General features: G+C 53.4%; 4 protein-coding genes across 9 annotated transcripts; 1 reads left to right on the top strand and 3 right to left on the bottom strand.

The window, feature by feature from the left end:
- Positions 1–971: 971 nt before the first annotated feature.
- Positions 972–21,871, bottom strand: IP6K3 (inositol hexakisphosphate kinase 3). 6 transcript variants are annotated; one of them, XM_074564571.1, is made up of 7 exons: positions 21,219–21,871; positions 20,029–20,245; positions 11,083–11,409; positions 5,917–6,139; positions 4,717–4,889; positions 3,771–3,946; positions 972–2,534 (listed from the first exon to the last, which is right to left on the bottom strand). In XM_074564571.1, exons 2-7 carry the CDS (start codon positions 20,240–20,242, stop codon positions 2,064–2,066), a joined length of 1,584 nt encoding a protein of 527 aa, XP_074420672.1. In that variant the 5' UTR covers positions 20,243–20,245; positions 21,219–21,871; the 3' UTR covers positions 972–2,063. The 6 variants fall into 6 exon arrangements, with proteins under 6 accessions (XP_074420672.1, XP_074420674.1, XP_074420673.1 ...); XM_074564573.1 differs by lacking the exons at positions 20,029–20,245; positions 21,219–21,871 and adding exons at positions 12,421–12,912; positions 15,140–15,222; XM_074564572.1 differs by lacking the exon at positions 21,219–21,871 and having other exon boundaries at positions 20,029–20,359.
- A 218-nt stretch (positions 21,872–22,089) lies between these two features.
- LEMD2 (LEM domain nuclear envelope protein 2) lies at positions 22,090–35,287 on the bottom strand. Its single transcript, XM_074564570.1, has 9 exons — positions 33,541–35,287; positions 32,183–32,223; positions 31,405–31,480; positions 30,079–30,155; positions 29,349–29,428; positions 26,845–26,990; positions 25,685–25,786; positions 25,491–25,593; positions 22,090–24,290 (listed from the first exon to the last, which is right to left on the bottom strand). Exons 1-9 carry the CDS (start codon positions 35,252–35,254, stop codon positions 24,140–24,142), a joined length of 2,490 nt encoding a protein of 829 aa, XP_074420671.1. The 5' UTR covers positions 35,255–35,287; the 3' UTR covers positions 22,090–24,139.
- A 4,776-nt stretch (positions 35,288–40,063) lies between these two features.
- On the bottom strand, positions 40,064–46,381 carry MLN (motilin). Its single transcript, XM_074564501.1, has 5 exons — positions 46,266–46,381; positions 44,145–44,270; positions 42,508–42,624; positions 41,005–41,113; positions 40,064–40,190 (listed from the first exon to the last, which is right to left on the bottom strand). The coding sequence occupies exons 2-5, from the start codon at positions 44,259–44,261 to the stop codon at positions 40,183–40,185; spliced, it is 351 nt and encodes a 116-aa protein (XP_074420602.1). The 5' UTR covers positions 44,262–44,270; positions 46,266–46,381; the 3' UTR covers positions 40,064–40,182.
- Positions 46,382–59,083: 12,702 nt separating this feature from the next.
- LOC141733556 (green-sensitive opsin) lies at positions 59,084–63,632 on the top strand. Its single transcript, XM_074564071.1, has 5 exons — positions 59,084–59,444; positions 61,275–61,443; positions 62,770–62,935; positions 63,049–63,288; positions 63,501–63,632. Exons 1-5 carry the CDS (start codon positions 59,084–59,086, stop codon positions 63,630–63,632), a joined length of 1,068 nt encoding a protein of 355 aa, XP_074420172.1.
- Positions 63,633–111,339: the final 47,707 nt, after the last annotated feature.

Genomic DNA, 111,339 nt, shown 5'->3' with positions numbered 1-111,339 from the left:
AGACTGGCTTTTCCCATTCATTTGCTCGGTTGCTGCCTACACTCCAAGCGGCCTGCTTTGTGCGGCTGGCAAAGGGGTCTTGCTCCTGCGGTGCTGCTAATAGCCGGGCCGGGCAGCCAGCAGCACAGCATGTAATAGCTACTTTCGCGCTTGCCTTCAGGCCGTTTTAAAACCTAGAAAGGCTTGCCTGGTTTTCCCTTTCTGCACGTGCAGTACCTAAGGTTGTATGCTGGCTCAGAGCTCCTCAGCAGGCAAATGGTTAAATACTTGATAATTGTGTGCTCCTGTATAAGGGGTGAAAAGGGAGGGAGCGGGATGCCTTCTGTCACTCACCGTTCAAGCAGCCGGTTGCTGTTTTCATCCCAGGCGGATGAGGTGTGCAGCCAAGGGGGTGTTTTGCTCTGCTGACGAGGGGCTCTGGTTGCTGGTGTCGTGCTCAGACCCTTCTCCACCCTTCCCCACTTCCAGACCTGGCTTCCCGGTGCACGCAGCCAGCAAGAGGCCCGGCAGGGATGCAGACGCTGAGGTGGGTCTGTATAAACCCCATCAGCAGAGCTGGCAACAGCCACAATTAGCACTGATCCCAGGACCCTGCTGCACGTGTGTGAGCCAAGACAATCGGTGACTCAGGCCATTCGCTACTGAAGCAGAGTGTTTGTGGCCTTTTTTATAGTCATCTGTAGGCATGAAATGTGCAACACTGTGAACAATATCCAGTAAATAATGAGGTCTTCCCTGATGGACTTTAGGCCAAGTAAAATACGCAGCTGGGCCAGATGACTTAAATTTTCCAGCTATAAATCGTAGCAATTCACCAGCTGTATGCAGTAAAATACAAGTGGAGGGCTCTCCCTTGAGATCTGGTGTTTAAACCTGCGGAAAACAACTGCTTTTTTCAAAACATACAGCCCTAAGCAAAAGGTAACGTAACTTAAGGATCCTCTGGAAGTGAAAAAGAGATGGGCATCAGGTGAGAGTTACTTAGACAACTTTATTTATATCCCCACTCCCCAGTAATGGGGTTGTGTAACTCTGTTCCTTGTGTAAGGACATCTGTCATGTTTCCCACACCACGCAGGAAGGAATTATGTTTGTTCTGTAATAATAAAATCTGTCCACAAAAGCTGTAAACATTTTGAGTCTTTTGTTATTGTCTCTTCCAAACACACGCACAATATTTGTATCAAAGAATTTCTAGGTGACCTTTAGTGTCTAGTCCCTGACTCAATCTCACACTTTTTTTTTAACTTTTTGTTTTCTTTTTTTTAAGCAAAAATCCAGTGATGTGAATGTTTGTTGTGACTGATATCTGACAGAATCGTCGCATTCCCTTACTTCCCAGCCCCTATGGAGCCCTTTGCTTAGAAAGTTTCTGGAAACTGTTAACAATCCCGCAGGGATATTAAACCCTTGCGAGGTCGAGTCCTTGGTCTCAGGCCCCCCCCCCGCCGCTTTTACGCCTGAAGCAGCGCAGAACCTCTGCGGCATCTCGTCCGTTTCACCACCCGTGCCGTTGGGAGAACAACCGGCCGTCTTGCGGCGCTGGGCAGGTGGAGCCTGGATGTCAGGGGGGCGCGTTTTTCTCTCCCGCTCGTTGTCTCTGCCTTCAGCCCGTAGCGTCGAGCGTGAGCTGGAAGTCACGCCGCAATCTGTTCCGACCTGCCAGCTCACTTTAATAGTCTCACTCAAACGCACAATATCTCCTTAGCCCGCTTGGCTTCCTGAGTGTAGAGGTGAGCAGGTCCTATTTTATCATTAAGACTCTTTCAAGTAATGCTTTCTTTTGGCTCACAAATAAATCAAGGACAGCAGTACAAGAAGAAAGGAAAATAAATCTTCTGATGGATTGCAGGCAGAACAGATTCTTTCAGCTCTTTGCTTTTTACGCTTGAGTTCAGTAATGGCACGTAGCGGTTTTTTTGCACTTTCCTAGCAAGCTGTCCGTGCTCTTCGTTCCATGCACGTGACATCCAGCAGCTGTGAGGGTCCCGTACAACTGACCCAATGCGGTACTTTTCAGGGCTATCGGTCACTAGTAAATCCAGGCTATTTCACAGAATGTGTCATTTTCCTTCTGAGATATTCTGAAGGATTTTGATAAGGTTCTCCAGGCCGAAGATATAGCCGTGGTCTGGCCCGTCGTGAGTGGTGTGATTGCATTTGGAGCCTTTGAAAGTGGTGTGGGCAAAGTCTATCATGCGAACGTCGACTCTGGAGTGACTCGTGCCATGTGGAGTGGTGCAGTTTGTTTTTTGGAAGTGAAGGTGATTATCCAAGGGTGCCGTGTTCTCCTTGTGCTCCTGTCCATCGTAAATGATGAGAAGTGAGCTGGAGTAGAACCTGTAAGAGCTTTGCTTCCTAATGACGGAGAGCAGAGCTTTCAGCCGCAGGATGATGGGCTCCAGGAGATCCGTTCGGAGGTGGTTACCGTTGCACAGGAACTGGCGCAAGGTTTGCCTGAATCCCTCCGGTGAGAGTTTCCTGCCATAATACTTATCTTTGCAGAGAAAATGGCCAGTGTCCGCTTGGTAAACCTTGAGGAAAGAGAGCAACAATCCAGATTCAGTTGGTCGGTTTTCCCAAAGCTCTAGATTTCACCCTAACCTAAAAACTTCAGAGCCACGCTGAGGAACGGGACACGGATCCTCTGCAGTCTGGCCATACCTAGCAATGCTGGCAAGGTACTGCAGGCTTCTCGCTGAACCCCACCGCCTGTCTTTTCTGGAGATTTAAACTATTCAATTTAAACCACTAGCGCAGATTCTTGTTGTACTGCTATAAATCACCCCTTCGGGAAACCCAAATAGCTGTAAAGTCATAGCCGCGTCACTAGTGATTTACAGCGTTTTCCCGCTGGCGATGGTAGGAGTTTGCAGCGGCACAGGAAGACCCCAGCTTTGTGCCTTCTCGCAATACGTAATGCACGGGTAGCAATAATCTTGCTTTCTTAAACACAGAGAGACAAGAAGTAGACAGAAATTTGCATGTGAGGCTCAGGTAGCGCCGACTAAGAAATGAAGGAGTGAATTTAGAATTAGCTCACACGCCAGTTGTAATTTAAAGGATAATTTGCTCGACAGAAGGATGTCAAAGACCAGAAGGGGACACGGGTTTTGACACCGAGTCTTTATGCCGCTGTATGTGTGCTTTATGATCATCATTGTCATAATTATCCTTCAGGCACAGCAGAACAACATTTTGAAACCCGCTTGAGAAGTGCGAGTGAAACAAATGTGTGGTTTCCAGGAGGAAGGGCAGCGATTCTGAGCAAGAGGAACCACAATATTTAGCACAAAATAAAGCCCTCGCTCTTGCGGTGACAGGCTGAGACAGCTCTGCCCTCGCACGAGCGGGGCAAGGGATGCTTTTTGGTTTTTCTTTTTTGTGCAGCAGCCAAGGGCTGAGCGTGAGAGGGGAATCTGTGTCCGTCTACAGGCAGATTCTCAGCTGGGGTAAACTGGTCCCAGCTGCTCACACTGGTGGCAGCGGTGCGGGGTGGTGCTCATGCAGCCGAATCTCCCGAAGCCAAAGAGGGGACACGGGCAAGGGTCACCCCCCGTATGTGCCATGTTCCGTACTCTTCCCTAAGCGTCCTCTCCTGTTTGAGGACAGGACACACAGCCGAGTGGTCAGTCCTTACAGCCTGTATTTGGAGGGAGACGGGAATGAAACCGCTTCAATTTATGCCAACGGAGAGTCCCTTTAGATTTCCAGCTTGGTTTCAAGCCGTGTGTCGGGCAAACACCAAAAGGACCGAGGCTCCCTCTTACCTGCATCCCACAGATGCGAACGCCCAGAGACGCAGAGGTGCTTTGTTCACACTTCTTGATGTGCCGGGCTTTCTTCTCCTCCGAGGCATCATCGCCGTGCTGCCGGGTTCCCATCTTTAAGTCCAGGATGCAGGGATAGTTGTATTTTGATACCACATTTTCAAGCAATAGAAACTCTGAATTTGAGTTAAGGGAAACCCAATACTTTTAAATTCTAATTGAAAGAGGTCTTAAATCAGAGCAACTGCTGACGCTCTCCGTAATAGCTCACAACTGTAATGAGACTTTCTGAGCCAATTTTACCAACATGTCATTGCTAGAGGCCCCTTGCTGCCAATTTCAGTTAATTTACTGTAGTACAGTCCTACCAATTAAAGCACCACCAGCTCCATTGTCTCGTGACACGACAGCCCTGGGCTGTCAACCCGACACCTTGCCTCAGCGCTGGACTCGCTCCGGCGGGTGTGGGCGAAGTTGTTAAGCTGTGTTACTCACATGACTGGGGGGGAATGAAGTGTAATAGGAAAATAAAAGGCGAGGCAGCTGCTAATTCCTCTGTAGTCGTGTTTTTAAATGTATGCCAAGGGGATCCTTGGCTTACGCTGAATACCTTTTACGGGAAGTGGGTTTTGGTTTTGGTTTAGGGGCTTCTTTTTAGAATAGAATAGAATAGAATAGAATAGAATAGAATAGAATAGAATAGAATAGAATAGAATAGAATAGAACAGAACAGAACAGAATATTTCAGCAGGAAGGGACCTCCAATGATCGTCTAGTCCAACGGAGCGGTGGGAGAGGATCAGAGCAGCTAAATTCTGTATATTCTGTATTTTCCCAGGGACTGGGCAGAGGAGGGATGCCTACCCCCTGCGATAAAACATGCATCGATGATGAGCTGTTATTTGTAGCCAAGACTAGGCTGGAGGCGAGAGAGGAAAAAGGATACGATGAAGTTTGTTCTCATTATGCTTGGAGGACATGCGGTTCAGGTGCTGCCTGTGACAGTGCAGTCCCCAGGGGTTGTAGCTGTTTCTTTCTGGCTGGTTTCTGTTCGCATCTTCCAAAAGTGAATCTGTGCGGTACTGAAGGTCTGTCCTCAATAGCATCTTCCCCGGGCAGCTAGACAAAACACACAAAAGAACACGTTTGGTTTATAAGCTCCAGAAGAGAATATTCCTCCCCCCCTCTCTTTTGTAGAGCCTCAAACTTGATAAGGTGAATTTTCAGGGACTCTCAAAGGAAACATATTCATCATGTCCAACCTGTGGAGACCCTTTGTTACTCCGTAAAAGTAATTTTCAGAAAGCCAGCTATTGCTGCATGCCAATATTTTCTTTGATTATCATTTCAAAGTGTGCTTGGCTCCTATGAAAAGCGCCATTCATGGCGCCAATGACCAGGAATCGCTATTTATCCCCCTAACGGGCACAACACAGGCAAATTGTCCCACAATAGGAACGATTCCCAATAGAGAGGGTCTGGTTTCGAGGAGGGCAAGGAGGGAGCAAAGAGATTTGTTCTCCTAGCAGGGTCATTCCTTGCTCTCTCTCATTGAAAAACCATAACTCCCGTCACGCCGAGGGCAGCGGATTCACGGTAGCAATATTGCACCCTTCAGTCATAGCTGACCTAGGTCTTCTCTGAACCAGTTTAAGAGGGAATATGTCTTGCGGAAAGCCCCTGCAAGCCCTAAGGTCACGGTGTGCTTGCAAGCACCACGATGCCTTTCAGAGACAGCTCTCCCCTGGGACGAGGACAGGATCGAGCCACCCTCGAGGCTGCTAATTCTGGCTGGTTACCAGCGGAAGGGCGTCCATTGTGTGCTGTGTGCTTGGTGGCTCTTCTCCTGAGGCCTCTTCTCCTTTTGGAGCACGGGGCGCTCCGGGGAAACAGGTTTAAAGCAGTTTAAGGCACATATTGGAGTAACGGCATCTCAGCGATAGCCAAATCTGCCCCGCTCCATCACCAAGAGATGAACCATGAAGCCACCAAGCTGGGCTTTGCTTTCTTCGCCTTGGTTGGGCATTGCTTTTGCTCACTTTGCTTTAAACCAGGAGTTGTGCCACCAAAACCATCCCCGTTAGACCCTACCCAAAGGGGCAGGCGAGGACCAGGAGGAGATGCGCAGGGAGCGGCAGACCCTCACCTGTCTTTGAAGGTCTTGGTGAGCTGCGTGTGACTCCACTTGACGCACGTGTGCTCGCTGCCGGTGCCGGTGCTGGCAGCCCACTTGCATTTGTGCCATATCGTCACCGAGGAGTCGCCGATGGCGTTATCCAGCCGGCCGCAGCTCTCCGTCTGCAGGCTGGGGCTGGCGAGCAGGGTCAGGTTGCCGAGGCTGTCTTTTTTGAGGTGCACGGAAACGATGCCTAGACAAAAAAAACAAAGGGGAAAAAACCAAACCAGAGTGAGATTAACCTGTGGGTTACCGTACAGGTTTGGCCACCATCTGCACCAGCCCGAGGTGGTCCAGCCTCCCTGAGAGTGCTGGCACTCAGCAGGACAGTTGCCTCCTTGGGTTTTAGTGGCCACTGAACCCCCTCTGATTTGGGGTCCAATAAACAACATTAGTCTGAGACCCTGGAAAACAGCCACAGGCTTTTCTAATGTTCCCTCCTCTGGAGGCTGGGCTTGAAACCTGCCTCCTCTGAACATCATGTTCCTTTGTCCCCCATCCCTCCAGGCTCTGCTATGCCGCAAGTGACCCAGCAAAGACCCCTGCGTTGGACCCGGAGCTCCTGGGTTATTTATGACAAGGGATTTAGGTCTCACTTTTTAAGACAGGGCAAGGTTGGAAATGCTTTTCATTGGCAGGAAGCAAAGGGAGGGTTTGGGGACTAGGAATTTTCCAAAGACAACCAGCATGCCAACTCCTTCTTTTCATTGGAGAGGCCCCAGGAGTAAGGGCAGAGGCATGGGCTGGCAGCGCTGCCCGCGTACGTGATGCCCGAACATTGTCACAGTCGTGTCCTTCCCCAAGCGCCCAAGGACCAGCACCACCCAAACGGCTGATGGGAGAGACCCGTACATGCCCCGTGTTGTGGCACGAGGGGGAATATGACCATGAGCGGGGATTATGACTTTCCACCTTAAGTGCTTAAAACGCCATTGTGTATTTTAGCATTGCGATTTTTCCCTGACACTAGCGGGAATCACAGGGCTCGGATGCCATTCAGCCCATCACAGATTTAGCCCAGCCTCGGCCCATCCGCGCCACGGGGACGGCTGCCTCCGCGTCTCAAATGACAGAGCAGGAATGGCCATGGCTGGCGTACCAGCCGGCTCTGACCTTTCTGGGAAAGGCTGATAACCGCAGTCCTGCTCCTGCAGCCCCCCGTCGGGGCTGCCTGAGCCTCTCAAAGCAGCGGAGGCATTTTTAGAGCATCCCCGCTTTGGGTCTCAGGGGGGATGCCAGCCGCGTGAGTCGTACCCTGCTGCTTTCCAGTCTCGCTGCAGGAAGGCAGATCCAAAAGAGCACGGTGGAGGCTGTTGGACCAGCAAAACTCATCACTGGAAAGAGCCCCCCCTCACCCTCCCCGTTAGCAACACGCGGAGCTGGGTTTTATCCAACTGTCCCCGGGGGATCCTCGCTTGGTCTGTTGGGCGCTGCGGGGAGATGCATTTCGGCAGCTTAACAAACAAGGGCGCTCTGTTCTCCCAAGCAAATTTGCCAAAGCAAATAAATACACAAACTCCCTCCTCGCCATGTAAAGCGAGATTATGGGGAGCAAACACAGGCAGAAGGATTTGCCCCCTCTGTCTGCGTGCGCGCGGAGTCCTGCCTGCTGCCTTTTGCTGACAGAGGGAGGTTTTCATCGCCTGAATTGCCGCAGCCCGGTGTGTCTGCAGCCACCAGACACCTCCACTGGACTCGGGGTGCCCGTCCCTGCCCGGGTCCTGCACCCCGTAACCCTCCAGCTCCAGCTGTATTCGAATGCGCTTCCCTGCCCCCCTCCGTACAGCCCCCCTGCTCAGGTACCACAGCCCTTTCTGTTCCATTTTGCTGTAAAATCAGCATTAATCCGAGCAGCGTGCCGTGGCAGGCTTGGTTAAATCGGCTAATTTTGCACTGCAATGGGGGAGGAATACACACAGGCTGCTTTGCTAAGGGAGCTGGGGGGCTGGAAACCTTAATTAGGGGGTAAGTAATATTTTTAGCCATCTCAGTCCTTTGCTCCCGGTGATGGTGAGCACGGGGAGCTCTGTCTTCCTCGGGCTCCAACGTTACCCACCTTTCACTGAGTCCCGTTCGTAAAAATCCCATTTTACAGATAACTGAGAGCAAGTGAAATTCCTATCAGCTCGGATGCCTGCTTTGAATTTTCACGGGACGTAGGTCGGCAAAAAAAGCCAGCCTATCTTTTGCCTAAATCAAAGCCTTTTTATTTTTAAGAAGTCACTGCGAGGCGAACGGAGTCCTGGATTCCCAATCTAGCGCTCCGCCTCAGTTACGGCGCTGTAGCAGCCTGTAACCTTAAAAACTGCCCCAATTACATATCTGCAAGTCAATGGGGCTGCGCTGATTTGCATAGTGCTGACAATCTGGCCCTAAAAACGTTATATATAGCATGAAACTAAGAGTCCTTAAGTATCTTAAATTAATATGAAAATTAACGGGGAGATTTTCAAAGGCAAGAATGAGCAGTTAAATTGCCAGGGAATGTGATCGTCTCGCTCCTTCCCGCTGAAGACTATGCCTTCAAAAAGCTACGTTTCAGCCTGAAAAAGACTTTTGTTTCCTAATGTGCTTCCATACGGGGTTTGCATATGTCCTGCAGGTGACCTACGTGTGCAAACCAAACCCGTAACAGATGGCTACTGACCTTCTCTTCTATCGCAACAGGAAAGGAGCTATCTGGGAGCAAAGGTGTATTTAGGTATTTCTCTTTGCTGGCCTTTTAGCGTCACCCAAACCGCCAGCCCTCTCCTGTCCAGCACCAGCGGGTATTTACGGCTGCTGTCACCATGCTAGCGGCATCCCGGTCATCCTCTGTAGCTCTGCCCTCATGGGTTTATTTTTAAATTTACATGTGCGTGTATTCACTGCCGTGTGCAATAGAAATCTGAGCAGAGCCGGGCTTGAAAACAAGCCCAGCGTCCCCTTCGCAGGCTCCGCTCGGGGCAGGCAGAGGTTTGCGAGGGGATGGGGGGGGTTGGAGGGGGGGGCAAAGGCGGTCCCAAGGTCACCAACCTGCCTGAAACGCTTAAGCGAGCGGTGGACATTCTTTTTAAGCGGCCGACTCCGTGTTCGATTTGAATGGTGACATTTGATCACCGCCGCACATAATGTCACCATTACATAATGGTCCCCGAGCCGTCCCCGTGTGTCCCCCCCCTGCAGCCTAAGAATAGAGATGAGGAACACGGACACGTGTGAAGGGGTGGGTGATGAAGACCTCCGGATTATTCTCCCTGATGCTCATCTCCCCCATCAGCCTCGTGGGAAAACGTTCCACCTCTGTAATTTTCCCCGGCGGTCAGGGCCGGGACAGTTATCATCAGAATTAAAAATGTGCGTGCCCAATGCCAAATTGGAGAAGAATTGCTATTTAATTACCCCTCGTCGCAAAACTCACTGGGACTTGCAATGGAAGAGAAAAAGAAGACAAAAAGGTATTAATAACCGGGCCACCCCTGAACTGATAAGCTGGGACTGCTTAACATCTTTATTAGAGACAGAGCAGGGCCCAGCTTTCTGTCACCAAACCCTGGCCCCCGCTAAAGAAAACTGCTTAGAGGAAGACTTTTTTCTTTCTTAAGCATCTTTTTAATATGGTCCCATAAATCTGCAAAGGCCCCTGACTTTCTGGGAAAGGGAGAGATTGGATTGGAAGCGCATCGAAACCGCGGCTGACACTTCGAGCTCTTTTCTGTAACGCTGAAGGACCAAAAGATATTTTAAGTTTTCAGGTGACAGCTGAGCTTCTCGCCTCTCGCAAAAATCCAGGGTCGGGAGCTTTACGAGCAGCACAAGTCTGGCAGTAAAAGCAGAAATAGTGAGGGAATAAGAAAGGGAGGGAGGGAGGGAGGGAGGATGGCTTTAAAAAATATGCCAGGACCCCCACAGACACCGAGTGCTGATTTCCAGTAGCCCGGTTGAGAAATTCAGCTGGGAAAGTGGTGCAGGGCAAGGAGAGTCAGGGACAGGGAAACTGAAGGGGGGGACCGGGCAGCGATGGGGGGCACCGGGCAGTGATGGGGGGCACCGGGCAGCGAGAGGGGCAGGCGGGAGGCTCTCCCCTGTCCCAGGAATGTCTCCCTTGTGGGTGAACAGCCACCTGGATGGGATTTTTAAGAAGCTAAGTGGTCCGTGCCTCTGGTTTCCCAGGGACCAGGGCTTACAGGAGCGCTGGGGGGAGCGGGGCTTGGCTAAGGTGGAGCAACCGGCCAAAGCGATGCTTGAGACAACTCTGGGCTGTTTCTTCAGGCTCGGTGTTTCATGGTGGCCCCAAGGACTGTCTCTCCCCCAGCTCATGCTGGTGCCAACCCTGACCCTTTCCTTGCTCTCCCCAACTCCTCTGTCTCTGACACAAACCTTCACCTCCTCCGAAACCAAGGCCTGGAGCAACGGGACCATGCACGTGGGCACCCCGAGCTCTGCCCTGGGTACAGAACGCCTTTTTAATCAGGGATGCTAAGTCAAAGCTCTACTGAACAGGGCACGTAATGTGTCAGATCTTGTGAATCCTGTTTGGAACAAGACTGTCCTGGTCCCTGCACCTATTCAGTGCCGCCATTCGCATGCCATCAGACCAACCCACCTGCAGCCATGACCTGCACAATCCTCAAAGCGAACACTGATGGGAAACCCCAGCCTATTCCTGCCTCTTGTTCTCTGTTTTTTTCTGTGTTTGCCCTCTCTCGCTCCTGCGCTGCCCGGGCTCGCGGCTCCCTGGGAGGGATCGTGTCCATGCTCTCAGCCTCCACCTTCTCATGCCTGTCCCACTTGGAAGCAAACCAGTTTCATCCCTGCTTGACATAACGAGCATCCCCTGCGTTACCAAGGCTGACCATGGCAGCAAGGGGATGGGCAGAGGGGAGGATCTCCTGGTGCCATCAGCCAGCGCTTATCCCTTATTAGCCATCAGAGACTCCCCCCATCAGCCACAGAGACCCCGGAAACCCTCCCAGACCTGCTCCTGTGCTCACACTCACGCGGGAAGCATCCTTGCACTCCAAAACGCGCACGAGTGACGGGGCTCCATACCTCAGAGCCAGCCCCGACCGGGTCCCACCAGCCCTTCTCCCAGTCTCAGGACTAATCCCAGTGACAACACTGGCCCTTAGCTCCTTCCCCAGTCTCTCTCCTTACCTTTATACTGGGGCGTGAACTGCCTCATGGCCAAGGGCAGCGACTCGTAGAAGCTCAGCTCCTGCAAGACCAGGGGCTTGCAGACCGTGTGCTCGTCGTACTTCATCATGCTCATGTGGCCGCCCACCTGATGGACGAAGGGCTCCAGGAGGACGGCGGTCCGGCTCTCGCTGGGCTCCAGAGGGCTCTGCCCCACCATGGTGCTGGGCGAGAGGCGGACGGGGGAGTTGCTCCCCTTTAGTAGCAGCAAAGGGAGATCGGGAGTGGGATTTGGGACATACTCCGCCAGGCCAGTTAACACCCACGCTGGATCTTCACCGACAGTGTCTGCAAAACAGAGGGTATGGGGGAGTGTGAGAAAGGGGGACGAGCCACCACAAAGCCACCATCTGCGCCGGCATCCCGCAGCCAGGGCCGGGTATCGAGGACGCAGCCGGGTGGGATGAGGCCTTCAGGTGCCCAGGGGCTGGAAGGGAGCCCCAGCCTGAAGTAGAGAGTCCAGAAACCACGCAATTTAGACCTGTTGTGAGCAAAAGAAAGAGAGGGGAATGATCGAGAAGAGCTATCAGGTTAATGCGGTGGCCTCATCAAAGCAGCTGGATCAGGGCATTCCTTGGGCTGGTAATGCCAGGTTATTAATACGCTGTGTTAATGACACCCCTTGCTGTGAAACAGCCCCAGTTTGCCTTACGAGACAGTGCTAATGATGGTCTTAGTCTTTCCCAAGCTAGAACATTCCTTCCAAAGGAGGTTTATTAATAAAGCGGCTGGACTCCCTGGGCAGTCCCTTGCCCCTTAACGCGGCTGACGGGGTTATCAACATTTTCTGCACCTTCTAAAGAAATCTGAGTTTGGGACATTCCCTTGTCATTTAACACCAGAGCATTAGCAGGAGTGTTTCCTCCGTTGTGCTAACACGTGGCACGAAGATGTGTCAAACCAGCACCGAGATGGTTTGCACCCAAGCGCCGGCTCCCCCGCGCTCTCTCTCTGCTGCAGCCCAACAGATCCATTCCTGATTCCAGCCCCCGAGAGAAATTCCTCTCTGATTTTGACAGACATGGAGCGCACCTGTGCTGCACTGCCTTGGCTTCCCCTGCAAGCACCCAGCATCACCCACCCCTTCACTTTGTTCTTTGCAAGAAGCCCCTGGGTGGCTCTTGCTCTGGTGGACACGGGGCAGGGGAACCCCACAGCCCCTGGGGACGACAAAAAGGCAGCTGAGCTAATATTTACACTGGAGAGGCATCTGGCTTCATACCATCGAGGCAGTAAAATCAGAGGAAGACAAGCCAGACCCCAAATTAAAAGGAATGGGGAAAATAAAAATAAAATCACCCTTTTGAGGACTGGTCCATGTTCCTGCAGCCCTCAAAAAGGGTGTGCAGAGCCCTGGTTTGCCTGTCCCTGTTAGCACGGGTGACTTTCTCCTTGTTCCTCCACCTTCAGCCTGGCTTGGGGAGTTTTGCATCCAATTTTTGCTAGAAGAAACCCAGCGCAGTTGATAACAACGTCTTCGGAAGAGCCATTTCTCTCTAGCAAAGCCTCCAGGATGTGTTGCTGGGTGAGCGGCACCACCTCTGCCAACCCCAAGCCTTGCTGGGACCGGGCAAGGTGATGCCAACACCGTCACCCCCTCCTTGACCGGGAGACACCGAAGAGCCGAGGGATGCTGGTACCTCCCTGCTCCCGCCAGGAATAAAGCCGGCGTTTCCCACGGCGGGCAGCCGCTGCCAGGTCTCTGCAGGGAGGGCAGAGCCTTTTCCCCAGTGCCGGCACTTCCAGCCCAATCCAGGAGCTTTCCCACTGAAAGGCAGCGTGTTCCTCACCCTGCAACAAAGAGCCCGAGCTCTGCTGCCTGAATTTCCCCTTCGCCCTCCTCCTGCTGCAATTAAACCGCCGAAGAAACGAGCCCTCGGCGCAGGTTTGCGTTTCGCTTGGATGAAGCAGGTGGAAGGGGGAGAAAAAACACTCCAACCTCCGGAACACCCGGAGCAGCTCCTTTACCTTCCCCAAAGGGGTTGTGGGGTTCCCCCACCCCTCCCCGACGTTTTCCTATTCTTTCGTCACTCTTTGGAGAGGAATTTCTCCTCTGCAATTCCCAGCCTGTACCAGCCAGAGGGAACAAAGCCCCGGCCGCTCAGGTGAGGGCTTTTCAGCCGGGGAAGAAAGCAGCTCCTCAGAGCTTTTCTAGAAGTTAATAAAAGCATTTAGCATTTTGTGAAGTCGTGGCAACTTTTGAAGAGGATTTCTGCCTTGAAAGCTGTAGGTTTGTGGGGGTTTTTCTTATCCCTCCTTTAAAAAAAAAAAAAAAACAAAAAAAAAAGAGAGAAAAGCAAAAAGCGGATTTGTCGTAACACCCCTTTGGAGCAGAGAGAGCAACAGGGCTGCAAACCGGCGTGTATGGCTTCAGAGCCAGTCCAAGGCTGAAAACTCGGCTGACGTAACACACAGAATTCTGGCAACCTTGGCATCGCCAAGAGGGTTGGGGGGAAAACCACCCTCCAAAGAATTTGATAAGGCTCTTATTGTTTTCCCTTAAGCAAAACTCGGAGCGAGATTTGCAGTACGAGAAAGGGGCTCTTTTCATTTGGTTTATGCTCTGAAGCAGCTCGTCCATTCGGAGCAGATAAATGTTACCGCAAACACTTACCGAGCTGCTCTGAGCTCCTCTGAAACAAGACACTCTCGAAATAAATCACCTCTGCCAGCTCAAGTTATCGCAAATGCCAAAAGATATTTACGTCACTAAAAATACACGGAATTACAGATAAATCTGTATCCTCAAAAACAAAACCAGAAACCTTGCCTATTTTTCCCCTAGCTAGAAAAAAAAAAAATGAAAATAAAAAGGCAACCCAGGCACTGCGGATGAAGAGGAGTCAGAAAATATTGGGGAAGGAAAATAAAGAGAACTCCCCTCTTCAGGGGGGAAAAAAAAAAAAAAAAAAAAAAAGTAAATATTTTAAAACATCTGCATCTCCCAGCTGTTCTCCCCGGTGGCTGTCGGAACACACCACCTTCCCTTCGCAGCAGCATCACTGGCCTGAGCCAGATCTGCGTTTTTAAGGACCACGAATGTGTGTCGAGGAGCTGACGGGCTGATGGGCACCATCAGGGGCCCGCGGGGACACCGATGGCCGGGTACCGTCACCGCCCGCCCCGCTCCCACCGAGGGCCAAATGTCAAAAAGAGTTTGAGCTAAACAGGTTATTTACTCCCAACTCTAAACGCAGCCAAAAGAAATGGAGCAGATTAAATTCTCTCCTCTTCAATTCGTGCCTGCTGCATCCCAGCCCAAGCAGAACCCAGTCTGACGCGCTGGGGGCAAAACCAGACAGCCCGACCCTCGCGGAAAAGCCCAAACCTCGTCAAGGGCTGGGGTCCTCTTAGCAGAAATACTTTGGAATATTAAAAAGCAAAAACTTCAAAAACAAGTGCCCTGTCAGCACAGAACCAAGTTCTTAGTCTTATATATCACGTGCAACACCTTTACCTCTGGGGGACCCGGCTCCCCAGAGCACCCTGCGCAGCGTCGGCTTTCAAGCACTGCAGGGGGCTGCTAATTTTTTTTTTTTTTTTGCTGTATTAAAGGCAAGAAAATAGCATAGCTGTTAATTTGAAGAGACTCGCATGGCCGTAGCTCTTGGCACTGGAGCTGACCTGGATTCAAAGCCAGGTCCTGCACCGGGCGCCAGCCCAGCCCAGCCCGAGGTGCGGGCAAAGCCCGATCGCCCCGTCTCCCTTCAGCCTCGTCCCTCCAAACTCCGCCACACCTTGGCCATAAGGAAAATCCTACCGGTTCCAGCTCAGAACCCATCCCGGCAGGGCTGGACGCAGACTCGGGCTGTTCGCAGGGGCAGGCAAATGGCTACAACCCTCAATGAACCTCCAAATCTGCCTTCCCTGCTCTTCCCTCGTCTGCAGCCAAAGTCAGAACTACTTGCGGGGCAGCATCACGCTGGGAGCGAAAAGCTCAGCTCTCGGCAAGAAACCCAGCTCCAACCATCCTGCCATAAATCCTTACACGCAGAAACCCTCAGCTCTTTTATCTTACGTTTCCTTTCCTGACAGAAAATGATGTTCCTAAAGTCGATGACTGGTCCCTCCTGAAGAAGATGCCAAGGTTGGGTTTGCTGCACCGAAGGATTTATTTGGCTGCTTTGCGGGAAGGGGATGGGCGTGCACGGGGAGGGATGGGAGTCGCATTATCTGGGGCTGCTGCCACCCCCCTGCCCCCTCCGGGGCTGGCCTGGGCATCGGGAGATGGTGTGGGGCGGCAGCGGGGCTGGCGAGGGCCAGGCTTCCCGGCGGGATGCGGGAACATGCCTTTGGACCACCATAGCAAGCCTGGGGCTGCCAGCAGTGCCATGGAATGGGGTCCTGTGGGAAAGGGCACAGGTGCCCTCACCCCCCCTGCCCAATTTCAGCCTTTCACACCACCAAACACCATCTGCCTTTTTGCCCAGCCTCTCCGTGCTTTCCAGCAATGCCACGAGTGCGATGGAGAATCAAAAGCCACCAGGCTCACGTTTTGCAGACCCCATGGATGCTGCAGAGGCTCGCACCAGCCCCTCCGGGTGCCAGCTGTCCCCCCACCCCAGCTCCCAGCCCTTCCCGCAAGCCACATGCTTGGAGCCTCCCGAATAACATCCCACCCACGCTCCGAAACAAAGCCCTTGTTCATCCCGCCCATGTCCATCCTGCCCTGGAAGGCGGCCGGCGCTGATGCAGAAGCCGCCCTGGAGCTCACCTGCTGGGTGTGGGTGGCCGGCGGGGGCTGGGTGCCGAGTGTGGCCTCGGGGCGCTGCCGGGGCTCAGGGTGCTGCCGGGGCTGCGTTTCTCGCTGCTTCTCGGCGTGGTTCGAGTGTGAGAAATGAAGGAGCGGGGGGAGCCCGCGGGCATTTGGGCCATCACCTGACTGCTGCCGTCGGTGCTGGCAAGCGCCTGGTATGTCCAGCTGACAGCTGAGCTTTAAAGGGGGGGAGAGACACCCTTGGGTGGCAAAAGGAAAACAATGCCGCCTGTGCGAGAGGGTTAAGGATGGAAAGAGAAGGGGCCGGCCGTCTGCGAGGCTTTCCAGAAAGCATGGCCACGCTCCGGCTAACCTTGTGCAATAGTCTGCCCAGGAAAACAACTGTTGCTTTTTTCCGGTGTGTTTTCCCCCGTACAACCCGCAAAAGCCTCCCTGGCTCAGCCCCGCCGGCGTTTATCGCCTCCCTGGGGAGGAAGGTTGGGAGCTGGCAGTGGGTGCGGGATGGACACCGGCTTCCCAGAGCTCCCAGCAGACAAACCCACGGGCTGTTTGCTCCCTGCAGGGGGAAAACACGCCGGGGCAACGCAGGGGAGGACGGGCAAAGGGGCTGCAAGCGCTGGAGGGAGGCGGCGAGAGGAGGCGGGATGCTGCGGGACAGACCAAATCACCAGTCTTTTTGGCAAAGAAAAGCTATTTACGGCAAGGGGGGCAAGGCACGGGGCAAGAGCAGGGCTTGCCCGAAGCTGGGCAGCAGGTGAGTGGATGAGGGAGCGGAGCCCGCAGACGCCCAGCCCCGACCCTGCCAACAGCCTTGTGCAGGGAAAAATGACACCGCGGCACTTTGGGACCGGTGGGGGAATGGAAAAGTCCCAGGGAGCTTCCTGCCAGGGCCGAATTGTCTCCTCCAGTGAGGCAAGGACAGCGTGTGTGTCCCCCTCCGGACCCCCTCCACCCCCGGGGGAGAAACAAACACCCACTGCCGGGCGTCCGCTCCGGCACATGCCAAGGGCCGGCTGCCCTGGACACGCCATGCCAGCCCCATCCATCCCAAGAAGACACAACCCGTCTATTATTTAGGGGATCCAGGCATCCCCCAGGACAAGCAGGGGGTGGTGCCTGCTCTCATCCCCCCATGCCGGGGGTTCTGGACCAGTCCCCAGTGATAACCCGGGGGACGTTAGTAAATCAGTGCCCACGACTGGGGCCCCGCGGGCTGCAAAGGGGGAGGCGCTGGGAGGGGCTTTGCAGCAAAACGGCAGGAGGTTGGGAAGAAAAGCTTGCTGTTGAGATAACGATTGATGGATGTGGTAATTCTCACTAACTGGAGGGGAGAAAACGGGCTCACGAAGACCAGAGGGATCGAACTGATGGTCAGGGGCAGAGGCTGAGATTAAAGACGAGGATGAAACACAGACCCCCTGATACCCAAGCCCTGACTTCACTCTGCTGTATGCTGGTATTTTAGATCAGGAAAGTGCTTTTTTTAAAATAAAAGCTTGGTTTCTGAAGGAAAAAAAGCTGATGTGGGCACTCTGCGAGGCCAGCCACGGTGCGTCCCCCCCTACCAACAGCTTATGGCCTCCCCTTCCCCGCTGCATGCCCCTCACTACAGCATCATCCCTGGTCGCATCCCCTCGGCAAACGGCTGAGCTGTCGGTTATCCTTAAATGTTGCTGCTGTAGGGTTGTGGAGAACTCGCGCTCGATAACATACCCCCGGTGAGAGGTTTTCGGTGGGTTTAGGTGCCGTTAAAGGGGACAGCGACGCAAGGAAGGGCCGACCCAGACCTGGGGATGCTGGTGCAGACCTGGACCCGGCTGCTGCCTTCTCCATCCCGCCTGAGCTTAAATAGACAGGGCTTAGCACCAAAACCCCTGGCTCTCCTGCGACAGGGGCACAGGTGACATGGCCCAAGCTGTCCCAGGGCTGTAGCACCTCTTGCCCTTCAGCAAGCCAGGGGTGATGGATGCAGACACCAGCTCTCTCTCCTGTGCAGCTGGAAAAGGCTCAGCGTCACAGGACGGCGTCCCCACGTGCCACCGCTCGGCATCACAGACCAGCCCAGCAGCAGGAACATGCTGGTTCCCAGCATCTGCTTCTCCCTCTTCCCATCCCCTAAGTCCAGCTGGCCTTGGCGTTTCCTCCTCCTTTTCCAGGACAGACAGGGCAGGGCTCCAAGCCGGCTCCCTCTCCCCATGCTGCCACGTGGGTGGCACGGGCAAGCAGCGAGTCCCGACATCCCTTATTCTCATCTTCACCCGCAACGGCACATTGCTCCAAAAGCCCCCAAAAAGAGAAGCCAAGCCAGTATGCGATCCCCAAACACGCCAGGCTTTAAATCTAATCGTTATTGAGCTGGTAGGAGGGGGCTGGGACCATGCTGGGGGTGGGGGGGCGGTCCCTTGGGCTCAGTGAGAGACAGGACCAGGCACCCAGGTTTGCCCCGTGGCCCCAGGGAGCCCAGCACGGGTGTCCGGCTGCTGCAGCACATCACCGGCGCACACCTTTCTCCTTGGCAGAAGCCCGTCCTGCCGGAGAGCGTATGTATTTTTAATGCGTGTGTTAATTGAAGCAATCTCATTTTTATGTCGGGTGTATTGCCGGGCCGGGAGACATGTCCTTTGCAGTTATCGCTCCATTAAAACAAGCGCACGGAGGATGCTCGAGCCGGAGCCCAGGAGCAGCTGCGGGGTCCCCGCGCAGGCAGCCGGGCTGATTGCCGCTGCCGAAGGGCCGCAGAGCCGCAGAGGCAATTACTCAGCCTCTTGTAAAAAGCAGAGCCCTCTAAGGGAAGAGCAATCCTGGCTCATATTAAAACTATGCTAATTAGGAACTAATTACGGGCACAAAGATATTATTACCCTTGGCTAGCCTGCAGGCTGCCGCCTCGGTCCCGGCTCCAAACCTCTCCCAGCCCGGCCCAGACGCGGGGCAGGGTGGGCAGGTTGTCATCTACAGAGGAGGATGCCAAGGCTGGAGTGAGCCAGGGCTGCCCGGTCCCCAGCCCCCGGGTAACCTCAGCACCACCGGGCCTCATCCTGACATGACCCGTGCAGGGCCCTTCTCCTATTAAACCACTACTTTTCTATCTGCAGGGAGAGCTGGAATAAAACTGCGTGACTGAGGATTGCCTTGGACATTGAAGAAAAACAACAAAAACTGCCCAAGACACGCAGGGACCTGACGCTGACCCCGTTGTGCTGTGCCCATCCTTTCCCATCCCGCACAGATACCAATGGTGCGGGTTTTTCCCCTTTCCATCTCTAAAGGCTTTGCACCATCCTTAAGTCTTTGCTGTCGCTTTATCCTCCATGCTCTCCCTAGGCGGGCAGCGGTGCCAGATGTGAGCTGCCACAATGGCACGGTGACACCAGGACAGCCAGGCTGGGTCAGCCCCTTGCCCCGAGCCAGCGCTGGGATGGAAATGCCCTTCGTGCTGCTGCTGGGTGCTGGAGCCTCACCCGGTGGCTGGCACACACACACACGTAACCCCTTGTCAGGGTGTCCTTGCTGCTAGTGGCACCTTTGGGACCCCAGCTGGGAGCAAAGCAGGAGCTGCTCTCCTGGAGGGAGCACAGGGACCATCCCTGGATCCATTTCTGAGCTGGTTTACGTGGAATTAGCTCAACCGCAGCCTGCGAGCCCAGCCCTGCTCCCAGCCACCCTTGGTGTTTTCCTCTGCTGTTGCTGTTTGGATGCCGAGAGCTGTTTTGAAGTTGGGATGTAAACACTGAATCTAGCCTTACAGTAGGTCACTGTGAAGTGACACAGGGCAGGTGGTCTCCTCCATCAGAGGGGACATCAGCGGAGGTTCTGGTGTCCCCAGGGCACTGCTGCTCCGCCAGGAGCCGCGGGAGGGGGAGCTCGGGGGGTTCCTGCAGTGCAGAGCCAACACTGTCCCTGGGTGAGGCGAGCTCGAAGCCAAGCAAGGTTTCCACAACCCGTTGGGGTCTCCTCATTCAAAGACACCCGTGGGCTTTGCGTCAGACCTCACCAGCCTTACAGAAGTGTTCCTACAAAATTAAAGTGCTGCTGTGAGGTGAGCGCAGAGGTCTGGTCCCCGCGATGGAGCCTGCTCTGCTGGCAGCCCCCCGAGGGGCAGGGAGGTGGGACAGGACTCGCACCTCGCCCTCCACAAGAGCGAGGGTCCCTTCATTAACATGCACAAAAACCCTTTTGCAAACACCTACCTGGAGGCTGTTCTTTAAAGGTTGAAGGAAGCCACGGTGGAAATCCCGGGGGGAGGCACCGGGGAGTGATTGCTTCGGACAGGGGCCGTGCCGGAGGGAGGCGCCTTCGGGCAGGACTCGCTGGCCATGCTCCTTCTTCTCCGGTTCGCCTTGATCTTTCCAGGAGAACTGGCACAGCGCCCTGACTCCGCGCCCCATAAATAAGGCACAGCATCAGCTGTCATGTCAGCAGGAGACAAAACATTTAATGTGAAAGGCTTTAAATGGAAGCAGGAAATGAAAAGATAAAGGGCAAATTTTATTTTAGATTCCTTGTTGGTACGTGTTTTCCTTCCTGACAGTAAAGGGATGCGACGGCTTTATCAGCCCACCGTTGGGGAATTTATTTATAGAAACTTAATACTTTGCAAGAAAGTGGGAGGGGGACGTTAGTGACTGGTTGAGTGAAGGCAAGTTGTAAGGAGAGCAGGGCAGCGGGATGAAGAACCCAGCCAGTCCCTCTTCTTTGAATGGGCCTGGGGTTCTGGGAAAAACTGCTGGTACCGCAGAAATCATTCATACAGTTTGTTCGGAGCAAGCAGGAGCTTGGCAGCGAGCGTGGCATGAAAGCAGTCTTCTCTGCTCTCAAGACAGCAAATGGAAGAAGGGACACGGGGCCAAGACTATCACAGAAAATATCGTGGCAGCTTGGTTGAAAGCAAACATCCTCTGGCACATGTAATTACACCAAACCGAAGACTGTTTCCTAACCTTGAATATATTTCAGCTGTAACTTAGCAACCTGGACTGGGTAAAAGCATCTGAACGGGAACGCAGGTTCGGAGGAGAGATTTAACCTTGCGTTCCCCTTTGTTCCCATACCTTAGCAACAACCCAACGCCAGAGGCGCGGCAGCCAGCTCCCACCGACTGCCACGGAGCCAACCTCCTCCTCTGCCCGTGGAAGTCTCCTCCTTCGTCACCCAGACCCACATTATGAGATTAATTAAGCATCTCTCTAAACAAACACGAGTGAGTCAACCATGTCCACAGTGATTACACAATGATGATTCACGGACGACTCGTGCCGTTTCAGGAGCAGACTCTGAAGTTGAAACTCGCGGTAGCACACGGTCTGAGTCACCGACACTCAGGTGAGAGTGGAATTGAAAACACTCAAGGAAACAGACACTAAAGACAACTCAGACTTACCAGCAAGATGCGCTTGTGTGTCTCCTACTCACCAAGCAACCTTGGAAACCCTGGGGATCTGGAAAATAGTCGGAGTTGACTTTTTGCCTTTTTCCTTGACATAAATATCCCCCCTTTTACAGTGCTTTGTGATGGCTTTGCTTAAAGCGCATTAACCTTTGGGACACAAGGAGGGAAGCGATACATCCAGTGACAAGCAACAGCCTGGGAGCACGGGCAGGAAGGGACATCCATCCCACTCCAGCACTGTATCCAACACTTCCCTCACTACTTCCCAGTCTTCCTATTCCATCACCTGTCCCATAAACCAGGCGAGTTAACCGCGGCCTGAGGATGCCACAACACACAGGATCAGCAGCTTGGACCAGAGTCAAGGGTTTCTGCAGCGGCTGTTGACTTCAGCGCGCCAGGGACCTGCCTTTCAGAAAACAAGTGCAAAACACACGAAGCTTGAGGCACCCTCGGTTACCATAGACTTATTGCACCATCTCATTCCTGCTTTAAATAAACTGCTTTATTACGGGCCACAGGAATACTGATCAGCTGCTAAACCGTCCTCCAAGCTGTCAGTCTCTACAAACTGCAGCTAAAGAAGCTAACTGCTCTTCAAACACACCTCTGCTTAACGCCAGCTATGCCCGAAACACAGATTTAACTTGCAACCAAACACGTGAGACTGCTGGTTATTGCAGCTGGCCACCGAGCGTCACAAGGATCCACGTCGTCTCATTCAGCTGTCACGCAATCCCCGTGCCATCTTCAGTCTTATTCTTAGAACCTGCGAGGTCCCCGGAGCAGGATCTATTTGATCTGCCTGAGCGAAAGCACTCGGAACAATCTGTGACTCCTCAATAAAAATAAAGGGAACAAATTATTTGTAATAAATTTATTTTATATATTGATTTACATAGCTGAATTGAACATATAATAAACAGCACCAAGCCAGTGAAATTTATGCTACAAAAAACAAGTTTAATACAAAAAAAGATAACTGCAATGCCTGACTCTTCATGTCTGGATTTGGACGGTTAAAAAAAGCTAACCCAAACCCCACAAATATTTTAAAAAGGCTTAAGAATGTAGGCACCGGTGTTTGTAAAAATTTCTATGGCAGCAGCGAAGATCTTGTTACAACATTTTAAAAGAATCAAGGCTGCCTTCACGTTATCCCCTGCTTTATTAAGAGTGGAAGAAGCTGGTCATTGTCTTGAAGACAGCTGTTGAGTCCCCTCTTCTGTTCAAACACCCTGCCTTTGCAACCAAAACCAACATATGGGGTAAGAGTCAACTCCAGGCGGGGTATTTCCCATCCAATGGGAAAGACCTCCCCGTGTTTTGTTCCTGGAGAAGTCTGCTCTCTCCACTCGTTTTGGCTGATGACCACCAGCAGTAAGGACCCTCTGCCGTCCTTCCGCAGCAGCCTGCCGGGTCCGTAGGTTGAAAACCTCACCAAAGGCAGCAGTGGGGCGGAGAAGCGCAGGCTTCATGGCAGGAGGTGCGCAGGGACTGCCACGAAGAACCCACCTTGTACGCGGCGCCACCAGCCTGCAAAGCGGGGAGCAGGGCTTCGGCAGCCGTCCTAAGCCAACCCAGAGCCTGGAGAGGAAGCTCTCCACGCGGAGAGCATTCACACTGTACCGTGACGCCAAGGAGAACAACGTCCACTGGTTACACGGGTTCAAATCAACGCTGCAGCTCTTACTAGCTTACGCCAGAAATTAATTTGGTCCCTGCTGTCTTAGTGGTGAGCTGGCCAGCTGTTTTACAATATTGGGAAGAGCAGATTAGCAGTATCTCTGCCTAGCCTAAACTGCCACACACTGGTGCTATTTTCTTGGAAACAAACACTCGTTTGCTGGACATAAAAAGAAATTTAAGTAACCAAAAGATTAGGGATACAAAGCAGGATGCCTGCAGTGTGAACAGAGGATCGATCGTTGCTCCTTGTACCTGTTGCGAGGCTGCAGAAACACCGACTTGGCAATCCCTGTAGTGACACTCCACGCATGGCACATCTCTGCTCTGACACACAGCACACACATTGCAGCTGCCCAGGATAAACATGTACATTCAGCCCTAATAACCTTTCCAAAGCTGTTTTTTAATAGCTCATGAAGCAGTCCCTTTGGCTGTAGCCACAAGAAAGCGCTTTCAGAAGCTTCCTATAGCTTTTATTTTCCACCCAAATTCCCCCCACCCCCCAGAAATCATAAAGCACAGAGACTGCAGACTTTAAAAGCGTAACAGGGTCACAACCGCTCTTCCACCCCATCCAACCCAGCCCAAATCACCAAGGCACGTCAGACTGCCCTCCCTCTAGGACTACCTTCACCTGACTTTCCCCCCCCAACTTCCCCATTTATAAGGGTGAAGCCAACACAAAAATTTTCCTCTTTAGGAAGCACCAAGTGCTTTCATCACTGTCTTTGTACAGATAAAAACAAATTGTAACAAAATGCATCTTAACTGCCACCCTAATGTTTCCATGGGAAATGTTAATCTTCTTTAAACACATTCCCTGATGGACATTGCCACCAGTTGGCCTTTGCAGAATTGAGGTCAAATTTTAAACACCTAAGCTTTGTCAGAAAGACCTTAAGTCACTCAATATTAGGTCCGCATTTTCTTTTCTTTTTAAAAAACTGTTCTAGGTTTGCTTGCCTACAGAAGCCAGGTATTTGCTGGAAGGCTAACTTTGGTGCAATTCTAGCTTCCCACCAGCTCAAGCCCATCTTCTTTCCAAGCCAACATTATTGCCCTGAACTTTTGTGGGTGAAGATTTTCAGGAAGAAGAGCAAACAGATACGTGCAATCCCCAACCCTAGGAGATTAGGACCGTGACCTGCTCTTTCCCACCACCAGAGAAGGGACTGTCCCCTTGCAGAGGTCCGTATCAACAGTTGCTCAACTTCTGCTCCTCTTCAGTGCTCTGAATCCGAGACGTAGGAAGGCTGAGTCCATCTCCACACTAGCATGTCTTCTCCTGCTACTCTGTGCGACTCTGTCTGAATTCGTGACTCATTTGAAGCCAGAAAGTCCACAGCTCTCTCCCAGACCCGCTTCATTTTTTTTCTGCAAGGAGCAGCAAGAAAAAGAAAATAAATTAGAATCATATCCTCATTGTGCTTTCCTGCTTACAGCAATTGCGGCTGCTGATCAAGCTACCGCTAGCTGCCTCCTGCTCCCTGCGTGCAGACAGTAAAGGAGATTAAACCAGAATTCTGGTTTAGAAGCAATTTCAGGCCAGGGCGTGAAAACACAGGTCCTGCCTGGGGGGCAGGGAAGACGAGACCCTCTGTCAGTACCAGTAATTGATGACTGCGCTGAATTTCAAGCTCAATTCCTATTGCAAAAGGGACTCAATTAGCAAATTGCCCTCACCTTTCCTGCATGCAGAGATCTCTCAGACCAGGGAGGACAAACTGGAGTTCACCCCAGTTTTGAATCAGTGTCTAGTAATTCTGGGCACCACACACACAGAGATCAGCTCAAAGCAGCTGAAATCACCACCAGGAGGAAAAGGAGTTTTGTGACTGATAAAGAGTGAGGATGTTTAAGACTCTGCAGCACTCGTAGCATTCTGTGCAGTCAGGAGAACAAAGTAGCTCCATTTAACCAAAACACAAGAAACATTCCTGCAGAGATGGAACAAGTGGCACATAAACCAGTGAAAGCCAGGCTGCGGCTCCCTGGCCCCACCACCCACGGAGCAACTATCTCGACCACACTTCCTTTGCTAAAAAGGGCCAAAAGCGACCATCTCACTCTACCTCCCTTTCAAAGCTGCCCAACTTGAACTGGTAACTTTCCAGGCAGCAACATACACCACTGCTTCAGAAAAGCCTCCCAATACCCTCTTCACCTCATGGGAAGCTCTGCTTTGAAAAGCACTGCACCTCTCCAGAGAATAAGGTATGACAGCTGAGAAAGAGGACAGCATCCTACACGCATTAGATGAAGGAGAGAAAAATCAGACGCTCCATGCCCAAGCAAAACAAAATCCAATTACTGTTTGATAGAACAATGACAATACACCTGTGTGACTGCACAAAATATCAGCCCCAGGACTGTCACATTAATCTGCAGCAGGTTAAGACATAGCCTGAGTTATGTCAAAATCCTTTAAAAGCTGAAAGGCCAGACAGACTCTTCTCGCAGTCCAGCTTCCCATCAATTGTCTGCTCATGGTCCGTTGCTCTGTAACTGCGTTTTTTAGCTGAGCTGGACAACATCATGCTGACAGCCCTCCTTAATGAATAAAATTCAGCTCACCTGCTTTGAGGAGGGATGAGGCTGTCCCGAACGTGGTAGATGCCGACATAGGGGTAACGTTCCAAATTCCGTTCCCATTCCTTATAGTGATCCTGGACAACAGCTGGAGGGCAGGAGGACAAAATGGTGAGAGACCTCAACATTGCAGAGAGAAGAACAGGGATACTTGCATTTACACAGCTACTGGATTCTACCTATGATCTTCTTCACCATTTCATACATGGCTTGTTCCTCTTCCTCCATCTTCCGCCAGCGATACCTAAGGAAGATCAGGATCCCCCAAAGAGTTATCAGACCTAGAAGAATAAAAACAAACGGAATTCAATAAGTGACAGACGCATACTCGCTGGATGCTAGCGGTTTTGTTTCTGACACTGCCTCTCCCCACAGGCAGCTTTCACTCCCTGCTACCCAGGCCTGCTTGGAACTGAATCCAAGCAATTCATTTTGATCATCAGTCCAGCTGTGCCCCGTGAAAACCTTGGTACCGACACCACCTGCAGCAGAAGGCCATGCGCGCACTGAGGGAAAAGGTGGTCGTGAGGCCTCATCATGGAGCTTTTTTCCCCCCACCAGAAAGCTCAGCACAACCACAGGGCTTCAATTCTCCAAGTCCCAGAGCTACCTCTTTGACAGAGGCCTCCCCCACAATAATCACTTAGGAAGACTGTCAAGCTCCACTGCTCCGAAGATAGCTGCTTGATAAGGAAATAAAGCCTGGGGCTCCAGCGCCAGCCTGAAATTCAGGAGATCTATATTGAAGGTTTAGCATTGACAAATGCCCCCGTTACAACATGAGCTAACTTTAGTATCTCGGTCTCTACAATAAACATAACTATCCCCTTTCACCCTCACCTTGTCTGGGTAGATTATAAACTCTTCTAGTCAAGACTCATCTCTCGTTATCACCTCACTCAGTAAGACCTCTGTCTCAGCTGGGGCATGACAGACTATTCCAATAAAACCTCTAACACTGAAATGCTACAAGTCATTATTAAAGAGGCTGAAAGACTTTGCAGCTTAGTGCAAGAAAAGAAAGAAAAACCGAATCTTTTAGGTAGGTCAACATACTTATTTTGCAGACCATAGTAATGGGTACTTGAAGAATACCCAGAGAGCTAATCAGCTCGCTGATTTAAAGTAAACGTTAAAGCACTCACAGCACAAGAGCAGGTCTACAGGTCTCCCTCTGCCCTCTGCTGCCAGAACAAAGGTTAATTAGAAATTAACTCATCAGCAGATTTATTTCACCTCTATTGGTAATTTCATATGGCTGGGAGAATGTGTGCACGCACGCAAGTTCATCTCTACAGCTAGGAAGGGGAGAAGCTGATTACTAACACCGATGACTTACTCCAGAAAAACAGGAAGAGGTTCATAATGGCAGTGACCATGGCCCGACGGAAGCGGCAGCCGAGCCCCATCTGAGGATGGGCCGATTCGAGGCAGAACACATCCTCCACTTTGGTAACCGGTTCCGAAAGGTCTCTGCCTTTCAGCCTGATGGAAAGAGGCACAAAATCTTCACTGAAGAGAGCAGACACTCCAACCGCAGTCTTTAATCAAGACAGGGAGAACAAACAGACTGTGGATGCAGTAACTCCTTCCGCGCACCACATAGAAAATACACCACCATCCTTGCAGCTCCTCTTTCCAGAACATTTTGGGACTGGCTGCTTAGCAAGGAATGGATATGGCTTTAGAAAAGGCAGCAGGGCTGGAACTCCCACTGGTAAACTGAAGTCTCCCTCTGCAGACTCTTTGACAGCACCTCTCAGCGTGCAGAAGATTAAACTTTAAATTGGATTCCCACCTCCCAGCACAGAGAAATGGAAATGTTTACTGAGTCACTCATCAGCAATTGCAGAGAGAGCAGTTGAGGGAGACTGCGAATGTCCATGGAGGTTGCACTGTTTTCCTCAGCACAGATGAGCATAAACAGTTTAGCCAGAAAAGTGACAATGCATCAACTGTATCTGCAGTGAGAACAGACACACCCTCGGAAAGCATTCATGGCAAAATCGATAACATCCTCCTGCAAAATCACTTCTACACACCTGCTGTGCTAGCCGATACGCTTTTAACTCACTTCTTTATATACAGATCTACACCGATGCGGTTCCCTTATTAGATACTCGTAGCCAACAGGCATCAAGTAATCCAAGTGAGAGCCATCAAATTCAGAGGAATTGGACTAAAGGGGATTTTATTTTTTCAAGCTACTAATTCATTCTATGTTTGCAATGAATAATCTATTAGACAAAGACGTTTTCTCAATTTACTAGTGCACAGCTCACAAACTGCTGACAGCTTGTATTTGGTTACTGGATTCTACAGTAGCTGGAGACACACAGTTGTTTCCCACCCCCTTGTCTTATTTACAACCCAAATTCCATGAAAATATTTAAAATATGCAGCAGAATCACCCAGTGCAGAGCTCATTTTCAGTTCTGCCTCTCAGACTAGCACCTAGAAAAACAATCTCACGTAGCGTTTGCTAAAAACGCCACCCGCAGGTTTTTAAGCACGCCGAACACTCATTCTGCATGCCACGCAGACTTTGTGAAAGTGGATCCATTCGGCGAACAGCCAGCAGAGTTGCTAATTATGAAAATAAAAAAAATGGGAGTATATTGTATCACACGGCTCCTGACATGAGCAGTGCTCCTGTATAAAAATACGAATTTGAAATCTCTGGATCCCAGCCCACCTACAAATCCAAACCTGCCACTAAGGAAACTATGTCCTGTCCTGGGAATTTGCCACACACCAGCAATCAACGCAGTAGACACTGTCTGATCCTTAGATCACAGCAGCAGCTGCAGAAATTTTTTTTACGGAAAAATCCAGCAGTGGGAATTCATACAAGCTATGCACACCAACTCCAGCGTTACTCCTGTTACAATTCATTTAATCAGAGATACATTTAGCAATGTTAAAATGCAAACAAGTGTTAGACTTCAGAGTCAACACAGACTGGAGGCAGCCCACACTTCCCAGAGGAAGATAATGATCTCTGCAGACTCTGGGTAACAGTCTTTCATTAGGCTATGGCCTGAATGTTGTATTTTTTACCTGAAAAAAAAAAAAAGTACTTCTGCTATTTCTCATGTACTGAAGAGACTGCTAGCCAAGAAACCCAAGAGAAAAAAGCCCCACGGATGACGACGACCAGCATCGTACATAGTCAGACCATTCATTTTAACATGTACTATGTGTTCTGCCAGAAAGACAACTGACACTAAAGAAAAGATACCATTCGACAACCTGTTTTCCCCTCCTTCTCCTCAGGACTTGCTCCAAAGGATCCTAAAGATGGGTGATGTTACCTACCGAAGAGCGTGCTTTGCTGTGCAATAAACCAAAGGATGCAGCTCCACCCAATACCGAAGCTCTGTCTATAGCATCAGTACTGAAAAAAAGGTTATCTTGGGAAAAGTCAGTATATGGGCAAGTTTAACAAGCGTGCTGTAGTCACAGGACCATGGGCAGGACACCAGGACCACCACTTCTAAACCTTGCAGGAAGCACAACACAACTGTTGATAGCCACAAGCAGCCCTGACCTCAGTTTTATGCCTCATCTGCCAGACAGCGTGTTCGTGAACGCAATGTCCCTCAGTGGGACACTGGGCTGGGAAACAGACTCCCAAGGAATGAGCTCAGTTGCCAATTTGTGCTGCAGGGCTGTACTTCTCATTTGGAAGCTTGCCCAGCAAGCCCTGACAAAGCCAATCCCAGATTATTTTCTGAAATTTAACGAGGTACGGGAGCTTTTAGGGCACACCACAGAGGATGTCAAATTACATATCAGCCAACACCGAGAAACATAACTTTGACACAGTGGGCTTCCACTTACCATATTCCTAAATCCTTGTTACTGTTTAGTATCCAGTGCAGGGCAGCTTCGAACTTCTGCGTGGAACTACCAGTAACATTCTGTTCAAATGAATCCATAAGAAGATTAGTTCTCCATTCATTTTAAATACTGAACAACATTACTTCACTACAGTAGTGGGAGAATTTGTTCTATACGGTCTGTCCCTAGGTTGATCCTAATCATAATTCTGCAAAGTGGAGGAAGGAGAACTAAATCTGAAGGTTTGCCTGGACTAAAGTCTTCTGACTACAGTAGATGATGCATGAAGCACTCCGTAAAATAACACTATCCCAGACTGTTAAGACTAACCACTAAATACAACATAATCTTACTGACAGTTTACCACGAAAGAAATGGAATGCTAGATCAAAGCAGTCTGTCTTCTGACACTTTGGGGTATAGAAAAATCCTTCTTCTGCCCAGCCCTCGACACAGGGAAATTTCTGGTTTCAGAAGACGGATGGCTATGGTGAAACAACAAACCATTAAGTTAGATTTACAGGGGCTGAATCAGAGATGTAGGAGAAAATTATTTTCAAAAGAACTGCTGAGAACAGGACTGGCCAAAGGGGAAGCTAGAGATATGGGAAAGAATCAAAACAGGATGAGGAAGTAAAACACATGGTGAATTGCTTTAGTATCTATTATTTATTGCCTTATAAGAGAATAAGCACTATGTTATAACAATAGCTGTTCACAGCCTACTCACCACCACGTGATCCCTCGCTTCACTAACCCAGACGCATTTGCTTTTTAGATTTTCAGGGTTTCCACATTCAAAATTACCTGGTAAAAAGAGAGTCAAATAGAAATAATGTTTTGAAAAAAAAGCCCTCAAACAGTTCAGAAATACGCTGAACTGTCTGGAAAGGCTAGCCTTTCAAATCAGCTGTAGCTCTGTGCAAAATGATTACAAGGTAAGATTTATACTGTAGGCAGATAAGATTGTGACTACTAATAAAACGCTCAGCCACTGCATATCGGTTGGATAAGAGCAATCAAACCTCATGCTTCAGTGTATGAACTACTCAACATAGAATGAGGGGAAAAAAAATTACTGTTTCTCCCCCTTGCAGAGTACATAACCACCTCTCTGACCTGATGCCCCACAGAGGGGCTCTTTCCATCAGGTATCAAAGACTGGGGTGTTGGGAGTTAAGGATCAGCATTGAAAAATGCTTCTAAGGAGCCTAAATCACAGCTCTACCTTCCACCCAGGCAGAGAAATGCTGGCGAGGAACCCAGTCTTCTAAATTTAGCTTCACAAAGGTGACCAAAGTATGCCAAGAGACTATGTAAAACTGGCGGAAATTTCACAGGTGCAAAGTCTGATTTGAAAAGATTCAGAAATTCCGCGAAGCTTAAGTATCTGAAGGATTCAGCCTTATTGAGGTCCGAAATCTAGAAAATGGAACTTAAGTGCTTCTATTATTATACATCTTGCTGAATAAGTTTTTACTCATCCACTGAATTTCTAGCAGCTTTCTCCATCACAAAATGCCAGTTATGGACCAGATTCACTAACACATAGTAGAGACTTGCTGAACTACTGCGCCCCGAGCTAAGAGAGCCTGCCTTGTTCTGTTCTGAGCGAAAAAGAGACGCACTCACATAATCAGCTGCCACATTTCAGCAGAAAGCTGGCAATTTCTTAAGTCGCTTTAACTTTATTTGTAAGAACTCATCAGCTTACGCTTACTGGCTCTGAGCGTCTTGAAGACAATTTCAAGATGCTGGTAGAAAAGAACCACAAAGCTGCATATTTCTATCTCAAACTCCCAATATATCAAGTGCAAATAAGGCCCACTCCACAAGAGCATGGTGATACAAGTGCATTAGCTAAGCACTATTCAGAATAAAAATAAACCACATCTTTTTCTATTTTTCTATTACCTGACTTACTCAGAGCTCTTCAAGTGGAACTGACTGTTCCATAAACCCCTCTCTTCAAACTGAGGTTAAAAATGGCCAGACAGCTGGGAGAGGCAGTTTGCCGAATGCTCCTAAGTGTTTTATAACGACAATTGGAACTTACCAGCTTGTACAGACAAGTGGTTATACAACTCGTGCAGCACGTTCATTATTGTGTCCTTCTGTTTAGCTTCACAGAACTGAAAGTCAGAAACAGGTAAAAAACATGAACAGACCCGCAGCAACAGGACAGTGGTCAGACTAGCTAAAAATACCAACACAAAATACCAGCGGTGGGAGTTTGGCTCAGTCATGCACCTCTAGCTCAAATTAAAACACGCCTGCAGCAAAGATCTACAGTTTCTGAGTCAAAAGTGAGACAGTGCGTCCTTCCAAAGTGCCACCAACTTGCCCAGGCTGCGTCACCCGACATCCCATCTGACCAACCGCAGATCGATTCTTTGCCTCCAGAACATCACAGGAGACTAACCGTAACTCTGAATCCAATAGGAAATCTCCTCTCTCCTAACAGTACATTATGATAAAAGACACGGGGCTGTACGACACTTCACGGTGGAGTTCAGGGAATTAGATGGATTAAATCTTGCATTGTTAAAGCTGAACGCAGCTTTATTGCAAACCAATATCTCTTCTGTTACAACTATTAAAGAAATTGATTCACATAATTGGGAATTTAAATTTTTATCTTTCGGAGTCTCATATACAGTCCTAATTTAATCTGGCCCATTAATTCCAACTCATCAAATCACAGTTTTTCTGTAAAAGGACAGAACTAATAATTTTACAGTGATGCTGATATTGGTGGAAGTTACCTAGAATAATTACTCTTCTGTGAGAATCCCCTATCCACAATACTTGAAGATAAATAAATATATGCTTACATCATCCGTTCTTTTGTCACAATCCACAGGCAAGAGATTAACTATGAGAGAGAAAGGGAGGGCAAGTTAGCTGGCTGCAAAACAAGAGCTTTGATCAAGAAAGTAATTATCTTTTTTTTTAAAAAAAGGCTCTACCTTAAAGCCTGATTCTGCTATTCTTAATCTCACTCTACACAGCACCTTGCTATGCAAATAGCGCATTCAAAGCGCTGCTTTGGTAGGCAGCACTGAAAGCAAAACAAATTAAATGGGTGCAAATGATGAATCCTGTTCAGCTGGAAAGTAAAAGCTGGGGTTTGAATGTTTTAATAGCTCCTGTTAAGTAGACACTTCGTGCTCCTCCACAACCCACTGCTTCACACCGATCTTTTACAATCTAGTAACGCCATTCGCTGAACGCCACGGTCACCTGAAATATCACGGTGATAACAGGGATTTAAATCAAGCCTCCTCAAGGCAAAAGCAGAGGATTTATTTCAGTTGGAGCTGTTAGCCCTGCAGATTGCGGCCTGTGCTTTAACCGCTCCCTCCCACCCCGACAACTGGATATACGCCGGCCCCGGTCCGCCATGCTCTACTTTCTGCTCTGGGAATTTAAAGAATTTGCGTCTGCGCCGCAAGATTCCTTGCTTCAAAATATCTAACCAAGTTGTAAAGGGTGCATTCAGAAATTCACAGACATTGGACAGTTTTATTCTGACTCAGCAGGAAACAGCTTTCCCAGCCCATGCAAAGCACACACACACCTACAGGCACAGAGTGCCGAGTTTCGGGACTCGCACCGTCCCAACCATACCCCAAATCCCTTCTGCTTTCAGTTCAAAGCCATGAAACGACAATATTTCCATCTGCTCTAGTTGGGGAACTCGGCTTTAAAAAACTGAGTGACGGGGAAGCCCCTTTTCGTTCCTCATCGAAGCTCTGCTACGCTTGGAGTGCCGAAGTACCAATTCAACCGCTGTACTTCTCACGTGGGCAGGATAAAGGCCAGGAAGGGCTGCGCTTTGCAGAGGCTAACGTTAAAAGCACTCAACGGGCAATTACACAGACATTACGTTACACAACGGACAGTCATGAAACATATCCTTGGCCTAGCAGGAATGTCACTCTCCATAAAACCCGTGGTTTTGAAAAACCGAAGGCCAAACTCATTTGAAAAAAAAAAGCACACACTTGACTTACTTTCCCTGACTAACAAGGTTTCCCACGGGCAAAGGGAGATGGAAATGGGGACAGAAGCAGAGATGGCAGGTTACGGCAATGAGAATGATGAATGTGACGGCGATGGAAGTAATAGAGGGCAGGCAGAAAAGAAAGGTGAATACAGTTTAAAAACCGGATTAAACCAGTGCACGTACAATTCTCCTCTCTCTTGTCAAGCCAGCCTGACCCGATCATCTTCACCATGAGGATGCCCAGAAAAATCATCAGCAGCACAAAGCTGGCGAGGCAAAGGAACTGGGAGAGGTAGTATTCGAGGCCTTTGCCCTTTCCTTCCGTCTGCTGCTTTGGGGCTGACCGCAACAAGTGAGTGCGGGAGGTTATTCCCTGTCCTGCTCCCCACCGGCTCCCCGACGCCAGCCCTGCGTCGCTTGTAGCCCTCCATGGGAAGCGCCGGATCAGCCCCCCTCCCCGGCTGCTGGGGTTCAGCTCCCTGTCCGCCTCCTTCCGAACACTGGAACCCAAATCCTCTTTCCCTCTCCCAAACTGGTAACTCAACCCCCCAGGTCCCGCCGATGTGCCCCAGTGGGTGCTGGGTGTCACCTCGCTTTCCCGCCTCCACGCGCTGTTAGAGGAGTGCCCCTTCCTTTCCCCTGCTGTCTCCCACTGAGCTCGGGAGCTCTGCCCCCCAATTCCTCCTCCTGACGTGCCCCAACGGCTCCTGGGTTTCAGCCCCCCAATCTCATCACTGGAAAGGGGTTTGGAGCTGAGCCCCCCGCTCCTGCCAGCAGAGGTACCCCAGGGGGATGCAGAGCTCAGGCCCCCAGCGCCATCCAGGGATGTCCCCAACCCAGCCCTGATGCCGAGCCCCCCGCTTCCCTCTGCAGATGTGCTCCACTGGGACGTGGCGTTGGAACCCCGAAACCTGTCCAGGCTTGGCCTCAACCCTGTGCTGAGCCCCCCGCTCCTCTCTGCTGAGGTGCCCCACTGCAACGTGGAGGAGCTTGAGCCCCGAAACCCATCCAGGGATGGCTCCGACCCAGCGCCGAGCTCCTCACTTCTCTCTGTAAACGTGCTCCATTGGGACGTGGTGCTTGGCCCCCGAAACCCATCCAGGGACGTCCCCAGCCGGGTGCTGAGCCCCCCGCTTCTCTCCTCCGACGTCTCCCAGTGGGATGTGGAGCTCAGCCCCCCAGACCTATCCACGGACAGCTTTGACCCAGCCCCAAGCCCCCCACTCCTCTCTGCAGAGACACCCCAGGAGGAAGGGGAGCTCAGCCCCCCAGCTCCATCCAGGGACGCCCCCAGCCCGCCCCCAAGCCCGCCACTTCTCTGTATGGACGTGTCCCACGGGGAGGGGGAGCTCAGCCCCCCAGCCCCCCCCAGGGACGTCCCCAGCCCGGCCCCGGCACCCCCACTTCTCTCTACGGACACTCCCCACTGCGCCGAGCTCAGCCCACCGAAGCTGTTCCGGGACAGGCCTCCCTCAGCCCCGAGGCCCAGCCCTCCGCCCCGGCCCGGCGGGGACCCCCGGGAGTCCCCCCAGGCCAGCCCGCCGCCATCCCCAGACGTCCCCCAGCGGGACGCGGGCGGCTGCCCCCCTCCCCCCTCCTCCTCCTCTTCCTCCTCCTCCTCCTCATCCTCCGCCTCATCCTCACTGTCGCGGGCGGCCCCGACGGCGGGGTTGTAGCCGGAGCGCGGCCGCGAGGGCGAGGCCTGCTGCGGCCTGGCGGAGGGGCGGGCCGGGCTGGGCGGAGCGGCGCGGCCCCTGCGCCTGGCCGCCGCCACCTCGGCCCGCAGGCAGCCGAGCTTCTTCACGTAGACCTTGCGAGTGGTGGCGGTGATGGGGCCCGGCCGGTAGCCCAGCGCCATCAGCTCCTTCCGGAGCTCCGCGTCTGTCAGCTCCGCCATGGCCGCGGCGTTGACACCAGGCCCCACCGGAAGCGCTTTGCCAGCAGGGAAGCGCGGCCGCCATCTTGGGAGGGGCCGGCGGTGCCGTCCCACGCTGGCGGCCATCTTGAGAAGGGCATTCCCCCCCACCCACCCCACCTCGGGCGGCCTCCGCGGCGCCATGTTGTTAAGGGAGGCGGGTGTTGAGCGCCATATTGAGAAGGTCGAGGGAAAGAACTGCTCCCCGCACACCGCTCATGTGGAGGGAGGCAGGGTCGCTGGTTCCGCCATGTTGGGGAGGTCGGGGGCCCTCTCAGAGAGCGAATGGTGCCCTGTGGGATCTGTTGCTCATCTCAGGAGGCGGGAAAGTGGGGAAAAGTGGAGAGTGAAGGTGCAAAAGCTGCCTCATCATCTCAGGCCGGCCATTGTTGCCACCCCATCACTCTAAAGCACCCTGCTCAGGGGTAAGCAGGGAGCTTGAGCTCCCCTCACCTTACTCCGACCAAGTTACGCTGATGTTTTGACACTTTTAGGGACACTTATGAGGAGAAAGAAGTGTCTTTGCCAGCCACTTGCCACCCCCACACACACTTTTTCCTCATCCCTCTCATCGCTGCCAAGTTACAGCCGTTTAACTGGCACCCATCAAGCCGGCTGGAGCTTTGCCATTGCTTTCGGCAGGATCAGGATCTGGGTCCTCAGGATATTTGCCGGGGAAGGAGGTTCCTTGCATACTTTGCAGCCTAAAAAGGCAAAACGAAGCGTTGACTTGAAAATTTATTTTGGCAAGGCAGTGATGTACAGTAATTGCTTTTTCCTGCCGCCGCCTGTAAAGAAAGTAATGAAAGTGGCTGAAATACTGTGGCGTAATATCAGAATTTAATTAAAGATAATGAAAAAGTAGTGATGAATGCGGTGCAGGCTGTCTGCGCATCGCTGTTTTTGTGATTGACGCGCGATACCGGAGCGGTGGAAACTTCGCGGTCCCTCGGGAGCGGGACCTGCAGCAAGTGGGAACTGGTGGGGGCTCCGTGAGAACTCGGCGCGGACCCCCAGCGCTTGCTGCCATGAGGCTGGAAATGCTAAACTGTGCCTTCGTGACCTAAAAACTTCTTTAGGGATACCCCTCCTTTCATGCTCACTTGGCTGCTGTGCCCTTCTTGTTTAGGGCATCATCAAAGCTCGCCTCACTCTTCCTGATTTATGCAAGAAAGCGGCAACAAGATGCTGAGGTTTGTTAATCTGGTTAGCAACAACAAATACACGCTTAGGAGAGGCCGGGGAGCCCATTAAAAGAGCATATTCGGTTCCGCTGGGAAGTGTGAACGAGCTAAGCCGAGCCTCCCTCTGCTCACTAACTAGAAAGCACAACTGGCAGCTAATAATTTGGAGCGGTGTCTAATGTAAATATAGAATTAGAATATGCTCTTAGTACACAGTTTTTGGAAGCTCACAGCTTTCGGTTTGGAGGAGCTCTGCCTAGACACGCAGATGCATGCTGGCATCTAAACCTGAGCTGATACAAGCTCATGAATTAAGTGAGCTCCTGTTGCTTTGGAGAAAAAGCACAACAGCAGCAAAAAAACCTCAACCCAACCCTTCAACTTCTTGTGTTTCTGGTTGTCACGGAAGTTACCCCAGGACAGAGTTTGGCCCAGCAGCCTCATTGCATGACCTTCAGAGTGGAGAACAGGGGAGTTGTGTTCGAGAACTGGAGAAAAGCTGTGATTCCTTCGCAGAAGGGAGGTTGGCGGTGCCGATGCTCAGCAGGAACAGATGCCTCTTCTTTGTGGAGCGAAATCCACAACCCTTCTCCCTTCCTCCCTAGCAAGACAACCCTTGGGAGCATCCTGGAAGGTGCTTGGATACCACGGAGAAGGCAGCAGGAGAAGACAGCCCTCTGTCTCAGAGCCTATATCCCCACGGACCAGCACCTATTTGTTCCTGTCACCCTGCCCACAGTGACAATGATGAGGCTGATGGCGTTTTTTTCTGCTTTTTGCAGCCCCTTTGTCATCGCCACAGCTCCGGGCAGCAGCAGAGGCTGCCGGGGCGAGCACAGGCCAGCTGATGCTGCAGATGGGCTGTGATGCTCAGAGATGCTCGGCTGTGAAAAGCCAGTTTCCCAGCCCACGGTGCAGCTCTTGAATATCTTGGCTCTAAATATCCTGAGCGGGATGTGGGAAGATGGGACAGCGAGGAGGGGACAGCCTCCACCTTCCCTGCTAGCCCAGAAGCTGCCTTAGGACTGCTGGCAGTGACTCAGATATCAAATGGGAAGAGCAGGCGTGCTGTGCCGTCTGCTTCTCCTCTTCTAGTATCAACGCAGGACTGCTATAAGCAGAGGGGTAGAAACAGATCTGCACCATCTTCACAAGGTGCCTGAACAGGGGACCGTGCTGCACCCCAAAAAGCACGGGCAGCAGCTGAACCCTTCCACCCCTGACTGAGGGGCTGCTGAAAAAAGCCCACCATCCCACCCCCTCTGCTTATCCCATGGCATTTGGACGACAGTCCTGCATATGTCACCAGGGGAAGTGTCAAATCTTACTTGGGAGCCGACTGCGCCAATTTAACACCCTGTCACTCACAGCCGCGGCACAGGTGTGACCCAAGAACACCGCTTCTCATCCTCCCGATCGTATGTCATGTCCTCAGCCTGACGAGCTTCTTATTAGGTTAGAAAGTCAGTGCTGATTTCATTCTTTTCTCTCTTCCTGCTCCTCCTTTCCCTGCCTCTTTCCCCCAACTTTTCATCTGCTCATCCTGCCACAAAACTCTTGTTCAGCTTCTGGAGCAGAAAGTTCTTCCTACCTGCTTGCAGACATGGACTTTGGTGCTGCTGGCTGCCAAAGCAGCCTTCCAGGGCACTGGGGATACAGGTCTGTCCTGCAACTGGGAGACCATTTTGCTTCTTAACAAGAGATATAGCCCTGACAGTGGGAGTTGTGCCTAGGAGGACGGTTGGGGTCCATCCATCTTCTCCTTCCAGCAGAAGAATATCTGCTGCTTTCCCACTACTCAAGCCCCTGCGTCTGGAGGGAATTTACTTCCGAAGGCTGAAGGGCCCCTTGTACTTTGGACTGCACGGTTGTTGCTGCAGAGCAAGACGGTTGCTGTCACAACCAACTGTACATCCCTGAACTCATCTATAGCTGGGTCAACTGGGAAGAGCCGTTGGCAGAACCGACGGCCACGGTAAAAGCAAACCTTTGCTGTTACAGCTTGCTTGGGTCAAAATGTAAGAGCAAAGGGAGACATCCCTGCAGAGTCACATTGGTGGATCTCCTTATGGAAGTCTCTGCAGCATCAGCCCCACCATCACTGTGGTGGGAAATGGTCCAGGAAGCAAATCCAAGAGGCTCATGTTCGCTTTCTTTCTTGCTGTCACTGGGAAACTTTCCTTCCTAGATAGCACAGGGGAGCTGTCAGCCTGGAAAACCACTTGAGTGAAAGAGCTGGGCAAAAGGATATGCTGGAGACACAACTCGGACCTGCCATGGAGCTTATGTAGGGCTTTTAGGAGCTGTTTGCCCCTCAAGGGGAAATTCTCCTTGTTTTCCCGTGGCAGGGCAAAATTAAACTTGGGGTAAAGGTTTGGGTCTTTCGGAAGTAGCAAGCCAACATGCCCCCTTTGAAGCAAACAGTCTTGTCTCTGGTCTTGCTGGACGCCCGCGTAAATGTGGTGCAGCTCCTCCAGTGATTTCCATGCCAGATCTTCCCTGGGTATCACGCCACTGCAGACTGATTTGCACTGGCTGAGCTCCTATAGCCCAGCAATGCGTGCAGCTGATTTCACTTTCAGCCTAATGGAATGTATTATTTTCTATCTTCCTCCCGCTCAGACTCATTTATAGTGATTTCATAGCTCAGCCTGCCTCAGCAATAATCCCTGCAAACTTTGAGTTACACTGAGCTGATCAGTCCCTGGACTAGGAGTGTGCCTTTGAATCAAATGTTAAAGCTGGAATCCACTCCATGCTGGATGTTGCATTATACATTGGGAGATTTCTTTTCTCCTAAGGGATGGCTTGCAGCAGAGAACGTACCAAGGAGTGTTGTTCTAGCACAAACACAGCTATTTAAATGAACCACAGTGAGAACAGAATTTGTGTTAGGTTGGGAGGATAAAATTGGATTGAAATTGGATATATTCACATACATACCATTGATCTCATCCGTCCTTACTTTACATATGTTGGATTTCCTGCTGCCAATATAGAGGAGCAGCTCTAAAATAAGCCAAAGGTATGTAAATGGAGAGCAATATGTTCAAGTGGAATTGCGATTTCACCTCTAGGTTTGTTTCAGAGGCAGAAATAAGGCCGGAGCTCTGTGTTGTTTCACACACACTGTGCCTGTTCGCATCATAGCCATGGGGTGAGGTGTTCCTCACCATGTTATTTAGATTTATATCGCCTGGGTGAGTAAGAGGTTGGGTAAGAGCACAGGTAGGAACTGCAAATCAGGGCTCCTGCTCTCTCCCAGCAGCGTGGGAGAGGGTGCCCTCCCGCGTCCAGAGCAGGGATCCTGGTGGGGATGCCCGAGTCCCCCATCCAACACTCATCATCCTACTCCTGTGTCACCAGTTTGGCCAGGAGATCCGGTAAATACTTGCCTCGGTTTCCCTCATTGCCAAAAGGGAGGGCTAAAACTTATTAGTCCACAAAGATTAATTACTCAGGCTTTGCAACATGCTTTGCACTTCTCAAAGGACGGTGATGTTCTCTAGAACTGGAAACCCTCCCTCTCTTCTTTCCCACACTTGCTGCTTGCCATCTGGCTGAGAGGCATGCAGAAAAGAAGGCACAAATCCTCCATTTAATTATGCTGCGTACTTTATTATCTCACCTCGGATTTTGTTAATCTCTTTTACAGATTTCGTTTACATAAGTGGAATCTTTTAGCTTCAGCAGGCGACATCGCTTTCTCTTCTGATTCTGCAGATATCAGTCAGCTAAAAAGAAAAGAGAGGAAAGAACAAGTGTCCTTAAATTTGTCATTCAGTCTTTCCTAGGCTTTATATATTGTTTCATCCTCCTCAGCTGCCCAACTAAAAAGCTGGAAGGCAAACTGTAATCAGCACAGCCAAAGCAGAATGACGACTCCCACAGGGATAGAGGGGACCCTCTTTTTTGGGACATTTAAGCCCAGATAAGACAAAAGTCCAAAGATAACATCAGCGAGACCCATTCCACCACCCCTCAAGTCTGCAGGCGGGAATAGCTGCATCACATACTGCCTCTGGGTATTTTCTTTTGCAATTCCCGTACACTAAAATCAAAGCCCAGGGCTGGATTTGTTAGCACTCAACACCATGAATTGCAGCTAATTCTAGCTGTAATTAAGTGTTAGTGGTAAGCCCCTGTGCAGGGAGCGAGGTGTTCAGGCCTGACTGTGGGTGCTGAGCTGCCTCGCAGGTGTAGCTTGCATTATAAGCTCCGTTGGAAATTGCAGCCTGAAGACAGAGGACTTTTCGGGAGGAGGAGTGGGGAAGTGGGAAGCCGCACCAAGTGGAGCTGCTGGGAAGTGTTGCAATGCTGCTAACAGTCAATATCAGCTCTAGGGCACAGACAGCACCCTAAGAGAGTGAATAACCTTCCAGGAAGAAGAGCGTGTGCAAGAGAGCTGGTGGGGTATCTGAGGACTCCGTAAAGTGAGCAAACATGACACAAAAGCCCTTCTGAGGATATAAATATCTTGTGATGATGAGCTGGTGAGAGGAGGGAAAGGCAGAATTCCCAAGGCAGAAATCAACCTCCTGACAGTACCGTCTGGGGTGTCCTGTAACATCTCTGCTAGCAGTTTCTCCAGGACATCTTGGTATTTTTCCAGCTGCCTTGGGGTGAGCCACATCCCAGCTCTGACAGGAACAGCTAGCTGTGGAGGAAGCCAGAAAAGTCAGAAGGAAAAGCTGAGGAGAGCAGAGGGAGACAGGTCAGGGTGCTTTGACCCCACTTTGCTCAGGTCAGTAGAGGGTCTAGGGCTGATTTGAAGGGAAGAGGGTGATCCTTATACAGGGAAAAGCAACATTTTGAAGTCAACGCAATCTTGTGCTGTTCAGAGTGCCGAAGTTTTCATGCATTGGATCATCTATGGGCTGACTCAGAAACACAGATAAAGCTACCTCCTGGCAACAGAGACTGTAAAGAAGAAAATAATTTCTGAACCTTATAATCCTCCACTATCTCACACCTTGACCCTTCAAGCCATCAGCTTTACTGATGCTGGTGAAGCACCCTGCCTTAGTAAAGACTGAGGATGAGACGTCATCCTGCCTCCAGACCGACTGACTTTGAGCCAGCTGTGGCTCAGATGTACCCGAAGTAAATAGAGTTGTTCTGGTCATGGCTGGAGGCACAGGAGGGCTTGCGGTTGCAGCGGGGGACTGTTAGACACTGGGATGTGCCAGTCATTTAATGCTTTGAACTGTGAATCCTTGCTGTTTAAATCCTATTATTGATTGTTGGTGCACCACGTTTGCGAGAGTAAGTTGCACATTAACCTGCGTCTTGGCCAAATTCCAGCCTAGCCAGCCCCGCTGCCTGTCCCGCTCAGTCTCTCCCGCAGTTTGGGGTGGACCTACACGCTCCTTTTGCTGGCGGAGGGAGCAGCTGCACGGACAGGGCAAAGAGTTCCCTGTATTCAAGTGGAAAAGAACAATTTTCAGACTTGGCTAACCAGGTAAGCATGCCTTTGAGGGCTTAGACTGGCACTTAAATCCCTAAAATTGTCAATTTTCTGCTCCGTATACAGACTTTTGGTGGGGGGGGGGGGGAGGTGCGTCTGTATGGGCCCAAGTTTATAAATAAGGTCTTGCCAGTGCATAGGACTGTGAGATTGGAGGTGACACCGGGCAGCTAATCTGGAGCTGGGTGAAAAAGTGACAAGTTAAACCCAGAGCTGCAGCAGAGCTGCAAATTCCTGCCTTGCAGTTGCCTGGTGTTCACTGAATGGCAAAGAAAGACCTCATGTTGTTTCCATCTTCCCTGTACCAAGGCAGAAGCCTGGTGAGGGTGACCAGGCTGCTGAATGTCCAGATAATTTATAGGGTGGAGATAAGACTTTTCTCTGATGCAGCCTTGCTCAGTTGCCTGTCAGGAAGCGGGTGATATTCCTTAATATTGTCTGGTGAGCTCCCTGATAACACCCACTGTCTTCTCACACAGCACCGCCAAACACTCCTTTGTATCCAGGCCCCGTGGGCTGACTCTTGGGCCACTTGTCCCCCTGTGTCTCCTCGTGGCTGCTTAGAGTCGCATGGTTTAACATACCTGGATGGTCTTGACCTTGCTGACATCTCCACCGGATTGCTCAGAGAAGCCTTCCTCTTCCAGCTGCTGCAGCGAGGTCAGGGATTTCTTCTGCCCTCCTTTGTTCCTCTCCTTTTCCTGCAACTTCACAGCAGAGAGAAAATGGGGCAGTGATGCTGGGATGCAGTATTGTCTGGGTACCAAACCCACTCTGCACCATATCAACAGTGTGATGTCCAGCAGCCAGGAGCCTGTGGAGCTGGGCTCAAAGCCAGAGGGACTGGAGGTCTAACCACTGCCTGGAGCCAGTGCAGCATCCTTCCCCAGGGCCACAACTCGCTGGGAAGGGACCCATCAACTGCGGCCAGCATCGCCCTGGGGACTGTAATTGTGACATGCCCCAGAGGCAGCAATGCTGGGTGTAAAGTTGGGTTACAGGATTGCATGTAAAGATCTGTAGTAAACATGACACTTGCAGAGGACTCCTTTGATCTGTGCAAGATAAGATTGTCAGCAGGACGTGGTAGCCAAATATACCGACCTTGCAGAGCTATTCCAGAAGCCTGGTTGTGTTCTGTAGCAGTGGCAGTGAAGTTGAATCAAAGCCTGCACAGCTTCATTGCAAATGGAGAGCTCTGTGCAGACATTATGCATTACCAGCCTTTCAGCCAGGTCTGTAACGTCAGTCCTTTCCCATTTATGGGGCTGAACTTGGCTTCAGGACCCTCCCTTTCTTCCCAGCCCAAAGAGAAAAGCCAAAGTTGCTTTGGGATATGACAGACATGACGGGACGTGTAAAATGCAGTGAAGGCTGTGCTCAGTGTCAAACCGACTGCTTGCTGTGCGCTTGTTTGAATGCACGCTCAGAGGAGGAGAGGCAGCCTTTGGAAGACTGATTTCACCCATGTACATCTAGAAGACCCTCAATCACTAGCAGACACATAGCTACGAGGGTCATGATGTAAGAACAATCAATCTGGGGACCGTGTGTGGGTCCCCATCATCTTCCTCAACGAGGCTAAAGGATGATTGTGCTCCCCACAAAAAGCAATTGCTGTCCAGCAAGCGGATAGGTGTTGGAAACAAGATTTCTCCCCAGTATCAACGGGTTGCGTCGTGCGGGGGAAGCTCACTTCGGCTGTGTTTAAGAAGATGCAGTCTCTGAGGCTGCCTGCCTGACACCTTTCAACAGTATTAGTTTCACATCAAAAGAAAAAACATTCTCCTCTCTGCACATCCCAGAGGTGACAACCATCTGGAGGATGGTTAATTATTTGTTACAACAAAAAGACCCATCAGCATGGTGATGGGAAGCTGCAGCTTCTCTGTAAAAATTACAGCCACTAGCACGGAGGAAAGAAAACCGAGCCCCACCAGCTGCAGATGATAACCCACGCGGGTCTTTTAGTTCTTATGTAAAGGAGTCCAGGCTCTTCCTTTCTAGTCTCACATCTTAAAACTTGTCTCTGCCCTCTCCCATAGCCCTTAACTTTGGGACGAGTGAGGGACTGCCAGTATCTGTTTGAGCAGAAGGGGCAGATGACGGGGACGACAGTGGCACAGCGTGTGGTGGCAGAGCTTGGGGGATTAGGGAAGAATTAACACCTTCCCTGGTTAATTCAGGACTCCAGCCCCTACAGTACGTTTCTTGGGGTTACCTGCATTTTCCTGAAGTCGCTCTGGGTGAAAAAGGGCACGAAGCCTTCGGTCTGCTCAGCCAGCATAGACACCACGTACACCAAGAGCAAACTGGCCACCACCTTCTTTGAAACCATCGTGAGAGTCTGAATGACACAGGAAAGAAGATACCAGGGTGATAGTGGGGAGGGCCATTTGACAAGAAATCCCTTTGGTTTTTGATCAGCTGCAATCCAATTTATCCACCAGCTAACTAGAGGTATATTTACTCTTCCAGTTTCTCCTGAGCTGAGAATAGAAGCGTCTTGACTGACACTTCTCCTCTCAAACCTTTTTCTGTAAACAGATTTGTTCTTGAGCAATGTCTCCAGGGACTTCAAGCCCAGCCCTTCAGTACTGTTAAAGACTCGCTCTGTTCTGCAAGCTTTAGCCCTCCAGCTGTAGTGGTTTAAGACCCGCACACATCCAGAGCAAAACGCTCCCATCAATCCCGCTGACAGCAAGGGAGACAGAGTGATGCTGTAAGAGAGAAAAGCCTTAAGACAGATGTTTTGTTAAATTTTGTTTTCATATTCCTCACTCCTGAAAACCTGCATTGATGGACTGAATCTTTTAATAAACCTCATTGGGTCCAGGAGAGCTGGGAAGGGCATTTGCCTGCCCGGCTCCATAAAAGCCTAGTATAAAAGGCTTTAAAAACTACCTTCTGAGGTGATTTAACAGCGACTTCACGTCAGAAGAGGACTTACGTAAACATTAAATGTTCTCTTTAAATATTAAAATATTCTCTCTGGACGAATTTAATGAAGTCTTGTCCCACAGCTTAACTACTCTACCTGATTGGAGCCTGATCCTTAATTAGTTTCAGAAACCTCTCCGTTTGGACGTTATTGAAAGGACATTGTTAGGTCAAATTTGACCCCTAAATTAGATTTCCCATAAATATCAGCTAGTATTGAACTGAAGGCCAGTGGAAGTTAATAAATATTCCCCTCTGCAGCACTTGCCAGTCACATCCCTCCGCTGTGTGCCAGGCCAGGGGAGGGCTGACGGTGGCTATAGCCCCTCTCCTCTGCCTTGGCACTGCTTTAGGGGGGCACCGGTGCCATCTGCCCCCTGCCCACCCATCATCAAAAGCTGCCAACTGTGACCCAGCGAGATGTGTTGTTTGCTGCAGTGATCAAAAGAGGATTTCTCGGGCTCTCCCCTTGTAATACAACATGTTGATATGCATATGTGCTGATAACACGGTGCTATCTCAGTAGCATCAATCTTTCATGCCTTTTCATTTATTCTACCACCACAATAAAATACTGCCATATACAAAGAAATAAACCCAGTCACCTCCTTCATCTCTTATTGACTATCCCTTTGTGAATTGATTCGCTCCCTCTTCCCCTGGAGAAACACCCCCACACATCACTCCGGTCAAAAAAAATATAATTTTTGAATGTGCTGTCCTTATTTTGTAAGCAGGACATGTCTTTCAGACCTGAGATCTCTAGTTCAATGCCTCTCCAGGCAGATACGTACTTTGTTGTTAGTGAATCTGCTTCCCAGCTACAAAGAGAAAGCATAAAGCAGGAGGATCCCAAGTTCAGCATCAGCACAACAAAGTACCACGGTCGCATGGGGCGGCTGCAGCAGTTCCCAGCTCTGCTTATAAATGCGTAAAATGGGGTGAAATGGCAGTTTGGGGGCAGGAGGGGTGAACATCCACCTGGTACTGGCGTGAGCACAGTGACAAGACAGTACGTTTATCTACTGAGCTGTCTTCCAAAAAAAAAATCAGATCGTTACTGTCAATAGGAACTGTCTGTGACTCATTTTCTGTCTGTTCAAAGCAGCTCCCCGAGTGCAGAGGGCACCCAGGGCTCCCTGCGCCTCTGCAGCACACTGCGGTGTCTGCTGGGTGCTCACAACAAGCAGGGAGGCAGGAGCTGGTGGAATCGATGCTCCTACGATGGGGGATGAGCACAAAGCACCTTTCCCCTTGTTTAAGCATCGATTTGTTTCTTCTTTCTTGTCAGAGCTCTCTCGGTTGAAGCCAACACGTGCTGGTAACACCAGCGCCGATCTCAGCACCCATGAGGTGCCCACCCCACAGAGCTTGCAACTGGGAGCAGAGACCAAGCACCTACCTGGGGAGCGCAGTCGCGGGATGCTGGAGGTCAGATCTCTCCTTGCTCCTGATCACGCCTGGATGCTCCCACTGGCTTTCCCACCCTTTATATAGGTGTAGAGGCACCGGTATGCAATCACTTCCCTGCGCGGGTGCCACGCGTCCAGCGGAGCTGACGAACGGCTACCTGGTGTGCGTGGAAACGGGTTTGCCAGAGAGGGAAAGTTGTTATCTGCATTGGATTTTTTGGAGTTTCTCGTTTCCAGGCAGATCCCTTTTCCTCTCTCCCCAGGCTTCTCTCTTTAGGCTGGCAGCCGTTCTCAGTGGGTCCCGCAGCTGGACAGAGCATCTCTGCCTCAGTTTCCCCAGCTATAAAATGGAAAAATTCCTCTCTCCCAGCTTCTCTATTTAGCTCATGAACCCTCCAGGATAAAGCATTTCTGATGAGAGCGTACCAGTGGTAAATTGATGCCTGTGTCTTAATTATATTCCTACTGAAATGTGGACAAATCACAATAATAACCATGGTGCCACAAAATAAGCGTAATGCAGAATGAAGTTTGACCCACAAGCATTCCAAAAAGCATAGATTTAAGGTAATAAATCCCCTGGCGGGATCTAGAGCTAAATATTAAAATAATAAATAAAATTATACATGCTAAATCTCTCACCAAAAAGCTTTATAAACTGAGCAGACAAGTGGGGAGATGTCAAAGCAGTCTGGGGGATTTATCTGTCCATTTTGAGTCTCCATGCGGCCCCTTTTACCGCCATCTCCCAGTCCTGGACATACCGATCCCCCTCAGGGACACAAAACTGTGCGCTGACATCTCTCTCCAGACAAATGAGGTGCGGAGAGAAGAAGCGAATTGCATACGAGCTCATCTTTGGCCCCTCAAGACGGTCAGACTGATGCTGGAGGGGTTGGGATCAGGCCAGAAACGTCCTGGTGCTTCTCCCAGATGGGTGGCTACGCACGAGGAAAGTTGAAAGCAACCAGGCGAGATGAAAGAGGAAAAAATGAGTTGGGGAAGCAATGAAATCCTCCTCCATCAAATGGCTTTATGGGGTGTTGTAGCACAGGTGAGCAGCGGCATTCCCGCCTGGCTGGTTGAAAGCTAAGCACTGGCACTATTTGCTGGAGACAAGGGGAAAAAGAGCTATTACCCAAGCCCGTAAAATGACTTTTCTCACCTAGCTCCATCGCCGCTAGTCAATACGACGTGTACACACTGCACATGTTGGTCCTCACAAGGGACTCGCTGCTGTTACTACGGTCAATAACGCTCAATTTGGGCCCAACCCCTCCTTAAAAAATGTGGCAATCACTAAGATGCTTCCCAGATCCCTGCGCATTTACTGCAGCTTATCGCCGGGCAATGAAGCGGCCCTAGATATAAAACTTCCGGAGAGGTCAACATAGTTTTTCTCCCTGGGACCATGTGTACGTGTGTTGTTGAAAAGGACATTACATGATAGTGGGGTGGTTTTTTTTTTTTCCCCTCCTCCCTTTGCTAAAGAATCTGCACAAAGGCCGTTTGACACCAGTTCCCATTTTAATTGACTTTTCCAGTGTTTTTCGCATGGTTATGATGGATGCAGCTGACGAGTCAGCAGATGGTGTTGGGAAGTGACAAATTAATTACCAAGAAAGGTCACTTTTTCAAAGCACTAAACTTTCCCATGTCTTGTCCCCTTTTACCTCAAAAATGTGGCCGGCTGGCAGGTTTCCCATCCATCTGCGATGCAGCTTTCTGCATTGGGATGGATAACCTTTAAAATAAAAAGGGAAGATTAAAATTAATCACATCTGTATTAGCTGCATGCTGTCTGCCAGGTTCACCTCTTAATTATGCAAGAGTACTCAAAAAGAAAAGGAAACAGAACTGAAAATACGGGACCCGACTCCCAAGATTTCTTCAGTGGAAGCAACAGGCACCTTTTTGCTCCAGGTTTGCTCAGTCCATAAAAGCAGCTTTTGGCACGTCCCCGTTGCCAATGCAAAATGAGAATAAATGAAAATAAAAATCACAGCTGGAAATCTCACTCCCTGGCATTATAATGCAAAAAAATCTGTCCTGCTGCACTCCCCGTAACAATTTGCAATCTGCAGGCCCCCTGAAACTCTCCTTGTTTTATGAAGCAAAATTGCAGCAGAGGTTAGGAGCTTAACAAAAATATGATGTACAAAATGGAGTTGCTTGCAGTTCTGCTCATACCTAAAAGTTAAACATTCGCCATAATTGGGAGTAATTTTAAGAGGAAACTGGCAGTAGCAGTGAAGCCCATTAAGCCGTGTATCAATTGCAATGTCAAGGAATCAAGGGGAAATGAGCTCCCTGTGCCAGGGACACTGAACATTTGTCTCCATGTCCTGTACTTTTCCCTCCAAGTTTCTCTGTGCTCGGGGTATTTTGGCAAGCGGGTTGCATAAAAAACAGGAGATAGAAGCCAATGGGAATCTGAAGTTGAATTTCAGCCCTGAGCTAACGCAGCGGGCGGAGAGAGTGTGAGGGACCGAAATCCCGCACTGCCGCTCCGTCTGGCTCTTGGTCAGGCGATGGGGGGGTCCTCCAGCAAAGCTTCCAATTCGGGGGTGAGCGTCAGAGCCGCGGCACAAGCCCTGACAGCCACCGTGGGCCAAATCACCCACTCTTCCCCCATCTCCAACAACCTCCTTGGATGGGGCTGGCACACATGGGAAGGGAGGACACAACTTTGTGCAAGTCCACAAGGCTCTCACAGCCCCACCAGCCCCACAGCAGCCATCAAACTTGGAAAAAAACGTGTCCCCCAGCCCCAGTTCCCTTTCCTGTTGCTCACGGGAGTATCTGTCTCACCCTGCTCACATTAAATTATTTTTGCTTGGAGTCAGATGGGTCAAAACCACGGCTCATTCTCTGCTGAACCGAACGTCTGCAGCCACATAGCTGAAGCCAGTGTGGTTTTGGAGTTCATTTTAGTTCATTTTAGGCTCCCTGCTTTGGAAGCAGGAGCAGAAATCTCCTTCTCCCAGCCCAGGCTCCATCCTCCAGCTGCTGTCTCTGCATGGACGCGTTACAGATTTAGCAGGCGCTGCTGTCTGTGGCTGCCGAACGCTCCTAATGAATAAAGCACCAGTGGCAAATTTTAATGCGGTTTTCAAAATATTAACACTAGATAAATATTTGAAGAATCACAGGCCTAAAACACATGTTAATTTGCGGCATAAATATTTTAAGGGCGCAGGCTTCCCCCTCCCGTCCCCCATGCTTGCCTGGTACCCACTTCAGCTTCTCCCCACTGCTCGGCAGTGTAATTCACGGGAATTCAGGGCTGCGCAGCCAGGCTGGGCAAGAATCAATAGCAAGGATTTAACTCCTGCTGGCTCCCCAAACCAGTTGACCCTCCTGGCTCCAGCAGCAAATAATGATCTCTTAGATTAACGGGGAATTTGTCTCGTGTTGTTTCTCTCTCCTCCCACTCTGCCGGGTTCCTACAGCCAACCCAGCGACTGGAGGCTCTTCTTGCTGACGGCAGCGAGCTGTGGATGAGGTGCAGGTCGGACACAGGGAAGGAGGTGAAGGTTTGGATGTGCGGCAGAGGGTAGGGAGCATCCCACCGCCCACCTTTTGGAGCCAGCGATCTTGTTTTACCTGTAAATGCAAAGCTCTGGAGCTCTTCAGCACAAACATCTCCAAGAGGCACCCAGATGGAGCAGCATCTTCGCAGCGGACCCAGCTCCAGTAGGATCACACCGATTTACATCCTCAGCATCTCGCTGAGCGCCTCTGGGTCTGCAACGCACCTGCAAGAGCTGCCCATGGGCATTTAGAGCCTGATAAACCAGTGCTGCACCCCGTAATGCCAAAGCCTCTCTGGGAACCAGGCCTGAGGTGACCTGGACACCCCAAAATCGGGGACACCTGGAAGTTCTGCCTGCTGCCTCCGTTTCTCCATGGAAGGACAAAAGAAAGAGGAAAGCACATGTTTCTGGCCACAGCCTGGATGGATTTAACTTCTCTACCAGTGGTGGAGACACGTCCTATCCCCTAACAATCGTCTTTCATTATAATTAAATAAAAAATAAAAATAAAAACATCCCTTTTTCACTTAAAACCAATTGCTGTGCTTATAAAACTTTATAGACTCTCAAACAAGGAAAAAAAAAACAAACCACAAGAGAAACATGTTTCCGTGCTTTTTTTTTTTTTTTTTCTTCATTTTTGGTCACTCCTTTACCATTCTCTCCCCAATCTGGAAGAAGCGAAGAGAGAAAGGAGAGGAGGTGAGAAAACAAGCTGGGATGCAGCTCATCTGTTTCCATTTTGGTTTTCAAATCCAAACCACCGTGTTTTCACTTGAAGGCTCAGGAATATTTTTAGGAACAGTAGAAAAAAAAAAAAAATGCAGTTTCCTTTGCAGTGAGGCTGGCTTTTCCCTCCCGGTGGCTGCTCTCCCTTCACAGGCTGCTGCCCTGGCCCCCCGGGGTGCTGCGGGGCTTGGCTGGTGGTGGCCCAGGGGCCGGCGGTGGGAAACCCTGCCCGCATCTGATAATCCAAGTCCTGGGCTGACGCTCTCCGGCAGGGAAATCACTTAGCATTTCATAAAAGGAGCTCCCTACCCCACTCACAGGGAATATTTATTAGATTTGATGAAAGAGCAATTTAGCCTTTACACACACCAGGCACCCACTGACCTTTTATTTTCTTATTACCTCCTTTTACCCCCCCTACTGTTCCCGCATCAAACAACAATATATCAGGTTAAGCATAGCAAGACGAAACGCTAAGGCACCGAGAAGTGCATTAAATCGCTGCTTTGCGGGGCCGCTCGCACTGTCAAATCAGCGGGAGGATGATGTATGATATTCTCGCTCGCACACGGGATGCAAAACCCAGTCCTGCGGTCACCGTTGCAGGTAAACCCCGTCTGGCTGCAGCGGTTGTTTTTGCTGAGAAGAAAAGGGGAGGTTACAGCAGTCAGGATCCGACCTCCAGCGTTTGCAGTTGTTGTCCATGGAGATTATCCGCCCATGGGAGAACTGCAGCGTGAAAAAGGCATTGCTGTGCTCAACGCTGCCAGCTCCCAAGAGATTTCCTGATACTGTGGACTGGATTATGCTGGATGCCCAGGATTTATCAACGCTTTCAATGGCGAGTCACCCTGCTCATTACAGAAACCCTCAGCAGTTAATAGCAGTTTATCTGCAACAGGAGAGAAGAGTTGGCTGCTGCTTTATCTCCTTTCAGGCTTTCAAGGCACCAATTCATTCTTCGAGGCAACAAGGAAACAGGGTCAGATGCCTTCAGGGTGAAAAAGAGACAGAGCACATGGCAAGTCAATGTGCTCGCTGGCAAGCGTTTCCCAGGGGAAAAACCTGGTATTAGCGAAACACAGCAGCACATCCATCCCAGCTGGGACATGGGGCCAGGAAAACCAAATGGAAAACTCAGACTCCAGCAGAAAGATCTGCAAAGACTTTTAGGCCCATCCAGCCTAAAGTCTGATTCCAGCACAGGACTCGAATTTGATAAAATGCCTGTTTAATTCATGGATATTTTGCTGAGGTGATGAACAGCAACCTCGGTGAAAGCCTCTCAACCACAAAGGCTTTAGAGAGCTAAACAGTAAAGACTGGGAATTAAGGAAAATAAATATTAATGAAGGGGGGGGGAATCAATCATTTTTCCAGACAATCCTGCCGTGGGCTTTGCTCTTCTGTGCGGAGCTGCTGCATTTACCCCTCCTCTCGCAGGACCGCGTGCTCCGGGGGCTCATGCAGAGCTTGGAGGGAGCAGACACCGCAGGTGGGAAGGAAAAGATGCAGCAAACGGGAAGGGAGCAAAAGGAACTGCTAAAGAAAAGGTTTGTTGCGCCAATGTGGGATTCAATGTGCAAGAGGAATCGATCGGTGCAAATCCCTCCGCTGGTTCCAGTGGCTGCAGGTCAAGCCCCCAGCGCCGGGGCTTGGCAGAGCCCAGAGCACCGTTACGTAAAGGGATGGGGAGAAGCCCGGGATGGGCTGGATGGAGGAAATGAATCCAATTACAGGATGAAGGGCAAAGGGAGAGAAGGACACGTTTGGTCTGGAGCAAATCCCTAACAGGCTTTAAAGCAGGGATAGCGAGAAAAGAACAAAAACGAATTCCAATGCGGGACACGCAGCTGCCACCAAGAGGAATAGGGGCCTCAAAATGGGGCAAAAGGCAGGGAACGGGGCTCTTCTGCTGGCTGAGAGCGTGGCCAGGGCAGTGACATGAGGGATTGTCCCTGGGAGACCCAAAGTACCACCAGGACGTGGCTTTTCTGGGAGCTGGAACACCAGGTTGGCTGTTGTGGTCCTGTGGGGGCATCAGGGCAAGGAGCCAGCCCAGCCAAACCCTGCTGGAAAGCAGAAAACAAGCAAGCAACTCCCAGATTTCCTCTGTACTGTTTCCCAAAAGATTATAACCCAGCTGGCCACGTCACAGCAGTCTCCGGGCTTCCACAGAGAAAACCAAGGGCTCTGCACTAGAAATGAAAAAAAAAAAAAAAATTGACCCAGTTATGACAAAACGAAACAGCGTGTATAAAGCATCGCTGCGGAGGGCTACGAGCATCCACAATAAGGCCCTCAGGAATAATAGGGTTCAACTTCAAATGAGATTTACAAATTAAAAATAAGAGGGCTGGATTATTTCTATTTGCCTAAACCCGCTTTTCTGACCGCTCAGCTGCTTCAAAGCTGGGCCACGGCAGGCGCTGCTGGACAATGCAGAATGAAGGTGGTGGTGCCGTGCTCCTGCATCCCTCTGGAATTAAATAAATGCCTTTCTCTTGTCTCCCTGGCGTCCCAGTTAAGCACCTGCCACTGGTTGAGCAAAGCAGAGCTTGGAGAGAAGAGCAGGACACAGATCCCTGACTCCCAGCTCCCCCTGTTAACACCTACCTGGCTCGAATAGCCCATAAAACAGAACAAAATCCAGCAGGGGTTTGACTGCATTTTGCAAGACAGGAAGATGTCACAGGAGCAGACGGCATCTTCTGCCTTGCACTGGCCATCACCCTCGTCAGAGAATGGCTCGCTCCCTTGCACAGCTGCTAAAGTACAGAGAAATACAAAGAAAGGGGGCTCCAGAAAAGCTGGGGAGGGACTCTGGATCAGGGAGGGGAGCCATGGGACAAGGGGGAAGGGTTTTACACTGAAAGGGGGGGGATTTAGATGAGATCTGGGGAAGAAATTCTTGGCTGTGAGGGTGGTGAGCCCCTGGCCCAGGTTGCCCAGAGAAGCTGTGGCTGCCCCATCCCTGGAGGGGTTCAAGGCCAGGTTGGACGGGGCTTGGAGCAACCTGGGCTGGTGGGAGGTGTCCCTGCCCAGGGCAGGGGGTGGCACTGGGTTGGCCTTAAGGTCCCTTCCAACCCCAACCATTCTGTGATTCTATGAAACATACTTGCGCTGCTTGGATTTGCTGGGCTGTGCTGGCTGCTCGTCCCCCGGTGCTGCGTGGCCGGTGAGACTGTCTTGCAAACCTGCCTACTCCGCACAGCCCTGGTTTATCACTTCTTTAAAAGTGTTGACAGCACCACACGGAGCGGTGCAGGTTCACAGCTGAGCCGGGATTGCTCAGCTCCTTGGCAAGGAAATGACAGGTCCCAAAGACTTTCTATCGCTCCAAGGAAATCCTACAGTGCTTGCAGGGAAGTTACCTGGACCAGCAGCAGGAGGAAAAGCCTGGGAGGTGACAGCAGCCTGCCTGCTTGTGAATACCATGCACATGAGGTGAGGTTGGCAGCGGTGAAGCTCTAGCTGCTTCCCAGCTAGCTTCTGGCTCTGGTGCATCCCCCCTGTGAGGCTGTGCTGGTGGGGAGAGCCTGGAGAAGGAGCTGGGATGGAGAACCTGCCCAGAAAACAGGAGCTGGGGTTCCTCCTGCCCAAAGCCCATGAGTGCAGCCCGTCGGGGGCTGTGAGCAAGGCAGGAAACAGGCTCTGTTCACCCTTATTTTTTGGGAAAGAAGCAAGGGCATGGTACAAATAACTTTCCTCTGCACCACCAGATCCTTGTCCTAGATGGATGCGACCATACAAGCCCGGAGGAGCGGCTGCCGGCAGAGGGCACGGCTGCCTCCACGGAGCCGCCAGCCATGGCCGAGTTAATCCCCGCTGGGGGAGGACCGGCCCACCAAACCAAATTGTAAATACATCTGTGTCCTCCTTCTCCCTGCCACACATTTAAATCTATTTGATCCACTCTAATGGATTGATCTACAAGTTTGTGCACACACATCCTGCTTTGGACGGGGCGGCTGGCAGCGCATCGCCCATCACGACCTGTCAGCTCCACTCAGCCTCAGCGCCGCCGGGAACGAATCCAATTACAGGATAAAGGGTTTTCTTCCCCTCCATATGGTCTCTATAACGCTCCAGCTTTATCTTTCTTTAACCCCTTTCCTGGCGAGGGGGCTCACAAGCCCGGCGTAAGCGGCTCAGCGCAGCGGCCACGCGTGGCTGCTATCTGATATGGGGAAACGAGGTCTTCCCAGGGCAGCTGGAGGTACCGGGAGGCACTGCAGTATTTGCACCTTCCTCCTGCTTCTCCACCCCACCCGGGAGGAAGGAGCCCCTCCAGAAGGGAGATTCAGGGCAGCACGTTACAAAACCAGCCAGAAGCACAAAAGCGAGCTCAGCACCGTTTTGCATTCAGCGTGGGTGCTCGTGGCCAAGGTTCAGGGTCCTGTGCGTTAGTCCATCACCAGAATTTAGGCACAGATGTTTGCTTCATGACTGATTCCTATCGCTTTTGTGTTTCTCTACGCCTCGCTCTGCAAGTGATTCCCTGTGTGCCCTCGGGCAAATCGCCTTGGTGCCTCTGCCCAGCAATGAGGAGCCTCGCAGAGGGATGGGGACAGGCGCATCCCTGTGGTTTGCTCTGCCTGTCGCTCCAGCCCAGCGAACCAACCGTATCAGCTCAGTGCAAGTTAGTTATTTGATTATAATTATCATTTCTTGCTTTACACAGGACATGAAAGCCCAGAGCAGCTCAGGGCTCCGTCACGCAATGTGCTGACAAACAATGAATAAGAGACAATCTCATCTCAAAGAGCTTAGCAAAGCAGAAAAAAAAAAAAACAAACCTGCAAGAAGGAACAAAACCCTTCCTTTTCTTAAGGACAAACGCAAAGCAAGCCAGGCTCTCCTCTCGCATTAAACAGGGCCTGCATTTTTCTACTGCTGCCTTTGTCGTAGAGCAGCACAGAAGACAACTGAGAGCTCTCTGGGAGACGCCCGTAAAGTTTCCCTGCTAAGAGACACCAAATTAAAGCCATCACTTTCCATTTCTGCGACAGAGACGCAGAGGGAACCGAGGTTGCATTCAGGACACGTCCTGGAGGAACCAGCTATCCTCTCCGGTGTAATTTTCTTCTGCTGAGTTTATTCGAGGCCTTGGGCATTGTTCCGGCTATCACTGACCTGCAGAGATCTAAATCCACCGGCTCCTGTTAGCACGACAGAGGCAACTCGGGCTTACCTGCTCCGTGTTCAGCTCCTAGAAAGGGGAAGGGTCTTGGTCCAGACCTAGTTGAAGGTCAGGTGAAAGTCCTCTTGGTCCAGTTGTTGGCACTCCTCTGTATGAAAGGTTTCTGCCTACCAGGCATGAAGCCAAAGTTGCACCACACCTTGGCTGAAAGAGGGAGTGGAGGGGGTTTGCGCTGGCCAAGGAAAAAAAAAAAATCTGTGCAAAAATTACTGCTGATCCTTCCCACCACCACCCAAAACAGACTGTCGTTTCGCCTCTTCTCCCCATAGCTGTGCTTCATTTGCACAACCCTTTTCTCTTTAGGAGAAGATGGGACACCACAAAGATGTGGCAGAAAGTCTCGCAGAGATGGGAGGTGAAAATTACTCTCTGGGAGATGAAAATTAGCTTTCCCATGAGATAACCGTGTTCATATACAAAACCTTGGAGAAGCACCAGCGCTTTCAGATGCTGCTGGCACTGACAGCAAGGTCCAAGTCCTTTGAAGGTGGGCCATCATAGTGAAATCTTTTAGCTGAAAAGAGGCGCTTTCTATCATGGAAGTTGGGAGGAACACACTGGAGCTGAGACGCACATCTGTACATGGCTGTTTACGTGTATTTGCTTTTCTGGCTTCTCCTTTAATATTCAACTAATTCTGCAAAGCCATGCCTAACTTTTGTACATCCCGAAGCCTTGCTATGGTCAGGAGAGGCATGAAATGGCAAGAGGCATGGCAATCCCAGGCACAAATCTAGGCTGGGCGGAGAACGGCTTGAGAGCAGCCCTGGGGAGAAGGACTTGGCGGTGCTGGTGGATGAGAAGCTCAACATGAGCTGGCAATGCGCGCTCGCAGCCCAGAGAGCCAACTGCATCCTGGGCTGCATCAAAAGAAGCGTGGGCAGCAGATCGAGGGAGGTGATTCTGCCCCTCTACTCTGCTCTGGTGAGACCCCACCTGGAGTACTGTGTCCAGCTCTGGAGTCCTCACCACAAGAAGGATATGGACCTGTTGGAGCAGGGCCAGCAGAGGGCCACGAAGGTGATCCAAGGGCTAAAGCCCCTCTGCTGTGAGGACAGGCTGAGAGAGTTGGGGTTGTTCATTCAGCCTGGAGAAGACCTCAGGGAGACCTTATAGCAGCCTTCCAGTCCCTAAAGGGGGCCTACAGGAAGGATGGGGAGGGACTCTTTACCAGGGAGTGTTATGATAGGACACGGGGTAACAGCCTCAAGTTGAGAGAGGGTAGATTTAGATTGGATATCAGGAAAAAATTCTTTACTGTAAGGGTAGTGAGGCGCTGGAACAGGTTGCCCAGGGAAGTTGTCAATGCCCCATCCCCGGAGGTGGTCAAGGCCAGGCTGGATGAGGCTTTGAGCAGCCAGGTCTAGTGGGAGGTGGCCCTGCCCAGGGCAGGGGGGTTGGAACTAGATGATCCTTAAGGTCCCTTCCAACCCAAACCATTCTGTGATTCTGTGATGATTCTGTGTGAAATACCTCAGGGGAAAGCTCTGTGAGTAAGGCCATGGGACTTCTCCACAAGAAACTTTTCCCCTCAAGGAAGAGCTTGTGGTCAGACTAGAAAAGACCTGGACTGGGAATTTCATGACTGGCGGTTACACGGGACGTGTGGTGAGATACGTCTGAGAGCCACAGCCATCCCACGGGGATTCCTTGTCCCAGGGCACCTGAGGTTTACGTGACCCACTTACTCTTGCCACGTCCTAGTTCTGCTCCTCTCGGACCTGTACAGACAGATCAGCGATTAGGACATCATTCATCCCACACCCCTTAGCCTTCCGCTCCTGCCCTCCAGCTCTGAGACACTCCAGTCTTGCAGAAGACCTCATTCATCCAGCAAGACAGCATTGACTTTTCCCCTCCACCTTGTCTTGGTGGAGGGCAGCGGTGGGAAAGAGGCTAACAGCTTACCGCATTAACAGATCAGGGCCATTAACGCCACCAGATGTCAGAGATTAATGGAAGAGCTTCACTAAGACGCCTTAGGCAGGTCTCCTGGAGAAGAAGCACCCATGACCCAGAAGGAAAAAATGGGCAAAGAGCTTGGGATGGAGCATTGGTGCTCCAAGCTGGCACTGACCCTGCTGAGAAGGGTTTCACAGTCTCGTGTGTGCTGGGATGGGGATCCCACCTCCCAAACTGAGCATTAAGAGATCAGGAGAAGCTTCTTTCCAACCCGCTTGCCCTCCCAGTGTGCCTACAGGCTGGTGCTGGTGTCTCTGCACTGTCTCTGGAGGGAATTCAGGACATCAGCATTGCTGAGGCTTTACCGTCTCTTCCCAGGGACACTCAGGTGCTGCTTCTCCAGCAAGTAGCGGCACTTTGTCAGGCTGGTTTTAGAGCTGTGGCTAAGGACCCTCCCTAAACCCCACCAATCCTTGCAAAGCTGTAACCCAGACTGGTCTCCTGCTTGCTGGGATGGGGAGGAGGATCAGGGGGGAAACACGCACCAGCAGCTCCCCAGGAGACAGGGAGCCCCCAGGCTGGCCATGCCCCATCCATCCCTGCCGGAGATCCTTGGAGGATCAGTTGCATAACGTATATCCTTCAGCCCAGGGAGGAGGCAAGGCAGAGGAGGCACCCAAAGCACAGAGCAGCCAAACGGCCAGAGCCAAGCCCACAGCTCCAACCCACAGAGCTTGGTCCAGCCTTCCCCCAGCAACCTCCCCAAGGTCAGTGGGGCAAAGCTGGGCACTCCCCACTCCCCCAGCGCTCCCATGGAGTCCTTCAGCCGCGCCAGGGACACCCCAAAGGCTGTGACCCACCTTGGACCTGAGCACGGACCCATTTCCCCATCAATCACCCAAAGCAGCCGCTCCCCAACTCACCACCCTCCTCTTCCAAAGGGCTCCCCACCCCATCCCTTCCTCCCCCCAACTCCTTAAACAATATTAAACACTTAATGGCAATTAATACGCTTTAATGCAGGTTTTGGGGCCAACTGGCTGCTTAGAGGGTGCTTAAACCATCAACCCCTCTCAATCCCGTTGCCCTTGTCATACAAAGTTAGCCGAGCCCCTAATCCGGCCTCCCCCCGCGCTTCCTCGAGGAGGCCGAAGGGTATAAAACCTCCCCAGGCACGCGGGCACTGCCAGCCCTTGACACGGAGCAGGGGCACCGCACCACCTCCCGTCCCCTCGGGATTTACTGCCGTTCTTATTAATTCATTCACTTTTTTGAAGGGGGGAGGACCCTTTAGTTGGGTATTTTTCCACATTGGGGGGGTGGGGCTTCCTTTTTATTTTTTAATTGGGGTTGAAGCCTAATTAATTACAAAATCAGAGCATTTGATTTAAAAAAGAAAAGCTCTTAAAAGCAAAGTAGCTGCCATAACATTGGCAGAATGAATGGGACGGAAGGTATCAATTTTTACGTGCCTATGTCCAACAAGACAGGGGTGGTGCGAAGCCCCTTTGAGTACCCCCAGTATTACTTAGCCGAGCCCTGGAAATACCGCATCGTGTGTTGCTACATCTTCTTCCTCATCTCCACCGGTTTGCCCATCAACCTCCTCACCCTCCTGGTCACCTTCAAACACAAGAAGCTCCGGCAGCCGCTCAACTACATCTTGGTCAACTTGGCAGTGGCTGACCTCTTCATGGCCTGTTTTGGCTTCACGGTCACCTTCTACACTGCCTGGAACGGCTACTTTGTCTTCGGCCCCGTTGGCTGTGCTGTGGAGGGCTTCTTCGCCACGCTGGGAGGTAAGGGCTGTGGAATGGGAGCTTGGGTCTAAGGGCCAAGCTTGGGAGTGGGTGGTCTTGCTTCTTCAGGGCTTTAGGAGCCCAGTTCCAGCCCTTCACCGTGCCATTGGGATGGCTGCGATGCATGCAGCGTCCCTCCTGTGCAGAAAGCCATCGCTCGCCATGCAAGGTGCTGCTTCCCCGCAGCTTAAAAATGGGGATAAAAAGAGATTTATCCAAGTTTGATCTTGATGCCAGGAAGCGCCCATCTCACAACGAGCAGGGCAGCTGCGAGGCAATGAACGCCAGGAAGGAATCCTTCTTTTCAGGATCAAGTCTGGGGTCATCTGGCCACGCTGCCCCGTGTCCATTCAGGGGGCTCTCACCCTGAAGTTGCCTGGCTAGCAGTGACCTGCTGGGGATGACCACACCATGTCCTTGAATCAACGTCAAGCATCCTTGCCAAAAGCCTTTTCTTGGGAAAAGGTGAAGCATTTGGGATGGTTCGGGGAGGGAAAAGACATACCTTAGGAGAGGGACAACTCGGGAGAAGGACCCCACGGAAGGGGTACAGGCATGGAGAGGAGGAGTTCAAGACAAGGAGAAGGGTGACAGCTTATCTAGGGGCAAAAGGAAGATGTGGCAGCTCTTACTCAGAAGAGAAGAGCAGCAGCATGGAGGGGAAGGAAGATTTGGGATTGCACAGAGCTAGGGAATCCAGGCCCAGGCTTTGCAGCAATTGCTCAGCTCTTGTCCCAGTTGCAGCCGTATTTGGGTGCCCTTGGGAGCTTCCTTATTTCGCTTCTCAGGGACACGAGAGCCGCTAACGCTTCGCCCTGCAGAAAGCCCCCGTGCAAAACAGGGAAAATTCATTTTGCACCCCGTGCCCACGCAGCCAGCCGGGCCCGCACAACACCTCGTGATGGATCTGACAACCGCTAATCTTTGCTGCAGAGATCCATAACCACTGCAAGGACTTCACTTTTTTCTTTTTTTTCCCCTAAACGGGCAATTCAATTTCCTGCAGTGATGCTGATCTGGGAGGGGGGGGAAATGCCAAAAAAAGAAAAAAAAAAAAAAAAGGATGGATATGCTGGCAGGCAAAAGCAAAGCTAAATGTTCTGATTGAAGCCAAGGACGGGCTTGGTTTTGGGGTCAGAAGATGATATGGGTCTGCACCGTTTCTGACCAAGTGGGCTTTCAGGCAGCATTACTTGCCCCTCCAATGTGTGCATCCAGTAAAGAGCAAGGAGTCTCCAGTTCAGAGGGAAGGAAGTTTGATGGGAAGCAGCTACTGTGCGAGCAGCGGGTCTCCAGCGAATCCTAGCACAGGGTGTAGTTATCAGCAGATTATCACAGCTGGGGGCATTAGCAGGCTTACAGCACCGACTAAACGCTCCCAATCCCCTGAAGTTTAATTATCCCTTATAAATACATGTGCACGCATGCCCACCCACACAGCCTCCCCCGTACACCCCCCCCACCCCGATCCAGCACCGGCGGAAGACTCATGAAATACACATCTAACGGCATCAACAGGTTTGGACGCATCTGGCATCTTTGCCGGAAATTGTGCTTCCTCGCGCCCAGGTGGAATTCACCCCCTCAAGTTTCAAATGATTAAAAAAACCGTCATGTCCCCTCCTCTGCCACCAGCATCCTGCTGCGGCACAGACGCTCCCAGACCTTTTTGCACGTTACAGCTGGGAGATTCTCGGTTATTCCATAGGATGCTGGTTATCCCTGGCTGATCCCCAACCCCTCGGTCCCCTCTGCCACCGTGAAGGGAAGATCAAGCCCAGAGGAGCTCTTACCACCACCGTACGCTCTCTTTTTCTCTCCCTCCCGCAGGCCAAGTTGCCCTCTGGTCCCTGGTCGTCTTGGCCATAGAGCGCTACATTGTCGTCTGCAAGCCCATGGGAAACTTCCGCTTCTCCGCAACCCACGCCATGATAGGCATCGCTTTTACCTGGATAATGGCCTTCTCCTGTGCTGCTCCACCCCTCTTCGGCTGGTCCAGGTGAGTCGAAGGGTCAGGGAGGATGTAGCTCAGGCATGAAACTCTCTGGGCTTCGGATCAGAGGGGCAACGGGGCGAGCCAGGACAGAAATGGGACCTCAGCTCTCAATCTCTTGATGGCTTGGTGTCCCCTAACCAAAGGCAGCCATAGGCTCGGCATTTACAGCTTCGTGCTCCCCTGATGTTCAGCAGACAAATAGGGGCTTCCACAGGCACTGCTCGTCTCGCCCTGCTGTGAAGAGCCCGTTTCTCTCTGCTGACCATAAAGAGCATTTGGATGACCAGGCCAGCAGGCGAGGCTGCTCTGGGGAGGCAAACCTGGCCTTGCTGACATGCTGCCACCCCAGCTTTGCTCCTGAGAGCCCTGCAGCACCTTTCCCAGCACCCCTCTCTGTCCTGCTCCCAGCACCACAGTGCATTTCAGACCCCCACCAACAAATGGCCCCCACCAAAAACAGAGGCAACACTGGCTGCTCACACCAAGGCTGCTCACTAGGCTTCAGCGAGTGTCCTCTGGGCAGCTGAAGCCCATGCCTGGCTCTTACACGCACGCACATCCCTGGCCAGGATCTGATGCAGCAGCCAAAGGCCATCCGGAGTGTAAGGGAAGAGCCGAGGAGACAGAGATGATCCCTCTAATGCTGCCACCCCAGCTCCTCCTGACACCTTGCTGCAGAGCTGCCCTGGAGGTCACAGCAAACATCTACCAGCCCTTTGGGCACGTGCAGGATGTGGCTTTGGGGCAGCAAAGCCCCTTTACCACCCACCTGCAATGAGGCACAGCCAGATGGTCCTTCTCCAGCCTTGAATCCCTGCCCAGGCAGCCAGTCCTTGGCTCCCAAGCAGTCCTGAGCTGCATCCCTTTGAGCCAGGGCCCCTCCAGACACCGGCTGTGTATCCCTGAACCCCGTGCAGCAGCAGGGGCAAAGCCCTCAAGAGCTTGGACCCACCAAGCTGGTGGCTCTAGTCCCTGCTTGGCATCCCTCCATGGGCAGAGGGAGAGCAGGTGGCTCGGGGCAGGCAAGTGCTCAGCCACGTAGGAAGGAAATAGCCTGTTCCCCGTGGGAGGGAGCGAGTGTCACAACACACACATGCACCGCGCTCAAGTGCAACACGTCAGCACGGCTTGCGCCAGCCCCAAGGGTGCCAAGCGCTGCAGGGCCAATGATGATGGCCAGAGGAGAAGCCGGGGAGGAGTCCGCCCCAAAACATGCCTGCCACTCTTCGAGCATCCTCCATCCTTGAGGAATTCGGTCCTCAGGTTGAACCCTCTCACACTACTCCCAGGGAGGGTCCTGGGGAAGATCCTAACCTTTCTCACTGGCAGATACATGCCGGAGGGGATGCAGTGTTCCTGCGGCCCTGACTACTACACCCACAACCCTGACTACCACAACGAGTCCTACGTCCTCTACATGTTTGTCATCCACTTCATCATCCCAGTCGTGGTCATTTTCTTCTCCTACGGGCGCCTCATTTGCAAAGTCCGAGAGGTAACGTTGGGAGGGGACGAACAGGGACAGGGTGTGCAGCTGGGGCAGGACCAGGGAGGTGGGTCTGGGGGTGGGAAGCTCTGGGGTGCCCCTCACCACCCTCCTGCCCGCAGGCAGCTGCCCAGCAGCAGGAGTCAGCCACGACCCAGAAGGCGGAGAAGGAGGTGACACGGATGGTGATCCTCATGGTGCTGGGGTTTATGCTGGCCTGGACGCCCTACGCCGTGGTGGCGTTCTGGATCTTCACCAACAAGGGAGCGGACTTCACTGCCACGCTCATGGCAGTGCCTGCCTTCTTCTCCAAGAGCTCCTCCCTCTACAACCCCATCATCTACGTCCTCATGAACAAACAGGTGAGATGCCCCGTGTCACGCAGGCTGAGCCCCAGCCCTTGGCTTACCAGCACGCCTGGGGTCACCGCAGGCACCTTGCTCCTCCCCATAAGGGATGGCATCTCAGCCTGGGGGGAGCAGCAAGCTCCGGGGCTGCGGGGGGACTCTCAGTACGGCAGCACGTCCCTGCTGATCCCTGGTGCCATCGTTCTCCATTTCTCTCCCCTCTTCAGTTCCGTAATTGCATGATCACCACAATCTGCTGCGGCAAGAACCCCTTTGGGGACGACGACGTCTCCTCCGCCGTATCCCAGAGCAAGACTGAGGTTTCCTCCGTCTCCTCCAGCCAAGTATCACCTGCATAGACCATGGACAGTTTGAACTGGGGCGACCCGCCGAGCTCGGGGACCGAGACAGACACCCAGGCACCCACCATCTCATTTCACACAGTCGCCCCCTCGTGCACCGACCCCCTCCCCGGCACAAGCCGTTAGCTGTGCACGTACCGCGGTAGCTTCCCCCCGCCATGTGCAGACCCCCAGCCCCAGGCACGCTCGCTGGGGCACCCCTGCACCCGCCGGTGCCAACGCGGCACGACCACGCTGACACAGGTCCCTTCCCCAGCTCCCAGAAGCCGGCCAGCTTTTGGGGACCGTGCACGTGTCAGCAAACCCCTCCCGCTCTGTTCGCATCGTATTAAATCAGCAGCGGCCAGTGGGAAACCCCAAACTGCAGGATTTTCCTCCCTGCCGCTCTGAAAAGCGCTCCCTGCCAGCATCCCCTTTCCCCGGCGCTCCAGGGAGTGCTGAGAAGCATTTGGCCCTCATTTGCAAGAATTAAGCGTACAGACCCCATCGCAAAAACCCCAGAAGCACGAACCCGTGGCTGGAGCGGTCCCGGCTGCCCCTTGCCGGCACCCGAGCCTGGGGCTCGCCCGAGCCGCGCACCCCGCTGCCGGCACAGCCGATGGAAATCAGTACCCGTAGTCTTTATAAATCAATATAACAAACGGAGCTGGGAGCGGGCTTCGCTTCAAGCCCGACTCCCCGTATCCCCAAGACAACACTGTAGATATATATTTTATTTCTTTTTTTTGTGTCTTGGAACCTGTAAATATTTGCTCACGTACTTTGAAGTCTCTATCTTTCTCAGCCCTTTCCTTCCTCCTCCTCCTCCTCCTCCCAACTCCGAGGCAGAGAGACCATCTTTCACCTCCGCCCCTGCCGGCCGGGCACACACAGCCAACCTTGGAGGGTGGGACCGGTACCCGAGCGCTTTCCTGTACATATTTTATAAATAAATAATATCGTGTCAGCACAAGGACTTCTACAGTCAAGAAGTAGGGATTAAAAAAAATAAGAAATAAACAGAAGCAGCACAGAGAAAAACCACAGGTGCTCAGTCCTTGTCCTTTCTCTTGGGCTGCGGCCACAAGATGCTGGTGTCCAGCCGAGACAGCGCAGTGCTGCTGGTGGAGACGCAAACCCGGAGCCGTCTCGGAAACCACGCGAAAGGGGACCTGGATCACCGAGGGGAGAGCAGTGACCGGCCCCAGCAAGGTGACAGCCCCGTTAGCTGGAGCACCGAAGGGGTTTAGAGGCAGAGAGAGACACAGACAGGGCAGCCGCTGCCACCGCTTGCACCGCTCCCCCCCCGGCCCAGCCTACCGCCAGCCGTTATCTTTCCGTCCTTTAATATTTCAGCATCCCCCACGCAGCCTTAAATAAAGCTTCAGCAGAAGAGCTTTTTGCAGAGTTCAAGTTCTCCTCCCTGCGGGGCCCTTCCAGTCGGCGTCGTTAAGGAATTGGCAGAGTCAGGGAAATATTGTTCCCTGTGTCAGGGAATTTGTTACCGAGCCGGCTGGAGAGCGATCCCAGGCGCATTCACTGCCTGGGGCTCTCACCCCCCCCCACCCTCCCTGTTTGGCACACGCATGTCCCCCTCTCAGCCGTTTTCCCTCCTTTTTTTTGGGCCAAAGCAACCAAAACTCGGCGGGAAGCCCAAGGCTCTCCCCTGGGATGGGGATGCAGGACTAGAAACCACCTTTTGCTCCAAACCAGCAGCACAGCCGTGCCCCGGGGAGGGTGGGAAGGATGCTGCCCCCAGCCCCACCTCCCCGGGAACCCTGTACCCAGCAGGATTGCACCTGCACCCATCCGAATTCGGGGCTCCCGGCCAGCGCCCGATGCCAGGATCACCGCAGGATCAAGACTCGGCCCCACTCCTGCGCCGACAGCCGCGCTGAATAATTCATGGCTCGCTCTCCCCGGGTCTCGGGAGCCTCCTTTCCTTCGCCTACAAAGCAACAAGCCCATTTCCTTTTGTTCTTTGAAGCGAGGGGGAAGCAGAGGAGTGGAGGCACCGGGGCTTCTTTATAGCGAGTGATTGAACACGCCGCGCGCGAAGGAGGCCTCCCCGGCATTGCTTATCTCACCCCCCGGACTTTGGAGTGCAATATATCACGGGAACGCAACCCTCCATAACCGCACGCCAGAACATGGTGCCTGGCTGCGTATCCCCCCACACACACTTACTTTCTTTTTTTTTTTTCTCTGATTTTTTAAATGCTGCAGTTACAGGTGAGAGCTGCTCGCCTTTCGCTGCTGCGCAGGGATGCTGGAGGAATTCACAACGATGTAGCTGACCCTGGAGGGGGATAACAGCAGCCCAGGACCCCTAACGGGGAGCTCTGGAGAGCCGGGGACCACCTCGGGGTGGGCTGAGGCTTTGCAGCCGCATTCCCCCCGGGTAGGAGAGGGATGGAGCTGAGTGCCGCGGCTAGCTGGGCAATGGCAGATGCCGGTAGCGATGCCTTCTGGCCATCCCCACCTTCGCTCAGCAGCCAGCTGCCTCGCCAGGTGTGTCACCACCCATGAGCCAGGTGCGTTACCGGCCACGAACCAGATGCCAACCCCCGTGACACCTCAGCGGACGAGCGAGCATCGTTCGCAAAGGCAGGGGAAGTCAGGAGCACCCGGCCTGTCCCCGCAGCCCCGAGGGCTCCCCGAGGGAGCCATCTCCAGCAGAAGAGCGCTAAAGGAGAAGACTATTCCTCAACGATAGTTTTACCTCCCTGGCGCAGCCACCCTGCTGCGAGGAGCCTTCTCGAGGTGGACGTTGCCTGGACAGGCTGTGCAGACGCCGGATGGCGAGCTGGGTTGGCCGGCGATGCTCTGAGGTGCAGGCAGCTTGTCATCAGGCACGAGGCAAAGGAGGAGCTGCTTTATTTGGGGTCAAGGCTGCAGATGGGAATAAAAAAAAATTAAAAAATACAAAAAAAAAGAGAAACCCATGCCAAGAGAGCAACCCCTCTGCTGCTGCCGCCAGCCCCTCTCTTATCCGCTGTGAGGGCGGTGAGCCCCTGGCCCAGGTTGCCCAGAGAAGCCGTGGCTGCCCCATCCCTGGAGGGGTTCAAGGCCAGGTTGGACGGGGCTTGGAGCAACCTGGGCTGGTGGGAGGTGTCCCTGCCCAGGGCAGGGGGTGGCACTGGGGGGGCTTTAAGATCCCACTCAACCCAAACCATTCCACGATTCTCTGATCTAAGGTGGCCCCACAGCAGCTGATGATGATGCTCACCTCTCCTGAAGCAAATCCCCTCTAAGAAATTAAAGCACCCAAGCACTGGTTTCCCTAAAATCCCTAAAAATCACACAGTTTGGCCAGGCAGGGGTATGGGAGGAACGCAGCAGCCAGGCAATCTGCAACCAAAAGCGAAAACCTCATCCAGCCCTCATTGACTCAACCGTTCCGCAGCAGAAAGCATTTCATTCAAGGGGTTTTCTTTTTCTTCCCTCCCTCCTTGTTTCAAACGCCATTTTTTGGAGGTGTGAAGTCATAATTCTCTTGCAACTGCCCGCCAGGCCATGCTCCCCTCGTTTTTCAAATCCAGGGGCTTTTAAAGATGTTCTTTATTGATCCAACACTTACTTATATGCGAACAATAGCAGAAGACGGTTAGTTCAGTTATTAAATTCAGAGAGCTGACAAAAGCAATCAGAAGATATATCACTTAATAAGAAATTAAGAGGGAAGCAGCAGGAGCCCAGATTTCTGACCCAGGGTTTCAGATTGTTCTATACGTGTACATCTTTGTATTTTTACTGCTCAGATGGCAACATAATAAAACAACACAATTCTGCGCCTTGCCCACAGGCTTTTTTTTATCGCTAATTGATTTTTGCAACAGCTCATCTAATCTCAATTCCAAAGGCTTTTGGGTGGGCTGCATGGAAGGGGCATCTCTGGGCAGAGGGAAACCCAGGGCTGGGGGGCCGCAGCCAAAGCGGGGAGCAGGATGGGCACAGGGAAGAGCTGGAGCTCGGTCCCACCATCCTCGGCGAGACAGAGCTGGGTACCAGCCACTCGCCATCCTTGAGGAAGTCATGCCCGACTCTTCCTCGGCTCAGCCTTCAGTGGTTGCGTTCCCTGCCCAAAACTGCCAAGGGCTCCAACCTCGTGGCAAACAGAGCCAGCTGAGGAGCCACGCAGGATTCAACCCATCCCCATCCCGGGGAGCCGGTGTCACACATCCCTCCTCCCCTTCTCTGCTGGGACCGGGGCGTGCTGTCTCCGCCGCCGGCATAAGTGAGTCAATATCTCCCATGATTTGCAAAGGCAGACAAATGGGAACCCAATTTCAAGATTCTTTAACTCATGTTCACACAGTTAAGCTTTAATCCATCTTCATTATGTTTCCTTTTCACTAAAGCTCCTCATATTACAAGGACAACACATCCCGTGGCAATTATTTGTTCTTTAAAGTTTGATGAACTTCACATGCAGATCAGATCTGGGCACAGCAGATCGGGTCGGCACAGCTCTGAATACCCATTTGGTTAAACATCCTGGGGCAGGAGCTACCCTTTAGGAGCCCTTGGACAACCCACACCTTTCCCATATGGGAAATCCCCACATGCGCCGTGGAACTGGGAGACCCCCAAACCCAGCCCCAAGGTCCCACCCTTGAAAAAAAATCATTCGGGAGTTATTTCTGTCTGCTTTTCCACAAATACATTGATATTTTCAGGCACTGCTTGCTTGCAATCAGCAAGGACCATTCCAGAATCACTCATCACTACATCCCACCTGGAGCACTGCGTCCAGCTCTGGACTCCTCTGCACAAGAAGGACATGGAGCTGTTGGAGCGGGGCCGGAGGAGGCCCCGGAGATGCTGGGAGGGCTGGAGCCCCTCTGCTGTGGGGACAGGCTGAGAGAGCTGGGGGGGTTCAGCCTGGAGAAGAGAAGGCTCCGGGGAGACCTTCCAGCCCCTGCCAGTCCCTAAAGGGGCTCCAGGAAAGCTGGGGAGGGACTCGGGATCAGGGAGGGGAGCCATGGGACAAGGGGGAAGGGTTTTACACTGGAAGAGGGGAGATTGAGATGAGATCTGGGGAAGAAATTGTTTGCTGTGAGGGTGGTGAGCCCCTGGCCCAGGTTGCCCAGAGAAGCTGTGGCTGCCCCATCCCTGGAGGGGTTCAAGGCCAGGTTGGACGGGGCTTGGAGCAACCTGGGCTGGTGGGAGGTGTCCCTGCCCGGGGCAGGGGGTGGCACTGGCTGGGCTTTAAGGTTCCTTCCAACCCAAACCATTTGTGATTTTATAATTCATAGCAGATAACCACGCACAGAGCAGGTACCGGCACCTTCTCCGGCACCGTTAGCCTGAGGTTGCCCCTGCCCCCTCCCACCTAAACTCACATGCAGTTGAGGAAAGGAGCCAGACTCAGTCAGGAAACGGAGACAGCTGGAAATTTGGGCCCAAAGGGCATTGCAGTGTCTAACTCTTATCCCCACTGCAGCTGGGATTGCTCCTCCTTACCCGAGTATTGCCATCATCTGTTTTAGGAAAACTGCAGTAATTGGCTCAATTCATTTTAAATCAGTTATCGTTTGTGCAAGCAGCAGTCGGGGAAAAGCAGCTTGTAGTTAATAACATCCCTAATTTGGAGACGTCCCCAGGGATGAGGGGGGGGGATCTCAGCAAGGGGCCGTTCTTCGGTCCTTGTCCCGCGGTGTCTGCAGGGCACAGACCAGGGTCCTGCCCCAAAACCCGGGGACAGAGGTGGGGTGTGAGGCTGCAGGGTTTAAAGCCGGGGTCCTGGCCCGGTGCCACACCGTACAGCGCTCATCCTGCCCCCGGCCGATCCCCTTCAGGCTGGGACATGGCTTTCTTGGGTTTCTCCTGGGAGATATTTATCACATCTGAGTGCAGGAGCGGCAGCCGGGATGCCGGAGGGTCTGGCTCCGTCTATTTGTCTCTGCCAAAGGAAAAGCATCTCCTTGTCTGGCCACGCCAGCAGCTCTGGAAAAAACAAGATAAGATTAAAAAAAAAAAAAAACAAAAAAAAACCAAACTCTTTTCCCTCTGTGCCATCACAATTCACAGGGCTGGGGGGGTCCAAATCCCACCCCAACCCCTCTGTGGGGTGCGTGGACCCCGGTGCCATGGGGAGAAGCTGCATCTCAGGGGAAAAGCTGTTGGGGTTCAAGCTTGGGAGGGGACAAGATATCCCCCAGCCAGTGCCAGGGGACATGCCAGAGGGACACAGGCCCAACACAGCCCTCTCCAGCTGAGCCCGGGGAGACCCAGGCAGTGTTTGCCCCCACCCAGGGAGGGTGCAGGAGCACCCACGTTTGTGCCACTTCCCAGCATGGCCATCGCCAGCCTGTGCAAAGGCTCCCCGAATCCATCACCGCTGCCTGTGTCACGTTAGCAGCAATAAAAAGATTCAAACAGCAATTCCTTACTTTTACGAACAAATGGCCCTGGATGGATGATTCAGGCAGCATTCAATTCCCAGCAAGAAAGTGTCAGCAAAAACCCAGCCTCTTTCATGTAGGTGGATAACTGCAAATAAAAGTAGGGAATTATTAGCACTTAATACTTGGTGGGTTTTTCACTCCCTACTGCTCTTCTCTGGTGGATGCCAAGCACTTTCGATAAACCAAAACCAGGGGGGCCCTTGCGAAAGGGGAGATGTGTGGATTCGTGGGGATGGCTCCGGACACCGAGACCATCCCCATCCCACCGCCAGGGCTCTCCTCCCTGTATCCCCTTCTCCCATCTCCTCCCCACCCCATCCATCCCCTCCTCACCCCCGCCCTCCCATTCACAGCTCCCTGCCACCAACTGGAAGCCTTGGGACCCCCAACCCCACCATGGCACAAGCCCCCCAGCCCGGGGGGGGTCCAGGGTGGCTTCTCTGTGAACCTGGGGCTGCTGGTGGCTGCGAACGGCCGTGGAGAGACACGCGCCAGCCTCCTCCAGACTCTCTATTTCTCCTTCATCAAGACCGCCTATATTTTTCTTGTTCATCAGACTGACAAATGGGCAGAAAACAGACTTCTGGCTATTTCCTGCGCGAGCTGCCCACTCCTCCTCTCCCCTTGGCGGTGACTGAGAGCTGAAGAAGCAGGAATAGCATATAAATTTCCTCCCTCCTTTAATAAATACCTCTATTACCTAGCACTTTCTCTCCCAGCTCGCTCTGGCTGGCTGCTGCAGGCTCTTTCTCGCTTGCTTGGTGGCTTGCTGCCCGCCAGGCAGACGTGATAAACTGAAGTTCTCATTTCTATGGGGGATAAACAGCAGGACAGAGCTGGGGGGGGTGGGGTGGGGGGCTGCAAAGGGCTGGGGGCAGCACAGGAGGGGAGAAACCCCTTTCTCTGGGGTCTGCCTGAAACTTTGCGTCGTCACACGGGGAGGCAAATTAATTAGTTTATTAGGGAAGGTGGGATCGGGGCTTTTCTGACTGCCTGGTCCTCTCTTTGGACACCCTGCCCTGGTCCCGAGGGGAAGGGGGCTTCCAGTCCTTGGGGACCCCAGTGCTGCTGGTGCAACTGGGCTTATGCCAGGCACCACCGTGCACCTTGGGGAAGGACTGAGATTTGACACAGGAAGGGAATAAGGACAAACAACGCTTGAAATCTCACCGAGATGGTGCAGGAGGGTTCGATGGCAGAGGGAAAGGCATCACCAAAGTGGTCTGCGCTGCGGTCAGCAGCGAAAGCGGGCTCCCGAGGCAGCTCCTTTCTGCTGGGGAGCAGCAGCGATGCAGGTGGCTTCTGCTGGAAAAACGCTGATGGCAGAGAAAGCCGTGATGTCTCAAGAAAGGTGGAACGCCTGTCTGCCACCCTGCAGAAGGATTCCAGCACGGGGACAAGGTGAGGGACCCAAAGGAAAGGGCATTGTTGAGGTAGGGGCTACAAATGGAGACCCCCCCACCCATGCTGGGACAACCATGTCCAGCTTGGGACCTCTGGGAGGTGGAGAGCCCACGCTGGCAGGGGATGGTGTCTTGGTAGCGCTGCAGCCGAACAGCCGCCTCCTGCAAACCCAGGGCGCCCCGAGCTCCCAGGTCCACACAGACCCCCCCAGCTTCTGCTGCGGGCACGGAGAAGGAGAGACACCCCCGACTCGCCCCCGCAACGCAATCGGGAGCATTCAGGCACTGCAAAGCCTACAAAAAGAGCCATAAACACACAGAAGCCACATGAAGCAGCGAGCTGCAGACCTCGGGGCACAGGGCAATCTGTAGGATCTTCAGCGAGATGGGAATGTCCCTGCAGTGCAGCCCCCCCCAGCCCCGGGTGCCACTTGGCATCAGCGCAGCTCTGCAGGCACCGCCGCATCCCGGCTCCCTGCCGAGGACGTGCCAGCAGCGCGACAGCTTGTTTACCGAGAGGCCCTGCCCGGCGGAGACTCCTAAACACATTTCACTCCCTGTGACGCTGCACAGAGACATCAGAGCGCCAGGAATCGTCCCCTGCCTTGCCTTACTGCACGGCCTTTGCGTGCGTGCCCGAGCGGGGCGGCTGCTGCTGCTGCAGCACACGGGCAAGAGCATCCCGTGGAAAACCCGACGCACTGCCCCGCTGAGACCACCCGCATCCCCATCCTCAGCTCAGCACCAGCGCAGAGCGAGAACAAGCCACAAGGCTGGCAGCCTCATCCCTCGCTGGGGTTCTCCTCCCTGTGCCTCCTTTCATTCCTAACCCTTTCCCGCAGCCTTCGGGGACGCCCAGGGCAAGGCTCGCTTTGCCAAATGAAGGAAGTGACACTGCACATCGGCCCCCTCGGAAGCGCAGGAGACTTCCCGAGTGACTCGAGCATCACAGAAGGATGGCGGGGACCTTCCTCCACCCCCTTTCTACATCACCCACAGCCCCTCGGGGGATCACGCCACCCCCCTCTGCATCGGGCACATCCCCTGCGCTTTATGCAGGTGGAGCTGCTGTAGTGCCACCGTCCCAGCTGCCACCATCCCAGCTCCCACCCCCCAAGCAGGTGGCACTGCCATCTCCATCCCCTACAGCACAACACCCCGCTGCAGCCCACGAACCACCCTCAGGTGCCTTCGCCCTCCCAACTGGATTGATGGCGGTGCTTTGCAAAGCCTGAAAAAAACCCACCTTAAAAAGCAGTATCAGGGGGTGGCAGCCACCCAATTCCCCCCATCGCCAGCACTTGATGCGTCTCATCTGGTTCCTGGAGTCTATTTAACTTCTAAATTTAACAAGCTCCTAAACAAGTAACAGCAGCAAGTGGCAGCGCCTGGCTCCCAACCTGCAAGCGGCATTTCAGGGGCCAGGCCGCCATCAGCACGAGCAATGGGAAATTTCTCAACTGTCTCTTTGATTTATGGCTCTAGTTAATTCTCCAGGAGGCCTGTGAGCTGCCCCGGGTGCATGAAACCTCAGAGGGATAAATAATTTAACAGGTGGTTAAATATTCTTTAAGGTCTAGAGAATATCAGCAGGAGCACAGATTTCGGGGATAACACAAAACTACAAATTGAGCACAAAAAAAAGGGGGGGATGGCCAGAACTGGGCACTGCCACTGGCTTCGTGCTGAAGCAGCAGCGGAGACGATGCCACGGGAGGGGAAAGGCCGGGACATCCCATCGCTGCTTCACCTCCATCCAGCGGGATGAGACAGGGCAGGGAGCAGGCTCAGCCAAGGGCTTGATGGGAATATCCCACCCAGATGTGCCCTGCCAGCTGTGCAATGCAGATGTGCAGCGTGGGATGCCCTCCCTGTGCCAAAAAAATTTATTAAACGGGAAGTAGGGAGGGAAGAACGGGGAGAAGCGCACCCAGGGCGCGCAGGCAGGGGATGCTGCTTCGCCTGGCAGGGCTGGAGCAAAGCCACGTCTCACTTCGGATGACGCTGACGCTTGGTGTGGAGCAGCCCCGAAACGTGCCCAGCACAGCCTGGTGCCCTTGGGGGCCAGGCTGGAAGGACACGGCAATTTGGCAGCAGATGCTTGATGAAATGGGATGTCGAGGGGATGTTTCCCCCTCCTCTTGCTCTTTGTCCCCCATGAAACCCCCCCGAGGCACAGAGACGAGGGAGGCACGCGCACCCTGCGCTGGAGGGGAGCGAGCAGCCTTGGGGCTGGCGCTGGAGGAAGACCACGGTGCAAGAGCCACCGCTGACCGAAGCGGAAGGATGGAGAGGAGAAACCAAAGCGCGCCCCTTGTAAACCTCCCCAGCACCATTCCAGTCTCAGGTCAGGACGTTTCGGGACTCCCAAGAGCAGCAGGGCAGCCCCGAGCCCCACCAGCAGCCCACGGCACCCACAGCCTCCCCACGGCCCCAGGCTGGCTGCCGGGGAGCCCAGGAGAGGTAGATGGCAGCAAAGCCTATTTCTTGCGGCAGCCGGGATGCGACAGCCCAGTCCCCGCTCAGGCACCATCCAGCCGTGCGGGCCGTGGCACCGAGCGGGTATTTACAGAGGGGTCCAGTCCTGTGCTTTACCCACCCCCCGAGTTTTCCACCATGGCCCCTTCTCCCCAGGTTTCTCTCCTTAAGCATGATTCAGAGCTCAGGACGGATCTTAATTTCTCCCTGGTTGGGCTCTGCCACCCCCTGAGCCAGCCAGCTGTACAGAAATGCCACTGTGCCCGGTGCTTGGCTCCTTCCCTCCCTCGCCCCCGAAGCGGGGCACCCTTGGGTACCCCCCCCCCCCAGCAGCAGCCAAGCTGCCACCTTGAATTCAAGTTGGTGGGGGGACAATTCCCGTCCTTTCCGGGAACACACGATGTGGATGACCTGCCCTCCTGTCCCCTCGCAGGGAGATGACCCACCCTGCTCCCCCCCTATGTCTCCAACCCACCTTCCCCAGCCCTTTGCTGAATTTTTTGGGGTGCCTGCTGCATCTCAGCACTTGATTGAACACATGGAGCAATGCTTTAGGGAACAGGTTCCCCCTCAAATCCCTCCCTGGAGGAGCCCATAGGGTCCCTGACCCCGTGGGTCCCACACCGATGGGGAAGATGAGCGGGCCCATGTCTGCGCAAGGGCTGAGGAGGGGACCCCACGCTCAGTCCCTGTCCCAGAGGGTTTATCACAGCTGCTCCTGATAAATGGATAATGAATAATTCACTGTTGGCTTTTGCTTTATGAAGTATTCATTGCGTTCAAGCTTCCCAAGGTAATTAACTATCCTACGAGCCCCATGTAACAGAAGCCGGCCACAATCCATCTTCAACACTTCATTAGCAGGTCCCCACGCCACTTCAATAAATTAAAGTGGAACAAGCAGACAAACAAAGCTTTCCCCTCCCCGGGACGCCCCCAGGAGACTGAGCCATGGCATCCCTGGAGAAGAGCACTTCCACGATGGCAACACGCGGCTGAGTGCCAGGATTAGAGCAGCACAGGGCAGGCACCGTGGTGCTGGGAATGAGCCGCATTTCCCCAAGACGACGAGGGTTTCTTTTTTTGCAGCTGGCTCAAAAAAGATTTCCCCAAAGCCCCGGGGCAGCCCCAACCCTGACCCACCCCGGCCCGAGCCCTCTGCCATCTCAGGGCAGTAGCACCCCCAAAATCCAGCTGTGCAGGGGGTCTCCAGCAGACACTTCCCATTGCAGCCAAGGCTTTCCCCCTCTTCTTGCAGAAATAATACAAAATTTTACCCCTTCTCTCCACCCAGCTGCAACACCCCCACCTCTGTGTTACCCACTCTGGCTTCCCAGTTCATCCACGCTCGTGGCCCTGGTGCACCAGTCTGTCACCACCGCATCCCACAAGGCACAACGCGGGCTGCTGCCTGCTGCGGAGCTGGATCCATACATCAAATTTCACCCCACTTCGGGCAGCCCCAGAGAGGCACAAGTCACTCATGCAGCCACCACCGCCAGTCTCAGCCCAGGGACGAGCCCACCGCAAGGTGACACAGCCAGCGATAAACACAGACAGGAGCGGGACGTGGCGCTTTGATAGATGCGTAAAAATTTCCTCCAGCCTCCGTTGCTGAGTCAGCCTTTCCGACTTCAATAATTTACAGCAATAAACAGCGAGATAAGAGCAGGCGCGTGTGGGACGCGACTAACCCGGGTGAGATGAGCGATGGCTCTGCCAACAGTCCTGCTCGCGGGGACGGCACCGAGCACGGCACGTAATTAAAACCGACTTCTGGAGCCAAGCTCAGCTCGCACCAAAACGCTCGAGCCCAGCCCCTGAGCACAGAAAGAGCTCAGCTGGAGGAACGAGTGCCCAACCCCATTGCTGGAGTCTCCCGAGCGGGTCCTATATGAGCCAACCCAAATGAGCATCCTGCCATCCCCAAGGTCTCCCCATGGCTTCACCAGCTCCTCTCCCTGCAACCCTCCTCCATGGCTCGACCAGCCCTTTATGAAGGGGGAAGCCCCAGGTGTGCCCGGCCACCTGCTAATCCCCAAATCACCCCAGCTGGGGCTCAGCCCCTTTCTCCCCCCACCCAGCCCCCAGGGCTGCCAGCCCCCTCCCTCACCCCCCTGCCCCTAGCTGGGCTCTCCTCGCCCTCCTCGTGCCCTTCCCCAGCAGCTTCACACTGGCTCTTCCAAGCTTTTTTGGAGGCGAGTGGAGCTGCATCTTTTGTCATCTCTTCTATGCTTACTGCCGCTAAAGATGCATATTCCCAGGATCCAGGCCTTTTTCCTGTTACGCCAGTTCTGCCTCTCCCACCGCGTACCTGGTGCAGCCACAACCTGTCTCATTTCTCCTCGCCTCGTCAGGTGCCTAATTGAGTTGTTCCCCTGATCCTGCCGGCTTCGCCTTGCAAAGCCAGCGCCGGAGTCTCCGTTCCCCACGTGCTGCTCCGCTGCCTGCGTGCACAGGCATCCCAGCGATCCCAAAGCTGGCTTCTCACCTCTGGAATCAGCCCCAGACGGGGTGGACGGTGAGATTTGACACTCCAAACATGGGGACAAAGCACGCGCTGGTGGCCCCTCCATGGGGGCTGAGTTAAGGCACGATGCCCATTGCTGAGAGTGGTGGTGGTGAAAGAAACTGATACCCCTGAGCTGGAAAACTGATGGGGTTTTATCTAAAAGTACCCGAGCAGCTCGAGGGAGGGCATCCTCGGCGACGGGAGAGGCAGCCGATGCAGCTCGGCCCCTCGCCATCGCTGCAGGAGATGGGCCGTCCCCGAGGAGCCACTTCCCCGGCAGCTCAAGCAAATATTGCCCTAACAGGGAGAGCACGTGTGCTAAAGCTGCAGCCACGTATCCTGGCCCCAGGCTAGGTCATAATAGACCTTCCTAGTCTGGGTACATGTGTCCTATCTTGTTATGAGCCACGCTAAGGAAAAAATTTAATAAAACTACTGTATCACAAAGAAAAAGCAGCAGTGCTTGACAGAGATGTCTGCCCAGGCAGTGCAGCCCTGGGTGGAAGGGCTGGGAAGGGCTGGGCTGCGCATCCCAGCGGGATGGAACGAGGTGTGGGGCCATCCCGGTAGCCACGGGGCTACCACAGCCCCTTGGACAACCGGCTCCTGTGGGCTGGAGGCAGCGGGAGCCGCAGGTCGGGGTTTCCAGGTGCCCTGTCCCATGGCCACGTGTCCTCCCGGGTGCCACCAGCAGCTGCAGCGTCTGATTTAGGAGCCGTGCGAGGCGCAATCTGCAGATGTTGGTATTTGCCTTAACGCGCTGCGTTTGCCAGGCGGAGCCAAGGCATGCAATTTTCATTATATGATATCAACGTTTAGCTCCAGCGTTGGCAATGTCAACCCTAATTATTTTCAAGAAGTCTTGAGGGCTGCGGGGATAAATCAATATAACTAACATGTTCATAAACTCTGAATCATGTTCCTAACGGCATTACGACTTCAATTTGCCTCTCAGAAAGAGGGAGTTCGGGTCAGGTGTCCCCCTCTCTTTTTCTTTGTTAATCTTTGCTGTACATTTGTCCTCATCCCCCACATCCCACGAAGGAGGATGCTGTGGGGGTAAAGGGGGAGAGGAGCTTGGAGCTGGGATGGCTCCGTGCTTTTCAGCAGCCAAAGGAGATGGCGACCTGCCAGCGCCATCCCCGGCAGGCAGAGAGTCATAGAATGGTTTAGGTTGGAAAGGACCTCAAAGATCATTCAGTTCCAGACCCTGCCCCAGGCAGGGACACCTCCCACCAGCCCAGGTTGCTCCAAGCCCCGTCCAACCTGGCCTTGAACCCCTCCAGGGACGGGGCAGCCACAGCTTCTCTGGGCAACCTGGGCCAGGGGCTCACCGCCCTCACAGCAAAGAATTCCTTCCCCAGATCTCATCTAAATCTCCCCTCTTCCAGTGTAAAACCCTTCCCCCTTGTCCCATGGCTCCCCTCCCTGCTCCAGAGTCCCTCCCCAGCTTTCCTGGAGCCCCTTTAGGGACTGGAAGGGGCTGGAAGGTCTCCCCGGAGCCTTCTCTTCTCCAGGCTGAACCCCCCCAGCTCTCTCAGCCTGTCCCCACAGCAGAGGGGCTCCAGCCCTCCCAGCATCTCCGGGGCCTCCTCCGGCCCCGCTCCAACAGCTCCGTGTCCTTCCCAAGGGACAGCCACTGGTATGTGCCTGGATTCGGGGCCGCGATGCTCTTTTCCCCGGCTCTCGGGCCACCTCCTCCCGGATGGGGCTGTCTCGCCTCCCCCGCCTGCGGTGCAGATGGCCCAGCATATGGGCAGCCTCCCCTCGCGCTCGCACCTTGTAAGCAGATTCTGTCAGGTTTAAAGAGGAAAAGCTTAATTAAGCAGTTGTGTGTGTACAATTACGTCCTTAATTATCTCTGCGTTTCACTTCTTTGTTGCTTTGTGTTTGCGGGAAGTTTGGTAACAATCAGAAGCGACAGTTCCCTGAAGCAGGAGTTTTTCTTGTTCTTGTTTTCTCTTTCTCTCTCCCTCCTGCTTCATCTTCGGGATTTTTTTCCGGACCGAAGCGAGCTGCAGAAAGAGCCTCAGCCGGGCAAGACCCTGCAAGCCCCGAGCCCTCCTTGCCGGAGAGCCAGGGCCGGGTACCACTTCGGCACCCAAACCAGAAGCAGGTTTCCAGAAGTGCTGCAGACACAACATGCAAATCTAGCTGGTAAAAAGCTGGTTTAGGCCATTTTTATTATTCCACATATTTATGTTACAGTAACATCAATGCTCCAGCACAGGGCTGGCTGGAAACCGTCAGTCCTCACTCCAAACACCCTCGAGTATAAATAAACCCCGCGAGAGCATCATTAGGGGGATGCTTAATTGCACCCACACCCAGGGACTTGCATGCGAGGGGTGGCCCTGCCTAATTAATTCCTGCAATTACTCCATTCCGCCCCATTTCCCAGCTCGGGCCACCTCTCCATCTCGCAGCGAGCCAGGCATCGTCCCCAGGGGTGTCCCGGTGTCCCCTCGCTGCCTCCTCGCTCCCAGGCAGGGTTTAGAGCCGCCTGCAGAGATCAGGGACAAGAGGCAGCAAAAGCAACCGGCTTAATTTGTGGCGGTGCTTTTATTTTATGCGAGGAGCACTAAACAGTCATAAACATCCAGAGTTAGATATTGGAGCTGGGGGTACTCTTATTGTTTGTAAGTCCTCGAAATTTTGCCATGTTTATGAAGCTTTTATTAAAAATAACCCCAAACTCTCACTTCTCTAATTGAGTGTATTTCAAAAAACACATGCCCGCTTTTAATCCGCGGGTATATTTATATCACCATCAGTTAATTTTTATTTACCTTGTAGTGAAACTCATCTTCATCCTTAATTCCCAAGCCCATATTTGCTTTGAAATCAGAATTGTACCTAACAATCAGCCGTATATTTAACGTGCCATTAAATTCTCAGTTCTGCTTTCACAGCTTTCAAGCCAGTCGGCTTAAAATACAGCAGCGATCCCCCTTTTCCCAGCGTTACCAGCGGGCCAGGCAGCAAAAATGAATCTTCACGTGGCTGAAAGATGTCAAGCGCTGGGAACGAGCCCAGAGAGAGCAACAGAAATGATTTGGGACGGGGGAACAGACGCACAGGGAGACCCGCGGGCAGGGATGGAGAGCACTGGAGTTGAGCGGTTCGAAGAAGACAGAGGGGAGACACGATCACGACTTTCCAAGATGCAGGAGGGCTGCGGGAGAGGAGAGGTACAATCCGTCCCCCGGGTGCAAGGAAAGGAGTAACGGGGGGGTCAGAGATGGAGCGATTTAGGCTGGGCGGGAGGAGAAGCTCTGCGGAGGGTTAAGGAGCGGAGAGGGAGGCAGAGGGGGAAGTCTGGGCTCTTTGGGAAGAGGCAGGAGCAAAGCTCAACCTCGTCCCATCCCTCCGACCCCCGTGTTCCCTCCCAGCCTCCGAGTCCGGAGCTGCAAATGGGGTGGTGGAGTCAGCCACCCCTGCCACCGGGCTGGGGGGAAGCAGGAGAAACTGGGGACGGCTCGGTTTCCCCTATTGCCAAGTTTCCATCAAACTGCAGCAGAGATTCCCCTACACGTTTCTTTGGACACAGTGGGACGTCAGCCTGTCCCCGCTCCTGTGCTGGAGCCAACATCTCCAAACGGAGCTCCAGCTCCCCTGCCCCACTCCCTGCTCCCTGTCCATCGGAGGAACCACCGCGATGGAGACCCAGATCCCGCAAGCGCTGACGAGTGGGGCCTGGGGACCCGGGTGAGCGGCGCCTTGATGTTGGCGAAGAGAAGATTAGGAGACAAGTGGATCACAGCCTGTAATTAAACACCCCGGGAGGAGGTCTGTGATGCCGGAGAAGCCTTTCATCCAGCAGTCAAAGCGCAGCTTCCCAAGGGATGCGGGGAAGGCACTGGTACTCGGAGGCTTTCACTGATGTCTCCCCCCAGCCTGGCTCTGGTTATGGGGTTCCAGGGCGGAAAGGCTCCATGTAAGGGTCCGGCAGCATCAGGATGAACACAGCAAAGTACCCGCTGCGTCTACCCAGCCCTCATCATAACCGTGCAAGGGTGGCTCGGCATGCAGGAGATGCTCACGGCTGGAGCACAGGGCACAGAAATGCATCCGCACCCCAAAACCATGTCCCCAGGGATGCCGAGGAGCTGAATTCAGGGCAACCAGGGCTTGTGTGACCCTGCCATCTCGCCTTCGCTCCAACGCCCGCCGCCGAGCAGCCCAGGCAGCGTTGCACTCTTCGGCCGAGCACACTGCAGAAATTAAACCCAGCAGCGCCGACAGCGGAAAGCAAACACAATATTTTAAAGTCCTTCCCAGCGTAACAATATCTCGGGTACTATTAATAACACTTGTAAGGAGCTGTTCTTGAATAGATATGATTTTTATCTTGACGGCGTCTCTTTAAATCATTTTTATCCCCATGAAGTTTGCAAGAAGCGTATTTTCTGCGCACCATTTATCTTGCCAAATATCCACCACCCCTGTTTATTACTCACTCCCTCTTTAACCGTTACCGATGGGACTGGTCCCCACCCTCCGCTTCTGCACTGGTTCCCAGCTCGTGATGCTCCTCTTCCCTCCCTCCCTCTGCCCCACAATTCCCCTTCGACGTGTGTTTTATTGGTGGCAGCAAAATGAAATCAAAAGCTCGAATCCCTGTGGCTGAGAAGCCATCGGGAGGCAGGAAGGGGTCTGCACTCAGCTGCCAAACATCCTTAGTGTCTTTACCCCCTCTCGTTTCTTCAGCTAAAATTCAAGTTAATAAAAATGCGGAAAATTCTCCATCTTTCTCTGCAGAAAAGTGGCCACAGCCCCTTTCCAAAACAAGCCGATGCATCGCAACAGCCTCTCCCTGCCGCCTCCCTCAGCTGCTCCGCACCTTTGACATCGATTTCAGAGGATCCAGACCCCGGGAAGGGACCCCCGGGGTTATGACAGGCTGCGGGATGGGTGGCTTTGGGTGACTTCTTAATAACTTCTATGCAAATGCAGCCTCGTGGCTCTTAAATCAGCCCCCAAGGGGTGCATCCCACGGGGATACGGCCCTGAGAGCGGAGGAGGGGGTGGCGGGGGGACTCACTGGGCGGCTCCGGCACCGGCTGCATGGGAACGTCTTGCGCAGCCGTCGGGGAATCGATGGGTGCACCCGCGCCTGCGGATGCCGAGCAGCAAAGTGGAAACACGGCGGAGACAGGGAGCAGCCGTGCAGGGGATGGGGACGGGAGTGTGGCATGGGGAGCCACCTCCAGCCCCTTCGCATGGCTGGAAGGCAGCAGAGCCCAGCCATGACTCCTTGGGGATGGGCTCCCGGCTAGCAGGAAATGAGGAATAGAGCCAATATCATTTGGGACAGCCCGGATGGGCTCAAATGCAGGGCTCAAAGGACATTTTGGCTCCACCACCTCCTTGCAGGGGCATGAACGGTGCCAAATCCACCTTCCCTGCCTGAGCCACCCCCTCCCCTCTTCACTTGTAGCTCCTAAATCTTTCCCCCACCGCACGGATACTCCGGTAATTGCTGGAATGAGCAGCCGGAGCCAGCACACCACATCGGTCCCTCGTGCTTAGTGGGCTGCGGTCCTCAGGGAAGGACTGGGAAGATGGGGAGTGTTTGATCAACAGCTGAGTTCGCAGCCCCAGCAGCGTCACTGCCTGTCCCCAACAGCGTCCTCGCTGCGGCAGATGGACAAAAGCAGGCGAAAACCTTGGGGCAGGGAAGGCAGAGCCAGGCAGCAGGAGGGGCGGCGGCGGGGGGCATTCCTGCTGTCACATCCATCACTTGCTTGGAAATAACGACTTTTTTTAGAGGATAACTGCAGAGACAGGAGCAGATTCTCTGATACAACTTAGAAAACACCGATTCTGCTTTCAGACGGCTCATGCTACTCCCCCGGCGGGGCTGAACTCACCCCCGTGCTTGGACTTTGGGCCGGGGAACCCAAAGGGGGGTGAAGGTGCCCATCAGAGCAGGGCTTGGGATGCAGGCACAGCACCGGGACTCTCATGGTTTGGAATGCCTAAAAGAAGAGCATCTCCATCAGGGACCATGGCCTGGAGGATGCCACACAGTCCCTTCTTCTGCCCCCCAGCCCCAGGCACACCACGCTGGCTGGCATCGCGTGCCGAGACGGATGAGCAGAAGGTGGAGCAGCCCCAGGTGAAAGCCATGGGTTGCAGCACGTAATTTAATTGGAGCGAGAAGGGAGGAGGGAAGAAGGAGCGCCACGCCAAACAAAAAGCAGATGAGAGCCGGGAGTAATAAAATATTCCAAAACTAGATTAAGAAATTACAAGTGGTGAAGGCAGAGCGCCGGCTGGGCACACGGTCCCTCTGCAGCTGGAACCGGAGCACACACCTCCCCACGGTACTGTGTGTTTTTATCGGAAGAGGCAGCTTGCCATCCCGCTGTGAAAATGAATCTGCTTTTGGTGTATGATTAAAGCCAAGCACTCCCGCTCCCCTTGTTTCTGAAGACTTCGGAGGCCTTTTTAAAGGAACACCTGTTACCAGGACCTGGTTAATGACTCATTTGGGGAATACTCGAGGCTCTTCTTGGCTTAATAGGTTTTGCATGAGCAGAGGAGGGGATCCAGGAGAGACCAGGGTGCCTGGCAGCAGCGGGGTTTGTGGGTCCCCATGAGGATTTGCTGCTGGAAGCGATTGCCTTCGCCCCCGGCCCCGCTCCGCCCTGCAGGGATGGAGACCATATCCCGCAGCGGGGCTTCAGCAGGAGCACCGGGGAGGTGTTCCCGGCCAGCCGCCGGCGGCGGAGCTGGCTGCATTGCCGATGGGCTTGGGAAAGGCTGGAAATTTCCAGGTGCCGAGGAAGCCTCGCAGCCAGCCCAAGCGGGTGAATCGGTCGGCAGGCAGCTGAGCTGACAGCTCCTGACCTTCGCAGCGCTCACCTGGAGTGATAAAAATGACATTTATTATCTCCTTCCTAATAAGAATTTTTGGTGAAAGACGGGAGTCCCCTGAGCGCTTGCCTCGCCAGGCACAAGCGACCTGCTGTTCCCTGCGCTGGGGCAGCGAGAGAGTTTGGGGTGATGCAGTTGCTGGGCGCAGGCTCCATCTCATCCCGCTTATCCCACTGAAAACCCATCCGTGGGGATGCCCACCCGTTAGCGGGAGGCATTGCTGCACGGCCAGCCTGCAAGCGCCATGCAACCGCGTTGTGCCGGGGCAGACAGCACCGCCGGGAGAGGTCCAGTGTCCACCACTGCGCAGAAGGCGTCGGTACTGGTGGACTCAGCAAGGTGGTGCCTTGAAACTCCACCATAAAGAGCCACCCGCAGGCAGGAAGCCCACAGAGCCCATGCCCCAGCCATGCAAGGAGCTCGCACGAGCTGCTCTGCTGCAGCCACATCCTTTAGGAAGGACAAGAAATTACTCCAGAGATGGAAGAAAACGAGCAGAGGGAAACCACTTCCCTGAAAAATGCATCCTGGAGGTGTGGAGGGCCGAGCAGGGGCTCTGCCCACCAGCTCCAGAGCAGCCGGCGGAGGAGAGGACTCTTCTGCACATGAAACGGGAATGGCTCCTTTTGTAGGAAGTTTTTCCTTCCCAAGGTGTGGGCAGAAGGCACCTCCCTGCTGACAGCAGCGCTGCCGGTGCCTGGCAGTGGGTAATTAAAGCCTTTTATTCAGTGCCTGGAGGCACGGAGGCATCAAGGGCTCTTATCAAAGAAGAAATCCAGCGGGCTGGCTTTGTGCAGAGGGGAGGGAAGAGATGCCAAGGCTGCCTGTGCCGGTTTAACGAAAGTTTTGGCTTCATTCTCCTCTCCTAACTCTTTAAATCCACCTTGTGAACAACTAATCCACATTTATATGCTGCCCCACAGCGTTTAGCTGGGTAGAGGCCAACTCCTGACGCTGCAGTCGGAGCCAGCCCCAGCACGTGGCTGAGCAGCTCCATCACCTGGAAGTGGTCCTCGCCCTCCTCTCCCTCTGGATCAGGGTCTGGGTTCAAAGGCCCCACGGCTCTACGGGGTAAAGGAAATTTCCCCCACTCACCCCAAATACTCACACCCTGTACAGGATGGTGATCCAGGGGTTCCTCTGATCAGCTCTGCCGTGGTATCTGGAAACACTTGGACACCATCTGCACCACGCAGAGGACAACAGCACCCGCTCAAGGTGGGCAGGAGGATCTGTGTCTGCGGCTGGGAGGGACACACAGCCCCCAGACGCGTTGGCAGAAGTCCTGGCTGCAGCCCTATAACAGACACAGGTACACACGCAATGCCGAGGCCACACGCAACTCAGTGCGTTGTGTGGGTGGATGGCTGCTCTGCTCTGGCACCCCAGGCACGGCGCTCCAAGAGCGGCGTCCCCAGCCCAGCTCTGGGGGACCTGCGTGTGCCAGGTCAGGGCTCAGCAGCCTGTCTCACCTGGGGAGCAGGAGCACGGAGGGGACGTGGTCAGAGCTCCAAGGTGGAGTGAATTTTCCAGCTCTCAGATATAAGGAAGAATCATAATGTCGTTTATCATCTTTAAAGATACGCAGAGTTGGCGAGAGAATGAATTCTTCTTCATAACCCAGTTCCCAGGATATTTTTACTGTGCATCATAAATTATAATACCTTTTTATTTTTACTTTATGGCCTGTCCCTTGCCAATTCTGGTGATTTACATCCTCATTCCCCCCCCCAGTGCTTTAGGAACAATCCCTGCCCGTCTCTCTCCTCCTCCCACCAGCCCCCCCAGTCTCTCCCCTTCCAGCAGCTCTTTTCCCCCTTGTCCACCCATGCTCCACACCGGGATGGGGCTGGAGAGCTGTGAGCATCACTGGCCCATGGGCAAATGTAGCCTGCGGGCAAATGTAGCCCGTGGCCGCAGCTCCAACCCACCGCTTTTGCAGCCACGCAGCAGCACAAGCCCCCATGCAGCAGGAGGGAGACCACTACTGGCCCCCCGGTAGCACCGTGCCAGCCCGGCAGCTCTCTTGGGACCAACCCAGGTTGCTGAAACAGCCTCAGACGAACCCTGCCCCAACACACCTTGTTTTACAGCACAACTCCAGACGTTTGCAAGACCAGAATGGCTCCGAGCTTGCTCAGCTGGGCCCTGCTTCGATGCAGCCTTCTATGGTGCACGGGTTTTGAGTCCTGTTTGGTTTTCCACACCGGTAGCAGCTCGGGGAAATGCAGCGGCATCAGCCAGGGTGGGGATTTCAGCTCCGTTTGTATCTGAAATTCAAAAGGCAGCACCAGCAATGCAGGTGAATTGATGTAAAACTGAGCAGCTCCTGCCTGAGCCAGCACAAGTGATCCCAGACCCTTGGTAGGAACCTCAGAGGGGAGCAGCCCACCCAGGACAGACTGTCACACCACCACCGACGGCTGTTTACTGGTACGGTGATGCCTGGGAGCCCACGGAGATCCCAGTCCTGGGCTCAGCATCGCCGTGTCCACAGTGCAGCGACCTCAGCAGCCGTCACTCGCTGCCAGGCTCACCAGCATCCTCCCACCTCCACCGCCGGAGGGGACCAGCCCCGCTGAAAGGTGCTGCGGGGTATTTCCCCCGGCTCTTTTCTTTGTAAAACCCTTTCCCGTTAAAGAAAGAGCTGTTTGCAAACACCGCCGGGTGTGCGACCCCCCTGCGAGAGAGGGGGTAGGGCGAAACAAAGAGACTTTTTTGGTGGCCTCAGCGTCCCTCCAGCAATTACAGCCCGACGCCGCACCCGCGCCGGGAAAATCAGTCCTAAAGCAGAAGACGGAGGGAGGAGAGAGGTGAGTGTTTATCCCTGAGAAATATGGAGATTTGCCGCGATGAGGCTGGCTAAGAACATTACATTCGGCGTGCTAAGCCGGAGAGTTTGAGCAGGTTTATTCAGGGCTCAGGCGTTAGGCTCCCTATCAGGAGAGAGGCTTTAAGCGTGTCGGGGATTTACAGGCGACAAGAGAAGAAAACAGCCAGCTCGTTAGGAACAGCCCAGCAAGGCTGACGTCTCGGACAGGACTGTATTTTCCTTGTGCTCTATGATGCTTAGGGGCAGCGACTGCCTTTCTGAGGCCGATACGGGATTTCTAGGACTAATGCAAAAAAAACCTCCATCGCAGTCATTCACATTTTCCATCTTTTCTCCTAGAAATTCGGAGCCTCGGCAACGGGGAGTCTCCCTTGCACAGACCCGCATGGATGCACCCTCCGTGCCCTTAAAAATCAGTCCGTGGGATGGGCAGGGAGGAATTGGAACTGCTAAATGCGTGGGGATGGCCGGCTGGCAGCAAGTCAGCCGCAGGATCGTAGCCACGCTTGGCTCCCGTCCTTCCCCACCGCATCTGGGGCTTCGCAGAGAAAAATTAAGAGTACGGGAGCAGGTTAACAGCCAGGAAAATTATTGCTAACAACACGACCAGGGGCTTGTTCTTTCCCTTTTTATTGGAGACTGAGTGATTACTTGTAGGTAGTTAAAAGGCAGGAGCTGTGTGTTATTGCAGGGGATGCTCGGGAGTAACGGGAGGCTAATTAACGAGCAGCTCTTGCTGGCTGCCGGGGGAACGTTCCCAGGGGCTGTGCTGCAAGGCAGAGAGCGATGCCGGCAGAGAGCGGGTTGGAGCGAGCGTGGCGGGGTAGCGCAGCACGGGGGGACGGAGGAGGCCGGGAACGAACCCGTGACTCTGCCAGCGACGCTCCCGGCCGAGGCTCGGCGTGGGGCACGGGGGGGTGAAACGCTCAGGCTTGGGCTATAGAACAACTCAGGCCAAATTGCCACTTCAGCCCTGGGAAAGGGAGGATAGAAGAGGCTCATTGGCATTTGCCAGCGGGTTTTGGTGCAGGAAATGGGTCGGCTCAGGCTCGCTCAGCCCTGGTGCATCGGCGTCAGCGAGTGCCGGGCTCAGGGGCTGCCTCTGAACGCGGCCGGTCGTGGCGGGTCCCAACTTGTGATGGGGCTGTGGAGGTGGGGGCCAGAAGAAATGGCTCCGAGCATGCCCTAGGATGTTTCTAAGCAGATGGAGAACAGGATAACGCCTGCGGTGCCTGAGGACATCGGGACACACAGGCTGTGGGGCTGCCACAAGCAGCCGGCCCTGCGAGACGAGCACGCTGGGAGAGGGCGGGGGGGAACAGGGCAGCAGTGACAAATGAGTTTAATTCCTGGGCAGACATGGATGGGAGGGGGTGATTAATGGGAGGAACACCTCGTCGCAGCCTCGGGAGCTCAGGGAGCTGTTTTGGCGGAGGATGGAGCGGCAGGGACCGATGCTCGGAGGCGGCAGGCTGGGAACCGAGTTAGAGACCAGCCTCACACCTGGGGGACAAGGAGGTGACAACCACGCACAAAGCCCATCTCCCTCCCACCCACTCTGTCCCTCTGACCGTCTGCCAGGCCTGGGTCCTCCTCAGAGGTTCAGGGGCAAGACTGAGACCCTTCACTCATTTTTCCTGCCGGGAACCCTGTTGCTCCCTGGGGGAGATGCCAGCCAGGGGACAAGCCACCCAAAGCGATGGGGATGCCTGCTCCCGCGGGAGGCTGCTGGCTGACCCTACGGCTGAAGCCGAACAGCTTGAAAGAGCAGCAGAAAATACAGGAGGCAAAATATTTCATGCGGGTAGCTTCACAGAGGCCCATAAAGAGCCTGATTAACACTGCAATCATCGGCCGCTATTTCACAGTAACAATAAACCGCCCCAGCTGCTGCTGGGTTTGGGTGGCCTCACAGTGCAGCGATGCCCAGGTTTGCACAAGAAGGTCCACGTGCGCAAGGGGGAAACCTCGGTGCAAGCACCACTGCATCGCCAAGAGGTAGTTTGGGAAAGTCCTGTCCCCACAAGCCATGGCAGAGCGCTGAGCCCTTGGATGTCCTCTCTTCACGGGCAACATATCCGCTAGCTTGGAGAGGGAAAGGGCAATCAATGCATTCGGAACCAAGTTTTTAGGGCAGTAAACTTGGTTCTTGCTCATTCAGCTGAAAGCCAACAGCAGCTGGAGCCCATGGGAGCAGGGACTGCAGGAAGCAATAAAAACTTACACCAAGACTGGATTTGACCCCATGGGAGATGTCCAGGAGGTGCTGGGCGGGATGTGGCTCTGCGACCGCAGCACAGCCGTGGGACAGCAGCGGAACCACCGGCCTAACCAACTGTCAGACTGAGCAACTCATTACCGCAGCGATTCAGACCCTTAACACCGAGAGCCAGCTCTGCCCCAGCGACCCGCAGCACGTCCCTGCCCACGGGCACCCGCCTGCTCCCCATCTGCAGAGGGGGAACTGAAACACAGCCCCGGAGACTGCAGCAGGACAGACCCCGCCAGGGCACCCGTCACCCCGGCACGTGGCTCCTCGCCTGGGCTGATGCTCCAGCATTCGCCTGCCTCTGGTCCCATCCAGCTCTGGCCCTGCCTGCAAGACCGGCGCAGAACTGGCTGAACTGGGAGCTGTACAGCCTCTCCTGACGTATCCACGCTGAAGGACTTGCTCTTCCCACAGACAGAGCGACGCCATCAGCACTGGCTCAGCTGGAGGACCACGAGCAGCCTGGTTGGGTACCAGAGGGTCCATCCCTCATCCCCGTCCCTCCAATCTGGAGCTGCGGGTGCCCCCCACTCCCCACAGCGCATTACTCACTCTCAGCCTTGGTCCAATTCCAGCTGGCTCCTCGACTCATCGGGGAGACGCTCCTGGGCTGATGGCTCACGACGAGTGCCAGGAGCAGCCCCTCGTGCGTTGGGCACAGCAGCTGTTAGCACTGATTAAAAAAGGAGAAACCCGGCAATTATCAGGCTGTGACAGCCAGTTCTGCTGCCCGCAGCCAGGGCTGCCGGAGGCAAAGCGGGGGGGACCGGCCAGCCCGGGCAGGGAGGCTGGGTACCCCCCTGCTCCCCGGGATCCCACAGCAGGACAGGGATGTGCCAGAACACACATGTGTGTGCAACTTCCACACCAACCGCGCCCACAGTGCGCACGTACCGAATGCAACAAGCTCCGCGATCAGCAGGGACACAGCACCACGTAGGCCGGGGCTGCGTGTGGCTGCACGCAAGGACCAGGTTGTGCCGTGCCGGGCGGGAGCACGCCAAGCACACGTGTGCCACCCTGTGCGCATCCGGCCACGCAGCTTCTCTGCTCTGCAATCACACCCCTGGCAACGGGGACGCGGCTGGACACGCGTGTTGCTGCCACGCACGGGGTGAGCCCCCAGGAAAGCACACAGACGTGGCCGCAGCCACCGCCGCGCCTCCGGCCCCTGGTTCTTGGCAGCCCCGCGTCTCTGCGGAGCTTCTGAGCAGCCTTCTCTCCCACCGTGCCTGGCCTCCTCATTAATATCTACCGCTTGAATTATTTATTACAAACAGATGTTAGAGTTTAAAGAGTGTTAAGAGGATATCCTTGGCTAATCAATTTATTTTTAACTGGTTTATGTATTTATTACAAACAGAATTTGGACTTCAGCTGCCATTTTAAATTATCCCTCATTCATCACAGTGCTGCATGTGCTGCTTGGATGCTCGTGCTGCGTCCTTGGGGACCACGAGCGAGCCACAAATCTGGCGTCTGCCGGCCACAGAGTGGGCTTGCTTATTCCCTCTCATTTCCAAACACTACATAAAATTCAGACACGGATCTGAAACGCGCTGCGAACTCCCCGGCAATGAGCTTTGCCTTCATGGGCAGCGGAGCACTGCAGCCAGGCTGGGCGGGGGGAGCAGGGGGGGTCTTCTGGCGAAGGCAAAGGAGAGAGGAGGGAGATGTCGGCAACAAGTAGAAGGCCCCCAGGCCACAGAGGAAGGAGGGGAAGATGGACTTCAACTGCCTCCATCCCCCCATGTCCTTGCGGGTCTCCCCAGCGCCGTTTAGGCAAGCCCTTTGCTGTACCACCCTCCCGTAGCAGGGAGCGCTCCAGGATGCTCCTGATTCACACCGCTGAGAATCTGACCCTGCAAATGCCCTGAAGGTAATTCTGGGATGAGACCAAGCAAAAGCCAAGACCAACTGAGTGGGTGTAGTTTGTGCACCGCAGTTGCCATATGCCAACCTGATGACCACCAACCCCACATGGTCTCCAACCCCTTGAGAATATTATGAGCAACTGGGAAGCAGGAGCAGGGGTAAGGGAGCATCTTCCATGCTCCAGCCACAGCCAGGGGCTCCCAGTCCCATACTGGGTTGTTACAACCTCTGCTGCAACCTCAGCCCATGCCAGGGCACATTTGGGAGATGCCAGCCCCAAAGGACACGGGCAGGAGGGGTGACTCATGTGAAAACACAGCCCCCAACCCCTCCGGACATCACCACCTTCACCAAACGGCACACAACCAACAACAGATGCTTTGCCGCTCACTGCGGCAGCCATTGCAAATCCCCCAGGCGAATCCAAGGCACCTCTGCGCCAGTTCATCACCCTCTGGGAAGCACGAAAGTCTTAAAGAACCTGTCAGCCGCGAGGGACTCGAACTGCATTTCAGCTTTCAGCTTGTCACCATTTCCAAGAGATATTGGGGAAAAAACAAGAAGGGGAGATACTGTAGGAGCAGGAAGATAAATGGTGCCGGGAAGGAGGAGGGAGAAGGAGAGAGATGGGGGACAAAAAAAGAGAGGAGGGGGTGAAGCTGCGCATTGAGCACAGCAATTAAAGCCACCCTGAGCTCACCCAATTAAACCGACTGGAGAGACGAGGAATCCCAAAGGATAATTTCCTGGCAAATTGCTCGTTTGTCTCTCTCAGTCTCTGACGCTGGAACGCTTTTGTGTCAGTCAAGCCATGGAGCTGAGCCCTGGGGAGAGGAGAGAGAGATGTTGGTAATTTAGCGGGCACAAGGCATCTCTTCCTAGAAACCTCCTCAAAAGCGCCATAAATCTGAGAAAACCTTATCCATAGCTACTACAAAGCAGCGAGAAGGGACACATCCAGGAGGGATGGGGAGGGATGGGGCACCCTACCACCCCTTGGGCTGCTGGACGGGCTTTCTGCCTCCTCGGGCACCAGGGCACGGTCCTCATCCGTGCCCGTGCTCCCGGGTGGCATTGCCCCTCTCGCTCGGGTCTGGCTGCCCCCACCTCAAGAGCCAGGCTTGCTACAGCCCATGCAGGGACTCCGTTCCCGTCTATGAAAGAGCAAACGTGCTTGTGTGTACGGGAGGGATAGAGGGGAGCTAGGGGATTACTGCAGAAGGCAAAACACCGGGCAAACCAACGAGAGAGCAACCTGTCCCAGCACGGGGAATGCCGGGCCCGTCTTGCTCCTCTCCGGGGCCCATCCATAGTTCACGGCAACCTCAAGAGGGCACGAGGGAAGAGCACGGCCACCACGGCCACAGCCCGTGTGCCCACCGCTGGGCTGCTCCAGCCCATGGGAACACCAGGACTGCGCTGGGGATAGGGAGTGGAGGGGGCAGCTGGCTGGGAAGGGCCACGGGGTTTGGGGGAGTTTCTGCTGAGCTGTGCTGACAGCCACATGCCTGGCTCTCGCGGGACATCTCTGCAGGACACGGCGTTTGCAGGGGAGACACCAGAACAGCCAGCCTCGTTCGTACAGCAGTCCTACCCCACGGTACAGTCCCTACAAATTCCCGCTGCGTTGCAAGGATCTAAACATCAAAAACCCCCATCTGGTGAGCCAGGGCTGGATGAGGTCCTACTCCTGCATTTGCCATCCGAGGCAGAAGCCATCCCCTTCCAGGGAGCAGCAGAAAGGTGTCCCAAGGCCCAAACAAACACCATGTGCTGCTGGCCATCCCTCCGCACAGGGCTCCTCAGACATCTTCATTCCTCACACGTGGCCCCGGCCGTTCCTCCCTGTGTCAATAAAGCCAGAGGCAAACAAGGACCTGGAGATTTATGCTGTTCAGTGCTAAGGGCCATGCTGGGTGCTTAAACCCGGGAGTTATGGAATCAGCGGAGCGCTGTAATACCCAGCTAGACACAGATGAGCAGCTGCCGTGGCGAACGGTTCTGGCTCAGAAAGCGCCCAGGGAGTCGGAGGAGATGCAGAACTCCACAGCGTCCAGAGATAAAACCCAAACCACGGACTAAAGGGAGGAGACAGAGCTCAGAGAAGCAGCTTCAGTTCTCAGAATGCCAAAAACCACCCGTAAACCAGGCAAGACCCGCAAAGCCTTCGAGGGACTTTATTGCAGGGGGGTGAGGAACAGCTCAACAGTTTTAGCTCCCGGACACCCATGGGATGGGTGGGAGCTGGGTTAGACCCTGAGCCTCGCACAGCACATCCAAGCTCCCCCCGGCAGCTCACCCAGTGGGCAGCCAGCGATGGGGGGAGCCCCGTGCAGGCACCGGCCCCCGCCCCACAGCCCTCCTTCCCCGCTGCCCGCAGTGGGCAGACGCCGGCAATCAGCAGGCTCCAGCCGCTTTGCCAGCACCGCGTCGCAGGCAGTCAATCAAAGCATCAGCTTGAAAGTGTTAAAGGCCCGTGTCTGTCTTTATTATAATCACAGCGCTACACCTTGTCGCCGCGTGTGCCCTAATGCTGCAATATTTTGCGCATGATTTCACCAGCTGCTGCTGGAGGCATTAGGGAGCCGATGCTCCTTCGCTGCTCTGGGTGTTTGCTTGCTTGTTTGCAGTTAAGCCTCTTTTTATACTGACTTTTCTTTATTTATTCTCCTTTTGCTCTACGGAGCGGTTGCCCCATCCGTGGCTGGTAGCGCCTTTACCAACACTCAGCCAAAAAGTACACAAACCAGCGAACAAGCAAGGCCTGGACCCAGGGCGGGAGAGACGGGTGCCGCTGGGGGCTTGCGTTAATGTACACAGACCTAACTTGAGGATTCAGCCTTTTTATTGGCATTCGCCGTAATCCCTGGCCCAGGAGGGGACTCTGGCTCCCCAGCGAGGAAAGCAAAGGGGGGACTCCATCCCCCCCAGCTCCTCTGCTTTCCCTCTGACCCCAAAAAGTGCACAGGGTACGGCCCGGAGCCCTTCCCGTCCTGCGCCCTGGTCACGGGGGAGGAAAAAGCCCTATTCAAGAGGCAGCCCAGCCTGGGTGTCTCCAAAGAGCTCAGGAAATAATAATAAATGTGGGGATGAACCGCAGAAACTTGATTAAAGTGGGATAGTGCTGACTTGAGAGCTCCGCAAACATGGGGCTTTTCTGCCTGACCCTAACACAGAAAGATCTCGCAGGCAGGCAGAGCACCCAGGGGCGCAGCACAGCAGGGACGTGCTTAGCAGGGCACCCGTTGGCCACAGATGCGATGGTCCTATGGGTTATCCAAGGATGCCCCTCCAAGGATGTGCACACCTCAACCTGAGGGCACAATGAAACTAAAAAAGCCCACCTTTTTTTGCTTTCCCTAAATGTCCCCCGATGGGCTGTCCTCAAAACTGTCGCCACTCCGGCCATCGGGAGCAAAAATGAATATCGCAGGAGATTGATGACCTCAGAAAAAATGTAATTACACAACAGGGCTCTGCTCTTAATAACTGCGTATTTTACTTGTCAATGTGCCTTAATTGAAAATGAGTAGGCGATACAAGTTGCAGTGGAGTTGGCTGGCAAGCCTTTAACGCTATATTAATTGTAGTAATTAGCAGTCACTTTATGTTGGAGTCATCTATAAATAGGGGGTCCATTAGTTTAGCAGAGAGTGTGATTTAAAATGCAAATAAAATCCCAACTATACATATAAATCACTTCTTTCCCCCTGCCCCCCAAATTCACAGTCATGAAGGGGCTGTGACGCCGCTCTGGACGAGCTTTGGTGCTTTTACCCTTAGGAGGGGAAGCGGTTTGGTTGTTCACCATCACAGGAGCAGTTGGGATGATCTCAGCACCCCAAGGAGACCCTGGCAGAGGGTTTTGCCTCCAGCAGTGACTTTTCTTGGTGGTCCTGCAGCCACAGACCTTTGCCGGGCTGCTGGGTGATGGGCAGCATCGAAACCAGCACCCCAGAACTCACCGTCCCACGCCTCGGGCTGCCCAAGGTGACTGGGTGAATCCCGGGAGCCGCTTGGCGAAGCAGCAGACCACAAAGCCAAGTGCTCGGCATCTCTGTCCCGGAAGGGTGGGAATGCTGCAGGGACCACCTTTTGGGGAAGGAAAAAAAAACCCAACAGCTGTAAAGACACAAGGAAAAGGAATGCAAGCATCGGTCGGAGTGAGCCATCGCACCAGCAATGGGGGCCCCATCGCACCCAGGCACGCTCCGGTGCCCCCAGCCCGTTAATGACATGCTCTACTCATTTGACTATGACCAAAGGAAGAAGAAGTAAGAGACAGAGAATGAATATTCTTTTATTAACACAGAATCCCATTAAGCTACAGCCTGTACTACGAGGGACAAAGCAATGCACTAAACCAAAATACTGGCTCCAAAAATCAAAAAAGCAGAGCTATTAAAAATTAAAAAACAAACACCCCAAAAAAATAAATACCTTTTTCACTGCTGGCCAGTTCTTGGTTTAAAAGAGATCATCCCTTCCCCCCCGCTGGCACGGCTCCTGCCTGCTGCTGGGGTGCGGGTCTATTCCCGTACAGCTCATTCTTGAGCAGGGAAGGAACAACGATCTTGGGGAGAAAAAAAAGAGGAGAAAAAAAAAAAAGAAAGAAAAAGAAAAGAAAAGAAAAGGAAAAGGAGATGAGAGGTCTCTATCTGCCGCAGGAGCAGCTCCCATTCAGGTGCTGTAAAAAGCCCCAGCACATTCTAATTGAAGATACATTTTTATTACTCTTCACAGAAGATTTCACCCATTCAATAATTTATCTTCCTCAAAAGTCACTGTATCGAACAGACGAGAGAGGGAAAAAGAGCCGCCAGCTCCTTTTCCTCTCCGCCGCTCCCCATGGGCCCTGTGGGAGAGGGGAGATGGGTCGGGACCCCCGCGCCCCCCGCTCCGCTCACCCTCCCTCCACCCCGACCCGAGCCCTTGGTGAGGGGCTGCGCTCCTGCTGCCCCACCAGCTCTTTTTTGGCTCCTAAGTGACTGGACTTGAACAAATATGGACCGAACGAATCCCTTCAACTCTCCTCCCACGGGCCCCACCTCGTCCCTTCCTCCTGTCCTCTCCTCCCCGTGCCATGAGCGGCTCCAACCGTGTTTCCTCAGGGAGGAGGAGGAGGAGGAGAGCAAACCCCAGGGCACCCTCACCCCTCCGCACGGCACAGCTCTCTGACCAGCACAGTCCAGCCGGGAGAGGAAATCCCCAAGTTGGCAAAGGGGAAGAGGAATAACAGTTCTCCATCCACATAATGAAAGGCTTCCCGAGACGTAACAGACAGGAAAAGCGCCTCGGTCCCAGCCTTTGCAACGAGCTCCTGCTAATTATGGCTTTAGCTCGGAGTGCGTTCCCTCCCGCTGGCACTGGGGAAGGAGCTGCGAGCGCCGGGGCCATGCCGTTATGGAAAGGGGAGGCTATCTGCCGCGGTGACTCACCGGTGATGCCAGGTCAGGACACGGTCCCCCCTTCCCGCAGGAGATGCACAAAGTCACGTTGTCGCACGGCGCAGCAGCAGCAGCAGCACGAGGGGACGGCTGAGTCTGGCAGGGCAGGAGGAGACAGGTCAGCGAGGGGAAAGCATCCTTCTCCGTGTGCCCAAACCATGGACATCTTGGGGACCCCACATCCGCCCAACCAGGAGGAGCAGAGGACAAAGACAAGAGTGAAAGGTGGAAGAGCTCACACGGATGTTTTTGAGCCCGTATTCCCCGAGCGCAGTAGATCAAGAGTCCTTCACCCCAGCAAATTCCCATTCTGCTGCTTGACAGAGACGCAGGAGTGTCAGACGCTGCTTAGCAAAGGCTGAATGAACAGAAACCAGAGGAGGGGACTGGGATCCAGCTCTGCCCCAGTGTGTCCACCAGTACAACCAAGGTCCCCAGCGTCACTGTTGCGAAGTCCCGTTGGCTCCCCAGGGAAGGACCGGCAGGTTTGCACTGATGGTGCATCAGGCACAGGGAAACCTCAGCACCTCCAGCTCACCAGGTCCGTGGTTCAGGTCTGTCTGGAGCCACGAAACGCCTTAGCTCAGGTTTCCCCACACGCCGGGACTCGGCAGCCGGGCTCTGCGGTCCCCTTAGGCCGCTTCAAACCACAGGTGATCCCCTTTATGTGCATGGGGTGATGCCACCTACCTCTGGCTTATGAGAGATCAGAAGCAGAGCCAGCGGAGCTGGGCTGGAGGCCTTCGGAGACCAGAATTTCTTATCAGGATTTTTTGCTAAGTCTAGAGAAAAAAAAACCAAACACCCAGAGTATTTCTTGCGGTTTACTCACAGAGCAACCAGACACAGAGCAGTGATTTTTCTTCAAATGGTTTCCTCTGTGCCACGCTCCAGCCATGTCCATGGGCGAAGCTGAACATTTGTAGATCCATCACAGTTGCTTTGCCCCTGGCAGCCAGATGGAACTATCATATGGTGAAGAGGTGGAAGGGAACAATCAATAAAGACGTTTTTTTCCCCCAAATCTTCCCCAGACTTGGAAAAAGAAGAACTCAAGATTCACCAGACACGTGCATACTCAAAGCAGGTGACGGGTCTCCTGCATACTGCCTTCTCTGTAGGCATTTAATGGAGAACCTGGGATTTACATTGCTAAAAACACCCTCAGGTGTGAGTCCTTTGAGACGACATGGCTTTCCTCGACCCTTCTGCAAACATGTCCTCTCCAAGGCCCGAAATAAGGGAGCAATGGCTCCATGCGTGGTGTGAGCTGGGCTTTGAGTGCTGCCTCTCGACGACATGCTTATCATAAGAGGGACGGGGTAAAAAAAAAAAAAGATGAAATAACATAAAAATAAATACAGAAGCAACTTTGGCATGGAAGGCAAAACAGGACTGATCTTTTGCTTGACTTATTCTGAAAATTGCTTCTCCACTGCCTGTTTATGCACATTAATTGAACGTCTGGCCCGGCTGCGCGTCTGTTTAAGTTCTCAATCAATCCCCTTTCGGATGACTGCTAGATCAATAGGGTGGTAATTTAATAAAGGACATTTTCAGTTGGCTTTTAAAAGCCACTGATGGGGTTTAATTCTTTCCTATTTTTTAAGAAGAAAAGGGGCAGTGGGAGAGGAGAACCAGGGGTCAAACCACGATCTGGCGCTTTCCCCTCCCAGCAGCATCTTTTTCAGACAAGGCTCACGGTGAACTTCTCAACTCTCCTTGTTGTTCTTCATCCTTCTTGAGATGTGGCACAGCCACCGGTGATCAGCACAACAGCACGGTGGGACGCTGCCTCTGTCCCTGGCTGTCTCTGGCCCCAGGCTGGCAGCAATTTCTAGGAAGCAAGTTTTAGGATCGTGCCCTCGTGTACCTCCCAGGAGCAGCAGCAGTGAGCCGGAGAGCATGCGGGAGCCAGTCTCATCCTCTCCCTCTTCAAAGCAACAGGAGCACATTTGACAGCACTGCTGGGACATGCGAGAGCACCTTCACCTGTCCCCAAACCCCGGTCCGGCCCTCAATGTTTGTACGACAAGGATCGGTTCTCCAGCATCTTCCGATATTCTAGGACAAGGCAAGCTTCAAGCCAGCGCACCAAAGTACTGGGGACGATACATCCATCTCCCGTAGCTTTTCCCAGCTGAAGAAGCCAAGTTCAAGGCAACTAACGATGCCTCAGGTTGTCTGTCCCTTGCAAGAGGTTTGTCCAAGGGAAGTGGCACATCCATGCTGGATGTTTAATCGCTAGGTTGAAAAACCAAAGGCAGAAGAGCTCTACGAAAAGCTCCTTTGGATTCACGAAGTGTACACATTAGGGCTTCACCAGGCAGGAATTAACACCTTCCTGCCTCCTCCAATCCCTTTGCTCTTGTGCTGCTTGGTTTCAGCCCAGAGCTGGTCCCAGTGCCGGAGCGCCTGGCTGGCCTTTGACGCACGTAAGCCTCCTGCTCCATCTACTGCCGTTCTCTCTTCCCAGTGCCTGCACGGTTCAGTGATGAGAGCGATTCCCCCGCTCCGCAATGTGCCCTCGCACCAGCGTGGCCAGATTCCCCCTCCCCAGCCTCCACCTCCAGCCTGTCCATGTTTAATTTCCTCTAATCGCTTTCTTCACAGCCATCTTTTCTAAACCCTTTATCTTCCCCCAGGCTGCAACTCCCTCCCTTTGCTGCTTCTCCATTTCCTTTCTGCGATGCTTTGCCCACAGCTATCTGCATTACAGTGGTTTAACCAGCGCTGTGCTGGGAGAAAGGATTATTTCCCTGCTTTCTGCTCGGGTGCCCCTGGCATCACGTCCCAGGACTGTCTTTCCCTGCTACCAACAAGCGCTCGTCCCAGGGGCTGCGCCAGAGCCAGCCCTGCCCACGTCGTTTCTGTCCAGCGCCTCTCAATCCTTTTTATCATCGATATGAGGCTTTTAGATCCACGTCCTCATTAATCTGGTTAATGGTCTCCCAGCTTGACGCATCTCTGCGCCGCACTCTGCTCCCTGCGCAGCTGTGCTGGGCCGCGGTCACGGGGCAGAGCTTCCCCCCAGCACAGTTCGCTCCAACCCACTTCAGCAGGACACCGTGGGGCTGGTGGGGAGAGACACAGGGAGACGCGGCCCCCTTCCTCCCCATCCTGCTGGGTTGGTCTCCTGGAGGGACTTGCTTGATGGCGATACCACTGGAAAACCCTCGATTCGATGTCAGGCGGGTGGGCAGCGAGCTGCGGTTGCTCCACCAAAACCAACCATGCGATCTGGCTGCAAAACTTCCCACGTTTACCGTCTGACAAGCCCTCATCAGCCTGCAGGGAGGTGACCCAGTGCCCGATCGCGTTCCTGCCGCGGTGTGATCCCCAAGGCTGTTCCTCGAGAGACGCTCCGGCCGAGCATCCTCCCTCTGCTCCGGAGCAGCAACCGCGCATCGCAGGAAGGAAACCGGAGGAGCCCAAACCTATAAATAAAAGACATGAATTAAACATGACTCTTGCATTTTCAAGGGTCAAATGAGTATTCGGTCACTTAGCAATATCATCTACTCCCACAGAGGGGAGAAAAAAAAAAAAAAAAGGGGAGAATAACAATAAGTGTTTATCATTACTTGTTGTTTATCAAGTGACATTTTGAAGGACGAAATCTCACCCATGCTGCGAGCGTGGGAGCAAAACTCAGTCCCCCGCACAGTTCCTCCTAAACACATGAACCTCCTCTAAAAAAAGGCAGGTGATGACTGTCCCCATTTCAAAGCTGGGTAAAAATTTTCGCAGAGAAGCTGCTAGATAGATTAATTTGACATACTTTGGCAGAGACAGGAATGCAGCCCACCCTCCTGCTTTCCAGGCAGGATGATAACGAGACCCACACATCTCCGAGGGCAATAATGCATCCTCCTTCATTTGGTAGCAAACGCACCCTTGCGATGGCAGTTCCCAAATTTCAGGCGCTCCTCTGAAACATCTTATAAACTCCCAAATTTTTCTTCACTCTGCCCAAACAAACCTCGCAGCCCAGCGCGGTGCAAGCGCTACTGATGGAGCTGAAAAGGCCACGACCGCCACCTCTCTCGCACCCCCCAAACACCCGTTGCCAGTCCTGCCGGGGAGCACAGAAATAAAAGGAAGAACGGCGATGGATCAGAGGTGTCAACAGCTTTTCTGCTCCATTGCAGTCACTACAAATCACAGCCAGGTTTTTCATTTCCAGGCTGGTAATAGATGAGAAGGGCGCCAAGCCAAGCGCCCGACGCCTGAGACTCTCCCCATCTCGCTGGAACAAAATAACTTCCCACAACCCCATCCAAGCTCATCAGTGGAGAATGAAGCCATAAAAGCCGGAGCCGCACACCCAGCCTCGCCTTCCTGGCGTTTGTGTTTCAGGACTCTCTCGAGCACGAGAAACTCCTCCTCGTGATGCCGCGACTTGGCGTGACGAAACTCCCCCGGAGTGAGCTGAGCTGGGGACTCCTGAAAACTGACAGTGCTTCCCGCCCCGGTGCCCATCACCACCAGCTACAACTGCACCGGTGGTGGGTCCTAATTGGTTTTAACACACGGGCAACATTGGATAACGAAGAGAACCACCTATTTATCTGCTCACAGGGCTGCTTTATCCGTATGTCACTCCCCGCGTAGCAGAAATTTTATGTAACATCGTATTTCCTTTGGGTTAATTTACTTACAGGTGTCAGACTGACTTAATTCCTGGTCTCCTTAATTGGCCCCGCTGTTATACCAGCTCGCATGCCTCTGCTTCTCTGAGGTCTCTTTGCTCCTGCTGTAACTGCCTCTACCTCCTTCGCCTGCCAAAAATATCGCTGTGCCAGAGATCTCCTGTGGAAGGCGAGACCACCCCGCGCGTGCGGTGGATCAGCGGTGACCTGAGATTGAAGCCGCAATTAAGAACAGCGAAGGCACGATGAGATGTTCACTCCTGAACACAACCCGGTGCCTCGGGAGTCTGGCACTCGGGACTGCACAGAAGGGTGCGCTGGGGTTTTTAAGAGAATGAATATGCTGTTAAGGTGGGTATTATCAAGAAGCTGCACATCAGACTTGAGCAGGAATTAAGCCTTTGGCGCTGGGAAATCCTTGCCCAGGCATTGCAAACACCCCCGACCTTCTCAGCCTGCCCCAGCGAGAGCCCCCGGCGCTCCCAGTCCCGACCTGCCTCCAGCAGCCCCCGGGATTTGGTGGTTCGTGTGGCTACCGGGAGTCCGGCACCGGCCGCGATGCAGCACCTCCTCCCCTGCCAGGGCACCAGCTCACGGATGCTGTGAGCACAAACCCGCCGGCACACGGAGCTTTTCCAGTCTCAGGCTCCCGAAAAGACCTTTAGCGTGAGCAGCACTGTCAACAAATGTATTTAAATTACAAAAAAAAACCAACCCAAACCTGATGCGCTTTTAAATTGGAAAATAAATGAATCGCACAGAAGACAGGACAAAAAATTATTACAATCTGTGTAGTCTTCCATATTTTCCACCTAAAATTAGGAGGCTGGATGCTCAGCTGGTGTAAATCTCCTTTAAATGGTGTTCACGTTAATGATCTCACCCTGATTTACACCGCTGGAGAAATTAGCTTCCTCTACGCCTGGGTCTCTGTGCACATCTGTCCTTTGCGAACCAATAAATAAAACTTGAAAATAATACTCATCCACCATTTATTCTACTTAATTATTTAAACTTCAGATTCTAGAAATAATAAAGGAGTAATAAAGAAGAGATTTACCATCCACCACAATTGCTGGAAGCATCCCGTGTTATTTCCTCCTTTTCTTTTTAATCTCCCTCTTTTTCTTTTTTTTTTTTTGGCTCACCAAATTGAATCAATTTATTAAAGTTGTTGCAAAACTGATTTGCTCTGATCTATCGGTGGTGATGAAGAGAAATGGGCTGCTCTGCTCTCCCGTGTCCCCCAAGTCCCGCTCATTAAGAAGGATAACACTTTGCCACCCAGGGAGCAGTTTGCAGCGTGCCTGAATGGTGAAGACTGATTAAAAACAAGACGTGGCTTTGGAGGGTAAACGATACTTGGGATGACAAATTGCAAGGAGGATCCAGCCAAGAGATCCCAGCTCCTAGAAGACAGGCTGCAGAAGACAAATCCCTATAAAAATCTGACTGAGCTTCCAACTTTGGAAAGTTAGGGCAGGCAAAGCCAATTTACCTTAAAAAAAGAGACTTTCCTTAATCTCTGGCCTCCCTAGAGCAGCTGGAGCGGCGGCAGGAGGCAAATCACCTTCCGCACTGCCTGGAAAATGGCTGGGGATGGTCTCTGGAATTTTGGAGCTCTGGATCTGGATAGTCTTGGACAGACACATCCCTCCAGGCTCCATCAGGACCGCACAACCACAACTCCGCCTGGAAAATCACACCGTGCTTCAGCTGCTGGAGGATTAATGGACCTGCCGACAGCAGGAAAAATCGCCCAGTAAGACAGGAGCTGACAGAGCTGAGTTTCTGAGAAACGCGAGGACTCGGATCAGAGAAGGGTCCTGCCCTGCCTGCGCCCCGCGGGCAGCCGGGCTGTGGAGCAGGGACAGCCCATGGCGTCCCAGCCCCGAGCGGGGACAGCCTGTGGCGTCCCAGCCCCAGCTCCCGGGGCCGCGAGCAGGAGCGGCAGGCGGCTGTCTGAAATGAAAACGTCAACGCGCCGGCTGTGACGGGCCCTAACCCCAAGCGCTTTGACAGGCCTGTCGCCCGCCATGTTCCCCCTGTGCCCCGTGGAGGTGAGCCGGGGGTCCTCGTCATGCCGTGATACAGCACATGTGCCCCGACGCGCTGCGGCGGCTCAGGGGAAGGAGCTGCCGAGGGGACGGGATGAACGGGCTGGTGTCGGGCATCTGGGTCCGCTGCCAGTCCCGCATCCTCGTTAGCAAGCCGGGATGTTACTGTGCGCCATGCACGTGTTTCCCCGAGGCTTTGTGCCTCCTGCAGAGCCCCTGCCGAGACACCTGCAGCTCTGCACCCTGCTCGCGTGGAAATCTTTACTTGTGAGGGATGGCTTTTGGCCCCCAACAGGGCACGAGTGGCAGCACTGTGTCCATGCCAGGGCTTTGGAAACACGAGGATGCGCCATTTTTAACTTGCCAACACAGAAACAGCATTAAAACACTTTATGCCAGACCAGGGCTATTTAACCCATGCACCCACATCAGGTTCGTTAAGCCTGCCATACGCTCCTCGGGCAGGCCAGTTCACCCAGCGTGCTGTGCTGGGCGCACAGGTATGCCCCAGGTCCAAGCTACATGTTTGCAAAGATTCTTTCTGGTCCCACCATCACCCTGCCTGGAGCATCGCATCCCCCTCCACCCCACCAGGAGACACCAAGAAGACCCAAGGGACACCGAGAAGCAGCCAGGTACCCTATGATCTGCCAAAACTCCAAGAGTTTTTTTGCTGTTGCTTGCCCTGGGGTGACTTCGCTCACCCCCACGGCCACCAGCTTGGTCAGCACATCACCAGCACCAGACCAGCATGAAGCATGGCTGGATTATGTCCACACGCCTCCCCCCGGCTCCCCAGCCGGCCTCACGCCGCTGGGTGCGTCCTCTCTCCCCAGTTTCTATTTCCAGCCGTCTGCGTGCAAAGCCCCAGCTCCCACCGGCAGCTGCTTTGCCAGATGGGCCGGCAGCTGCATCGCCGCCACCGCCGTGCTCGGCACCGACCCTCCAGCAGTCCCACCATGCTCCCACGCCGAGCCGGCACCGATCCTCCGCACAGCGGCAGCTACGGCTCCTGCAGAGAGCAGTGCTGCAGAGGCCGTGGGACTTCGTGACACACAGAGAACCTGGATCTGACTTTTTTGGGGTCTTGGCTGCACGTACGGCTTGCAAAGGCCGGGTCATCCTCAGCCTGCTGCTCTGCCCGCGGGGTGGGATGCTCGGAGGCACAGTCCTCAACGGCGGGTGCCACCCTTGCACGCAGAGGGACCTTGCAGCACCCAGAGGCACCGGCACCTCCTGGCACCTGGTGGTGGCTGGCACCCATTGCCAAGGTGGGCTCCCACCCCAGGGACTCGGCAAAACCCCTGGCAGCCCCACAGCAAAAGCGGTGGCCAGACCCACTCACGAAGCCGCCCCGCAGCTCCCCGCCTGGCTGCGTTACTGCCGCGGTTACTGCACGGCTTCCCGGCGGCGGCTGCCAACGGGTCGGCTCTGGCAGGGCTGGCACCGCTCCCCTCCTCCTCCGCTCCCCGACCCATTTCCCCGGGACTGCTTTTGCTGGGTGCACTGGGAGTGACTCGCACCATATGCCGCGGATCCCAGCGCCCACCAGGTTCTGCCAGCTTTTGAGAAGCAGGCAGCGAAGTGTCAGGACGCGCATTTTACACCAAGCGCTTCCATAGCAGAAAGAGGACAAAGCTGCCACGCAGCTCCCGGCAGCCTGCCCGCGGGATGCCAGGAGAGAGAATGGCTCTCAGACGCCTTGCAAAGGGAAAAAGCACCCATTCCTGCCCCTTCTGACCTCATCATGGCCCTCCCAGTGCTCAGCACCTTTCTGCCTCCATGAGAAAACCAGTTAAGACCCTTCCAGCACCAAAGGCAGATGTAATACCTGGGGGGGGCTGCATTTCCCAGACCAGAAAGGCAGAGTTTGGAGTCCTGGTCTCCATGCATTAGCGGAGGGGGAAGCTGAGGCTGAGCTCCTGGAGCACTGCACTTGCTGCGAGGCAGGCGGCGGGGCTTTCCGAGGCCATGAATCCCACCCAGGGTTCATTTTTGCTGTGCTGAAGGAATGGGCACAAGCACCGCGTCCCTATTTCGGAAAGAGTTTCACCAAACATTAGCCAAATGCGCAGTTCAAGAGAGCAGCGGGGCATTCCCAGGTAAGAGGTACAAGCTAAAAACAGTGAACCAGAACTATTCAGAAGGCCACGGGCTCCAATTCCCAAGTCTCCAGCAACAATTAAAACCAGTAAGTCACAGCCCAGCCAAGAGCGCGCCAGGGCCAGGGACCCCCAGTCCACCACCTTCCATACAAGGTCACTGCAAGGTCGCCTTTCCTCTCCCCAGAGCCACAGAAACAAATAAAAAATGAAAGAGATGGGAAATTATTCACCACGGAGATTTTGAGAGCCAGCAATTAATAAATAAAAATAAGTATTGCTAATACCAGGCTTTTATACAGCACTTTAAATTGCAAATTACTCTTGAAGCGTGTATTATTAATTAAATCATTTACATCCACTATGGCCCTAATATATAATTATTTATCCTGATAAATAATTTGTGGAGAAATGTAAGGCTGCACTAGACTTGCAATAAGATCATTTCAACAACCGGCCTGAGTCTGCTTTCTGCAAAGCCTTGTCTCTATTTATAACCACTCAGTCCCCCCGCCAGGGGGGTGGCCAGCCGCTGTCCCCAGGTACGCGGGGACCTCGGTGACGTTCACAACGATGGAAACTCCTGTAGGAGGTTTGGTTTGTTTGTGCATTTTGGCTTCAGTGAGCCGCTGGTGGCCCCGGGACCAGCTGTGCGGGAAGGAAGAGGAATTGCCACATCAAGCTCAGCTACCAAAACCCCTGCAGCAGCGGCCGCTCCAGCAGGGAAAGCTCCCTGAATCCTTGCAGAAGATGCTTTTGCAACCGCTTCTCCCTCTGCCAGCGCTGCCCTAAAGCGATGAGGCTGCTTTACAGCTCAGAGCATCTGATCTCCGGCTTCTGTGAACACAAACAACAATTTTCCATCCCACGCGCCTTTCACAAAAGCGCCTTGTTTTCGGAGGTGCCAAGGCCCGGAGGCGTTTTGAGGGTCGGTCAACGGTGGCAAGCTCGTGGCCAGACGGATGTTCCAAGTCCCACTAGAGGCCCCGAATCCACATCTGTCATCCTCGGACCACGCAAGATTATAAGGCACCAGAGGAAGGATGCTGTCCCGGCTGGCTGCCGGAGGCTCGGGTGGGCTCTGCAGTCCCTCGCACTCCTGCCTCGGGGCTGCTGCCGGACCCCGGACAGACCCACAGGGCAAAGATTAGAGCTATTCAACTCTCTGAAACCAAGAGCAGACCTGGAGTGGGGGAGGAAGGAGACAAAAAGAAGGAGGAATTCCCTTACATGAATTACTGTAGGCTCAGAGATGAGCCTCCATCCCAGTGCCCAGCATTCCGTGCCGGAGGCTCCAGCTGGGACCCGAGCTCTCCCCCGAACGGGAGGACCCAGCAGCCCTCCCTCCGAGAGATGCAGGCTCACGTTTCGCTTTGGAAAATGAATCCTTTCAGCAGATCCATCCCTTCCGCAGAGGTTAATTTATTAGCAGGGGAGGGAGGAGCCCCGTTGTTTTAATGAAACGTTTTGGCTGGGTGCACAGAAAATGTATTCACCTAATAGACCTATTATTCCTCCTGTATAGCAGACCGACTTCCCCATTGTGTTTTATCCTTTACTGCGTTAGAAATTTAGTCTTTTATTCTGCCTTCAAAGCAAAGGCTGCCAGGCAAATGAATGTACGGGAAGGTTTCGATGGATATAAAGCACAAGGCATCCCCGCGTGCAGCTGGCAGCTCTGCCAGGCAGCCCGGAGAGGCACAAGGGACACATTCCCCACGAACCTGCGCTCGTTTTCCCTACAATCTTCCCCAAAAAGCCATCTCGGCTGCCTCCCCCCTAATATACCCATCCCTGGGGCGGCTCCACGTGACAGCTGCAGTTAATACCTTCCTGCCACAAGACGTTCCAGCGTATCTGTCCCTTTAGTGTGTAAATTACAATTATTTCCGGTGCAAGGGGAAGGGAGATGAAGTTAGTTCTATTTTCTGGCTTGGAGGGCCTGGCTGAAAAATTACGCTACGCTTTCACAGCTGTCTCTCATCCATTAGCCTTATCTATTTGCAAGCGGTCCTCACCAGAAGCAATCGCTCATGGGGGATTTCCTCCGCCTCCTGGCCCAGCTTGCTGGATGGGGAGTCAGGATTCCCGTCTGGGAGGCTGATGAAGAGGATGGTTGCGAGCAAGGCTCCTTGTTTCCACTTCCCCAGTGGCAGAATGGGGCAACCGACTCAAATCCTGGCACAGGGTGAAGGCAGACCAGGGCAAGGAGGTGAGTGCTGCAAGACGTAGCATCTCCAGAGCATTGGAAAGCTGTAGAAAACCAGACAGAGAGAAAAAGGGGAGAGTATTCAGCAGCTGCTCTTGCTTTTGCAGCACCGCTGCAGCCACCTCCCAGCGACGACGCCAGGCTTAAATCAACGCGTGCTCGCAAAAAGTCCATCGGCATGAATTGTTCAGTGCCAGCGCCAGCTATCATCGAATATTTGTTCTGGACGTTAAAAATATAGCTCTGATCGGAGGTTGTTTTCCCTCAGCTCTAACCCGTCAGAAACCTCCGCTGCCAATCAATAGGTTTTTAACTCCCTCCGCCTAGGGGGGAAAAAAAAAAAAAAAAACGACACAAAACCCCCAAAAAACAACCGCCCAACTAACAGATTAATCCTGTCAAAAGAGGGGGGAAAAAGCCACCTAACAGAATCACAGAGCGAAAAGTTACAAACTAGCAATAGGTGACAAGTAATTATGGAACAGGAAAATGTATAGGGAACTCATTTGGGTGAGCAGCGACTGATTAACAGTCGCAACATTTATTTTCTTTATTTATGGCCTGGCATCGCAGAAAATTGATACGAAACACCCCATATACTACACGGCTGGTGACATGTTCAGCAAATGAAGAGTCTGGGAAGAAATCAACGTGAATTATACCCACTGTTACTCAACCTCCCCTTCGCGCCTCTCCCATCCTTTACGGAAAGGAGCGGCGGTGGCACAGCACCCCCGCGGCACCTCGGCATCTCCCGGCTCAGCAGGAACAGCCAGGTCCCATCGTCGTGGCCATCACCTCCTGGAGAGAGACCCGGCAGCTCCTCGGCTAGCAATCGCGTTGGCGGCAGCAATGTGTATCCCCCGCCCGGGTCGTGTTATGAGCGATATCTGTGCTCGGCTCAGCGGCTGCACTGCCTAATCCTCCTCTGAACCCATCTCCCTGGAGGGTGCGTGGCTCACTCTGCAGTGCGGAAGTTAATTGGGGTGGGATTTAGCCCACAACCCTCCCAACTAAACACCCCGGCATCTGACAGAGGTGCTTGAATAGGAAGCAATCCCCTTTCTCCCTCTGCTTTCACCTCCTCAGAAAGCATTAAACATTAAAATGAACGTTTGAGCTTTTTGCCCTTCAATGAATGAATAGCGGCAGCTCCGGCTCCCTCTTTGCAGGCAGGTTTTTTGCTCCAAAGGGAAGAGCATGAAGGTGCTGTAGCCCATCTTCGTGGTACCAAGGGATGGAGCATCCAGGGGGGGCGGGATGAAGCTCACACCCCATGGGTCTCTCCCTCTCCAAGCACTCGAATCCACGTCCTACAAGGAGACCCATCCCATTCCCAAGATAAAAGTAGGACCATGAAAGGCTCCGCGTCCTCGAAATCAGCTGTGGTTAAAAGGCTGTTCTCACAAGCAGCTTTCCCCAGGGATGAAAGGCAGCAGCGGCTTTGATGGAAAACTCACTGTCTGCAAACACAAGTGACTACAGGCAAAGGGCCCCGTGCAGAGTGCTCTCCTTGGGGTGCGGGGGGGGGCCTGGGCACCCCCGGGCGATGGGGAGGGGAGATGCTGCTGCGGGTGGGCTCAGGAGGCAGAACAGGGAGCGCCGAGTAACTCCAGCTCCGTCACCCGGAGACCCGGCAAAACAGGCCTCCAGTGCACTGGGTTTTCCATTGGAAAATGGCTTTTTATAGAAACTTCTCAACAGCAGTAAAAGTTCATTACGTTTGGAGGGGAGAAGCTCTCCAGTACGCTCAGAACGGAACATCTTCTTCTTGTTTGCTTTCAGAAGTGCCATCTCTTCTCAAGATCCTGCGTTTTGTGCTGGAGCGTGAACGGGTTTAGTACAAAAAGGAGTTGAAAGGAGAAAAGTGTCGCGTTCGTTATGAACAGAATACTTCAGTTCATCCAAAACAGTTTTAAAAATTTATCATTTCCCTACATTCTCTGCAGAGAACGTTTCCCTCAAAATGCTTCCCTCTGCTCCTGTTTCACAGTTTCACCCAGGTTTGGGCATGCCTGGACCAACTCTGCTTTTGCTTAGGTTGCAAACAGCGTCCCCCCCCTGCGCCCGGGCAAATCCCCTCCTCTCCCTTGTGCTACCTCCACTCTGCCTGCTCCTGCCAGGTGCTGTCAGTACCATCGATGACTCCAGGATGCTCCAGCAGCCTGAAATACGTGGGTGAGGGTCAGGAGGTACCACCTGTGAGCAAAAAAGTGACATCATTAGCCCCCAGTTTCAGCCGCCTGAGTAAAAGCCTCCTCTAACCTCCCCCCTGAGTTAGGTAAAGCTCAGAGCGTCCCTTTAAGAGGGATGCTCAGTTATGAAACACGGTTGATTCAAATGCAAATTACTGAAAAAAATACAACTTTCTTTATTAAAATGCAAATTGCACTTCAAGCCTGCTGCCTCCTGCCCGTCTCCCCGGCTGCTCGACAGCCGCTCCAACCGCAGCCCCGGGACTCCCAGGTGCTGACAGCATCGTGCCACCGCCCCAGCGTTTCGGCAGAGGACACGGGGACAAGCCGAGGGGATGAAGTGCCACAGCCCGGCCGTTCTGGAGGAGTCCAGCAGCCCCGGGGAAGGTGGCACAAAGAGCCGCCGCAGCACAGGGCGCGTTCCCCAGCCCGACTGCCTCCCTGCGAGCTCCGCGCTGTGAAAGGTGTCAGTCTGCCACAGCCTCATTTTCTAAGGAAATGGGGAGATCAGGTGTCCCAGAACTGCTATTTTGAAGTGAATAATTATTGTTTTCACATTTCCTGAGATCTTTTCAGATAATTTGTTCCTATGGGAGCAGAAAAGGGGGGGAAAAAAAAAAACAAAACGGTGACCAGGATAGATGCACAGAGACACTCACATCTCATAGCAAGGTTGGGTTGCGACCAGGACCTTGGGGTTGACTCACGATTGCTCTATCTCAGAGCCATCAGGCTCACAAATTACCCCTGGAAGAAGCCCGCAGACCCAAAGGGCTCAGCCCTGCGCAGGTCAGCAAAGCCGTGGGGAGATGGGGGGCAAGCAAACACCTAATGCGGGTCCTGCAGCAAGAACTGCACAGGCACAGTGGGGGCCTCCAGCCTCACTGACGCTGGATTTCCAATGACGCACCGGCAGTGACCCCTGCAATCCTCCAACCTCTCCCCACGACGCTTGTGAAGGCTCACAGTGCCCAGCTCCCCCAGTTACCCTCCCACTGCGGTGGGGTGCAACCAGGGCCTTAGTCCCAGCACAGCAGAGGGAGGGTAAAACCCACAACCATCGAGTGCCAGACCAGGAACCACTGCGGCGCGGCGGAGGAGACGGCACCCTCCATCCACTCACCATATGGCTTCAAGCACAGCCATCACCCTGCTCTTCACTGGGACACCATGGGGTCTGGGTTTTTGGGACACTTAGGGACGGAGGCGGAGATTCATGGGGAGATCCTCCCTTGCAGTGAGTGTTTCCCCATAGCACCCCGTCCTTGCAGAGCCACGCGATACCGAACAACGCGCTCGGAACCCCACACCTTGCTGCTTTGCCCAACTCTTCTAGGAAGTCCTGGCTGTTGCCTTCAGCCACCAGCTGGCTCAAGTTGCTGGAAGATTTATTAAAGATAGCAGGGACTGGAAAAGGTCCAAAGTGGCTCATCCTTTCCAGTAAGCCGGATCCCTCAGGAAGGCATTTAGTTGCTTGTTGAATGATCTCACAGCCTCTGCAGGAGCCTCGCCTGACCACTCGACCATCCTGGTATTTATTCCTCCACGGGGCCTGATTTGGACTTTGTTTTCCTTTCACTTCCTATTACTGTTCCCCTAATCCTCTCCTCCAGCCCTTTCCCATCCTTCACCCTGCATCTCTCGCTCTGTCCTTCCTCGCTCTGGCTTTCAAATATCCCTGTTCTGATATTTAGCAAGGGAAATGTCACCACGAGACACTGTGAGGCTTAGAGATGGACCCGAAATCAAATCCCTACATGTAAACAGCCCAGAGCGTTGGCAGGGTGCAGCTAAGCAAACAAAGTCCGGCAGATGACGACAGGGCACGAGCAAACTTCTAATTAATGACCTGAGGAAGGGGCAGCCCCAGGTACGTCTTAACTCCCTGCTCCAAAACCACTGGGACAGGGACTGACCACGCTTGGCTCCCGTCCTGGTCACCTCTTCCATGTTTTGTAGGAAGAGTGACTGTGTCCAGCTCTGGAGTCCTCACCACAAGAAGGACACGGAGCTGTTGGAGCGGGGCCGGAGGAGGCCCCGGAGATGCTGGGAGGGCTGGAGCCCCTCTGCTGTGGGGACAGGCTGAGAGAGCTGGGGGGGTTCAGCCTGGAGAAGAGAAGGCTCCGGGGAGACCTTCCAGCCCCTGCCAGTCCCTAAAGGGGCTCCAGGAAAGCCAGGGAGGGACTCTGGAGCAGGGAGGGGAGCCATGGGACGAGGGGGGACGGGTTTTACACTGAAAGAGGGGAGATTTACATGAGATCTGAGGAAGAAATTCTTGGCTGTGAGGGCGGTGAGCCCCTGGCCCAGGTTGCCCAGAGAAGCTGTGGCTGCCCCGTCCCTGGAGGGGTTCAAGGCCAGGTTGGACGGGGCTTGGAGCAACCTGGGCTGGTGGGAGGTGTCC

This window comes from Larus michahellis, chromosome 21 (genome assembly GCF_964199755.1).
Source record: "Larus michahellis chromosome 21, bLarMic1.1, whole genome shotgun sequence".
NCBI lineage: Eukaryota > Metazoa > Chordata > Aves > Charadriiformes > Laridae > Larus > Larus michahellis.
Note: the sequence above shows the minus strand (reverse complement) of the source record. Positions and strands in the feature narration are given on the sequence as shown.

What these genes read in the sequence shown, in the direction of transcription:
- LEMD2 (XM_074564570.1), bottom strand. Translation starts at nt 35,254, where the DNA reads ATGGCGGAGCTGACAGACGCGGAGCTCCGGAAGGAGCTGATGGCGCTG. An exon ending in GTGACAAAAGAACGGATGAT is followed by an intron (nt 31,481 to 32,182) that starts GTAAGCATATAT and finishes TCTGACTTTCAG; the next exon opens with TTCTGTGAAGCTAAACAGAA. An exon ending in AATGGTGAAGAAGATCATAG is followed by an intron (nt 25,594 to 25,684) that starts GTAGAATCCAGT and finishes CCTGCCCTCCAG; the next exon opens with CTGTTGTCCAGGATCACTAT.
- LOC141733556 (XM_074564071.1), top strand. Translation starts at nt 59,084, where the DNA reads ATGAATGGGACGGAAGGTATCAATTTTTACGTGCCTATGTCCAACAAG. An exon ending in CTTCTTCGCCACGCTGGGAG is followed by an intron (nt 59,445 to 61,274) that starts GTAAGGGCTGTG and finishes TCCCTCCCGCAG; the next exon opens with GCCAAGTTGCCCTCTGGTCC. An exon ending in CCCCTCTTCGGCTGGTCCAG is followed by an intron (nt 61,444 to 62,769) that starts GTGAGTCGAAGG and finishes TCTCACTGGCAG; the next exon opens with ATACATGCCGGAGGGGATGC.
- MLN (XM_074564501.1), bottom strand. Translation starts at nt 44,261, where the DNA reads ATGGTTTCAAAGAAGGTGGTGGCCAGTTTGCTCTTGGTGTACGTGGTG. An exon ending in GCGACTTCAGGAAAATGCAG is followed by an intron (nt 42,625 to 44,144) that starts GTAACCCCAAGA and finishes GTGAAGTTGCAG; the next exon opens with GAAAAGGAGAGGAACAAAGG. An exon ending in GCAAGGTCAAGACCATCCAG is followed by an intron (nt 41,114 to 42,507) that starts GTATGTTAAACC and finishes CTTCCTCCACAG; the next exon opens with CTAGCTGTTCCTGTCAGAGC.
- IP6K3 (XM_074564571.1), bottom strand. Translation starts at nt 20,242, where the DNA reads ATGCTGTGCCTTATTTATGGGGCGCGGAGTCAGGGCGCTGTGCCAGTT. An exon ending in ACCAAGACCTTCAAAGACAG is followed by an intron (nt 4,890 to 5,916) that starts GTGAGGGTCTGC and finishes TGTTTTGTCTAG; the next exon opens with CTGCCCGGGGAAGATGCTAT. An exon ending in TAATGAGAACAAACTTCATC is followed by an intron (nt 3,947 to 4,716) that starts GTATCCTTTTTC and finishes ACTCAAATTCAG; the next exon opens with AGTTTCTATTGCTTGAAAAT.